At 50.3% G+C, this 140,639-nt stretch overlaps 4 protein-coding genes and 1 long non-coding RNA gene across 15 annotated transcripts in view; 3 read left to right on the forward strand and 2 right to left on the reverse strand.

Annotated features, from left to right (window-relative positions):
• Nucleotides 1-882: 882 nt before the first annotated feature.
• On the forward strand, nt 883-18,071 carry RAB11FIP1 (RAB11 family interacting protein 1). Of its 5 annotated transcripts, XM_019491443.2 has the most exons (7): nt 1,338-1,539; nt 5,823-5,963; nt 7,068-7,534; nt 8,126-8,915; nt 9,678-12,023; nt 13,312-13,402; nt 14,583-18,071. In XM_019491443.2, exons 3-7 carry the CDS (start codon nt 7,141-7,143, stop codon nt 14,799-14,801), a joined length of 3,840 nt encoding a protein of 1,279 aa, XP_019346988.1. In that variant the 5' UTR covers nt 1,338-1,539; nt 5,823-5,963; nt 7,068-7,140; the 3' UTR covers nt 14,802-18,071. The 5 variants fall into 5 exon arrangements, with proteins under 5 accessions (XP_014450802.1, XP_019346991.1, XP_019346988.1 ...); XM_014595316.3 differs by lacking the exons at nt 1,338-1,539; nt 5,823-5,963 and adding an exon at nt 883-1,315; XM_019491442.2 differs by lacking the exon at nt 5,823-5,963.
• Nucleotides 18,072-21,447: 3,376 nt separating this feature from the next.
• BRF2 (BRF2 RNA polymerase III transcription initiation factor subunit) lies at nt 21,448-26,131 on the forward strand. The gene is made up of 4 exons (XM_014595325.3): nt 21,448-21,670; nt 23,689-23,748; nt 23,973-24,294; nt 24,935-26,131. Exons 1-4 carry the CDS (start codon nt 21,517-21,519, stop codon nt 25,638-25,640), a joined length of 1,242 nt encoding a protein of 413 aa, XP_014450811.1. The 5' UTR covers nt 21,448-21,516; the 3' UTR covers nt 25,641-26,131.
• Nucleotides 26,132-46,019: 19,888 nt separating this feature from the next.
• LOC132251390 (uncharacterized) lies at nt 46,020-50,400 on the reverse strand. Of its 3 annotated transcripts, none has more exons than XR_009463372.1 (5): nt 50,220-50,400; nt 47,555-49,738; nt 47,381-47,471; nt 46,987-47,048; nt 46,020-46,363 (listed from the first exon to the last, which is right to left on the reverse strand). It is a non-coding gene; the product is annotated as an uncharacterized LOC132251390 (long non-coding RNA). The 3 variants fall into 3 exon arrangements; XR_009463373.1 differs by having other exon boundaries at nt 50,104-50,400; XR_009463371.1 differs by having other exon boundaries at nt 47,555-50,395.
• A 263-nt stretch (nt 50,401-50,663) lies between these two features.
• On the forward strand, nt 50,664-79,074 carry LOC109284143 (uncharacterized). Of its 4 annotated transcripts, none has more exons than XR_009463375.1 (3): nt 50,691-60,506; nt 68,937-73,880; nt 73,984-79,074. XR_009463375.1 is itself a non-coding variant. In XM_019491477.2 (2 exons), the coding sequence occupies exon 2, from the start codon at nt 69,472-69,474 to the stop codon at nt 71,110-71,112; it is 1,641 nt and encodes a 546-aa protein (XP_019347022.1). In that variant the 5' UTR covers nt 50,664-52,447; nt 68,937-69,471; the 3' UTR covers nt 71,113-79,074. The 4 variants fall into 4 exon arrangements, 2 of the variants coding, with proteins under 2 accessions (XP_019347022.1, XP_059586667.1); XR_009463374.1 differs by having other exon boundaries at nt 68,937-71,804; nt 72,712-79,074; XM_019491477.2 differs by having other exon boundaries at nt 50,664-52,447; nt 68,937-79,074.
• A 22,581-nt stretch (nt 79,075-101,655) lies between these two features.
• Nucleotides 101,656-140,639, reverse strand: part of ADGRA2 (adhesion G protein-coupled receptor A2) — a 63,575-nt gene continuing 24,591 nt past the window's right edge. For both annotated transcript variants that reach the window (XM_006258392.4, XM_019491474.2), the window contains 17 exons: nt 118,125-118,196; nt 117,694-117,765; nt 117,188-117,259; nt 116,590-116,753; nt 116,082-116,295; nt 115,514-115,678; nt 113,110-113,311; nt 112,713-112,862; nt 112,319-112,480; nt 111,672-111,872; nt 110,986-111,187; nt 110,421-110,629; nt 108,645-108,772; nt 107,511-107,634; nt 106,896-107,041; nt 106,158-106,247; nt 101,656-105,893 (listed from right to left, as the gene is read on the reverse strand). In XM_006258392.4, coding sequence (XP_006258454.2) covers nt 104,663-105,893; nt 106,158-106,247; nt 106,896-107,041; nt 107,511-107,634; nt 108,645-108,772; nt 110,421-110,629; nt 110,986-111,187; nt 111,672-111,872; nt 112,319-112,480; nt 112,713-112,862; nt 113,110-113,311; nt 115,514-115,678; nt 116,082-116,295; nt 116,590-116,753; nt 117,188-117,259; nt 117,694-117,765; nt 118,125-118,196 — 3,604 coding nt within the window. In that variant the 3' untranslated portion in view covers nt 101,656-104,662. The remainder of the gene's footprint in view (nt 105,894-106,157; nt 106,248-106,895; nt 107,042-107,510; nt 107,635-108,644; nt 108,773-110,420; nt 110,630-110,985; nt 111,188-111,671; nt 111,873-112,318; nt 112,481-112,712; nt 112,863-113,109; nt 113,312-115,513; nt 115,679-116,081; nt 116,296-116,589; nt 116,754-117,187; nt 117,260-117,693; nt 117,766-118,124; nt 118,197-140,639) is intronic.

The following is a 140,639-nucleotide window of genomic DNA, read 5'->3' on the forward strand; positions in this document are numbered from 1 at the left end:
TCTGGGTAACCTGTTCCAGTGCTTCATGAGAAAATTCTTCCTAACATCCAACCTTAAACTCCCTCGCTGCAACTTGAGACCCTTGCTCCTTGTTCTGCCAGCAGTCCAGCCCCATCCTCATCCACATCGGTGCTGCAGCTCTTTCCTAGGCGCAGTCGGTCAACGAGACCGGAGCCTCGAAAGCTGCGCGAGACCGATGCCGGCTGCAAAGCTCCCAGTTAAACAAACGTGCTTCATTTAGAAAAGCTGCTCCCCTGAGGAGCCTTGCACGGGCCTTGGCGCTCCTAGCCGGGGCACTGTCCCCGCAGGGATCGGGCTTGTGTCCAGTTCTGCGCGCTGGGCGCAAGAGCGCCCTGGTTCGTGCAGTCACCTGCCGCCTTCGGTGCTTCTGGAAGTGAACAGGCCTCTTTCTTACAAGCTTTATTCTGGACGGACAGAACCGGGACTGCCAAATACACGATCTACCAAGCACAACGACCCTGGCTGGGCGCGTCTACACGTTCATTAACGTGCCTGAGACACTGAGACACACTGAGTTTAAGACTTCCTTAATAAAGAGCTAAGGAAAGGTGGTGTGCCCAGAGTTGCCGCTGACTGCGCAGTTGGTGCGCTGCGACGCTTCTGGTGTAGACGCACCCGCCCTGTGGGACTCCTCGCCTGGGAGCCGAGGGAGGGGCACGGGCACGAAGCCTGCGGGAAAGAGGCACAACACACCCCCTTACTCCAGGGGCTTGGCCCCGCCCACCCTAGATAGACCCCGCCCACGCCCCGGCTTCCTACCGTGACCACGCCCACTCCCTGACCTTAGTGGCTCGGCCCCGCCCAGAATTCTTACCCCGCGGCTCGGCACCGCCCATTCTGACGTCACGGGCGGTCCCGCCTCTCGCGAGAGCGGCGCTAAGCAGCGGCTGCCGGGGTAGCAGGAGCGGCGGCGGCGGGGGCTCAGTGCCGCCATGTCGCTGCCGGGGCCGGGGTCCCCGCGCTGGGCGCCCACGCACGTGCAGGTGACGGTGCTGCAGGCGCAGGGGCTGCGGCCCAAGGCGAAGGGCGGCGGCGGCAGCGACGCGTACGCGCTGATGGCGCTGGGCAAGGACAAGTTCGCCACGTCGGTGGCCGAGCGCTGCCTGGGCCGGCCCGTGTGGCGCGAGGAGGCCACGTTCGAGCTGGCGGCGCGGCGCGGCGGCGGGGGCGCGCCCGGCCCGGTCCTGCAGCTCACCGTGCTGCACCGCGCCCTCGTCGGCCTCGACAAGTTCCTGGGCCGCGCCGACGTGCCCCTCGAGCCGCTGCTGCACGACGGCGGCCGCCGCCACACGCGGTCAGTGCGGGGCGTGGGGGGCCGGGGTGCGAGGGGTCCCCGCCCCGGTGACGCCTCCTCCCTTGTCTCTCTCTTCTCTCTGCCAGGCCGCAGCCCGCCGCTCTTTCGGGCTCTCTCCTTGCCGTGCCGATGGGTAACGAGCTGCTTCTGCTTCCCTGTCCTTCCTCCTCCTCCTCCTCCTCCTGGCTCTGTCTCTAGCCCCCCCGGAGGCCGCGAGGCCAGAGGTGCGTGGGGCGGCGGGTGCTGGGGCGCACGATGGAGGGGAGGCTGAGGGGACTGGGCTTGCTTGGTGTGGAGAGGGGCAGGGGGGTGGGCTAGTTGTGACCTCCTGAGGTCCCTTCCACCCTCGTTGCCTGTGACACTTCACTTCTTCTTGCTCGTGCTCCATGGCAGTGTGGGGTTCAGCCTTGCCGTGCAGCCCTTCACGTACCACAGACTGGAGGGCAGGGTAGGGAGGGCGCGGGGACGGCTTTATTGAGAGGGTCTGGAGGAGCACAGAGAAGGCCACTTGTCAGAGAAGTGCCCACGGCTGCGTGATGCTTGGCAGCGTACTACAACCTGTACCCCTGACGCTTGACAAAGTGTTTTACGGGTTGCTAATGTAATAACATTGCTTCTCTGCGTGTTGATTCATGATACAAGCTGCTTTGCCTAAAGTCTTTCAGCTCCACTGTCGACAGTGACTCTATTTAAGTGCGTAATTTGTGACTGAAGCAATGGAGGGGAAACAGCTCTCAAAGGACTTGGGCTAGAGGCCTTGAAATTGTCCCGAGTTAGTTTCAGGGCTGCTGTTCCTGGAGTACAGGTACCGACTGAGATGGGTTGGAGCTGGGCTGTTCTCGGTGGTGGCAGACGACAGAACAAGGAGCAACAGTCTCAAGTTGCAGCGAGGGAAGTTTAGGTTGGATGTTAGGAGGAATTTTCTCACCTGGAGGGTAGTAAAACACTGGAACAGGTTACCCAGAGAGGTTGTGAAGTTTCCATGCTTCGAGGTTTTTAAGACCTGGCTAGGCAAAGCCTTGACTGGGATGATGTAGATGGGGCTGGTCCTGCTTTGAGTAGGGGGTTGGACTAGGTCCCTTCCAGCCCTCCCAACCCTCATTTAAACTACAGACAGAATCACAGAGAATAAGCCCATAATGTTTCTTCTCCTTGCCACTTCACCCCTGGTCCTGAGGCTCTGCACTTTAGAGTACATTGTCTAGGATATCTCAGTGTGTAATATTCATGCTGCTGTTTTTTTATGTTAAGTGCCATCTCGTCTTCAGAAATGAAGTGAGCTGAATGAATAGGACCAGCTTTGCTATCTTAATCTACTGCACATTGGGTTTTGGGAAGACATTGCTGTGAGTTCATGTAGTTGATTAATGTTTCTGGTCTCTTCTTCTCAAAGACTAGAAATATTTAAATGAAAGCTTAGATTTGGAAGTAGAGTGGCTTGGAGCATTGGGGAGCTGGGAGAAAGTAAAGATAGGAGTGCTGAAGAAGAAAAATCCCAGAAAAATAGTTTCTGGGATCCCTCTGCTCAGCAGCCATTGGCTCTCATGAGACTTGCTCACTCTACAAATAGGAATTTATCTCCTAACTGTTGGTCCTGCCTGTCAAACTGGGTGTGTGAATATGTGGCCAGTAAAAAAAAGACTCTGCAGATTTGATTAAGCCAAGAGCTACCCCTAAATGTAAAATATAATCCCATGTGTTGGTATTCTTGCACAGCTGCTTTCCCTATAAGCTGACAGCATTACATGGCTGTTCTTTTGGGGCAGAGGCTCCATTTTCCGGATCCTCTTTGTTACATTGCACCACTTGAGAAAAATCCCTCCAGAAGGGGAAGTGAGGAAACTGCAGTCTGTAATTTACAAGAAGGGAGGATCAGCTAGCTTAATGATTGCAAAATGTTTTGAAGATGACAGCTGTATATTAAGCTACGCATGCGTATTCAAGTGTAATCATGGCCTGGAAGGTAGCAGTTCATCCTGATTTGAGTTTCCATGGATTAAATGGTCTAATTGGTAGTAAAACATGCAGGAATTTAGAGCAGGAGTGTGACAGGTGTGGAGTGGGCAAGCTGAAGCAAGAAGTTCTTTAAAAAAGAGTGTTTTTAATTGCAATAACTGTCCAGCTGTATTGAATACCCATATATCAGGTATGTCAAACTCACCTGATGCCCCAGGCTAGATCCTGACCATGGGACTGCTTGGAAGCTAGATCCACAGGCCATACGTTTGATACCCCTGCTGTTTAAATCTCTGTATAAATCTCGAAAAGTGGAACAGGTTGCACAGGGAACAGCAAAACCGAAGCCTGTCCCTGCTGTCATCAGAATGAGTTGCTATGGAGATAGATGGGCACAAAGAATTGATCTTATAGCCAGTGAACAGGTATAAGTGAAATATTAATAAGGTCTCGTATTGAAGTACTCTGAGAAGTAGTCTTAAAATGGAAGAGAAATACAGAAAATTACACGGCAGAGTTCTTTCTAAGTAGAAAGCCCTGGAATGTGCTTGAAGGGGTCTTATGAACATGAGAGCTTGTTCATAACTTGTGAATTGATGCCTGATTGTATAAAGTCAAAGCAGTCCATTATCATAAGCATAATTCAAGCAAGTGTGTTTTTAAGTAGAATATCACTATTGCTTTAGATTTTTATCCAGAATTGTGTGGAATGTTTTATTCCCTCCTTACCCCCTTCCTCTCTCCCCCAATAATTTTGTTAACTTGGATTTTAAAACCTAGTTGCTGACTCAAGCAGAAGTGGCATGCAGGCTCCTTGAGCAAATCGGAAGGGGGCAAAGCCTTGTAACATTTGAGTTGCTGTCTGTGAACAAGCCATCTGTGCTTGCTGTCAGACTCTGTGGTTTGTCAAGGAGAGAAATCAAGAAGCTCTAGGACCACTATAGAACTGCTTGGCCTCCTTCCTGGGAGAGGTGGCTCTTGGTTCTGGACAGAAGGCTGTCTTTGTTCAGTCAGGGTGAGGTGTATATTGGGAGGCCACAGTTTCACACCACAAACTGTAAGTGGTGTGAACAAGTTTTAAGACAAACCAAGGTTTTCAAAAGCCTTAGAAGGCTGTTAGAGATTTTAAATATCTATTTGGCTTATTTACATGGATGCACAATGCAATAGTATACTTGATAACTGCTGTATTGGTAACTTGATCAGCTGTCGAGAGTTTCAAATTGCAGGTTGCATGTGATGAAGTACTTCAAGAAGATAAGGGAAGAGAGGAGTGTAGTCTGAGGAATGTTGCCTCAATTCCAGTTCTGCTTGTGTCTCTTTGAACCTGAGGGGAAAGCGGACATACTCTTCTTCTTTCCACCCTCAGATGAAGGCAGAAAATTCATTTCTTCAGTCACCTTAAAGTACTGGTTCTGCATGTCCTGCATTATTCAGTGAAACAGGAGCCACCCTTCTCTTTAACTGCCTAGTCAAGTAATGTGACTGCCATTGAACTGCCTAAATCGCCTATAATGCGCTTGCAAACATTGTGTTAAATAACCTTTATAGGGAATATAACTTGCGTTGGAGGTAAGCAGTGAACTAATTCTTCTTTGTCAAGCTGAAAGCTTCCTTGTCATCAGGTTGCTGGCTTTCTTATTTGGAAGAAATGGCTATATTTATTAAAATAACCATTATTTTCATTAGTTTGCTTCCTTGTAATTGAATCCAGAGCATATGTAATTTTGTTACTGAGTGCTGACATGTGCATAGTCAGTTGAGTAATTCCTGTGGGGGAGGTAAGTACAGGTTAGTTTGAAATATTGCACTTGAATGCTGAAAGTAATTAGATTGAAGCAGAATAATTCTTCTGAGAAACTATGGCAGTAGCTAAGTCAATACCAGTTACATTCCTTGAATGCTTAGTTGTTTTTCATAGACGGAGGAAAATATTTGCACAAGACCCTTTTATTAAGTGGACTGTGACAGGTACCCAGGCCAAGCTTGTCCCTTTCCTGGTTCCTAGTATCCCTGATTAAGAGCTGTCTGTGATCTGAATGCAATTGCAGTTCATAAAAATGCAGTCTTGGGGGAATAGTATTGAAGACTTGTTCTGCTATCTGGATGTCATATTCCTGTAGGATGTGGTTGTATTTCCACTAGAGCTGTTTTTTTAGGATTTGGTTGTTAAAATGCCTGTAGACTAGTATGGTATCCAGGTTGTAGCTGTATTGGTCTAGAGGAAAAAGCAATTGGGGCTTGTAATAGAGGTGATAGCTTTTATTAGACCAACAAGATTTTTGCAAAAAAAATGTCTTTCATTGCAAGCTTTTGGGCACAAACAGCCTTCTTCAGGCTGGCATGCAGACTGGTATGTGCACTCAAGCTCCTTCTGATAACCCGGGCTTCCCTGTCTGACACTGTTATCATACATAAATATTGTCACTGGGTTTTGTAGCCTCCTCCAACTCTACATCTCTTCCTAAGCGGTTCTGAATTTGTAGGCATCAGGATTTTAAATAACTTGGTGTTTTAATGTTCTATTTCTCTTCAATGCGTTTCTTTATAGGGGCCTTCTTGCACATATTGCAGAGGGGAAACCTGCTGTCTTGTCAGCTCTTTGAACTGGCTGTTGAACAAGCCACCTGGACTCATTATTACTGCTCTTTGCCAGTATGTGCCCACACTAGGAGGACAAAACCAGGCAGAGGTGTGTTTGTATGTTTGAAGTTGGCAATCTCTGTGCCTGTGGTGTAGTTAAGATAATTCACTAGCTGATACAAGTAGAAAAGCCCAGTGCTCTTAAAATCAACTTTTTCTATCAGTGCTGTGGAGTCAGCAGGTCTAGATCTCCTGCCTCAGTGAATAGAGTCAATAAATATCTACGCTTGTACCAAGGGGAGTGAAATGTCCTCTGCTAGGACACCTTGGAGTGAGCACCAGGTAGCTGACTAGCCTGCTGTGATGCAGCTCAGGTGCTTGGATTGCTAGGGTCCCTCCTAGTGAAGCTGGTGTCCTGGTCAGCCAAGAGGAGCATCTGCGAAGCCAGGCAGAGGTCATGCAGCCCAGATGGTAGCTTAGTTATTCCAAGAGAGAATTTTGCAGAGCATATTTGTTCTAATTGGTAGTAAAATGCAGAAAAGCTGTGCAGTCCCACCACTGGGTGGAAGTACCGACGACGATTTCCCTTTCCCCTAAAGTTTTTGTGTATAAAAGCTGCAGGGGAATGATCCCTCCTGACTGGGTTGGTTCACTGTTTGCGTGAGTACAGAATTTGGAATGAATTCAGATTGTTTTGACTGACTTGGGAAATATTTTATTAACCATAATCCTTTGTGATTTCTTCAGGGTAGCAGTAGTAGGCCTGTATTGCATCCCATTTGGGCTCAATGGGCACGTCTACACGTTCATTAATGCACCGTAATTACAGTGCATTAAGTTTAGTACCTGTAATAACAGGTTCATTTGAAGGGATATGCTTGTACCTAGATTTGAACATGTTGTACAGAACACAGCATAACAATACTATCTTTCACTTTCTGATTGAACAAGTGACTTATGGCCATGTCAAGGGCATGGCTTCCCTTATGCCCCAACAAATGATTGGATCCTTGTCTTAATTGTTTATTAACTTCCAGGGTAGAGCCTGTTCTCCTTCTTACTTCTTGCTGCTGCATTTGCTTTGGTTTGCCTAAATACAACTGCCTACATCTTGTGGCTTTCCTCATGCTGCAAACTCACATCCTAAAATAGTTTTGTGGAACAAGAATAGGTTTCTGAACCTAGATTTAAAATGTGTTGATTGTTTTTGCAGGTGGTATAAACTTCATTCCAAACCAGGGAAGAAGGAAAAAGAGAGAGGGGAGATTGAGGTGGATATCCAGTTCATGAGAAGCAATTTGACAGCCAGCATGTTTGATTTGTCTATGAAGGATAAGTCTCGGTCTACATTCGGCAAGTTGAAAGACAAGTTGAAGGGAAAGCGGAGCAGCGGACTGTCAGACACAGTATCTGCCATTGTTCCTAGCATAACACACTCAATAGCTGACAGTGAGGATGAGTCAGCTGAGAAAGAGAAAGAGAAGAAAAAATTTAAGATCAAAACCCTGTTTTCCAAGCCTGGCTTACAGAAGAGCTCCCTCTCCCAGTCCATGTCTGCTCTACCTGCAGTCCAGCCAGTCACAGAGAAAGTGAAGCTTAGACCAGGTGACTTTAAGTCCAGTTGGTATGACAACGACGATGATGAGGAGGACGAGAAAACACTTACCCCAGTCTCAGAAAGTAAGTATTGCCTCCTCCAGGAGTAACTACTTGTCAAGTCTTTATTTACAGGATTGGTTAAATTTGTGGAGGAGTCTTTTCAGAATACTAGGTGAGCTTTTCTGGCTTTAAGAAAGAGAAACTGTCTTCAGTTGTCTGAGAGCTTTGACTGAAGAAAGCAGTAAAGCTTTGCTTGCTGCATGATATTTTACATGGTTGAGCAGATGCAGGTTTTCTTTGGATAAGACTTTTTCATTCATTCATTTTTTTTTAAATAAATAATTTGGTTCCTGTGTTGTGAGTGATTGCACGTCCACTGAGAGCCCCTGGAAAGAACGCGATCATCCATAAAGAATCTGGCTGGAGCTGGGTTGGAAAGAGTGACACTTATTTTACCTTCTCATCTTCTCTTCTCTTCTCTTCTTGTGGCTCTCAAATGCCTGCTGAGCCAAAAGTTCTGGATCTGGGTGATTAGAGAACAGGACTATCTAATAGAACTTTCTGTTGTGAGTAGCCTGTTGGGGGGGGGGGGGGGGGTTTGAGCACTGTAGCTGTAATACTGAGCATTATAGGAAGCTTTTATTAATAACCTGAATGTCTAATATATTGCAGAGAACTTTGATGGCAAAGCTGAAGATACAACACTTCATCCTCCTGCCATTACGGCTTATAAGAAAACGGCAAGTGTGGATAAGCAGCTAAACCAAGCAGCTTCCAGCAGCACCAAGAAAGAAGGACTATCTTTATTTGGTGGCCTTAAGTCCAAAAACGATCCCGTCTCCCGCTCAAATGTGTGTATCAATGGCAGTCACGTTTACATGGAGGAATGTGAAGCCATGCCAAAAGACAGCACTCCATCCTCATCCCCTTCCCCTCAGACCTTCAGGAAGAAACATCTGTATGCGTCTGAAGAGAACTTGTCTTCCAAATCTGTTAAGGGGCCTGAGGAATTGGAAAAAACTAACAGAGCTTTATCTGGGTCTTCATCTTTGGAAACCTTTAAATCTTTGACATTACCATCCTACAAATTGCTTAGTGGTGGAGACTCTATAGAAAGCAGTGTTTCTTCAAGTGCTGACAGCACAAAAGAGACCAAGAAACCTGCCTTGTTGTCTCTGGTTACAGGAAAAAAGGAATTGGGGAAAAACACTGATGTAGAAAAACTTACAGATGTAACTGTGAAGGAGAAAGATGTCAAAGGTCCTGAAAACCAGAAGAACGAGAGCGAGGCCAAGCCTGTAGAAGTCCCGACAGCCCTGCCCAGAGAGAGCCCTTCAGAAAGCAGCAGCACAGCATACATTCCCAGAAACAAGCAGTCGCTCAACCCTTTTGGTGAAGAACAGAAACCTGAAAAGCCTGTAGCCTCTGCGAGGACAAACCAAACCAAAGTGGTTAAGCCCAGGTCAGTCTCTTTTTGCTGTTTCTAATGCTGATATAAAGGAACACACCAGTCACACGTTGTGACTGGACCACTTCCTGCCACGAGGCATTCTGGTAGCTGTTGTGTGTGTGGTATAGCAGCCCTCTACAGCATCTCTTGTGGTGGACTTGTTTTGTTGCCAGGGGCAAATTTAACCAGCCACATTGTAAATATTTGACTTGCATTCTCGTTATGAATACAAGGAGTGACCTTGATAGTCTCCATTAGTGAGGCTGCAGTAAGGAAAGCAATTCTGCTTTTTCGGTGCATTTAGTGCACTAAGTTGCTTGCATAGTGTATGAAGATAATTCCATGTTTCTTTAACCTGGAAAGCCAATTGCTTACCATCCGTTCGATATGGAAATGTGCTGGGGTAGGGTCTGGAATGCCACCTTTAATCCAGCTTTTTGCTCTTTCCCATTGCCCCTGCTTTGGCCTCCAAAAAGGCTAATCTTGGAACACATCTGCTTTTGGCACAATTGAAATATGGGCATTACCCTAGCATTCTTATTCTGCATGTGACAAACTGCAGCGGGGAATTCTTTGCTGTTGCAATAATACAGGAGTGGGTACAAGCATTTAAACATGGAGGAAGTGACTTCAAGCCTACCGCATTAAACATCTTGCAGTTATAAACATCATTAGTAGGCTGCCCATTTTGTGAAATCTTCCTGTAAGACTTGTGTTCACCGCTCACACTTTGCATCTGCAACTGACATGCAAGTTTTTTGTCCCTTTTTGCAGACTGGGCGTGTCTTCAGAGGATGAAACCGAAGCCACGCTTGCTACTTCTGCACCCGATTGCCTTCCTGCTTTCACTGCTGCACATCATGCCAGTAGTACCAATAATCCTTTCGCTTCCAAAATGGGACAGAATTTCAGTGTACAAACCTCTGAAAGCATTAGTAGCCCTCTTGTATCCCTTTCTGCTCTGCAGTCTAGTGGCAAAAACCCTTTCACTCCTAACTGGGGCCAGGAGTCCAAAGCACAGGACTCCCCAAGTTCTGCTAATTCTTCTCATCCTTTTTCAGCTTCTGTTCCCAAGTCAGTTCTCTCTGCACGTCTTACTAAAAATGACAGTAACCCTTTCACTTTCAAAGGGGGACAGGACTCCCAAAAAGACGACTTTGGAAGGTCTTGCAGTCCTCCCTTGTATTTCTCTCATCCTGCTCCTGCTGTTTTGGTGCATGGTTCTTCCTCTCTCCCGTCTGTTTATCATGCTAACGACAATAACCCTTTTACCTCTGAAGCAGGACAGGAATTGGAAGCAGTTACTTCTCTTGCTTCTCCCTTCCCCCCTTGTGCAGCCTCTAGCATTCGCTCTTCTACAGTGGAGCATCCTGCTAGCTCAGAGTGCTCTTCTGTTTCTTCAGACAAGCCACAGAACGAGTCTGTAGCTGGTAATGCAAATACCGTGCCAAAATCTTTAGGGTTGCCGTCAGACAGTTCTGTATCTCAGTATGAAAGAGTGGAGGCAACTCCAAGGAAACAAGGTGGTGGTAAAGGGGTGCAAATAGAATCAGCCTTCAAAAAAAATAACAAAGGAAAGAAAAAATCCTTGACCTTCAGCTTAGATCTGGAAGATACTTGTATAGGGAACAGTGATGAGGATTCAGACAGAGAGTGCCCTGATCAATGTGAAGAAGTGACTGCTACAGGTGAAATAGTAACAGCCGAGAGGGCAGGATTTGCCTCTGCGCGTAATACTGTGCATGTCCTTTCACCTGAACCCTGTGATGAGCAGGTGAATTCTCATCAAAACAGTAAAAGGGCTGTTTGTGGTGACATGGAAACTGGCAATGCAAGTGCTGAAACCTGTATGGGAGAGAGCAAAGAATTTACTTCTCTCCCCAAATCAAACTCTAACCTTTCATCTGGGAATGCTGTAGTACAGGCATCCTCTGCTACGAGTAAAATAAATGAGGAGCTAGAGACAATTAGCGAAGAGAAAAGGATCCGGTCGCTCGGCATGGGAGAACAGAAGCCCATATTCAAATCTGTGGCATCCCCTGTTGCTGAAGGAGACTTGTCAGATCAAGTAGAGCCACCTAAACCAACCCCAAGGGTTCGCACATTGCTCTCGATGGAAGCTGGCAAGGCAGGGGATGTCTCTGAGCTCAGTCCTCTCTTTGTCACGCCAAAGCCAGCGCCGAGGAATGCTGCAAGAAAACCTAAGTGTGCCTCTGATTCTCAGCCTAGCATAGCAAAAGAGAAAGAGATGCTGTCTTCTGAGAGGACAAAGATGGCATCTGGAGATGTATTGTGTAGGGAGAGGCCCTCAGATCCCTCTGAGAACCTGCTAAGTGAGAGTTCATTAAAAACTGCTGCAACTTCAGCTGTGTTTTCTCTTGAAGGAGTGGCTAGCAATGATGAATGCCTAAAATGCAGCCCTGACCAGCACGATATGTCACTGTTGGACCTTAAGTCTGCTGTTCCTGTTCTTGGAGATGGCAGTGCGAAACCTCTTGGTCTTCCAGTTATTCCAGAAGTGGGCTCGGACGATGAGCAGCTGGACGACAACCAAAAGGGCAGTGATGTGTCTGCACCTGGCAACAGTCTTCCAAAGACTGAAAGTGATCCATTGCAATTCACAGAGGAAATAAAGCAGAGTTCAAGTACAAACTCTTTTGCTGAGAAAATACCTAGAGTGCTTCACAAGACAGAAGAGAACCCTGAGGATACTGGTGAATCTGTGGAATCATCCAGACTAACTTCAGTCGACATCTTTTGTGCAAATAGCAAGGCAGGTTTAGATGCAGAGGTTTCTTATTCCAAAAAGTGTGGCTGTGACTTTGAGGAAGGTGGTAGTATTAACACTGAGGAAGGAGCAGGTGGTAATGTTTTGAAGCCCCCCGTTTCTCCTCACTCTTTATCCAATTCTTCCCAGCCTTTGTCTTATTCTCAATCTCTCCAATCTGGCACTTGCAACAGTAATAAAGCAGAAACTCCAAGGAAGCCAACAGCAGAGGGCTTCGATGATAAAGCAGAAAGTGCTGGCAAGAAGAAGCTGCTTCAGGCATGGGTTTCACCCTCTGAAACACATCCCAATCAAACACAGCGGAGCGGTGGAGCTGTGTTTACTAAGCACAGGTGAGCGATTATGGAGAGATGCACAGATAATGCTGTGACAATCCCCTTGTGTAAAAGGCTTACTCTTTGGAGCAGAGACCTGGGTTTTCTAGCTTCAGGCACTTTTTATTTTTTTTAGAATGATATGGAAGGTTAGGGTCTAACCTGTAACCGATGGGTACTGTCAGACTCCTATGTCCTAGTATAAGGCTGTCACCACTACAATTCCTACTGAAGAAACTGAGGTGGCTCCAAACAAATCTATGCTCATAGATGAGGATGGACCCCGACTTTGCAGACCTAACTTCTGTAAGTGCTGTTGTTTCATGGCAGCTCAGGGAAATCTGTGATCATTAGTTATGTGAGTGTTATGCTTTAATGAAAGTTCATTTTGCATACCTAATAATGTACTGCAGTCAGCAGGTGGCTGTGGCTATGGGTCAGTTGTAGTGAGTTCCTTGGGAATGAGAAAGCGGTTCAAGGCAGCCTGGGAAGTGAGCTGCTCACTTCGCAGGTAGAGCAAGGATTCCTAAGCCTTAAAATGCACTGCAGCTTCATGTAGTGTCCAAGTCTGCCTTCTTGGTGTCTAACATAGCAGGAGCTGTTCAGACTCCTGCTAACAGATGTCCTGGTGTAGTTTGATGTTTTGCTTCTCTGTTCATTGTGTAACCTCTAATGCAAACTTTACATTTTTATAGGTAACACTGCATGAGCATTACTGTTCCAAAACTTAGTGAAAGATAAATGGGTAATATACATTCACTTTCAAAGCTGCCCCTATATACTGAATCTAGTGATCCTAATATTACAGCTTGATCTCTGCTACTTGTGCCTTACAGTAGAATAAGTCAGTTTCCCAAAAAATAGCAGAAGGCATCTCTTGGCCAAAATAAGTATTGGATATTTAGATTTCTCTGAAGATCTTGGGATGAGAAATTAAAGAATGGCATCTTTTCACAGTGTAAAAAGATGAAAGTAAGTATTTCTATAATTTGAGCATCTTGTAACACAGGTTTTGTGCTGTGTTAGTAATCTTCTGAAGCCATTGTTTCCCTTAATGTTTGTTGCATTTAAGACAAAAAGCACCAAATAAACAATGGATAACAAGTAGAAAACAGTAGCTTATGATAGAGCAGCTTTTATTGAAAGGGACTCCCATCTGATCTCAAGAGACAAGATGCACATTGAGAAACTTTCATATTCCACCTTGCTAAATTTTGGAACCTGTTGGATCCTTTCCTCGGGCTAGAATCTGCACAAGGTCAGCGTGGTAAACTGCATAAATAAGTTGTGTGACTTTTTGTTTCAGACCTCATCCTGTCAAGCCAATGAACACCACGCCTAAAAGCTTCAGCATCACCAGTAGTGTGACTGAAAAACGCACCGAGATCAACCCAAAGGTATGAAAAAATGAGCTGGGGGCTTAACTTTGTAACTCTAAGACAGTTTGGAATTGACAACTCCACAGTAATGGCTTTTGGCCCTGTGAAATAGAGGTTCAAAGCCTCTTCTCCATGGACCTTACTGCAGGTGAAATAACATCCTTTTTCCAGTTCCTGTGATCATGGCAACAAATCGAGTAACATTGGTTCTTATTTAGGGCTAATAAATTGAAGCCAGATGGAGATCCCAGCTCCTAAGAGGGAGCTGGGCACAGGGCTGTGCCGAGAGGAGCTCTGTGGCTTTCTGTGGGATGGATGGCTAGAGTGGCTGTATGCCAAGAGGTCGTCGGTTGGTGACCTGGTGCAGAAGTGACACATGATCCTGGCACACAGTCCTTGCTGTGACAGTATGAGGAAGCAAGGGGCTTGGGGCGATAGGTCTGCACGAAGAGGAGTTCGTTTAACCAATGAACCTTTTTCTTCTGTTTTTCTACATAATGAGATTATTAGTTGTGGAATGCAAAGAGGTTAGTGGAGATAGTGGGTAGATTGTAACGAGCCAAAAAGCTACTATAGTCTGTTTTAGCTTACGATGTTGAGTATGCAGTGAGGTTAGGAATTTTGGTGTATGGGCAGAATCCTTTAAGGGTCGGGAGGGCAGGAGGAGCAGCGCTTCTGTGAAAAGCGTTTGCCTGCTGGTGATCGCTTCTGTCACTTCTCTGTGTGAGGTCACTTTGGAGTCTAACGGTTTAATTTCACTGGGCACATCTACACGAAACGCTACTGTGCAGTAACTTATTGCTACCACACAGTAGCGTTGTCGGGCACTAACTGTGACACGACACTACTGCACAGTAGTAACAAGCTACTACACAGTAGCTCACTGTTACTGTGCAGTGGTGTCGGGGAAAAAAATCATGTGGGGACAGTACTGCTCTCCTTACTGCGAGTCCATCGCTCATGTAGACACAGCCACTTTGTAGTTTCCACGAGGGTGTGGAATGAGAGGTATCATGTTTCATGGTAGATGTGTAGGATCCATGGATTACAGTATACTGTAATAACTTGTGACAGCCGGTACACTGTGTTGGAAACTACCCTGCCTGGAATGTTGAAGAACGAGATAGTTCAGTAGTCTTGTCATGTTAGCTTTACAATGCTCATTTCTGTATTGACCTGTCCTTCTTCTCTCCTGAAGAAATATGATCCTTCAGACCCTGCTTATGCCTATGCTCAACTGACGCACGACGAGCTGATCCAGCTGGTCTTGAAACAGAAGAATGTGATTACCAAGAGAGATCTCCAGGTGCGGGAATTGGAGGACTACATTGACAACCTGCTTGTCAGGGTCATGGAAGAAACCCCCAACATTCTTCGGGTTTCGTCTCAAATAAACAAAAAGGCTGGGAGGATGTGAGGTCTCAGTCAGCGAGCCTGAATAAAGGCTTGTGTTCACTAAACTCCATATGTAAATAACATGAGGTAGCAGCAACTCTATGGGCTACCTACAAAATTACTTTCTTTCCTGTGTCTGCCAAAAGCAGATATTATGTACCTGGGAACTGGTTCGTAATTACAAACAGGTCTTCAATGTGTGATCCAAAACTGATAATCAGGCAACCTGTGCTTTTTGACATGCTGTCAATATTAGACCACTGCCTGCATGGCATTTTTAAGAAAACTAGTCCAAGACCAGAGGTGTAAACCTTCATGTGAAGGATTTTTAGGGGAACTTTTTTTTTTTCTTCTTGACACTGGTTCCAGCCTATTGCGGTTTTTAAGGGGTGGTGTGTAAACTAGCTGCTTCTCAGCAGCTTTTGGTTGGACAATGGTTTTTATTTTAGGCCTTAAGTTGTAGTGCAATATAAACCACCATGTACACTAATGCTTCAAGGATCTTATTTTGTTCAAAGAGCTACGTTTGAAGGTGTTCTTTCCAGACAGTAGCTGGGTATACTATATGGTACTGTTTCTAAAAATATCATTGCCCCCCCCCCCCCCCAAAACAAAAGCAAAAAACAAAACCTGTAAAATGGGAAGTTGTTTAAATCTGCTTGAAGATGGAGTTTTACTACCTGGTTGTTGGCATCTGTTTTCGTAAGGGGGGGATGTAGTTACATTAAGCAGTGTCTAAGCATACAGGCTCTTTTGATTTCCTTTAGCAAAGCAACCATGACATAATAGCCTGGTTAACTGCTAAATCTCTATAGAAGGCATGAATTTTAGATGTTTATGAAAAGTTCTGATACATGTCACATCTCTCCTTGAAGTTTCTTGTTCTTACCTAGAACAGACCAACTGCACCATCACAATCTGCTCCTTACATACAGGTTCGTACCTGTGTGCTTCTTAGTGCTCAATTGGCTAATCTTTGTTGTTTTAAAGCCTGGTTGTGGGGATTTTTGTGCTACTTGAATTAACATATTTTAAATATTTTGGAGTTTGAGAACTTAGTTTGGAACAATTTTCAATTAGTAAACAATTTTCATTTGGTTTATATATGGTTAACTAAGCTGCAGTCAAAAGGGTGCATGTTCTAATTGTTTTCCCCAAAATTAATCCCTTTGTGTGTCAGGATCTCAGAAAAGGGGTGTTGTAATAGTATATATTTTTTAAAAAACAAACAAGCCAAAGGAAAAGCATTCACTGCTGTTTTGCAGGACAATCGGTTAACTCTTTGATTCTTTTGCCTTTTTGTTGGCTGCCACTTTGCTGCTTGCACAGAGAGGTAAATGTGCCCTCTTGCCTATTAGCTGGTGCCTTTTTTTCCCCACTGCCAGCTTGTCGGGCTTATTTAAATAAAACTTCTTGAGCAGACTGGTAAGCTGTCAGTAAAAATCAGCATTTGCTTGGAAGAGAGGCAGTGAGATTTGGTTTTAATGCTGCCACCCTGTTCTCTGTGGTAATGGACTTCTGCTAAGCTATTAAAAAAATTAGTTATAAATATGTGATCATAACTGAAATTAGGCAGCTTGGAGAGTGAGGTGAGGATTGGCGATGCATAGTACTTTGGATAGTAAATCTTAAACAGAAAGGGTAATGGAAAGGGAAAGAGAGCCAGTGTCAAAGCTATTGGAAGGTGAAAGGGTCCATTTAAGTCTCTTCTCAAGCATCTGAGGACTAATTTTACCTAAAGATCAGGAGGAACAGTTTTTATCATTCCTCACGTTGGAGCACTTTAATTAGGAGCAAGACTAACTTAATTTTCTGTTGCTTTGTAATGGTGTCTGCTTTTTATATTTGTATGAAACACTGGAAACCACCATGAACTTCTCTGTCTACTTTTTATAGTGAAGAATAGTTGCATATATTTGCACAGACCTATACACTGACTAGAAGAGTATATAGAAAGTATACATGCTTTTTGCTTGCTCTTGCTTAATGTTTTTGATGGACCCATGATTTCCAGGGTGTAGTGCAGAGTAAACTCTGCCTGTCGTACCTGCGCCTTCTCTTGAAGGACAGCAGTGAGAGAACATTTAATATGTGAAGTGAAGTTTTAAAGAAGGTCATGTTCCAGTCTATAATACTGGGTATGAAATAGCAGCTTGTTTTGGAGCAGATGGCCTAAGTTAAGGGGTAAGCTTTACTGTTTTGGACATGCCTTTAATTGAATCTGGAGCATTAGGTTTTTTAAACAGGATCTTTGTTAGCAGCCTTTTAAAGTCTAGATGGTACTAGATAGCTTCCATTGAAAACTGGCTAATGCTGGGTTTTGTGCCTTGAAATAATGAGGAAGATGGCACACTCTTTTTAAAATTGCCTCTTTGTGCCTTAGTCCCTCTGCAGAGGGGAATTTTTTCCATACCTCATAAAAAATAGATGTATCCTTGGGACTTGAAGCTGGAGCTTTATAACAGGTATTTTTTTCAGTGCCTTGGACAAGTCGAGGAACCACCTGTAACTTTGAAATGGGTGTTGTGTATAATAATACATGTTTGATGTTGGTGTTCAGAATGGGTTTAAGTGAAACTAACAGAAGTGACTGTTAGTCTCGTTTAAGAGATCTGGTATGTGGGTACTATTCCTCCTGGAGCAGCTGGAGCCCTTGTATAATGCTGCATCTGCTGCTTTAGAGAGAATTATTTGAGGACATTAATAGTTGTCCAGAAGTTGTGTTCTGCCCCCTGTCCCCTCCTCCCCCCCAGTCTGGGAAGATTTTAAACCCTGAAGTTATTTCACAGTCCGGTACTTGGTTTATGTTAATCCATTTGAGGCGAGAATATTGTGCTGAAGGTGGGATCACTGAATTTTGAGAGGAATTAAGTGTGTGCTATGAAGTGTGTGCACTGAAGCTTGGTTTCCTTTGATGTTGTAGTACATCTCATTGAGGTTTCAGGGTCCTCTGGGAACGGTTGTCCTTTAAAAGCCACACTTGTGCTTTCTTAGCTGTGTAGCTGTTGCACAATTCTCACGTACCTCAAATCTGTCAGTGGCAATAGCTTTTTGAAGTGTCCAGGCAAAAGGGGATTGGTACTTCTATGTTAAGCAGGGTGCATTTCAAGGCAAAGTGAGTGTACAGAGCCTTGATAGATGAGCTTCACTGAAGGTCAATTACTGAAGGATCTGAATGTATTTTTTTTATGTTTTTTAAGGTTTTGCTCTGTTAGTGTGTGTACCTATTATAGAGGTCTTCTTTAATTGACATTTTTCATGGAACACTAAAATAAAAGCGTTTTAAATTCCATGGCTGAGCACTCTTCTGCTTTTCATTGGACCCTAATAAATTAAAATAAGGTTGGGGGTGAGGGGGGCACTGCTGCTTCATGGACAAATCACTTAAAAGTACCTTAGGGCTGCAGGGGCCCTTGGGATTGGAATCTGCATTGCTGGAAGGTAAGTTCCATTTGGTGCGGTTCCTGAAGCTGTCAAGAAGAGAAGATTTTTCAACCTGGTTTTACTCTGAAAATAGATTGCAATAAACCAGTCTGGCAGCTGAGATGCCAAATGCTGGGAATAGATGGCATTGGCTGGTGTAAAGCAGGTGTATGACACTGGCCTGCACTGAAGGACAAATGTCCTAGGGAAAGGAGCTGGTTAGGCTCCATGGAGCCCCATCTGTGGCTCTGGATTTAATAGTAGGATACCACCTGTGCCTGATCAGGAGATAATCTAGTCCAGCTCCTGTAGCAAGGCAGGAGACCTATAGATTTACAGCCCCCCTCCTCCTGCCCTTGTAATATTCAAAAATAAAAATTGAAAAAAGGATGTTTGGTCCTGATTTCCAAAATGTCAGTCCAACAAACAAGACTGCAGAGGCTCAGTGGACAGCCTGTTTCACTCCTTTGCTATCCTTGCAGTTAGAAAGTATTTCTTAACATATAATTTTGTTGCAAACACAGCTATCTGCTGCTTGCCCTTCCCTCATGGGATGGGAGTCACAGCAGTAGGAACAACCTGGCAGCATAGATGACTGTTTCAGTTGCCTTCAACTGTTCCTCAGGTCATCCGTGGGCATGTTTCTCCTGGACTCGCGAGTTCACCTGTACTTTCTACATTTGGTAGTCAAAATAGCAGAGTGCTCCAGCTGAAGTGGTGCCTGAGTTGAGTGGAACATGCTCTGCATGTTTCTTGCCTCAGGCTGGGACTTTTGTGTCATATTGATTAAAAATGGAGTTGTCTATTACACTGCCCTACAAGGGCTTTTTTGCTTACCGCTGCCTGAGGTAGTTGTGGTCTGTTTTGTACTGATGTATCCTTGCTAAATGTAGCAGTTAGTGCACTTAGCACTTCTCAGTATTGAACTTTGTAGTGCTGATTTCATATCGTCTCCCCTGTGTGTCCATTCCAGCTTTGCCGTCTGATTCTGCACCGCTGGGGCCTCCTCCCACTTTCGGCTGGCTGCGCAGTGTTTGCCATGAAAGCCAATGGGACAGTTCTCCCTCCTCCAAATGTAGCATGTTACACTTAATGATGGCTTGCTTGCATGCATATGGGGCTGTCTGTCTCTGCAGACTGAACAACAGTACCTGGACAAGTTTTTTAAAATGTTAAGCAAGTATGAACTACAAACCAACCTGCTTTCTGGGACTTGCCCGATTTATTTGGACTTGGCTTAAAGCAGTGGGAGTTGTCTGGCCACAGTGACTACATGGTGAACAACAGCCTGTAAGGCAAAGAAACTTGATCCACCAGTGCAGCAGAATGAGAAACGAGCATCTATAGCTGTCAGGTATGTGTTGGATCTCTATCGTCCAAAAGCTTCCATTACAACAAAGGCATCCAGCCGTTGTAGCAACTTAAAAGTCAGTGCAGTTTAAATGCCCTGCACATGCGCGTAGTCTTGGGACCACTGGACTGAAATCTGGCTCCACTGGGAATAACTGCATGCTGCTATGGCAGCCCCTGCTCCATTCACGTTTAGTTTAAAACGAGAGGTCAAGGTAATCATTAACATCCTTCAGCATCCAGTCTGAGTGGTTGCCTGCCCTTCAGGGCTATCAGCAATGACTCTCCAGGGAGCTTTAAAGCCAGCGCTCAATAGAAATTGACTGGCATTGTCAAGCGCTTCACTCTGGTGTATGGCTCTAATGAGCTATTGTAGAGAGAGGTAAGGAAATAACTCGGGTGGTTATTTCCTCCTGTCGGCTTTGGAGATAGATTAAAGAAAGAAAATTGAAGGTGGCTGCTTTCCTGGATGTAGTTCTTTCAATTCATATAACAGAAGTAAAATGAAAAGGATAAAGTTGCTGGCACTTTCCAATAGATATAGCATGTGTTGCAAAAAGAGAAAACCTTGCTGGCTGGATCAGCTGTCCTTCTCATTTCCAAAAGACTCCCCCTCAGGACTGCTGCTTTGTGGAGAAAACAAATGTTGATTAGCATTGCAGGGGCAATCTTATGAAGTTAGACTGGGGCCTGAAGCTCCCGTTTGGTACAAGGTTTTTGCTAACATCAGGACTTGCTACAAGACGCAAAGAAAACCCCTATGGGCTACACACACTGGGTTTTCAACTATCATCCTGAATTTAAAATGATGATCAATAAGCAAGTACAGCCTATATTAAAAAAAATAACTAGACAATCAGAGAACCAAGCCTAGCCCAACCCTCCCTCCTAGCTTTCAGACTGTTCCTTATCACACCCAGCTCATCCTCACCCATGAAATTCCTGCTGATTAGGAGGCACGTACTGGGACCCTATGCTCTCTTGAGGAAAAATGCAAAGCTAAGCAACTAATCTCAACTGCCCCACATAGCAGCACCCTGTCCTACCCCACCACCCACTGCCCCTCGCACTGCCAACAAAACATGGATCAAGCTGGCTGTGGTATAAACTAACCCGGTACACCAGCGGGACCCTTCTGGAAACTGAGTGAAACTAGACACAACCTACTTCCAAGAATGAACGGTCAGAAACGAAGGGACTGCACTACTAGTGCATTTTTTAAAAATAGAAAACCACTTCCTTTCTGAACTTCAAGTCCTGATGCTCAAGGGAAGTTTATACATTGCTTTCAGAAGTTGGGTTTTGGGGTGGGGGGAATAATAATTAGCTCGCTAGACTTGAGAGCCAGACTTAACACAGATGTTGACTTTGTGGTTCACTGTTATCTAAGTCAGGGGTGGGCAATTATTTTGGACGGAGGGCCGCTTAGTGAGTTTTGGCCAGCCACTGAGGGCCGCATGACAGGCAGCTGGGGGCAGATAAATATTAATTTTCTAAATTGTTGTAGGGGCTAGGATGGGCTGGTGGCCGCACCCCTGACCTAGGCGATATCCCCCGCTCAGTGCTGTGCAAGTGATAGCAGCTCTCTTGAACGGGCATGCTCTTCCATTGATCTCTTCTGCATTTTACCTGCCAGCTACCTAATAGTGTCTCATACCCTATATCTTCAAGAGGAGGCTGGATAGATATCTGGCTGGGGTATTATGATCCTGGCACTGCCCTGGAGCAGCGTACGCACAGGATCTCCCAAGATGGGGGGGATCCAGGCAGACCAAGCAGGACGCGCTTGGGGCCGGGGCCAGAGGCGAGGGCGGAACGCGCGGGAACTGGGGTCGCGGCTGCTGGCCGGAGCCACTTCCGGGAGGGGCCGGAAGTGGGCGGGCGGGTGCAGCGCTGCGCGGGGTCCCCCGCGCCGCATCCGGTGCGCTCCGCTCCGCTCGGCCGGCGGCGGCGGCGGCGGCGGCATGTCCGGCCGGCAGACGTGCCCGGGCTGCGGCTCCACTGACCTGGTGCAGGACGCGCTGTACGCGCAGAGCCAGCTGGTGTGCACCGCCTGCGGCCGCGTCCTCGCCGAGGGGCTGCTCACCACCACCTTCGCTGAGGAGCAGCAGCTGCAAGGTAGGGCGGGCGCGCGCGCGCGGGGAGCAGAAAGCGGAGCAGCAAATCAGGCAGGGGAAGGGCGTCATCGTGCCACTCAGGGAGGGAAAGACTGACTTGTGCAGGAAGGGGGAAGAAGGGAATCTTCTCCGGGTGTCTTGTGAGAAACAGTTGCCTGTCACCCACAACTTCCCGCGGGCTCGCGCTGCTGCATGGGCCTGCTGTTTCTCTGGGCTTTGTCCAACACGCAGCGATGCCGCCGCAGCCGTATGCCCATCAGCAAGCAAATGCCAACTTGCAAATACCCGCGTGGCTGTGGCCCGTGGGGAGTTGGTGGTTTTTTTGAGCAGGTAACAGCGAGAGCTTCAGCTGGAGCAGTGCAAGAAAAATCAGCTGAAAACTGTTGTGTTTTACCTAAATGGAAACTTCCCAACTTCTGTTCTGAGCCAAACCTTGGAGGAATCTTTAACCAAAAATATCTACTGCTGGAAAGCTAACTGTTTTGTTTGTAGTTCAAAAAATGGCAGGACTGGTCGGTGTCACGGCCTGGTTCGTGGTGCTGTGATGTTGTGTTGTACGGGCTGGGCAGTGACCCTCTCAGCAGCACAGAGCGGACAGGGATCTCGGAGTCATCGTGGAGTCCAAAAGGAACACGAGTCGTCAGTATGTCGAAATCATCAGCAAGGCTAACCGCACTTTATCGTGCATCAGCAGATGCATGACAGATAGATCCAAGGAGGCGATACTTCCCATCTATGCGGCATTGGTCAGACCACTGTTGGAGTACTGCATCCAGTTTTGGGCACCGTGCTTCAGGAAGGATGTTGATAGACTCGAGAGGGTCTAGAGAGGGGCCGCTCATATGGCTAGGGGGCTTACAGGCCGAGCCCTATGAGGAGAGACTGAGGGACCTGGACCTCTTCAGCCTCCGCAAGAGAAGGCGGAGAGGTGATCTTGTGGCCACCTACACATTCATTAGGGGGGCGCAGCAAGGGATCGGAGATGCTCTGTTCCCCAGTAAAAAGGAACAATGGTCACAAACTGACAGAGAGCAGATTTAGGCTAGACATCAGGAAAAACTTCTTCATGGTAAGGGTGGCCAAAATCTGGAATGGGCTTCCAAGGGGGGTGGTGCTCTCCTCTGCCCTGGGGGTCTTCAAGACAAGGCTGGATAGGCATCTGGCTGGGGGCATCTGACCCCAGCACTCTTTCCTGCCCAGGGCACGGGGTCAGACTCGGTGATCTGTTGAGGTCCTTTCCGACCCGAGCATCTAGGACTCTATGCCCATGTTGTGACTGGCTTCTCAAACTGGTTTTAGTAAAAATCTATAGGGAAAAACATCCTGTGGGTCCTTACATATGGCTTTACCGTACACACAACTTTGATATATGTTTTTTTTGTTGGGTTTTTTTTAGAAAGCTCAGTCAGTTTGGACATGTTCTTTTAAAGTATCTGTGGTCAAGTCTCAGGGGCTCTCCTTTTTTCCCTCTAGACTAACCCATGTTTGCTAGTTTTAATTCAGCGCCTATAACACGTCGGACTGTGAGCAGGCTACCACTGTATAGATGGGTGCAGGCTGAATGGAATCAGAGCTGTAGCTTTCCTGCTGTCAGCTGTCCCCCTGGCCAAGGAAATACAACCCCAAATGCATTTGTAGTATGGGGTCTCAAATGTGAAGGCCTATTTGGCAGCAGTGAAATTCAGCATAAGTTGGTGATCTGCTTTACTGTACTATATCACTCCCAGCATATAAATAGGTCTGGGATTGCACTGTTTGCTGGGATCTCTTTGGCGAGGTGCAGAAGAGAAGGAGTCAGGTTGACTCAACTCCTTTTCCACCCTATCCTATCAGTTCAGGGCTGAGTTGTATTGTCAGGGAGCTGGTGAAGGGAATAGGTGCTGCTGGTGCCGCCTTCGGAGATGTGAAGAGAATAGCCCCCCCAGTGCTTCGCTTTCCATCCCTATTTGTCTGGCACTAACTTTGGACCTTGTCTTCTACTCACTGATGTGACTGCTTTGCCTGATGCTTGTCTTGCAGAGGTGACATACTCATGGAGCACGGGCCAGAAGGAGCAGCTGAGCCGCTGTGAACAGCGAGGTGAGAACTGGTTCCTGGTTTTGAGACATGTGGGACTTGGTGTCATGTTCCTGCCAGGGGGAAGCTGCCATGTGAATTGCACTTCTGTTTCTCGCTCAGCTGAGAAGCTCCCCTGGTTCTAGGCCTGGCAGTGCCAGGTGGCCTTTAGCTGACATCTGGCCTGGGCTGAAGGAGCTAGAGAGACCCTTTTCATGCAGATGCTGACAGGGTGCGCACTTTTGCAGGGATCAAGCGTGTCCAGGATCTGTGCAAAGTCCTCCAGCTCCCACCTGTGTTTGAAGAGACAGCTGTGTCTTATTTCCAGCGTGCAATCAAGCACCCCTCTTTCCACTTAGTCAGCTTGGAGAAGAAGGAGGTTCTGGTGGGTTGCTGCGTCTGTGTGACCTGCCGGCAGCACAACTGGCCTGTGACCATGGGAACGATTTGCTCCCTGCTGTATGCGGACAAGGAACTGTTTACCAGTGTGTACCTGCATGTCTTGAAGGAGCTGGAGCTGGATGTGCCTGCCCTGAGCCTGATGGATCTGGTGAAAACGCATCTCAATGGGTAATGGAACTGACACCCTCCTTCCTGCAGGATCCATGGGGCTTGGGAATCCCACATGGCTGGACACCCCTCGAGTCGCCTTTTGGGTACAAGGCAGGACCTGTGCATGCAATGGGCAATGCCACCTGGGCTGAGAGTACCAAGGGAGCCCTGGTTCCTATGGGATGCATTCCCTGACACTCACCGTGGCACAGCAGAGGGCTCTCTCTGCAGAGCTCCACTTTGCTTATTTGCTTTGTGTCAAAGAGAAGGCTGGGCCAGTTCCTCTGAGACTAGACCCTGGGCCCTGTGTCACAGCTGGTGCCCAGATGCTGTCATGGGAATCTATCCCCCAAGTACTTAGGTTCACAAGGGCTGAATTACAGCTAAAAACTGTCCCCTGCCCCCCACTTGCCTCAGACTAAGAACCCTTCTGGCAAGAGGATGAGAGAAGAGACATTGATAGTTATCATTTAGGTAGATAGTTGTCAGATAGGTCCAGGCAGTGGCCCACACACTGGCCTTCTCAGTTGGGTGGGTGGAATTGCTGCTGCATCGGGATGACCTGCTCTGGTAGCCACATGGACTCATGCTCTGAGTGGCTTCCAGTTCTCTGCCTGGGGTCTGTCACAGCGATTAGTGTCTTTTTTTGATCTTCCAGCTTCAAGCTATTCCAGAGTTCGACCACGGTCCCTGCCAAATTTATTGAGGACAAGGAGAAGATGGTGACACGAACGATCCAGCTGGTGGAGCTGGCCAGCAAGACATGGCTGGTGACGGGCCGACACCCCATCCCGATTGTCACAGCAGCAGCCTACCTTGCATGGCAGTCACTGCAGCCTGGTGGCCGCCTGACCTGCACCTTCTCTCGCTTCTGCAAGCTGGCAGACACGGACCTCCCTCCGCCGGCCCACTTGAGACTGAAGGAACTTCAAGAAATACTCCTTAGAATGGCCTCCCAGCTGGCCTGGCTGCGGGTGCTCCGCGTGGACAAGAAGACGGTGGTCAAGCACATCGGGGACCTGCTTCAGCACAGGTCCTTCCTGCTGAGATGCTCCTTCAGGGCAGGAGATGCAGAGGACGGGGGTGAGGAAGCTGAGGGGGCTAGTGCGAGCAGCAGCCTGCAGGCGGTGGAGAGTGCAGGGCAGCCTGAGGGCCATTCCACAGCTGGGACCGGCCGCAGCACGCAGACACCTCTGCTTCCACCATGCCTCCTGCATCCCAAGAAGAGACCCCGAGCAGCCAGCCCGGACCCTTCAGCCCCTGATGTCACCGGAGACGAGCCCATTCCAGATAGCGAGATAGAGCAGTACTTACGGAGCCAGGAGGAAATAGATGCACTGAGTCAGGCACGGGCCTGGCAGTGAACCCACATGCCTGCCTCAGGCCTGCCGCACCCCAACACTTCCAGCCAGAGCGTAGCCCTGTCCCTGGAGCTGTCCTGGGCATGTGAGACCCCTTCTCTTCCAGGGGAAGGGAAGCAGTGGGTCTCAGATGAGCTGTGCTGTGCCAGCCATTGCGGGGCACTGACATGTCCTCCCGCTTGTCAGGCTGGGCCAGAATGGAATCCCAAAGAGGTGCTGGGGAAGGCTGGGGGGGCACTTGGGGGAGCTCCTGGTAGGAGCAGTGACCACAGCCTCCAAGGAGGCTCTCAGACTTGTTTCCTGACATCCCCCAGTGAGCACAGCATTGCTGAAGCCCAGCTGCTCTTCTCCTTCAGGGTATGAACACAGCTCTTACACACTAGGGACTTGCCCATGGCTGAGTCCTCCGTGGTGGTGGGTCTGGGCATAGCTGAGAGCTCTTTTGGTTCTGTTGGCCAGTGATCCAGCCCAGCTCAATAAACACGTGATGCTGAGACATGCTTCTGTGTGCTTTCCCTGCTGAATAGCAGTGGGGATGGGGAGGAAGGGAGGCTGCAGCCTGAACAAGGGGGAGGGAGCAGGTGGGTTCCCTTGGCAGGGTCCCCTGTGCTTGGAGTGCAGGTGCATAGAGAGTACTCCCTGCTGCAGAGGAAGGACTGACATGACCCAGCGGAGACAGGCCCTGCAAAGGATGGGTGCCAGTGCATGTGTGTACATGGATTCCTCATCCAACCTCACTGCCTGGGTGATGGGATGACTGTGGACTAATAAAGTGTTGTACTGTGCTGTACTTCACCTGCCTCGCCTTTGAGCCTAGCATTTCTGCCTCTGTGTGGTCAGTGGAAAATTTAAATGTGTTCCCTGCAGTCATCTGGGCATGAGGGGTCAGGACCTTTCCCAAGCAAGTCCCTTATTCATAGGCTTGTGCTGGGTGCGCAGCAGGGAAGGGCCTCCTGTCAGTCTCACTAAGGTAGTGACGACAGTGTGACTGCAGCGACATAGTGGATGACGTGGGAGGAGAACGGAAAAGTGGGACCCAGAGGATTTAGAGCAAGAAGGTAACATGTGGAGCGGGCTGGAGGGTGGTGTTGAGCATGTCTTGCCATTTCCTCCATGCAGTGGCAGGTGAATCGGTAGGGAAGAGGCTAAAAAGAGTGAGAAGGTAAATGATGGGCAGCTGGGCCTTGCAGGCAGGAGGAGAAGGATGTATGGTGAGGGCATGGGGAGCATCTTGTTCCTCCCCACCCTCCAGCAGATGCTGTCTGAGCTGCAGCAGGGGCAGGCTGTGGTGGGGGAAGGATCATGGGAGCCAAGACTTGCACAGCAATGGGGCAGAAGCATTGGCATGGTGGGGAGGACCCACACAATGAGGGCCCTGGGGTTTCCCCTGCCCAGCACAGCCTCTCAGCACCCAGCAAATGCAGCCCCTCCCCGGTGCCTTTTCACAGGGAAAAAAATCAGGGCAGCCTCCAGCCTCTTCCCCTGGCCCTGCGCCCCCCTCCCCTGCTGTGCTCACCCAGCCACACAGGGGCTTGCAGGAGGGTCTTCCCAAGCTTGGAGACTCCTCACAGGCAGCTCCTCACTTGTCCTGTCCCGCAGGTCTCTCATTCAAACCCTGATGGGGTTACATCACCCTTTCCACTTCCAAGAGAGCTACCTCCAAAGCAGCTTCACTCGCACTCAGGGCAAACCATGTCCCTACTGGGTCGAACTCTGTCTCTTGGCACTCTGTCCCTTTGCAGGACAGCCCTTTCTACTCCTTCAGGTGGGTCCACTTTTAACGCTGCTACATATGTATCTAGGCAGGTGAAGGCACCCTATTCCCTGGGGCCCATATGCAGCTCAATGGCAGCTCCCTAATGCCTTCAGGCTGCTTGAGAAGCCAAGTCCTAGATGGTTGCTGGGCTGCAGAGCTGTATCTGAAATGTGACCTGGCTGTGGGGGGCAATCTCAGGCAGGCACGTCACGGCCAAGTGTCCTGGAATTCTTCCTTGGAGCTCTCAGGAGCTGAATGGCTGTCTTTTGGGCCATCTGTCTTCTGGGAAATGGTTTCTTTTCTTAGTAAAGCCATGACAAAAGGGGAATAATCCTGGGGTCGAGCTCTTGCAACATCCGTGGCTCAGGGAGTGAGATGGGCCGTGGCTGGGGTCTGACTCATTGTGTGTGCCCAGGACTGAGCTGGAGGATGATTGCTTGGCCTGTGGGTGCCCAGCGGCCAGTTGTTCTGGCTGTGCCTTACCTGGAGCTCTCCCTAAGCCTGGCACATTAGCAGAGGCTGCTGCTATGGCAGGAAGAGTGGGCAGCGCCTGTCCTGAAGAAGCATGAGGCACAAAGCTGCATCCCACCCCTCTGCCCTGTGTTTGTGGCAGCAATGGCTGGGAGGCTGGGAGAGCTGCGGTGTCTAGTCCATAGTGATGACAGGCAGTAGGATGGTGCCTGCTTCCGCCTCACAAGGAAGTGCTAAAGCCTACGTAGGACCCTGAGCCCCTCGATGGGTCATGAGAAGGTGACGGGAATCATGCATGTGACCATGACTCGCTCCTTAGGATTTTTCCTACTGCCTCAGCGTGGAGTTGTGACACAGTCACCATGCTGGGGGGGTGTTTGTAGCTGCTGCCAACATGTTGGCATTGCTGCTGGCAAGGAGAGACAGGCCGTGGGGTTTCAGGTACCTTTTAGTTAGGCCAGGCAGGACCAGCCACAGGCAGAAGCAAAGCACTAGCTCTTCCTCTGAATCTGCTGATTAAGATGAGCAGTGGGACCAGGGCAGGAGGAGAAGGGGGCAGAGCAGGGCAGTCTTGGTGCTGCAGGAGGGGAGGCCAGAGCCTGGGAAAAGAGACAGGTTAATCATTTGAATCTCACCTGCAAAGGCTCCACAGCCTCCCTCGGATTTAACTGGGAGGCCTGGGCCTGGGATTTGCAGTGCTGCTGCCCCCAGTGCCTGGAGCCCTTCCCACAGCTGCCCAGGATGCCTGTCCCCCTGCCTCATGCCTCCACCCTCTCCACTGAGTAGCCTCCTGTGCATCTTTTCCTCCCTGGATCCCATCCTACCCCTCTTCCTTCTTTCCCTCCCCACCACCTTTCCTCTTGTCAGGCAGAAGCAGTGATTGCAAACCTCCAGGACATGTCCTGCATCCTTCTCAGAAATGGGGCGCTGTGGCCTGTCCCCTGCCCCTCAGCTCTGAGACTGCTGGAGCCCTGGCTCCCAGGGTGGCAGGAGGTAACAGGGGTGCTGCAGTTCCTCCCAACCTTCCTGCATTCACAGGGGACTGAGGCTGAGTCCCAGCCAGGGGCTTTCCCAGGGACTTTGGCCCTAGGGCAGGCCCTGACTGAGCAGCTGGAGCCTGTGGCTTATGGAGGACAGTGTCTGCTGGGGAATCTCCTTCACCCTTTGCTGCTTGGAACCAGATCTGCTCGGAGCGCTTGCCTCGGCCCTTAGTCACTTGAAGCTGCATCAGAGCCATTTATCTGGTACTGCAACGATGGGCAGGTTGCTAACATGATGTATTTGTGGTGGTGAGCTCTTGCACTTCTCGCCTCCATGCCAGTGTCCCATTGCTTAGGTGTACTTCTGTGTGGTAGCAGGCTTGGAGTGTAGCTCTGGGCGGGATGGTTCAAGACAAGTATGTGAAGCCAGGTCTTTGGCGATAGCTTATGCTGGACCAGCTGCATATTTCAGAGGCCTTGCTCATGTCTGAGGAAGAAGGAAGTGATGCCAGAGTTAAGTAGCAAGAAGAAGAATCAGTTGTGTTGAGTCATGTCTGCTGCAGCTGTTTGTGGGCTGGATTGAAGCAGAAGTCGGGTCAGAGAAGTGCAATTCTGATGGTCCAGGGAAGGATCTGTTTTGTTTGGACATGTTGTATTGGACCGAGAGTGCAGCTGGGAGAAGTGGTAGACAAGGCTTCTGGCCCAGAGGCCCTTTCCTCAGGTCCAGAAGGGAAGTAGGGGGTTTGGGCGTGTTCCTTCTCTGGTCGTGCACTCTGCGAGCGCAGACTGTGAGAGCAGCTGGCCCTTGTTCTCGATGCCATGTGAGAAGCAGGTGGCAAGTACCAGGAATGGGAAAGGGGATTTTTCACTCTGTTCTAGCTGGTCACTGCAGTGTGTGGGGTCTGGATGCCAGCTGGGCCCTGTCACGGTGTCTGTGCTGGGCACAGCAGATGTCAGGGATGTGGTGGGTGTCCTGTGTGGTCCTTGGTGCAGCTGCAGCAGAGGGTCAAAGGACCTGGCTGTAGCTGGCAGCTGCTTCAGTGTTTCTGGGCTGGTGGCTTTTCTGTGACTGTCAGGTCACAGGCTACTGTGTTACTTGGGGGGTGGGAGCTGGCTGGCTGGCGGGGGCGCTGGGGCAGCTCCATGTTTACCACTCGAGCCTATGTATGTTCACCTGTCCGGCAGGACCACGGTTCCTGGTCAAGGGTGAGAACAAGGGGACCACGGGCTGAGGTTCCCGGCTGTGTGTGGCCATGGTACAGCTGCCTGGTGCTCTTGTCAGTGCGTGCTGGAGGTGCTGTGTCCTGGTGAGAGTACTGGGAGGGACTGGGAGGATACTGGGAGATACTGGAGGCACTGGCTGGGACAAGTGGGGGGCTGAGGGTTACTGAGGCTTCCTTCAAGGTACTGGGAGGATACTGGGGAGCTGTGGCTGTTGGCTGGTAAACAGCTTGCAGGTGATGCCCCCACTTCTGCCTAGCAGCTGGTTCCTGGACTGCTGTCTTCACCTCACTGGGGACAGAGTGAGGGCTGGGATGGGGTCAGCAGCCTGCAGATCTGGTGCAGCCGCCCCCTCCCAGCCCTGCTGGTCTCCTCTCAATCCCACGCTGCAGGCCTTTCCCCCTGCTGGGGTACCACATGCCCGGTGCACAACCCCTCCCTCCTCTGCTTGTCCCAGCATAGTGGCCTGGCAGCTGTGGGGCCCATGGGGTGACACTCATGGAGACCCCAGGAATGACCAGTGCTGCCTGGATGGGATCTATGAGGGCCATGACAGTGCTCTGGCGCTCAGCACATGGAGCCCCAGTGCCCCCCCAGCTGAGTACCTCTTCATCCTCTGGGAGAAGATGCCCGTCACGCAATTCTCCTGGACCTGTTACTTCAACTTGTGCAACTCCTGGGGGCTGGAAGAGCTCCTTTGCACGAGCCTCAGCACCTACGCAGTTGCCTGCCATGCTGCCGGTGCCCCCATTAGTGTCTGGGCTTGGTATGGTCCCAATATGTGCTTTGGAGTGCAGGGCCAAGCATCCAGGCCCCCGACTCCCTAGCTTTCATCTCCAGCCCCCACCCCCTCCTAGGGAACCCAGGCACCCGGGCACTCAAACCTTCCCCTCTCTCTGCCCCCCCAAGTTTTCACCTGCCCGGCCAACAGCAACTACAACACATATGGTTCCCACTGCCCCACCTCTTGCTCTGCAGCCTCGCCGGGGGGCTGCGCTGAGGGCTGCGTCTGCCTGGCTAACCTCGTCTCCAGTGGAGCCGACTGCATCCTGGCCTCAGCTTATGGCTGCCTTGGCCCGGCAGAACCTACCGCCCAGTGAGCTGGTGGGGGCATGGTTGGGTAGAAAGGGGCCTGGAGGCACCCAGATGTGGGGTGGGGCACAGCTGCGTATAGCACAGCCCCATTGCAGCCAGCTATGGAGTGGGGCAACACCAAGTGTAGCAGGGAGCTGAGATGCAACTGCCTCTGGCCTGGGGAGAGTGGCTGAGTATAACACGTTGTCCTGAACCCAGAGTGGGATCTGCATGAATGTTGCTGCTTGTTCCTTCCTGTTTTCCCATTCATCCCCCACCAACAGGTGGGAGACGCCCGATTTGAGGAGTGCTTTGAGCGCTGCACGTGCCGTGGCCCCGGGGACCTGACGTGTGAGTGCAGCCACAGCCCACCTTCAAGGACTGTTGGTTCCAGGACAGCAAGAAGGACTGCCAGCCCCTTGGTGACTGCGCCTGGCTCTGGGGTGGGGAGAGCAGGGCCCGGAATGCAGCCAGCTCCCCACATTGCTAAACCATGGCAGAAAGCTACATATAGTAGCATCTCCAGCTACCTTGCAGCTAGCATTTTATGTGTACATTTTACACCTAAAATGTACGACTTAACTTTTACCCTGTTCATGGAAACTTTTCTGTTCAGCCTGTTTCGCACAAACTAATTGTGCATCTTGGGACAAAGCTTGTAACGCTATGTGCAAGGAACATGTTCCGCCTTCAGGAATGCAAATGCTGCGGAGACACGTGCCTGGGCTGAATGTGTGCCCTTATGTCACTGAGATATACTGCACCCAGCACAGAAGAGTGAGCTGGCTATAGACTTTTTAATGGCTTCTGTTGGACACTTTAAGGAAGCTGTAAGGATTTAGTCCACATATTTGTTATATAACACACAGTGTATGTCACTTTTCTTTTTACAATAAGAAAATATTTGTCTATCTGGTTTATATTTTAGTGGGTACAATGTAGAGGTGGATTTCTCTCTCACAAATGAAAGCTCAGAAAGAAGTGAAGGAGGAGGAGGAGGAGGGGAAAGGAGGCATCAACAGAGTTGAGTGAGCTTTACTTTTCCTTTGCTTGCAGCCTGTTGCTGAGGCTTTCACACATGCGTCGGCTTGCATTTCAGAGCCTGCGTTCACATGAAACAAGCCAGAAAGCTCTCGACCAAAGGCTGGAGGTACGATGCGTGTTATTCATGCTCCGTGTGTCAACTCTGAGCAGAAAGTGAAAGCTACCCTTCACCAGCGAAAGCTAGCAGCAGAGGCACAATGCCCATGGGTCCCGTTCTAATTGGCCCTAACGTTAAGGTTACACACAGTCAATTCAAACCTCTTCAATAAAGCTCAGAATCTGCACTGCCCTCAATTATCCATCACCACCCTTTCCAAGCGGTCCCGTCTACCCAAGCACCGAGGCTGCACCAACCTACACAGTCTGTGCTGTCACATCCGCTAGTCCCACCAGACACACCACGCTACCTCCTAGCAGCAGCCATCCAAGCTGACTACTATTCAACCCCCTGCCCTGTAGCCATCAAAGCCCAACACCCTGCCCTCTCCAAGCCTCCACACTATATGCAACCAAGCTAATGCCACCATACGCTTCACCCTCTAAATGAGGCTCCTGCATGTCCCCAAGCTTCTACCAACTACAGCATCATGAAAAGGCCAGTCTCTACCCAAAGAACAAAAAGAAAGAAGAGGGAAAAAGAAGCCAGGATTGGAAAAAAGACAGGTGCAATGGCTGTACAGTAGAGGCAGGATAGGAGGCAAGGCTGCGGGAGGAGAATCAAGACAAGGGAGTGGCACTCACTTAAGGGCTTGGATGGTTTGGCCTTTGCTCAGTGCTGCTGCCCTTGGGAGTGGGAGGTTTATTCAGCTGCTACTGTGTGCCCCCCAGGGGTTCATTGGTAAAGCTCTGGAAGGAGGTGTCCCGTGGTACCTTCTGTGTGGTATTCCTAATAACCCTTCTTTCACGGCAAAGTACTGATAGCTCGCTATAGTCAAGTTGTGCAGGTTCGACCATTTACTCACAGCAACATACTGTATGGTGGCTCCATCCTGCTTCTGAACCCAAGTTAATCCAGAAAGAGAAAGATAGCTCTGATCCTTATGTCCATCGGGGTCTGCCAAAAAGCAGTGGGGTGGACACCCTTCTTATGCGTTAGTAGAAAATCTTGCCACTTTGCATGATGCTGGATGTTCCTCCCGAGTCTGTATTTAGGAGGGACTTGGGGCTATGTTGAAATGCCACCATCGCTGGAAGCTCAGGCTATCAGTGTAGTGGACTGAATTTGGGTTGGTTTGTTTTTCCAAACCATTTGTGGTGTTATGTAAAACTTGTGAGTATTGTTCTTTATAACGTGCAGTATACTTGCTTGATCTTTAAGCTGTTACTTTTTTCTAGGATTCTGTTCTGCTGATTCCCTTGCCCTCGGAGGGTATGTCCTCACACCTTTTGGTTTCCTGCTTCCATTTTCACATACGGATTGTATTGTATCATTAGAGGGCCAAAGATCAGGGCCCCTTTCTGGTAGGCCCCATAGACATAGTCATAGTAGCTAGTGTTTCCAAGAGAAGGAGTTTTTTTTGTCCATTCCAGTTTCCTCACTACTGCCCGTGCGAGCTCCTGTTCAGCTCACACGAGCACTAGCGCTTAGCAGTGGGGATCCAATGTCTGAAAAAGTCTCCTTGCCCTTGCACTGCTGAAGAATGAAAACACCAGGTTTGGTTTTCATTCTCATTGTTTGCGAGGAAGACTGGAGAATGGATCGGTGGGATGGTGGTGTTTTTTCCCCAAAGGAGTTCAGCCTTTCTGACAGTCAGGTTATTGGAGGCTGGACGTGGCAGTTTGTCTTGACAGCTTTGCATCTGAGCCTTAAAGGGCACCCTTTGGCCACGTACAGCCCGTCCTCTGGAACAGCCTTCTTGTACCCCTGCTCCTCACAACATGTTCAGTTTCATGGGTAGCCCTGAAACTATGGCCTGAATATCTCTCCCTTGATTTGTATTTCCTTAAAAAAATCCTCATGTATTGGAGCACCGGACTTAACTGCTGTTGGCAGCAGGTCTGGGAGGGGGTTATAATTGGGTCTACTTGAGCAGTTGAAACATGGTATGGTCATTAGCGGCATTTATTGTGGGGAGACAGAGACATGCCTTGCACTGGTATTGGAAAGTGAGGAGTATGGCTTTAAACTAGGCTCGACGGGGGTCGGGGAACTGGTGGTCGAAGAGAGCCCAGGGTTGGTAAACCACAAACAAGATTCCAGATCACACCAGGTAAGTATTAAGGGGTTGGGAAGCCATAAACAAGGCACCAGACCACACCAGGTAAGTAATAAAGGGAACACATGCCATCAAGGCACAGGGGCACCAAGAGTCCCCTTTGTATATGTATAAATGTCTTTATACAAATGCCAGGAGTATGGGGAACAAGCAGGAGGAGCTTGCACTCCTGCTTGCTAGCACCCAGTATGACCTAGTCGGACTAACTGAGACATGGTGGGATTCTACACATGACTGGGCGGTGGGCATTGAGGGGTATAGGTTGTATAGGTGCGACAGAGTGGGGAAAAAAGGTGCGAGGTAGCACTCAATGTTAAGGAGCAGTATACGTCTTCCCCCATTAAGGCGGGGGTGGAGGAGGGGAACACCTAGGCATTGTGGGTCAGGATCCAGGGGGGGCCAGAGGAAAAGGACTTGGTTGCGGGGGTCTACTACAGGCCTCCTCATCAGGATCAAGAGCTAGACGATGTATTGTATGGGCAGCTAGCAGATGCCACACAGGTGAGGGAGGCGGTGGTTATGGGAGATCTAAACTACCCAGATATCTGCTGGGAGGAGCAGACAGGCAAAACAAGCCGCTCATGGAGGTTCTTACACTGTGTGCAGGACCTCCCTCTAACCCAGGTGGTGCCTAGTCCCACCAGGGGTAGCGCCTTGCTTGACCTGGTCTTAGCAACAGGGGATGATCTCATGGGGAACATGCGAGTTCGTGGTAGCCTGGGAGATAATGACCATCACTTGGTCGAGTTCACTATCCAGCGAAGGGTGGGTAAAGTAACTAGTGGGGCTAAGGTGTTGGACTTCAGAAGGGCCAACTTTAGCAAGCTTAGAAGACTAGTTAGTGGGGGGATGCAACTCAAGAACATAGAGCATATGGGGGTCCAGGAGGATTGGAGGTATCTCAAGGGAGTGATCCTTGGGGCTCAAAAGGAGTCTACCCCATTACGTAGGAAGGGAGGTAAGGGGGCAAAAAAGCCCCCTTGGCTGAACAGAGAACTCCAGGAGAGTCTCGGGGCAAAGAAAGAGATGTATAGCCAATGGAAGCAGGGAGCAGCCACCAAGGAGGAATATATCTCCCTGGCGTACTATTGCAGGGAATCAGACAGGCCAAGGCGGGGCTGGAGCTCAGGCTGGCTTCAATAATCAAGGATAATCGAAAGTCCTTCTTCAGGTATATAGTGGGCAAAAGGAAAGCTCAGAGCAACATAGGGCCCCTGCAGGACAAATGAGGACAGTTGGTGGTTGACACGGGGAAAAAAGCAGAGCTCTTCAATGAGTTCTTCGCTTCAGTATTTCAATATACCGACCGAGCCAATTCCCCCACCTCGATCATTGACGGATGTCCACGTGGCACCAGTCTGCCTACGGTTAGTTCTGAAATAGTTAAGGAGCTCCTGGAGGAGCTGGATGGGTACAAGTCAGCAGGCTTGGATGACCTCCATCCACGGCTGCTGAAAGAATTGACCAGTGTCATAGCTGAGCTGCTGGCACAGCTGTTCGAGCACTCGTGGTGCTCCAGCCAGGTCCCTGAGGACTGAAGAAGGGCCAATGGTGCCCATTTTCAAGAAAGGGAGAAGGGATGAGCTGGGTAACTTTAGACCAGTCAGTCTTACCTCTATTTCTGGGAAAATGCTAGAGAAAATAATCAAAGAACACATTTGTGCAGACCCAGCAGGGGAAACGATGCTGAGAGGAAACCAGCACGGGTTTGTCACAGGTAGATCCTGCCTGACAAACCTTGTAGCCTTCTATGACCAGGTCACACACTGCCTGGACGTGGGAGCCGAGGCTGATGTCATCTTCTTGGACTTTAGGAAAGCTTTCGACACAGTTTCGCACCCTATCCTCATTGGGAAGCTAGCAGACTGCGGAGTGGATGCCTACACGGTCAGGTGGGTGGCCAACTGGCTTAGGGACCGCACCCAGAGAGCAGTGGTGGATGGTTCTTTCTCGGCCTGGAGGGAGGTGGGCAGTGGGGTCTCGCAGGGTTCGGTCCTCGGACCAATATTATTCAATATCTTCTTCAGCGATTTGGACGAGGGTGTGGAGAGCACCCTCTCCAAGTTCGCTGATGATACCAAGTTATGGGGCAAAGTTAGTACACCGGAGGGCAGGGAGCAGATTCAGGCTGACCTGGACAGGTTGGATCAATGGGCACAGAGAAATAGGATGCAATTTAATAAGGACAAATGTAAGGTACTCCACCTGGGGAGGAGGAACCCCCAGCATACCTATAGGTTGGGGAGTGTCCTTCTCAGCAGCTCGGAGGCAGAGAGGGATCTTGGAGTCATAACTGACTCCAAGATGAACATGAGCCGGCAGTGTAACGAGGCCATCCACAAGGCCAACCGCACCTTGTCGTGCATTAGCAGGTGCATAACTAATAGATCAAAGGAGGTGATGCTCCCCCTCTACGCGGCACTGGTCAGGTTGCAGTTGGAGTACTGTGTCCAGTTTTGGGCGCCACACTTCAAGAGGGACGCGGGGAATCTCAAGAGAGTCCAAAGGAGGGCCACTAGCATAATTAGTGGCTTTCATGATAGACCCTACGGGGGGAGGTTGCGAGAGCTGAATCTCTTCAGCTTTCACAAGAGATGGCTGAGGGGAGATCTTGTGGCCGCCTATAAATTTATTAGGGGAGGTCAACGGGGAATAGGGGAAGTGCTGTATCCTAAGGCGGCCCAGGGAGTGACTAGGAATAACGGGTGTAAACTAGTTGAGAATGGATTTAGGTTAGATATTAGGAAGAAATTTTTCACAGTAAGGGTGGCCAGGATCTGGAATGGGCTTCCAAGAGAGGTGGTGCTTGAAGGTCTTCAAGAGGAGGCTAGACAGTCACCTGGTTGGGGTCATCTGACCTCAGTCCTCTTTCCTGCCAGGGGCAGGGGGTCAGACATGATGATCCATTGTGGTCCCTTCCGACTCTACAATCTATGAAAGCTTAGCTGTAAGATTTCTGCTGTTTTTCACAAAACTGTCAGGTTTTGTGTCCAGCCCTAGTTATTTCAGTGCAGGGTTGCATTATGCTGGGAGTCTAATGAGGATATGGTACTTAGGGAGGGTGATATTTAGCGTATAGGGCAAATGGCATATTTTGGTAGATAGTACCTTTTACTAGGTCCAAGAAGCAGGATGGCTGTTGTGTAAGACAGCATGCCTGGGGCTCATATTGCTGCATCACTGCAGCTCTCTTTTCTTTTCCAGCCAGTCAGTAATGTGCTGGCTGTACCCATGTTTCTTAAGCAGTATGCCCCACTGCCTGAAAAAGGAAGCAGCAGACAGGCTTTGACCTGCGGATGTCTACTGGCTGGGTGGCTAGTGCACTGGCTGGAGAGCAGATGGCTTGGGTTTAAATCATGCCTTGAGGAAAGCACGTGGGTGTGTCAGGAACCCCCCCCTGTGAGCTCTTTCTTGCTGTTATTTCATTGCTCTGGCCAGAAGCACTGCATCACGGTGGGCTTTTCCCACAGCTTTTCCTCCAGGAGTGCGTGCTAGTCTTGGGGAGAAAGTGCTGACTTAAAGACCCAGTGGCATGGGGTCAAAACCCACTTTGGCATGGCAAGCAGGTGCCCTAGGTAAGCTGGTCTCCTGGGCAAGCTCTTTGCTCTTGTGGCCTGCTGCCTCTTTTGTTGCTGTGGCCAGAGGTGCCGAGTCAAGAGGAGCAGCCGACAGCTCTTTATCTAGAAATGCTTGCTAGCCTTGTGGGGAGAAGTGCTGGCTTAGAGGCTTGGTCTCCTGGGTTCAAATCCCACCCTAGCATGATGAGCAGTGCCCTTGGTAAGCTGCTCTCTGGGGCAAGTTCTTTACTCCCCAGGCCCCCTGACTCTTTCCTTGCTGTGGCCAGAGGTGCCGAGTCAAGAGGCGCAGCCGACAGGTCCCCAGCAAGGAGAGCTTGCTGGCCTTGTGGGTGAGGCGCTGGCTTGAGATACTGGTGGCATGGGTTCTAGTCCTGTGTGTGTCTGGGCCTGGGTGAGTGATCCTGAGTGAGCAATTAGACCTGTGGCCTAGGTGCCCCCCTTGCTGTGCTGTTTGGGTGCACAGCAGTTGGGGTTGGCTTTACACTTCTTCTCAGCAAGCCTTAGGCTGCTGTGCAGGTGCCCACTGGCATGTGGGTACTGTTGCCCCAGGAGCTTTGGGAGGTTGCTGGGGGCATCCGGTTTTGGCACTCCTGGTGTACAAGTCCAGTGTACAGTGGTCCATGTGTATGTAGAAGTACTACTAGTCTGGTTTTGAGACTCCCGGTGACTAAAAGGCATATACTTAAGTGTATATACAGAAGTGGACCACTGTACACTGGACGTGTACACCAGGAGTGCCAAAACCAGATGCCCCCAGACCCTAGCAACCTCCCCAAGCTCCTGGGGCAACAGTACCCACATGCCAGTGGGCACCTGCACAGCAGCCTAAGGCTTGCTGAGAAGAAGTGTAAAGCCAACCCCAACTGCTGTGCACCCAAACAGCACAGCAAGGGGGGCACCTAGGCCACAGGTCAATTGCTCACTCAGGATCAGTCACCAGGCCCAGACACACACAGGACTAGAACCCATGCCACCAGTGTCTCAAGCCAGCACCTCACCCACAAGGCCAGCAAGCTCTCCTTGCTGGGGACCTGTCGGCTGCGCCTCTTGACTCGGTGCCTCTGGCCACAGCAATGAAAGAGTCAGGGGGCCTGGGGAGTAAAGAACTTGCCCCAGGGAGCAGCTTACCAAGGGCACCTACTCACCATGCTAGGGTGGGATTTGAACCCAGAAGACCAAGCCTCTAAACCAGCACTTCTCCCCACAAGGCTAGCAAGCACTTCTAGACAACAAGTTGTCGGCTGCTCCTCTTGACTCGGCACCTCTGGCCACAGCAACAAAAGAGGCAGCAGGCCACAAGAGCAAAGAGCTTGCCCAGGAGACCAGCTTACCTAGGGCACCTGCTTGCCATGCCAAAGTGGGTTTTGACCCCACACCACTGGGTCTTTAAGTCAGCACTTTCCCCCTAAGACTAGCATGCACTCCTGGAGGAAAAGCTGTGGGAAAAGCCCACCGTGACGCAGTGCTTCTGGCCAGAGCAATGAAATAACAGCAAGAAAGAGCTCACGGGGGGGGGGGTGATCCTGACACACCCACGTGCTTTCCTCAAGGCAGGATTTAAACCCAAGCCATTTGCTCTCCAGCCACTGCACTAGCCAGCAGACATCCGCAGGTCAAAGCCTGTCTGCTGCTTCTCCCTGTACCACACCTCCACCTCATGCAACAGGACATAGTCACTGAGCTACAGGAACAAAAACAGATGAAACCCTGCTTTTGCCAGGTGCAGGACTCAAGCCCCCAACCTCGTGTTCCTGGGGCAGCAGTCTAAATCAGAGGCCACTGCATTTCTTCACCTAGGCCTGCCCTGCCTGCATGAAAGGCCATTCAGTGGCTCCACAGAACAGACCTGCTACCTGCCAGTGACATCAGCAAAAGCACCAAGTTCCCCATCCCAAGACAAATTTCACTGCCAAGCCCAGCTGTTTGGGGTGAGGATCAGCTCTTCCTGAGGGAAAAGTGCCCACCACTCCTCCAGCGGTTCTTTCCCACTCCGGCACAGTGCCCAGAGCCCAAGCCTGGAGCTGGCAGATGCTGGAGGTGCTCCCATTCAGCAGACCCCTCGGCACCTGCCAGGAAGCGAGCAGCGCCATGTCCTTCTCCCACCTGGCAGGGGCAAGAGGGAGGCTGCAAAAAAGCTCTCAGTCTTCCCGCTTGGAGCCAGGGCTTCCCAACCAGAAAAATCTTTTCTCCAACAGATTGGTTGATCTCCTACATCAGGCTTTAAACTAGCTCAGATGGGGGACAGGGAGGCAGAAGAAGGAGAACATCAGGAACCTGCAATCCATGGGATGTCCAGCAGTACAGCACAGGTAAGCAATAAGCAGGTAAGCAATAAAGGGCCCATTGGGCATCAGAGCTGGGGGGCAACAAAGACACCAGGCACAGGGCTCAAGTGCCTATACACTAATGCTAGGAGCATGGGGAGCAAGCAGGATGAACTAGCACTCCTGCTTGCAGAAAACACCTATGACTTTGTGGCTTTAACAGAAACCTGGTGGGACTCTACCCATGACTGGGCGGTACACATTGAGGGATATAAGCTGTACAGAAAGGATAGAGTGGAGGGGTGTTGCGCTTTATGTCAAGGAGGGTTATACATTGACCCTTATCAAAATGGAATCGGAGGAGGAGAAAGTAGGATTGTGGGTTAGGATACATGGAGGTCAAGGGGAAAGGGATTTGGTGGTAGGGGTCTGCTACAGACCCCCACACCAGGGGGAAGAACTAGATTTGGAACTCCTGAGGCAGCTCTCAGAGACCATAAAGAATAGGGAGGTGGTAGTCATGGGGGACCTAAACTACCCTGACCTCTCCTGGGAGATGCAGACAGCAAAATCCCACCGTTCATGCAGGTTCCTATCCTGTGTGCAGGACCTCCATCTGACGCAGGAGGTACATGGTCCCACTAGGGGGAAGGCCTTACTGGAGCTGGTACTGGCAACGGGGGATGACATGATAGGGGACCTACAGATCAGTGGGCACCTGGGGGACAGTGACCACCAAATAACATAATTCACCATAAGGCGTCGAGTGGGAAAGGTAGCTAGTAGGGTGGAAGTGCTAGACATTAGGAAGACTGACTTTAGCGAGCTCAGGCGTTTAGTCAACGACGCACTGCAGGGTAAGAGATTTGGCGAGATGGGAGCCCAGGAAGGGTGGCTGTGCCTTAAGGAAGCGATCCTTCAGGCACAGAGGGAGATGATCCCAGTGCTGGGGGGAAAAGGGGTGAAGAGGCTTCCCTGGCTGACCAGAGAAATCCAGAACAGCCTAAGGGCAAAAAGGGGGGCATATAAGCAGTGGAAACAGGGAGAGATTACTAAAGAGGAGTATGCCTTCTCAGCTCGCAGTTGTAGGGAGGCAGTTTCATAGATTCATAGATGTTAGGGTCGGAAGGGACCTCAATAGATCATCAAGTCCGACCCCCTGCATAAGCAGGAAAGAGTGCTGGGTCTAGATGACCCCAGCTAGATACTCGTCTAACCTCCTCTTGAAGACCCCCAGGGTAGGGGAGAGCACCACCTCCCTTGGGAGCCCGTTCCAGACCTTGGCCACTCGAACTGTGAAGAAGTTCTTCCTAATGTCCAGTCTAAATCTGCTCTCTGCTAGCTTGTGGCCATTGTTTCTTGTAACCCCCGGGGGCGCCTTGGTGAATAAATCCTCACCAATTCCCTTCTGTGCCTCCGTAATGAACTTATAGGCAGTCACAAGGTCGCCTCTCAACCTTCTCTTGCGGAGGCTGAAAAGGTCCAGTTTCTCTAGTCTCTCCTCGTAGGGCTTGGTCTGCAGGCCCTTGACCATACGAGTTGCCCTTCTCTGTACCCTCTTCAGGTTATCCGCATCCTTCTTGAAGTGTGGCGCCCAGAATTGCACGCAGTACTCCAACTGCAGTCTGACCAACGCCATATAGAGGGGAAGTATCACCTCCTTGGACCTATTCGTCATGCATCTGCTGATGCACGATAAAGTGCCATTGGCTTTTTAGTTAGAAAGGCCAAAGCTACCGTGGAGCCGAGGATGGCATCCAAAGTCAAGGATAACAAAAAATTGTTTTTCAAATATATAGGGAGTAAAAGGGAAGGCCTAGGGCGGTATAAGACCACTACGGAACGGGCAAAAACACTTGGTGACAGACAGGGGGGACAAGGTTGAACTCCTCAATGAGTTCTTTGCCTCAGTATTCCTAAATGAGGGGCAAGACAAGTCTCACAATGGGATCGTAGAGGCAACAGCACGGCACCACACCACCAAGCGTTGACCCTGAGATGTTGCAGAGTCACTTGGAAGGACTGGATGCGTTTAAGTCAGCAGGCCCGGATGAGCTCCGTCCGAGGGTACTGAAGGCACTGGCTGACGTCATTGCACAGCCACTGGCAAGAATATTTGAGTCCTCGTGGCACACGGGCCAGGTCCCAGAGGACTGGAAAAGGACCAATGTGGTCCCTATTTTCAAGAAGGGGAGGAAGGAGGATCCAAGCAATTACAGGCCAGTCAGTCTCACCTTCATCCTTAGCAAAGTCTTTGAAAAGATTATTAAGGCTCATATATGTGAGAGCCCGGCAGGAAAAATTATGCTGAGGGGAAACCAGCACGGGTTCGTAGCAGGTAGATCATGCCTGACTAATCTAGTCTCTTTTTATGACCAGGTTACAAAACACCTGGATGCAGGAATAGGGGTTGACATCATTTACTTAGACTTCAGGAAGGCCTTTGATCCGGTATCCCACCCCATACTGGTGAACAAGTTAAGAGGCTGTGACTTGGATGACTGCACGGTCCGGCAGGTGGCGAATTGGCTAGAGGGTCGTGCCCAGAGAGCAGTGGTGGACGGGTCGGTATTGACCTGGAAGGGTGGGGGCAGTGGGGTCCCACAGGGCTTGGTCCTTGGACCGATACTCTTCAATGTCTTCATCAGTGACTTGGATGAGGGAGTGAAATGTACTCTGTCCAAGTTTGCGGATGACACAAAACTGTGGGGAGAAGTGGACACGCCGGAGGGCAGGGAACCACTACAGGCAGACCTGAACAGGTTGGAGAAATGGGCAGAAAACAATAGAATGCAATTTAAGAAGGAGAAATGCAAAGTGCTGCACCTAGGGAGGAAAAATGTCCAGCACACCTACTGCTTAGGAAATGACCTGCTCGGTAGCACAGAAGCGGAAAGGGATCTCAGAGTCCTAGTGGACTCCAAGATGAACATGAGTCGTCAGCGTGATGAAGTCATCAGCAAAGCTAACTGCACTTTATTGTGCATCAGCAGATGCATGACAAACAGAACCAAGGAGGTGATACTTCCCCTCTATCGGGCACTGGTCAGACCGCAGTTGGAGTACCGCATCCAGGTTTGGGCACCGCGCTTCGAGAGGGATGTAGATCACCTGGAGAGGGTCCAGAGAAGGGCTACTCCTATGGTTAAGGGCTTGCAGGCCAAGCCCTATGAAGAGAGACTAGGGCACCTGGACCTCTGACAGCCAAAATTATGTCTGTGTGATTAAAGGTGCTTGCTGAAGGCTCTATGAAGATTATATCAAGTGTTTTTCTGTATTTGTTTAGATATTAAGCTATATGTTGTTGCTAAAAGCCTAATTAAAGTTTAGGATGTAGTGAGGCCTTGTATGAAGTAAGGCCTAGTAAATTTAGCAAAGCCTAAAAGTAGTAAGGCCCTGTGGCGTAGTTAAAATTACCTTATCAAAGAAATGCAAGGCTTGTACTGCTAATTGGTCAGTCTAAGGACAGTTGAAGTAAAAGGAATCTGAGTGGTTGTACGTTATCAGAACCATTCAGAAGCTTTAAATGAGCTGGAATATCTGGAAACCATTCAGGAAGGAAGAGACAGCTCTGTAAAAGGATTAGTTAGCTGTTGCCTGGATCAGTAGGCCCGTGGACCTCGAGGAGCCCAAGAACTGCATCCCAGGATCCTTTTCGGTACCCTTTTGGACAGTGTCATTCAGGGACGCCTGACTTCACTGAACTTTGAGGAAAAGAAGCTTGCTGTGTATCAGGCATCAGAGGGGACTGCCGATAAGTTGCTGATGCTAATTGCTTTTGTCTGTCATTGTTTGTTTTGTTACTATGTGTAGTTGTGTTTTTGTTAAGTCAATAAATCTTTCTTACCTTTCTACCCCCGACCATACTCTCAATCTCGAACCCCCCGCAGGCGGCTGGGACAGACCTCTTCAGCCTCCACAAGAAAAGGTTGAGAGGCGACCTTGTGGCTGCCTATAAATTCATCCTGGGGGGGCAGAAAGGAATTGGTGAGGCTCTACTCACCAAGGCGCCCCCCGGGGGTCACAAGAAATAATGGCCACAAGCTAGCAGAGAGCAGATTTAGACTGGACATTAGGAAGAACTTCTTCACAATCAGAGTGGCCAAGGTCTGGAACGGGCTCCCAAGGGAGGTGGTGCTCTCCCCTACCCTGGGGGTCTTCAAGAGGAGGTTAGATAGGCATCTAGCTGGGGTCATCTAGACCCAGCACTCTTTCCTGCCTAGGCAGGGGGTCAGACTCGATGATCTATTGAGGTCCCTTCCGACCCTAACATCTATGAATCTATGAACCACAGCAATTTCTGCAGGCCCAGCTCAGGTTAGCTGCACTGCAGCACTCGTGATGCCCAGTTGCCAGGGCTGGCATAGGGGTGCAAGTGCAGCCAAATCAGGCAGAGATGGAAATATAGAGATATACAGAGAAAGCAAAAAAATCTGCAGTGTGATACAGGAGAGAGACAGCAGGAGAGACCAAGGGTGCTCCACAGGTCTTGAGCCCCTGTCCTGACAGGGAGTTGGTTAAGTAAACTGAGGAAAGTCTGAGAGGTCTAAGATGCTCCTATGGTCTGCATTAATACAGTAACACAATCCAGTATTTAACAAAGGGATCATCATCACTGCACCCCTGTGAAGCGGGGACCTGTTGCATGGAACACTTAGTGCGTGGAAATGAGGTGCAGATTGAAAAACTCAGGGGCAGAGCCAAAAGAAAAAGACCTTGGGCATGTAAAATGGGGCTTAGGTTGGAAGCCAGGATCCTGAATCCAATACTGTTACCTGAAAACCCTGACTCAGCTGCTGCCCCACCCCGGGATGTGACCAGACATCAGAACCACCTCTGTCTCTGACCTTAAGGCTTCCCAGATGGCAAGAACTGCATCTCAGCAAAGGCTGAAAAGTTTCCCAATCTTACTTGATTAGCAGCTAGGTGTTGAACTCCCCTAAACCCATCAGCATTCAGAATATGAGCCTATTCCCCCAGCCAGCCCCCCCACCCCAGAGCAGCACCGGCTCAGGCCGCCCCACAACTCTTCTCTGGCCCTGCAAACACCATGTCCCGCAGGCCAGGCCCATCACCTCCGCCAAGCCCTGCAGCTCAGCCCTGCCCTGCCCCAAGCAGGGTTTGCTTTCCCCAGCTTTACCTGCAGGCTGCAATGTGGAGCCGACGCCACCGGATGGCAGCACTGAGCAGGGTTTTTTTTCCCCTCAGTACTTTTTTTGTTTTTTGATGTGGATCAGCCAAAAACAAGAACAGATTTGTATCTTATACCCTGTGTTAATCAGAAGCCTCTACTTAGTCAAATGCATTTTTGTTTCATTGGTTAAAAAGTATTCATTCCCTCCCCCCAGCCAAATGTGCTGACTGTCACTGACTTAGCATTTCCCCAATAATTAAAATAAGTAATATGTCTGAACATAAATTATGTAATTCTTTAATTTATTTTTAATTTAAAAAATATAAATGGCAGTGAGAAAATGGGTCTGACTCCCTCACAACTCAGTAGGGATGAACTAGGCAGAGATGGCTGAAAGCCTGTGGACATGACATTGAACAGGCAAAGGGGGACCACGGCTAGACTTCAGGGAGTCGCAAAAACCTTGAGGTTACTGGGGATCGACACAGGCATTCTCCTTCTTGCAAGGTGATAAGTGCATCTTCCCACTGCCATGCAGAAAAAGCACCCACTGTGCTATTAGAAATAGCAAGACTCGTACCAGAGGCATTCAGAGAATAAGGTCTGAAAAACTGGAATGAAAAAAACACCAAGCAGCTCACAAGTTTCCTGAGTATTTTACTTTTATTGGGAGCATTGTTTCTTTTTAGACAAGGATCAGCTGAACTTCAACAGATCATACCAAAGCATCACAACTTCACTGTACCTTATTTTTAGTTCCTCAAAGCATCAGGACTGCTTTCCTACAGTGCATTAACCATTGTGAATTGATGACCAGGAGCCATCTGTTACAGTCTTTTACCCCTTGTAAATCACAACAGGAAATATCTGCATTAAACAAGTACGAACACAGATCGGATCGGCAGATACAATGAAAAAGTTTGTTCCTTCAGCCAGCTCTCAGTAGGAAGGATAATGACCAAATCTTCTCAGTTCAGAAAAGCACCAGCTGCAAGGTGAAAAGTTTTTTTATACCATTTATTGTTCGACTGTGTACTTCTTAGGCCCGCTCATTTCAAATAGTTTGACAATGACCAAGCCAACTACCTTTACGATTGTTTGGACACAGGATGAGATCTTTGTCCCTGTGGAGTTGGAGATTAACACTTTCAAGCACCCTCAGAGCCTTCATTTCCAGACGCAAACAAACTGCACCACAAACAGCCTCAAATTGGCCCCGCAACCTCCAGCCAAGCCACCAACAGAACCGAGAACAAACCTGCATTTCTACGCTAACACTGAGAACCGCTTAACAACCCAACCGAGAAAAACCTACGCACTGCCTCCAATCGCATCTATTTGGATCAACCGCTTAACCAGCAAAGCCAAACAACCCGTAAAACCCTTGACTGCTGCATATCAATATACACAACCAGCACAATGCCTCAACCTCGTCACACGCAATCGGGGCAAACCCAAGATTGAATGCATGGTGCAACTAGAAGCGTGGGGCTGCTTGCTCCTAATGGGTGTTTGAAAGTGTAGAGATGCACACAGTCTCCATCAGGGTTCATCTAAGCATACATTAACAATTCCCCTGCCTCCCTCCCTCCTGCCCACCCCAACCCACACCTTTTGTTCCCGAGTTCCTTTTCCTGCTTCCATTTGTTCTTCTCCAGCTGCCCTTCAGGGACCTGCAACAGTACACAAAACAGAAGTGAAGTTGACCGGCAATGAATTGCACACCCCACTAAAAATATAAAATAACGAAGCTCACAATGCTTATTGTACTCTCAAGCTTGGTATCCTTTCAAAGCAAGGGGGATGTGACATACGTCCAGTTTCCTAAATGAGGAGTACCCCTCCAGCAGTCAACCGTGTAAGACAACAGGAGGACCCAAGACACGAATCCTGTGTCTAAGGAGGTTCAGGTGCTCCAAACCTTCCGCGACATGTTAATCACAAGGTTGAAAACTTGGGGATGCAACCTGCAGAGAGGACGAAAACTGTGTCCAAACTCCTTTACCTTTCCCTCTGGGTGGGCTGGCATGGGTTTCTTCCCTCCTTAGTGGCTAACTCCTGCTCATCTGTCATTTCCCTGCTTCTCCTTCCGGGGGCTTAAAAAACACAGACAGACATTGGATTTAAGTCAGCACGTCAGAGGACAGGAGTACAGGCCCAACTTCTCTCCTCCTCTTACCTGTAAATGAACCTGCTGCCACTCTGTCCTCTGTCCACGGAAAGTGGGAAGAGCAGATGCCTGCAGGTTCAACCTCTGGCATCCAGCTAAGAGCAGAGTGTGATGGGCCAGGACTCTGGACAGAACTGCTAGGGCGGCACCATGAACAGTGACCACAAACACCGGCAACCCTGCTTACAGGGCGGTGCTCCCTCCACACAGCTGGCTGCTGGGGCATGAAGCTGGGAGACAACCTGCAAAGCCCTGAATGCCAGCTGACAGGTGCCTCAGGTGGTGTCAATCAGGGATCAAAGCTGCTCCCTGTCTGAGGACACAAGCGCCATGACTTCAGCATCCTGTCACAGACGCCACAGAGCCCAAAGAACTAAGTGAGGCCTTCTCCCCACAGGTCAGAAGAGATGGGGGCACAGCCCTGGTTACAGGGTGCCAGGGGGGCCATCTCAATAGTGCCAAAGCAGCAGAACAGAGGAGCAAAGATCTGGACCTGAGCTACAGGAAGGTCACTAAGTCTTGGGATGCCAACACATTCAGTATCCTCCAGAAGCCTGCAACCTTCCCTGTAGTCCATGGCTATTCCCTCTGGCCAACCTGTCCAAGTGGAACAAGACCTGGATAACAAAGGGCACCTGGACCCTGCTTACAGGCTGCAGGCCGGGGCCAGGAGCACAGAAGAACAGCTGGCCAAGTGCCAGGGCACTCATTTCCACGGTCTTGAGTACGGAATACATAGCCTTCCCTTAAGGAGGGCAGTAACCCTTCATACGAGCTGCCACGTGGCCAAAAAAACATACTAACCACCCAAAAAGAGGGGGGAAAAGACCTGTACCCTGACATACAGGGAGGTCATATTCCCAATATTAGACAGGGGGCCTAATGCTCCCCAAAGCCAGAAGGCATGGAAATCTATACTGTTGCTTTACCCCCTAGGTGAGGAGGTGGGAGGAGAAGGCTATGAGGACGCATCTCACCCCTTTTCCAGCACTGGGAAGAAAATAAAGTATGCTGTAGTGATTTTAAGAACATAAAGAAAAAAAACAAAAGCTTTCGTTCCCAGGCGCTCCTCTCTCTCACCGTCCACACTCGCATAAGGGAAAAAAGAGTGTTCCCAGGCTAGAAAGGAGCTCCATGCCGCAAACCGCTTCACCTCCAGCCTTTCATTGGAAAATCCTCCTCCGCTTCTAGAGGGCAAGAAGGTTGAGACTGGCACCCTCCTTACAGGGCACGGTCCGTCTGACCAGCCAGACTGCCCACAGGAGGCAAAGGCCCAGAGCCCTGCTTACAGGGACGGCCCTCAGCCAGCTAAAGGACAGAGGTGTCCCCAAAGGCACAGTGAGACCTGCACCCTGCTTACAGGGAGGTCCACAGCTCTGTCGAACCTAGCCCTCAACCAGGGGCACGGGACTCACATCCTCGTTACAGGGTGGCCCAGACATCCGGATGTGGAGTGCCAGGCATAGAGGCAGGAAGAAGGAGCGGTGCCTGGACACAGGGAATGGAGAGGATGCCACAGGCATCAACCCAGCCACGGGAAGGTCATCAAGCTCTGGGTTCTAAAGAGTTTGCCGTCACCCCATGAGACTCGGCTCCTGTGTACAAGGCCGCCCTGCGGCACAACGCTGCAGACTGCTCCAGCTCTCTCAAGCCAGCGGAAGGAGGCTATGCTCACCTGGCTTACAGGGGCACCTCTCCGACGGACTGGCTATGGCAGCAGACCTGGCCTCCCAGTTACAGGATGTCCAGCGCTGTGCAGGTTCAAATCCACTGTCCTTCTCATGTGGTAGGAGGCAGCATGCACCCTGCTTATGGGAGCCTGCGTCGTTGGCAGCCATGTGTGGCCTGGCCCTGATTACAGGGCGGCTGCGCTGAGCAAGACCGCTAACCAGATCCATGGCCTTTACAAACAAGGTGGCAGTAACACACGCCTTGCTTACAGGGTTGTCCACCTGACTGCTGCACAAGTGCAACAGCATCAAGGGCAGAGACCCATTTCCAGGTTGCAGGGAGCTCACCCAAAGGTTCACGCACCCAACATTTGGCTAATACATGATTGAGACCTAAAGGCAGGGAGGCCACTCTGTCCAGAGTCCCTTTCCTTCGCATCCCGTTTCTCTGGCTGGCTTTTCTCCTTCCTTGCCTCTTCCCTGCTGCTCCCCCGTCTGCTTCTCCTCCCGGTGCATCCAAGGCCTGCGAGAACAGAGACCGAGATGAGCTATAGATGACCATGGCCAGAGCACGTGTCCAGCAGCCACAACTTCTCTCTTTTGAACCCGAACATTCGGGGATTTCCATGCGCTCAGTCTCCTCTGGAAACCTGCAGCCTTCCCCATAAGGCACGGGCAACACCTCTGGTCAAACTCACAAAGTAACCTGAGATGAGAAGATACAAGGCTGGGGCAGGCAAGATGTGGCCCACCAGACCATTGTATACAGCCCACGGGCCCCTAAAAAATTTATAAAATTAATATTTATCTGCTCCTGGCTAGCTGTCAGCCTCAGTAACCGTTCCTCCACCCGAAAAAACAGCCTGCCCCAATACAAGGGCAGCAAACCTAGACCACCCTCGCAGGCCAGGAGGCGCAGGAGGTCACCCGGGGCGACGCGGGCTGACCCCAAAGGGATCCGCTTCAGGCTGTTTGGGGCTGCGGCCGCGCACGGCGGGGCCCACCTCCGACGCCTGCCTCCACAAAAGCCAAGTTGAGCAACGCCTGCCCCTAGTCCCTGCTCAGCAGCGGAGCCAGCATCGCGGGGGATCAGCGCATGGGCACTCCGCACGTGGTGGTTATGAGAGACACCGCAGCTGGCGGGATGGGCAACTGGGGGGGGGGGGGGGGGGGGGCTGGACAAGAACTGACACCCCTTTTCTCCTCAGGCCCCGCCCCTTCCCCTCGGCCTCAGCGTGGCCCCGCCCCTTCTCCTCAGTCCCGGCCCCGCCCCCTTCCCTCAGCCTCGGCTTGGTCCCGCTCCCTGGCCCTCCGGCCCCGCCCCCTTCCCCTCAGTCCCAGCCCCGCCTTTCCCGCCGGGCCCCGCCTGTGGTCACTGCCTTGCAGCTGCCCCAGGCCCCGCCCCTTTGTCCTCAGCCCTATCTTGCCCCGCCCCCAGGGCTCACCACCACCCCACACCCTTCGCCCGGGCCCCTCTCACTTCTCCTCAAGCTCAGCTCGGCCCCGCCCCCTCGGCGCTTCCCGCCTTTCCCGCCCCGCGCTCCCCTCACGCGCCCCAGCCCCGCCCCGCCTGCTCTCCCTCGCGGCTCCCAGGCTCCTGCTCAAGTCGGTTGCAGCCCGCCCCGCCTCTCCAGCCGCGTCCCAACACCGGCCTCTCGCTCGCCGCTCGAGGGTCGGCTCCGTCCTGCCGCCGCGGCCTCGAGCCGCTGAGGGCCCCGCCCCTCTGCTCGGTCTGCGCTGCGACCTGGATCCGCGGCCCGCCGCCCGCACGTGCAGCCCGGCCCGGCCCGGCCCGGCGGCGCCGCGCCCGAGAGCTGGCTCGAAGGACCACGCGCCGCACAGCTCTGACCTTCTCTTGTAGAAAGGCCCCGGGGATTGACTGACTGATTTGTTCATTGAACGGGAAGATTCTTTCCCTCCCACATCTGCAGGATGGGTTTTTTGAACGTTAAAAATTCAGGCTGTCGTGGCCCTGCGAGAATGGACAGAGATTTGGGAGGGACAGGGGCGGAGAACCATGGCTGACTGGACCGGAGTGAAAGCAGGTCGCTGCGGGGAGTTCAGGGCCCCCAGGGCTGTAGTGTCCGAGCGCCGGCGCTACGCGGCCAGAGAGCTTTCTGCATCCAGCCCCGGTCTGGTGACTGAGCTAGGAAATATTTAATAGGAAGAGACGGATGTTGTTTCAGATCCCCCTCTCCACAGGTAGCGGGCGCAGGGAGGTGACCTCAGTCATTCCTCTCCAACACTCTGCAGTACGGGTCCATTTCGCAGAGGTCCTTTCCCACTCAGCTGGTCGGTCCCTCAATGTGATGCCCCGTTGCCCCGCAGTCTGGTGCAGTATTCGTTGTGGCAAGTGCAACGCAGAGCCAGGCTGACCGGGTGCATTTCCAAGGGGCCGTGTATGTGAGAGCTGCGTCTTCTTGATCTGATGACAACAATCGCACTGACAACGCCATGCCAGAACGGGACTCCTGGCTCCAACAGGAACATCCAAGCAGGCTTCCCTTACCGCGCTGCTTTGCAATGCCACGAACGGGGAATAACGGAGGGCAGGACTACACCCTGCTCGGAGGAAACCAGCCTGCCCTTCAGATCATCCCCTTTGCCCCAGCATGTCCTTGCTGACAACCTCTAACCCTCATCCTCTCCGTGCCCAGGGCCTGGACCTTGGACACTGCCACAAACTGTCTGTTCAAGGGCAATGCACCGAGACCATAGGACTAGCCCTAGAAACCCTCCTTGCGCATGTCGAAAGGTAGCCAGCCGTGTTGCTGCCCTGGTCTCACCAGGTGACCTCATGTGGGTCTGTGGTGATGGGCTGGCGAGTGCTCGATGGGGCAGGACGCTGTGTTTCCCCCGGAGAGGCAGAGCAACCCAAACACAGGCCAAAGTTCATAGAGGATCTCAAGGCGCGTGACTGCGACCCAGGAATCGAAGGCAAAAGATGTAAACGGGTTGGTGTGGTACTCTCTTCTGAGCTCTGAACTTACCTGGGTCAGTCATCAAAAGGATTCACTTCTGTCTTATTCTTCACCTAAATCTTGAGCTGAGAGCAGGGCTGATTGACTAGCTTCAGAGGGGCAATGGTGACCCCATTGCTGCCTTGGACTGAGCTGCTTGAGAGAGATGTCGTTTGAAGATTTTCCTTGCGGTGATCAGCTCATCAATGACAGGGCATCAGCGAGGCAGTGGGATGCACTGCCTAGGAGAGTTGTGGGCTCATTCATTGGAGGTATTCAAGAAAATGATGGATAAGCATAGTCAGGGATGACCTAGGAATAGCTGTGCCTTTGCTATACTAGGGGTATTTCTTAAGCTTTAGAGCGTTGCTGGCTGCCACAGGGGTCAGGAAGGGATTCTCCCTGGTTGTCAGACTGGTACAGATTGTGGGGTTTGGCCTTGCATTGTAGTGCCTGGGCTTGCTCATCACCGCCTCCTCCTGCTTCCAGGTGCCTCTGGGATTTGTAGTCCACGGTTGCAGCCAGCAGTAAGTCTGAGCAGGGGAAGGGGTGTTTAATACACCTCCTTGGCCCCAGACCCCACCGGGGTTTGCTTGGGGAGGAGGCAGTCCCCCCACTGTACATTAGGCTGCATCCCCAACAGGGCTTGCCCCCCCGCCCCAGGCAGCCAGCCATCAATGCTCCAGGTAGGGAGCAGAGGGGAGAAGCCATCCCTCATCCCCACCCAGCCGGGCTCATCCCCTACCTGTAGCAGCCCCTTCACCCTATAGTCTAGCATATCCTGTATCCCATCCCTGACAGTGCCCAGTACCAGAGGCTGGAAACAACAGCACAAGAGAACCCATCTGAAGCATGGGGGGAACTAGCCTGGCCAGAGACAGGACAGTGCTGCCAAAGCCCGTGTGCTGAGTGTGAGCTGCCCTTGGTTTTGTAACTCACACTGCTGGGGTCTGGGGCCAAGGAGGTGTATTAAACACCCCTTCACCTGCTCAGACTTACTGCTGGTTGCAACAGGACTACAAATCCACAAGCCCTACCCAGCGAGGCAGCAGCCCCAGCCCTACCCAGATCCCTCCTTAAAGGGGCTTCAATCCCCCTCTAGCTCCAGCAGGTAAGGGCGGGGGAAGTCTGCAGGCTGCCTGGGGCCACATGCATGTCCATGCACGTGGCACCCCCTGTCTTACCGCCTTCCTCCTGTTCCCTCCCAGCTCCCTGCAGGCTGCAACTCTGCGAGCCTGCAGGCAAAATCCACGGGTTTCTCTCGTAAAACAAGAAATCCATGTTTGCCTCTGGCTCCTTCTTTTTGTGGGAAATGGAAAACCTGGATCCTTGGTAATGACAGTACATCACAGCAGGCTGGCTGCATGTCCATAGGTGCCCCAAGCGACCAAGTGGCAGACACGGAAGTTAGGGGCACAGCCTCTGAATTTGAACTACCTGGATCTGAAATGCTGGAGGCCAGAGGCAAGAGAGTAACAGTGGGGAAAAATTCCTGGTCATTCCCTGTTTGCTCTCCCTTTCAGCAGCCGATCCCTGGGCACGTCTACGTGAAAAGCTCCATCACAGTAGCAATGAGCTATGCAAGCATAGCGTGGGGGGCACTAACCGTGATGCAACTGTGTAGAAGCTCATAGGTGGCCCCTGATGGCCCTGAGCTCCCAAGGGTGAGCAGGGGTCAGGGACACCAGCAGGTCCTCAGTCCTGGGTGTTTGCTCCCCTCAGGCAGCTGTGCCATGCTGCTCTTCTGTTTACAAAGCTTGGGTTAAACCTGCAGCACTTAAAGGGGCTAAAGACTCAGACAACTGTTCCCTGCACTGGCGCAGAGAAGGACAGGTCAGCACTTCTGATTTCAGGGGCCGCCTGATGACCCAGTGATTGCAGGGGGAGAATCTGCCCTCTCCAAATGGCATTGTCTGCTGGCTTTAATCCCTCACCCTCGCTAGGTGGCACCTCCGCGTTATCTCAAGGAGTGCTCTGGCCCTTTGTGGCATGACCAGCTGGTTGGCCTGGCTCCTGCCCTCTGTCTCCAACTCCCCGCCAGTGGCACAGCCACCTGCTTGGGAGGGCACCTTAACTCCTGAATAATGCATCCTGAAAGGAGCCTCCTAACTACATGAGAATGAAGCTTCAAACTCTCACAAAGTACAATTAGCAGCCTCCACCAGACCCCATTTTTTCCCAAACACTTTATTTTTCCTAATACAAATTTAAGATGTTGGTATAATCTCGGGTGCGATTTTCCAAAATTTCCTCTCGTGCGGTAGGCAACGTAACATGGGAGAGCGCACTCTGGCCAGAGCTTTTGGTATCTTCTTAAAGAAGGAAGATTGTTTTTTTAGCACGCTGGCACCAGCTGTTGTGGAAAAAAGAGAGCAGTCACTTAATATAGAAGAATAAAGCAAGGGTGTCCGCAAAGGTCACATCGTCTAACTTAGGCGGTGTCACTTCCCCATGCATACCTGTGTCGACCCTCATGTCATCTGGTATAGGAGGTGCAGCATCATCAGACAGCGTCTCAAACTGTTCCACAGAAAGAGGGGAAAAAAAGAAAAGTCAGGCCGGGTGCTGTTTGATCTGTACTCCTCAGGATTACACAGTCACAGTATGAGGGGCAGGAGAGGGACAATTCATTGTACCCCCGGGGAAGCTGTTCCTGTAGTTAATAACCTGTTGTGTAACAAGAAAATAGTGTGCACCTTTTTCCTCAAATGAATCTCTCCAGTTACATCTTCCAGACACTGTATTCTCTGGAAGATTTAAGAGCCTTTACCAATTAGAAATTTTCTGTACATAGAGGTGCTAATGGCCCATGATAAAATTGCTGCTACGCCCTTTCTCTTTTTCAGTTGAATAGGTAGAGTTTCTTTAGTCTCTCACACTGAGGAAGGATTTCTAGACCAAAGTTCAATCTCATGTTTCTTTTATGTACCTCTTTTAGTTTATCAGCATCCATTTAGTGTGAACATGAAAATTGGATACAGCATCCAGGCATGCACACAGACATGCTCAGTGCTTAGGAAGAACCAGTACATGCTCTCCTTTTTTTTCTGGAGCGGGTATGTCTATGTTTTCATGCGTTTTGGTGCTACCCCTAGGGCATGCTTGTATACTGCCTAGTGCCTGGAAGCACGGGCCCCATTGTCCTGTCCTAACTGTGCACATAGAGGATGCCATATGAACGAGCGGGTTCTTCCAAACCCACAGACTAGGTACAACTTCAGATTCATTGTGCAGGCTGTTAGTGGGGAAGTTTGTGCTGGGAATTGCCAGGCAAAATGAAAACCATGTGGAAGGCGTGACGAGCTTCCCTTTAAAACATGACTCCCTTTGCCAGAACAAGTCTGTTCTGGAGAAATCCCCCACACTGGTAGCATAACTATCCAGAGTTTCTGCTTTTATGACTTCTAAATCATCAGACCCCAAGCCTGGAGCAATGGTCACACGTTGGATCCTAACACAAGGGATTATTTGCACAAGCAACTCCTCTGTCCCTGTTGGGGTCTTGTTTGCACTTGTACCTGGGATTGCCTCGTCAGAGCTCCATGTCTTAGGCTCTGCACTACTGGACAACTGGGAAAGAGCCTCGTCGGCAATTCTCTCTGGGTCCATGGTACTTTGGCTCAGTTGGTCACTAACCACCCGTGAAAGGGGGCAATCGGAGAGTTCCTCAATTATGACGGTAACCATGTCTTGAGCAAAATGTGCATTGAAACCTGTTGCGTCATCATATGGGTCTTGCTCAGATTCAGATCTTTGTAACACCTTCGTGGGAGTCGAAAGAACAACTTGATGAAGTGTTTCTTCCTGTTCTGGACGTAGCAGTGGTTCTTGCCCTGTAGCTGTCGCGAGGCTGATTTGATGTCTGGACAGGCCTTCTTCCATGGCCTGTTTCAGGTTCTCAGCAAGTGCATTCACTTCAGCCCTTGATAAACCTCTCTGGTACTGTGGGCTTGTGCCATCAGTTGAAATTAAGACTTTTGACAGGAGTCTAGTTAATATTTCCTCCACAAATGTCATGGGTACCACGGGAATACATGGGTTTAGAGTTGGTTTTGGAATCTCCTTTATCTTGCCAACATCACTAGGGCATTTGTCAGCAATCTTTACACCTTCAGGTGTTGAAGATGAAGTATCCTTTGACCTGGGTTGAAATTGAGGTTTGGCAACTTCTTTTGCTATTGTAGCTGCTATCCTATGAGCTAAAATGTCTTTGTGATTTGTTAGGTCTCTGCCAACAAAAATACCAGAATCAGCCGGTTCTGCAGTGCTTGTGCAAGCTGAATCGAACAGGTCTCCCATGGCCTGGCTGTCTTCAGTGTGTAAAAATCTTCTTCACTGATATGTTCATTCATATTCCTCTGCAGTTTTGAGAGGAGTACTTGCAAAACCTGTAGAATATTTTTAGTTGCATCCTTCAGCAACAAAGTCTTTTCTGTAGCTAAATCCTCGATGGAAAAGAGGGAAGAAACCATGGACAGAAGATTTCCTGCTAGTTTTTCAATGATACGAGGAACTATTTTACCAAGGTCAGATGGGAAGCTGTTTGGGTTCTCCAGAGGCTCAGTAACATCTCTGGGTGTATCTCCAACAATATTGACAGCTTCGGCATGGTGGTGAAGTGGTGATTCTCCAGAAAGAGAGCTCTGCAGTGGACTCCCAGAAATCTCTTGGAAGACCAAGTCACAAAGAGCTTCGGAAATAACCAGACACCCATTTCGTAAGCAGTTCTGCAAGTTGACTTGAGACTGAAACTGTGCCAAAAGCTTGTCGTAAACCGAATCAGCAATGGTTTGAATCAGCATGCTCTGTGGCATGTGGATGGTCAGTGTGCTGGCTACAAGTGTCATCATCTTCTGAGATTTTTGCCATCACTCTACTGATTACCTTCAGGTGAAGCAAGTCAAATCCTGCAAGCTCCATTTTCTTTTCCTTAGAGGAAGATGTGCAGGCAGCGGCAGGGAGAATATCAGATAAAAGCTTGCTGATTATAACTTTTGAATATGTGTGGCAGACTTCCAGAGTAGATGGTGTGGGACTTTGGCATTGGCTTTTAATAGCATCTTTGCAAAGCTTCTCATCAGTTTTCCCAGGATGTAGAAGTTTATACAGAGCTGAAGGGGGTGCTTTTGCTAAGGGTTGGTGATCAGTAATTGCTCTCCTTCGCAGAACACTTAACCCCTCTGCTGACCCACTCTTGTTGCTTTTCATGTTTTCATACAGTGTGACTTTAGAAGCACTTTTGTGCGGAAGATCAGATAAACTGGAGTGAATAATTTTGTCTGTCATGGTATCTATGTCAGGGAAGAGACCCCGATCTTCTGAAGGCTGCCGGGCTGTGGCCTGACATCTGGAAAGCTCACTTAACACCAAATCAACCAGATCTGTACTAAACCGTGAAGGATCGCTTCCACGGATCGTGCTGTACTGAGCAAGTAAATTTTGGGAAGGAACACATTTGTTCATTAGTTCATCATATGTGTTTTTCAAAAAGGTGTCAGCATAAATACCGGTAGGTGACTGCAAGGGCTAAGGATCAATGGTGTATGTTGACAGTGGTGCTTCCCCTTCAGGGAATATTTTTCTGTATGATGACAAGAAGGGCTTTCTCACTAGCTGTCTGCTGATCTGGGGTAGAGTTATGCTGGAGTTGACTGCCCTTGGCTTGATGAGTATATCCTGGGAGGATGCAGAAGGTTTGAGCTCCACAGCTCCAGTGCAGTAATGCAGCTTTCTGATGCCCTGTGATGTGCATTGTACAAGCTTGGGGACCTGAAGCTGTCGTAGCATTTGCCCTTCCCTTTGGACCTCTTCCTCAGAACTGAGCATTCTTTCCTGGGCACTGATTGGTGAAAATAATTTTCTAAGCATGCCTGTTTTAGGGCGATCATGTGTGATATCAGAAGAAATATCTTCCCTAATGCCATGGGTTTCTAATTGGCCATCTTTTAGTGTTGATTTGTGTTGAAAGTAACTTTGGCCATAGGGAAATTGCTCGGCTTGTAAATTCTGTTGGGATGCTCAAGTAGAGCTGCCATGCACGTACTCTCCTTGCACAAATGAGCGATTTTATTAGCCAGATGAGGTGGTACTGCTGCCGGTTCAGTCTTGGGAATATTGTGTTCCCAAAACTTTCTGCCAAGAGTTGGAGACAGGCCAGGTGACTGTTGAGAAGCCAGTGAGGTTAGTTTTCCTCTACTCCCTTTCTTCCCACATCCTGGAGATCTCCTGGGTGTTATCTTTCTGCCTGCGTAGACAAACTTTTGGGCACTGGCCTCCTCATCTCTTGTATCTCTTGCAGTTATTTTTCTCTCTTTGTACTCTATCATTGCTGGATAGATGATCTCTGTTATCTCATCCACAGCCCTTGTCATTATATTTGTAACTGCATCGGTCATTTCTTTGGTCTTGTTTCTCTGTAGCAGGAACAAATGAGAAAGAACAGTAAAGGTGTTAATAAATTCCTTCATTCTCCCTTCTGCACATGGCACCTGCAGTCTACTGGGTGCAATTTATACTTTTAGGATAAATAATTATAGCCCCCCAGGAAACATGACATAGATTCATAGGTGCTGGGGTCAGAAGGGACCTCAACAGGTCATCGAGTCCGACCTCCTGCCTGGGCAGGAAAGAGTGCTGGGGTCAGATGACCCCAGTCAGATGCCTATCCAGCCTTGTCTTGAAGACCCGCAAGGAAGGGGAGATCACCAGCTCCCTTGGAAGCCCCTTCCAAATTTTGGCCACCCTTACTGTGAAGAAGTTTTTCCTGCTATCTAGCTTAACTCTGTTCTCTGTCAGTTTGTGATCAGTGTTACCCCAAAAGGTGCCCTGGTGAACAGAGCATCTCTGGTTCCTTGCTGTGCCCCCCTAATGAATTTGCAGGCAGCCACAAGATCCCCTCAGCCTTCTCTTGGGGAGGCTGAAGAGGCCCAGGTCCCTCGGCCATGTATCACCCGAGCCTGTTGAATATGGTGGGATATAAATCTAACAAAATAAATTTAGGTAATCAATTAATTTGCAGACATTTAATCCATCTCATACCAAAACTCAAAGGCTGTGCTCTCCCTGGGCAGTGCCGCCCCCCTGCTCTTTCTCACGATGAGGCATCTAAAAACTCTGTCTGCTGCGCAGCTTTTATGTTTTTCAAGGACAGTGCAGGCTTTTGCTAAAGAACCCCCTGGCCCCGAGTGCAGGAGGAAAATAGTTTCGCCACCATTTTGCACTTAGCAGCTTTGACCGAGTTCCACTCTACTGATCTGTGGCCACCGGGCTGTAGTGCCTTCTATAATTTGGTCACTCCGTTGTTTCCCTTGGTGTTAAGAAAAGAGTATCTGTCACACAACCAATCCCAATACAGCACATCTTCTAACGTTATATCCTGCTCACTCGTTTCTGAAAAGAATGGGGAGCATTGTGTGGAACGATGCCATTTGGGCGGGCGAGTCCTGCACAACAATACATGTCATGGCAGGTGCACGTTATCTTTCAGTTTTGACATCTCCCCCTGCCCTGACATCTTACCTGAGAGGATGATCTTTTCTTGTTAGTGCCTTTATTAGCAATTGGCACAAATCTAGGCTGCTGGGTGCCTGATATGAAAAGCAATAAATTCTAGGGTAGTCCTAAATATTTAGTGTAAACTGCTTGCAGGTCTAGGAGTTTGTGCCATAGGCTCTGCTATAAAAGCCCAACTCTGGGGGTGAGAAAGGGTAAAAGCTTGGCCCTACTGAATTAAGTGGGAGTTTGGACATTGACTTCTGTGTAGCCAGAGTTTTGCCTGAGGTACATAACCATTTTAATGGAAAGACAGTGAAAAGACAGATGCAACAGTGGAGACAATACCAGGAGATCAGGACCTTTGAACTTATCACTCTGGTCATCAAATTTAAAAACCACCAGGGTCCAGTTGGTTCTGTGTTGGACCCTGATCCTGCAAACATTGATGCAACCTGCTCAGAAACAAGCATGGAGCAGTCCTGTTGAGTTCCCTGGGATCACAGACGTTTTTGAAATAAGGCTTGTGCATTTTGTTAGATTGGGGCTGCAGTCATCAACTTCTTTGTGAAATTCTAAATAGAACTGCCAGCAGATCCATAGGCTACTATTGACTATTCCCGATTTCCTTGTTAAGGTATGTATGATATATATACATAAAGATATAAATTGTGCTGTGGCTTTGTTTCTAACCTTCATTGCTTTATGAAGCATGTGGTGTTTCTGTTTGCTTTGTCGTTTTTTAGATCCATCCATCTGAATTTTTTTTTTCTGAGAAGCTTTTGAGTGTTTTGTACTCAGTCGAAACCCTGGCTGAATCTGCTGAGAAACAGATAAACGGTTGGTTACCATCACTTCTGCTGCAATCAATGTCTGCTCCAATCCCCCCTTTACCTGGGTTTCTTTTTGCTAAAGTGATTGTGGCTTTTTTGAAAAGATTCCAAGTTGCTAAAACCATTTGTGAACTGGAGCTTGGAGGATGGCAAACTGTTTCAATGGAGTGTATTGCTGATGAATTAACACAGGCCATGTCCTGCCTTTTCAAAGGCACAAGGAGAGTGGAAGGACACCCCTTTCTCTGATGAGCCAGGATGGGGAGCATGCTCCATATCTCTCTTCTCCATGCATTTTAGAGTAAGGCCTTGCAGTGGGATATGAGATACCCAACTGAGTGCTTGGATGCTTGGCAGGGAGCCAAGAATGAGGAAAAATGGCACTGGGACCAGGTCAAGCTGGAGGGGACCCAAAAGCAGAGGTCAGGCTTGTTGGGGGCAGAGAGTGTGCACAGGGCCCTGGGGTCACTCAAGTGAACCCCTCTCCGGACTCCTGAACCTCCAGGAGTCTCCCCACCCTTGTGCTGTCAGCAAATTTCTGCGAGCCTTACTCATAAAGTGTACCCCCACCCCTCCTCTCTGTAGACCGGTGGCCAGAGAGGTGGACGGCCCATTGGGTCACAATCACCTTGTGCTAAGCAACCACCTGGCCATTGTCTCCTAGCATCAAATGCTCTGCCCTATGATTGGCTGTTCGTGCCTTATTTGAATAAAGGCCATATCCTTCCTCCCAGTAGGGTTGGAATACTGTTGTAGCCATGGGTCTGGGCAATATGCAAGGATCAAGGTGATTTTAGGGACATCTTTTCTTGCATCAACCGTTTAGTTGGGAAAGAATTCCCCACTTCAATTTCTATTTTTTCTGCTATGTTTTTCTCCTTATTGCAGGCTTTTTGCTTAGTTAGAGAAGTTTCTGGGCACAAGGTGGCCTCTTCCGTTTCCTTGTCTAACATTGCTCCCTAATTTTACACCTGGTCCAATAAAAATCACCCCCAAAAGTGTCCCTCCCCCACTGCCTTGCTTCTCACTTGCACTGCCTTTGTCAGGCACAGAAAGACAGATTCCCTAGCCACATGCTTGACTTCCTCACCCCCCCCCCTCCTGCCCAACCCTTCTCCTTCCTGCCCACCCACCTGAGCCCTCCCAGTCTCCCCAGATCCCTTCAAGCACAGCACAGCTGTTCAGCAGAAAAAGGCATAGGGCTAGGGAAATGGCAGGAGAAGGGAAAGGAGAACTAAGGGAGGGTGGAAAGGCCCTTGTGGACGTCAGAGGAGTGGTGGGGGGAGCTCTTGTTAAATGTGCACCTGTCTGACTTGGGTGCTGCTGCGCTGAAAACTAAAGGGTTGCTCCATGTCTCAGCCACTGGGGATCAAGCACAGAGTGACAGACAGCTGGACAGATAGACAGGGCTGCAGGGGAATATGGGGATCAAAGCTCCCACCCATTAAAAGGGCACAACTAGGTATTTCATCCCAAGTCCAAATATTTCAGGGGGCCTGAACTGGCAGAGATCACAACTGGCTTTTACACCAAAGTTACTCCCATGTTGTTGCATGCCAGGGCCCTGTGACCTGGGCCTGAATTACAGCCTGTGACTGAGAAGGGCCACAGCCCTGAACTCATAAACCACGAGGAAGGGTTGGGGACCAAGAAGAGAGAGGGGCCCAACTGCGCCGCTTGGCCCAAACCCAAGAGCTTCTGGGGGTGGCACCTGCGGGGCAGGAGGGATGGACAGAGAAATAAAAATCAGATTCTCCCTCACCTGTATCAGCCTCAGCCAGAGAGACCTGCCACCACAAAGGTGTGTTCAGGTCTGAGCCGCTGGCCTGGGGCTCTGGACCTGGCCCTGCAGGCTGATGTCAGCCCTCTATGAGGTCACTGACTCAGTGGCCCAGTGCCTGGTATCCTACCAACACATCTCTATGAGCTCACGGTCTGCCCTGCCCTGCGCTCCCCTCCCCACCCAGCTAGGCTCACCCCCTACCCATAGCAGCCCCTTCACCATATAGTCTAGCATATCCCTGATACTGCCCAGTGCCAGAGACTGGAGAAAACAGCACATGAGACCCCTGTCCTGGACAATGTGGGGGCTAGCCTGGCCAGAGGGGGGGACAGTTCTGCCAAGGCCCATCTAGTGCATACAACATGCCCAGCAGTGTGAGACAAAACCAAGGGTGTTTAAATCAAGCAGTGATTTTGAAAGCTTAGCTGTAATATTTCTGCTGTTTTTCACAATACTAAATCATACCGGGACTGAGATTGTTGAGGCCACAGTTTCCCAGCTTAACCATGAGGACATCATGGGAGACAAAGTCAAATGCTTTCCTGAAATCCAGATGTATGACATCAACCTCGTCTTCCTTGTCCAGGCAGTGCATCACCTGGTCATAGGAGACTAGGTTGATCAGACAACACCTTCGAGCAACAATGCCATGTTGGCCGGCACTCAAAGTTGCCTTCTATTTGCCTGTTGCTGATAGACCCTTTGATGATTTTCTGCAGGATCTTTCCTGGGATGGATGTTACACTGATTGGCCTGTAATTCCCTCGATCGTCCTTCCTTCCTTTCTTGAAGATTGGGACCACATTGGTGCTTTTCCAGTCTTCCACCTCTCCCGAGTTCCACGAGTTCTCAAATAACTTCGCCATAGGGCGTGCTACGATGCCCGCCAGCTCCTTCAGGACTCTCGGGTGCATACCATCCAGGCCTGCTGGCTCATGGATGTTGAGCCTCTCAAGATGTTCCCTCATAATCTATGTCAATTGTGGGCCCGTCTCCCGCACCCTGGATGCTTTGCATCGGTCGTCCACTTTCCCAAGGGGGTCACCCTGTTGGACAGGACACAAACTAATCATTTAGGGACTGGCCTTTTCCTGAGCATCATACGTCAGCTGCCCCATTTCATTTAGCAGAGGTTCAATGTTGCCTTTTTTCTTTCTCCAGCTTCATACATCTCTGAAGAAGGACTTTTTGTTGTCCTAGATTCCCGTGGCTAGCCTGAGTTCGGTTTCTGCCTTGGTTTTTCTGGTCCGCTCTCTACAGGTGTGGGCTAGTGCTGTGCAGTCCTCCTTGGTGATGATTCATGTTTTCCATCTAGTGTAGTCGTCTATTTTTAGTTTCAGGAGGTCCAAAAGTTCCTTATTGAGCCAAGGGGGTTCCCCAGCCTGCTCACTGCACTTCCTGCGGGACAAAAACGGACTTTCCTTCAGCTTCGAGGATTGCATTCTTAAGGAACAACCATTCCCCATGGACCCCCCTTTCTGAGGGGCCGTGGTCTCCGAGTGCCTGACTGACCAGTCTCCTGAGTTTGTGCAAGTCAGCCTTCCCAAAGTTGAAGATTTCTGTTTTACTGAGGGATTTGCCTGCCCTCTGTTGGACAGAGAAAGTGATCAGTTCATGGTTGCTGTCATCAAGCTTCCCTTTGATCCTCAGATCACTCACCAGGCCAACCCCAAGCCCGAGCATCCTCTCCCCGATGGCCCCAGCTGCACCCCACCCAGCCACGGTACCCCACCCATCCCAAGACCCAGAATACAGCCACCAGACCAAGCCACACACCTCTCCCACCTACCACTCAATCTCCTGGCTGCATTAAAACAAACCAGCTCTCCTTTCCCCAAAAGCTGAGCACCCAATGCACTCACAACCCCTTAAGTCTCTATACTTCTTCTGACCATTGCAGGCCGCACTGCACTAGCCCAAATAAAGTCTGTATCCAAACAACCAAGAGATCCTCTCTCAGGCCCCAAATCTCCATCCCCCTAAGTCACAGCCCAATGATCTTCTGATTGAATCAGAGTGGGTGGACAGTGGGTATTCCAGTGGAAGGTTTAGAGATAGAAAGAGAGAGAGAGAGAGAGATGGGGATAGAGAAATAGACAGACAGAGAGAGAGAACACAGAAACACAGGAAATATGAAAGCAGCTAATTTAAAAATCATTACCTAGTATTTAATTTTAATCTGTTGCACTGAACTAGACAGGAAGGTTCAGAAAATCTTTGGGACAGACACAAAAGACCACACAGCCTCATGGTCACACAAACAGTGTTGAACACCTCTGTGTTCTGAATCCCTGCATGCAACATTTGAGATTAGAAATGTCACAACCCAAGGGTGTGATTTTTGTTTTGTGTGTGCTTTGGCACCACTGAATTATTTTCCCGCTGTTTTGAAGGTTTCTTTGCAGGGTGCATTTCTTCTTTGCAGCATAGAAACGCACGTTGCAAGGAGTTCCCGCCATTTGTATTAAAATTCGAGCCCCATTATTGGCTTGTGTTAAAATATTCCCATGTGGCGGCTAGCGATTGGCTTGCTAGCCATATAAGAGGCTTGAGTGGTTTCCGCCAAAGTTGGAGGACTCCACGAACATCAGGAGGAGGAGACTTCACGTCTTGTGAAGATCTCTAAGCGCTGCGGAGCCTATTGGACCCAGTGTATTTCAAGGCTACAGAGGTCTGATTAGCCTCTAGCCTCTCCCCGTCGCCGAGCGCAATCCTCGATGTACCCCTTCCCTGCGCGCAAACAAGGATCCACGGAGCCTCGACAACTCCGTGTGAGTGAGAGTTTTTGTCCGAGTCCTCAAACTGGTGATTTAAGCGGAGCTTTGCCTGGGAAACTGTCCAGCCTACACCGTGACCATCTACGGTGTAAGTAAACAATCTTGAATCAACCATTACGCGTCCGTGCCTAATTCTAGCGTGTCGCCTGCTTTCTCCGACCCAGTGTGTCTGGGCTGCTGGCCACAGCCCGCTGCGCGCCCCCGAGGGACTCGGACCGCTCCCGGCCCGCACAAGAAATACATTCTCCAGCCTGTTCTCTGAGGAACTCTGTTGAAGAAGGTGACTTGTGTCATTCATTCATTAACTACTTTGATTACTTCAGTAGGTTTCCTCCTTAATTTAAAAGGCACTAAGGTGTTTGAAAAAGCAACCTTTCTTTACCTTCTGACATCATCTCTATGTAACCCTCCTGTACTAGTCCTCTGGGTAAGAAAAATTCTGCCTCAGACTAATTGAACCATATTCACACAAGAGTTGCAATCCAATAATTGAAAGCAATAACAACCAGAACAAAAATATTGGAAATGTACTGCCATTTACTAATTGGAGTATAGTCCATAGCAGTTTCAAATTAGGGAAAAGGGTAAAGAGAGAAAAAAATGATTTAACACTGCACAAGGGTCAGTAGCATGGTCAGGAAAAATGCCCTAGAGTCATGACTCCAAAGTTCCTTCTCTAAGAGATAGAGATATATGAGTTTCCCTGTTCAGAAAAGGAAAAGGAGATATTTCTGTTTGCCAGTTGCTGGAGGAGAATAAGGACTTCTCTGCGCAAGTCCCACCTGTTGTAACCACTTGATTCCACTCCCTCCCAACAACAAAAATATCACCTACGTGTTCTTTTCCCAAATGCTTAACACCCCCAATTATACCCTCTAATGCTAGGGCCAAATTTACACAGATAAACCAGTTTAAGTGATCAGAAACTGGTTTAAACCTGTAACAGAACATAAGTTCAGTGGCACATAAATCAGTTTCAAAATGGCTGAACCTGGTTTAAGATACACCTGTTAGAATGTAGTACCAGACTTAGAAGTTTCATAAACCAGTTTTACCCAAATCATTTGTCTCAGACCTCTTCCTGGTTCAAGTTAAATCACAGTGCCCCAGCATCCCAGCATACTTTCCAGCCCTGGGCTGGGCTGGAGCAATTTATTTAATCAGCATGGAACCAGTGCTACTGCAAACAACGCATAGCACTGTCAAATACATTTTATCTAGCAGAATCAAAGACAGAGGGGTACTGAGTCCACGTTTGGCACAATGAACCATAGTACTTTTAAACAGCAATTTGCAAACACAAATCACAGAAGTGATACCTTATAGCTTGATTATTGGACAAGAACACAAATGTCCCTTACCAATCACTGAATCAAGTCCAGAGCTGAGATTGTTTCAAGGTGTGTGTGGGGGGGGGGGGGGGTGCAATATAATCATTACCTTCTGAAAGATGTGGACAGTGTCTGGTTATGCATGCCTCCAGGTACCGTATTGGTGGGAAGCCATATACAACCACAAGGGAAGCACTTGCAGCATCCTTCAGATCCCAAAGTACCATTTCAAGAGAGGGCAGGGCTGGGGAGACTGGTGTGCCATTCTGAAGGTGGGGGAAGGGAAGAGAAATGCCATTTAGGTTTTGCCAAGTAATTATTGTATTAGCTAATACAAGGGCTTAAAGGCAGGAATTCATTGTCAACTACCTCCAAGAAGAGTCTCACCTGGATGTTTTAATGAAATAAGCTTCTTTCCCCACATCCAGAACAGAATTCAGTGCACATAAACCAATTTCAAAACATCCAAAACCAGTTTGAGATAAACCAGGAAGGAGTCTGGGACAGACATGGCATAAACCGGTTTGAACCAAATCAGCTGAGTCTGAAACTACATTCAACCAGGTTTAAGTTAAAACCAGACTCCTCCAACATACTGGCATGCTCTTTGGCCTAGGCTCTCTGCTCCAGCCCAGCAGGAGCTCTTTGGCCTAGGCACCTCTGCTCCCCAGCCACATCAAGGCCAGGCAGGAGTGGGGGTCTGGCCTGAGAGCGGTTTAATTCCCCACTCCCTGTCCAACCAGCAGGGACCTGAGCTGGACCAGTTCATCCCAGACTGGCCATACCCTACCAGCACAGCTTCCCTGCAGCTGAGGGCCTGCTCTAGTGCCCTCCAGCTCCCTGTCCACATTGCCTCAGTCCAGAGAGAATGTCTGTGCTCTTACAAACCAGTTCAACCTAGGCAGGTTAAACTATCCTGCAAAGGTTGCTTCAATTCAGGCTCTGGCTTTTTGAATGCCTGTCCCTAGGCTTAACGTCTAGGTAGTTCTAATTCAGAGGCTGTACCCCTAACTCCCATGTCTTCCACTTAGTTTTGTCACTTGGGCACCTATAGACATGCAACAAGGCATATGGGAGCAGACGTAAGTGTGATACACATGAGGCCGGAGTCTGTTGGAGCATGGTATTGGACAAGCTCTAGCAGTGTCCCTGCACTGAAAAATCAAAGACAGAGGGGTAAAAAATGGTGGTCGGGGTGCTTTAACTAAAGCTCTTTCAATGAGCTATAGTTAAAGCACCCCCACTGCCATTTTTCAGCATGGGGACATGAAATAAAACTCCCAGAGCATCACGTGCATCAGAGTGGCTCTTGAAGCCACTCCATAAATGTGCTTCGGGGCGGGTAGAGCTTGAGTTAAACACCCTTGGTTTTCTCTCACGCTGCTGGGCATGTTGTACGCACTACATGGGCTTTGGCAGAACTGTCCCCCCCTCTGGCCAGGCTAGCCCCCACATTGTCCAGGACAGGGGTCTCCAGCCTCGGGCACTGGGCACTATTAGGGATGGGATACAGGATATGCTAGACTATATGGTGAAGTGGCTGCTATGGGTAGGGGATGAGCCCGGCTGGGTGGGGAGGGCAGGGCAGACCGTGAGCTCATAGAGATGTGTTGGTAGGATACCAGGCACTGGGCCATTGAGTCAGTGACCTCATAGAGGGCTGACATCAGCCTGCAGGGCCAGGTCCAGAGCCCCAGGCCAGCGGCTCAGACCTGAACACATCTTTGTGGTGGCAGGTCTCTCTGGCTGAGGCTGATACAGGTGAGGGAGAATCTGATTCCTATTCCTCTGTCCAACCCTCCTGCCCCGCAGCTGCCACCCCCAGAAGCTCTTGGGTTTGGGCCAAGTGGCGCAGTTGGGCCCCTCTCTCTTCTTGGTCCCCAACCCTTCCTCATGGTTAATGAGCTCAGGGCTGTGGCCCTTCTCAGTCACAGGCTGTAATTCAGGCCCAGGTCACAGGGCCCTGGCATGCAACAACATGGGAGTAACTTTGGTGTAAAAGCAAGTTGTGATCTCTGCCAGTTCAGGCCCCCTGAAATATTTGGACTGGGGATGAAATACCTAGTTGTGCCCTTTAAATGGGTGGGAGCTTTGATCCCCATATTCCCCTGCAGCCCTGTCCAGCTGTCCGTCACTCTGTGCTTGATCCCCAGTGGCTGAGACATGGAGCAACCCTTTAGTTTTCAGCGCAGCAGCACCCAAGTCAGACAGGTACACATTTAACAAGAGCTCCCCCCACCACTCCTCTGACGTCCACAAAGGCCTTTCCACCCTCCCTTAGTTCTCCCTTCCCTGGATAGGCATCTGGCTGGGGTCATCTGACCCCAGCACTCTTTCCTGCCCAAGCAGGAGGTTGGACTCGATGACCTGCTGAGGTCCCTTCCGACCCCAGCATCTGTGAATTTGTCACATTTCCTGGGGGGCTATTATTATCTATTCTAAAAGTTTGAATTGCACTCAGTAGACCGCAGGTGCCATGTGTAGAAGACAGAATGAAGGAATTCATTAACACCTTTACTGTCCTTTCTCATTTGTTCCTGCTACAGAGAAACAAGACCAAAGAAATGACTGATGCAGTTACAAATATGATGACATGGGCTGTGGATGAGATAACAGATATCATCTATCCAGCAATGATAGAATACAAAGAGAAAAATAACCGCAAGAGATCTGACAGACGAGGAGGCCAAAAGTTTGTCTACGCAGGCAGAAAGATAACACCCAGGAGATCTCCAAGACGTGGGAAGAAAGGGAGTAGAGGAAAACTAACCTCACTGGCTTCTCAACAGTCACCTGGCCTGTCTCCAACTCTTGGCAGAAAGTTTTGGGAACACAATCTTCCCGAGACTGAACCAGCAGCAGTACCACCTCATCCAGCTAATAAAATCGCTCATTTGTGCAAGGAGAGTACGTGCATGGCAGGTCTGCTTGAGCATCCCAGGCATAATTTAACAAGCCGAGCAATTTCCCTATGGCCAAAGTTACTTTCAGCACAAATCACAAAAAAATGGCCAATTAGAAACCCATGGCTTTAGGGAAGATATTTCTTCTGATGTCACACATGATCACTCTAAAACAGGCATGCTTAGAAAATTATTTTCACCGATCAATGCCCAGGAAAGAATGCTCAGTTCTGGGAAAGAGGTCCAAAGGGAAGGGCAAATGCTACGACAGCTCCAGGTCCCTAAGACTGCACAACTCAGAAAAGTGCGTTATCACACAGGAGCTGTGGGGCTCAAACCTTCTGCATCCCCCCAGGATATACTCATCAAGCCAAGGGCAGTCAGCTCCAGCATAACTCTACCCCAGATTGGCAGACACCTTGTGAGAAAGCCATTCTTGTCATCATACAGAAAAATATTCCCTGAAGGGGAAGCACCACTGCCAGCATACACCATTGAGCCTCAGTCCTTGCAGTCACCTGCTGGTATTTATGCTGACACCTTTTTGAAAGACTCATATGATGAACTAATGAACAAATGTGTACCTTCCCAAAACTTACTTGCTTGGGACAGCGCGATCCGTGGAAGCGATCCTTCACGGTTCAGTACAGATCTGGTTGATTTGGTGTTAAGTGAGCTTTCCAGATGTCAGGCCACAGCCCAGCAGCCTTCAGAAGATCGGGGTCTCTTCCCTGACATAGATACCTTGACAGACAAAATTATTCACTCCAGTTTATCTGATCTTCTGCACAAAAGTGCTTCTAAAGTCGCACTGTATGAAAACATGAAAAGCAACAAGAGTGGGTCAGCAGAGGGGTTAAGTGTTTTGCGAAGGAGAGAAATTACTGATCACCAACCCTTAGCAAAAGCACCTCCTTCAGCTCTGTATAAACTTCTATATCCTGGGAAAACTGATGAGAAGCTTTGCAAAGATGCTCCTAAAAGCACCTCCCAGTGCCAAAGTCCCACACCATCTACTCCGGAGGTCTGCAACATGTATTCGGAAAATATAATCAGCAAGCTTTTATCTGATACTCTGCCTCCCGCTGCCTGCACATCTTCCTCTAAGGAAAAGAAAATGGAGCTTGCAGGATTTGACTTGCTTCACCTGAAGGTAATCAGTAGAGGGATGGCAAAAATCTCAGAAGATGATGACATTTGTAGCCAGCACGCTGACCATCCACATGCCACAGAGCATGCTATGATTCAAACCATTGCTGATTTGGTTTATGACAAGCTTTTGGCACAGTTTCAGTCTCAAGTCAACATGCAGAACTGCTTAAGAAATGGGTGTCTGGTTATTTCCGAAGCTCTTTGTGACTTGGTCTTCCAAGAGATTTCTGGGAGTCCACTGCAGAGCTCTCTTTCTGGAGAATCATCTCTTCACCACCATGCCGAAGCTGTCAATATTGTTGGAGATACACCCAGAGATGTTACTGAGCCTCTGAAGAACCCAAACAGCTTCCCATCTGACCTTGGTAAAATAGTTCCTCGTATCATTGAAAAACTAGCAGGAAATCTTCTGTCCATGGTTTCTTCCCTCTTTTCCATCGAGCATTTAGATGCAGAAAAGACTTTGTTGCTGAAGGATGTAACTAAAAAAAGTCTACAGGCTTTGCAAGTACTGCTCTCAAAACAGCAGAGGAACATGAATGAACATATCAGTGAAGAAGATCTTTACACACTGAAGACAGCCAGGCCATGGGAGACCTGTTCGATTCAGCTTGCACAAGCACTGCAGAACTGGCTGATTCTGGTATTTTTGTTGGCAGAGACCTAACAAATCACAAAGATATTTTAGCTCATAGGATAGCAGCTACAATAGCAAAAGAAGTTGCCAAACCTCAGTTTCAAGCCAGGTCAGAGGATACTTCATCTTCAACACCTGAAGGTGTAAAGATTGCTGACAAATTCCCTAGCGATGTTGGCAAGATAAAGGAGATTCCAAAACCAACTCTAAACCCATGTATTCCCGCGGTACCCATGACGTTTGTGGAGGAAATATTAACTAGACTCCTGTCAAAAGTCTTAATTTCAACTGACGGCACAAGCCCACGGTACCAGAGAGGTTTATCAAGGGCTGAAGTGAATGCACTTGCTGAGAACCTGAAACAGGCCATGGAAGAAGGCCTGTCCAGACATCAAATCAGCCTCGCGACAGCTACAGGGCAAGAACCACTGCTACGTCCAGAACAGGAAGAAACACTTCATCAAGTTGTTCTTTTGACTCCCAGAAAGGTGTTACAAAGATCTGGATCTGAGCAAGACACGTAACAGGTTTCAATGCACATTTTCCTCAAGACATGGTTACCATCATAATTGAGGAACTCTCCGATCACCCCCTTTCACGGGTGGTTAGTGACCAACTGAGCCAAAGTACCATGGACCCAGAGAGAATTGCCGACAAGGCTCTTTCCCAGTTGTCCAGTAGTGCAGAGCCTAAGACATGGAGCTCTGACGAGGCAATCCCAGGTACAAGTGCAAACAAGACCCCAACAGGGACAGAGGAGTTGCTTGTGCAAATAATTCCTTGTGTTAGGATCCAACGTGTGACCATTGCTCCAGGCTTGGGGTCTGATGATTTAGAAGTCATAAAACCAGAACCTCTGGATAGTTATGCTACCAGTGTGGGGGATTTCTCCAAAACAGACTTGTTCTGGCAAAGAGAGTCATGTTTTAAAGGGAAGCTCATCACACCTTCCACATGGTTTTCATTTTGTCTGGCAATTCCCAGCACAAACTTCCCCACTAACAGCCTGCACAATGAATCTGAAGTTGTACCTAGTCTGTGGGTTTGGAAGAACCAGCTCGTTCATATGGCATCCTCTATGTGCACAGTTAGGACAGGACAATGGGGCCCATGCTTCCAGGCACTAGGCAGTATACAAGCATGCCCCAGGTGTAGCACCAAAACACATGAAAACATAGACATACCCGCTCCAGAAAAAAAGGAGAGCATGTACTGGTTCTTCCTAAGCACTGGGCATGTCTGTGTGCTTCAGTACTGCACCAGGGATCGCCGCAATGAGGACTGCGGCATGAGCTCTGCATAAGCTGTCCCTCCCCTGAAATGGAAATCGGGTGGCGTGCGTTCATCAGTAGGCTCAGCCAGGAGCAAGAGCTGCCTGGATCCAACCAACACCACACCGCTAGGTGGTTACATGGCATGAGGTTGTGAAGGCAGCATGCACAGAAGCAGGCATGGTGCACCTCACTGCACTACTCCCTGCTGGGGCACAAGCAGCCGAGACAGGCCCATTGGCACCAAAGCTCTCAGGACACTGCTTTGCAGTGATGCTAAAACAACACTAGAAACATCAGTCATAAAAGTGGAAATGAGTCCCAGGTGAGCTGACTGTGGATGTGTTTTGGTTTACAGGGATTTCTGCTGACGTGTGCCCGGCCTGGGACAGAGAAGACTCATTGGACTTGCCTGTGGAAAATATCCTGTAAAACCTCGGGTAACACAACGCTGGGAAGTTGGCCCTCAAAAGGTCTCTCGGCTCCCCCAGCTGACCCCTTACGTTTTGCAGGCTCGTCACTCTTTCATTCAGTGCTGATATCTTTTCTGTCAACTCTATGCAGAGGTTGCCTCTAGCCACGCAGTGGAGTCTGTTCTCCAGCCAGGTTGCTCTACCTCTTAAGATTGTTGGCTCCAATCTTGCTATCCCTGAAGACAAGGGGTATTTTTCCACTGGTTTCAATAGGAGTAGGGCTGAGTGCCTTTTCCTAATCTCTATCCTAACTATTGCTTCTTTTACTCCAGCTCACCATGTGTATTATGGCCTTAAAAACTAGTTGTTGCCTGTGATGCACGTAGTCTTTGGAAGCCCCTCTCTTGCATGCTTAAGCATGTCCATAAAATAAATCACGGACTTTACATAAACTAAGACGTTACCTTAGGAATCATCATCGAAGAAGGGTATTGAAACCTTTGGATGCACTGGAATGTAGGTCACAAATACGACAGCATCATTGCTACTGACTACGGCATTAGTGAGCTCATTACTGGATGCTGTATCCAATTCTTATGTTCACACTAAATGGATGCTGATAAACTAAAAGAGGTACATAAAAGAAACATGAGATTGAACTTTGGTCCAGAAATCCTTCCTCAGTGTGAGAGACTAAAGAAACTCTATCTATTCAACTGAAAAAGAGAGAGGGCGTAGCAGCAATTTGATCGTGGGCCATTAGCACCTCTACGTACAGAAAGTTTCTAATTGGTAAAGGCTCTTAAATCTTCCAGAGAACGCAGTGACTGGAAGATGTAATTGGAGAGATTCATTCAAGGAAAAAGGTGCACACTATTTTCTTGTTACACAACAGGTTATTAACTACAGGAACAGCTTCCCCAGGGGCACGATGAATTGTCCCTCTCCTGCCCCTCACGCGCCCCTCATTCTGTGACTGTGTAATCCTGAGGAGTGCAGATCAAACAGCACCTGGCCCGACTTTTCTTTTTTTCCCCTCTTTCTGTGGAACAGTTTGAGACGCTGTCTGATGATGCTGCACCTCCTATACCAGATGACATGAGGGTCGACACAGGTATGCGTGGGGAAGTGACACCGCCTAAGTTAGGTGATGTGACTTTTGCGGACACCCTTGCTTTATTCTTCTATATTAAGTGACTGCTCTCTTTTTTCCACAGCAGCTGGTGTCAGCGTGCCAAAAAAACAATCTTCCTTCTTTAAAAAGATACCAAAAGCTCTGGCCAGAGCGCGCGCTCTCGTGTCACGTTGCCTACCGCACGAGAGGACATTTTGGAAAATCGCACCCGAGATTATACCACATCTTAAATTTGTATTAGGAAAAATAAAGTGTTTGGGAAAAAATGGGGTCTGGTGGAGGCTGCTAATTGTACTTTGTGAGAGTTTGAAGCTTCATTCTCATGTAGTTAGGAGGCTCCTTTCAGGATGCGTTATTCAGGAGTTACGGTGCCCTCCCAAGCGGGTGGCTGTGCCACTGGCAGGGAGTTGGAGACAGAGGGCAGGAGCCAGGCCAACCAGCTGGTCATGCCACAAAGGGCCAGAGCACTCCTTGAGATAACGCGGAGGTGCCACCTAGCGAGGGTGAGGGATTAAAGCCAGCAGACAATGCCATTTGGAGAGGGCAGATTCTCCCCCTGCAATCACTGGGTCATCAGGCGGCCCCTGAAATCAGAAGTGCTGACCCGTCCTTCTCCGCGCCAGTGCAGGGAACAGTTGTCTGAGTCTTTAGCTACAGTGCCGCGGGTTTAACCCAAGCTTTGTAAGCAGAAGAGCAGCATGGCACAGCTGCCTGAGGGGATCAAACACCCAGGACTGAGGACCTGCTGGTGTCCCTGACCCCTGCTTACCCTTGGGAGGTCAGGGCTATCAGGGGCCACCTATGAGCTCCTACACAGTAGCATCACGGTTAGTGCCCCCCACGCTGTGCTGCCATAGCTCATTGCTACTGCAACAGAGCTTTTCACGTAGACGTGCCCAGGGATCGGCTGCTGAAAGGGAGAGCGAATAGGGCATGACCAGGGATTTTTCCCCACTATTACTCTCTTGCCGCCAGCCTCCAGCATTTCTGATCCAGCCAGCAGACATCCGCAGGTCAAAGCCTGTCTGCTGCTTCTCCATTACACATTTAAACTCCTTTGACAGAGGAAAAGTTCAATAAAATGTGCGTGCCAGCCCTGGCTGCCTCTCCCGCTCTCAGCGATACAGATTTTGAACAGTGAGTACATGACCCCCCCTGAGGTCCAGGCACAAGTGCTGGGGTCCTGTGCAGATGGCTAATGGGCTCCAAAGGCAGGTGATTCCCCGCAAAGCAGCACAAGTGATCATTTCTGAGCTGCGTGCCACCTAATGTGCCACTGCATCCCCTGCAGCCGCCACCTGACAGATTTCTCCACACAGCTGATAAATCGCATTTGAACTGCAGGCCCCAGTGCTGACCGTCACTGTGCTGAGTGGCACTGCTGTGTGCGGCTGGGCCGGCTAAGCTCAGCAGGAGCCTGCCTCCGTGCTTCACAGCAGATGCCAGCTACATCAGTGCACTGGGACACAACGGACCCAACCAGGCTGCATGGGGGACTCGAAGGGCAGGTGCCCCCACTCCCACCAGCCAGAAAGCGGTACCAGCCCCAAGGGAGCCATGCACAGAGGGGAAGGTGGCTCCCTTGCGGATTCACAGGTGACCGGGGAATTTTCTCAGGTCCCTGTGACACCTGTGCAAGAAGCAAAGCTCCCCCCAGCACTGCCTGGGCATGAGGTGGGCTGCTCCCTGCATGGCCAGTCCACAGGGCAAGGCCTGGGGCTTTTGTCCACCCTCCAGCAGGACAGCAAGGTAACCCTGGGCATCAGCCAGGAGCCAGCTGTTGTGTAGCTGTTGCCTGGCATCGCTTGTCACACTGGGCCTGCTGTGGGGACCAGCCTACAGGTCTCCCACTGGAGCTGTCTGCACAGGGACCTGGATCCCACTGCATGGATCACAGATACAGCCACGCTGCAGCAAAGGATCCCAAGACCTCCCCTGAGGCTGCTGGCCTCGCAGGGGTCTCAGGCCAGGGGTGGTGGAAGCCTGCCCACTGCTCCAGGTAGCGGCGGAGCCCCTTGCTGCTGGCTGGCACCGGTGCCCTGGCGTGCGCTACCCCTCCTGTGCTGTGGGGTCACAGCTGGCCAAGTGCAGCTGCAGAGCATGTCTCAGCCTGTTCTGCCGGGGTCCTGTCCCCCGGCCCACCAGGCCCTTCCCGATGTCACAGAGACCCAGCAAGCTGAGCACTCAGCAGCTAAGAACAGCATCCCAGGAGCACCCACAGGGAACCCCGCCTGACACAGCTGGTCAGCACATCAAACCCTGGGCCAACAGCCTCTTGGGCAGTGTCCTTCCCACAGCCTGCACTGGCAATGCCTGCTGGCACACACCTGGGCAAGGGGCATCTCTTGGCTCCTCTCCAGCTCCCAGAAGCTTTGTTGCACGCTGGGTGCTGCTAATAACACCACCTATAATGGGGGCAGCATTCCCAACTCCTCTGAGGATTGTACCCTTACTTCCCCGTGCGGCACTCACCCAGAGCCAGGGCCTATGGTGATCCTCTTGCAGCCAAAGGGGAGCCGCTTCTGCAGCCCGCATCAAAGTCTGGGGACAGTAGCTCTACTATGCAGCTGTCAGTTCACAGTAGCTAAAACCTCCAGGTCTCACCCCTTTTGCTGTGTGCGGTCTTTCCAGCAGAGTGGTGGAAAGCTGAGGAGAGGGCCAAGATTAAGCCCTGGGACACAGATTCGCCTTTCCTAGGTGTATTTTCAGTGGTGCTTGTCTCTACCTGCTTTGGCGTTTCCCAATTGGGTCTGCATGGCCAGGCTCCCACTCTAACGGCAGAATAAGAGAGCAGCAACATGGGCGAGGCAGCTACCTTCAGTCTGGTCCTGGTGAAGCTCAGGCCTGCATGCCTAGTGGTACTACAGAAGCCGTCTAGGGTTTTCCGCCCCTCCCTCCCCCTCCAGGCTCTGGTGGTCTTGCTGGAGCAGATCTAGGCCCTGTTTATTCTTCTAAGGGGGCTAGGCTCGCTTTCAGCAGCCAGCGCCTCACTCTACAATAGACCAACATCTCGAGTCCTCGTTTGGAAGGACAAAGGCCTGTTTTTGAGACAGTTCTGTTGGTGTAGAGGAGTTGAAACTTGACTTTGGGACTTTTCTGTTCCACAGAAATGTGATAGCAATGGGGTTAAAGTAGGCAGAGGTTTTGCAGGTGATGGATGAGCTCAGGAATATCTTATTTTGGGAAAAGAATCAGTGTAAAATGACTGCAGGCCAGGGTCAACGTAGCTGCTCCTCTCAAGAACAGATTCAGCCCTTGCAGCACCTGGAGTGCTTCTGCTACCAGCCCCTGGCCAGACAGCCAGCCGTCACCCCACTAGGATAGCTTTACAGAGGCCTGAGGACACTGCTCACTCATGGGCTAGAAATCTTGAGCGCCATGAAATGGCCAGGAATGCGCAGGCATCCCAAAGAAATCCAAACCAACCAAAAGCGATACAAACTTGTCCCAAGCAACACAAACCTATCCAAAGCAATATAAATGAACATGAAAGAAACCAAAGCAATCTGAATCAAGCACCCGAACTCCCAGTAATCCAAAACAATCCAAAGTACATGGAAGAATGTGAGGGGAATATCCAGGAAAGCTCAGCATTCGTGGGGACCTCGTGGCATTCCCAGGGAATCGTTCCTGGGGGACACCTGGGGTATACAAATGTCACTTGTCATTTGTTAGTATTCACAGGGATTGAGTGGGAATGTCTTGGATTGCTTTGGATTGGAAGTATCTGTATTTGCTGGTATTCCTCAGAAATAACCAGGAATGAATATCCCCCATTGGAAATACCCAACTTCCCCATAGAAACCTCAGTAACATCGGTGAGCTTCACTAGGAAATAGCAGGAAACCTTCTGTCTATTCTAGCCAATGGCTAAACATTATTTCTCAAGAATTGAAAGGCTATCTATCTTGCACTGGTGGAAGTTGTAAATTGAACCATGTGTTTTGAATATTCTGCTCTCCCCCATACGCACACATACATATACAGGCAGCATGAGACCCACACTACTGTTTGATATCTCACTGCTGGAGCTCAGTAGGATTAAAGGAAAGGAATAAAAATTAGACAGAGAAACAGACAGCATACGGGTTAGATATGTAGCTCTAACCAACATTGGGTAGCCATACCTGCAGCAAGCCTGCAGAAACCTAATAGCAGGCAGAAACCTGAGCAAGCTTTCCTAAGTCTAGCATTACACTGCATTGCTGGAGACAGGTTGAGCCTTCAGTCCTTTGCTACATCTCAAATACTGGCACTCAACTGCCATATTGAATGTAATAGTTTGAATGTTTGTAATAGTTGCCCATTAGCCAGTTTAGGAAGAAGACAAGATTCATCTTCTTATCTAGGCCATTGTTTCGGCCTGCGTGAGGAAGGTTCGGGCTTTGCTCAAAGTCTTAACTCTTGAATTTTATCTTTAGAGGCCTTTAACAAAGTTAACCTAAAAATGACCCTTAAGCAAACATCCCACATTCCGAGAAATCAAACCCTAGGAGCCTTTGAAAAGATTGGAAAGAAAAGGTCGCTGCAGTGTGGAAATCAGCCAAAATAATTAAATGACAACAAAAGAAACTGAACCCAGCAGAAATCTGTTGAGTGAAATCTGAGCCCAAATTTGGGATTAGTGACAGGTTTGGGTAGGAGGGGCCTATTTATTTATCACTCAATAAAAACTGTAACCTACTGTCCCAATTTGGAGGTAACCTCACTTGCAGAACGAAGGAAGAATCGCAAGTGTAGGCCAGATCAGACTGATCACCTGAACCACCCCCTCCGTGAACACGAATCTCTTAGTTCACGCTGAAGCCGTGGAGCGCCCGAAAGGGACTGAAGGAAGGGGACTTAGTCCTATCAGTATTGAGGCCAGCCCATTGTACCGTACTGCTGAGGCGAGCCCATTGAACCGTACTACTGAGGCCAGCCCATTAAATTGTACTACTGAGGAATTAAAGCATATTTAGGTGTTTGCCGTCTCGGAATTCTAGGATTGTGAGTATATCATGAAAAATAATAGTATTGATTCAAATTTAACTTTTAGTTGTAATTGTAATTGTTTTAAGGAAGTACATTTGGAGCATTGTTTCTGATATGTGTAGTTATTGTGTTCTTAACGTTTGTGGTATTTCTTAAAGCTAAGCAGTGTTATATGCGTAGCAAAGAATTTTAAAATAAAATTGTGCTGTATGAATTAAGTGTGCAATCATTGTGAAATCGTGCAATCAACTAAATACTCCCCCATCCAGGCGCATCAAACGAATCAGTAAGTTGTGTGGGATCTTCTCTATTCCATAACCCACTAGAGACAGCAACAGACAACAACAGCATGTAACAAAATGACAAAAGATAGTTCGATAGGCACCACCTTTACAAGTCTCTGGAGAGTACCCGTTCAGGACAGGGTGGGCAGCGCTCTCAAGCCCCTGGAGCACCTGCCCAGCTCCCCCAGGGGCAACCTGAGGAATCTTGGGACATCAAGCCTCTCGAGCCCTGAGATCACCCGTCTGCCTTTTCCCACTCAGCCAGACCCATCCTCAGGGTCTCTGGGGACCTATCTGGGTAAGCAGGAAAAGTGGGGCTTTGCTCACTAACCCAGACACACCCCAGGGTCTCCCTGAAGCAGATCTGACAAAGCAGAACTTTCCCCTTTACTTAGACCCACTCCTGGGATCTCCAGGGAAGAATATATTGCCCCTCGCCCTGCCCTATCAGTGGGTAGGACAGGGGCCGACACGTGTTTCACCCAAAGAGGTGGGTTAGCTGTACCACTGCATACCACAGTACAGTTGATCCACTTCATTTGCTGGCATCTTTTCCTAGCCTAAGAGGCCAGGTTTAAGAAAAACAGTCTCCTCCCAGCCTTGATCTGTTGCCTTAATTGCTGCTTGAAAGTGTGTTAGAGTCCCCAAATACAGTTATTCAAAAAGTAATGGCATTCAATGGCAAGCAACACAGAAGAATGAAAGGTCTGTGGGGAAAAGGATGACCAGCACCATGAGAAATTCTCTGCAAAAGGATTCGGTCCATGCCTTTTTTCCTGTTTACTACAATACTGTGAGCCAAATGAGGCAGTAGGTCTTAAAGTATTATTTGTACTGCAGTAGCATCAATCAGTTCTAGCCGTGGACAATCAGGCTGTATGCTACAGACACATGGCAGACAGTTTATATATATTTTACTTAGACTTTGCCCCCATCATCTAAAAAAATCCCAAACAAACACAACCAAATAATGTCTGAATGCGTGATGTTGCCATGTCACAGCCACAGCCATGAGGTGGCCCATGTGGACAAGCCTTATGACCTTTCTAGTTGAAGGCCACCAACAGTGACGACAATGGATGCCCTTTCCTGGAGGCTGAATGGGTGAGAGAGAGAAACTTTCTTCTACCTCTTTGAACTGGAGGTCCCCAGTGGGGTGCATCGAGGCATGTTAGTTGTGTACCAACAGTGAAAGCTCTGCTGCGTGCTGAAAGCTATGCTGGATAACCAGAGGGCTTCTGTCTTTAAGGCTGTCAAAACTGTATCTTTCACTGGCATTAATAACATTTAATATAAAGAAGCATACTGCCACTGTCTGCATGCTCCTCAAATGTCTCACTGACAGTATCTGTGTCTTTGGCCATAAGTCACTTTGCTGTTGGTTTTCTTACAAGGACAATAACTTGACAATGGGTTCTTTACAGCCAAAAGTTGCTCTTCAACTCCCAGTGGTTTTCCCTTAGCTTGGAGCTCTGCGCAACACAAGGCACTAAATCCCTTCTGAAGGAAATCTGCTTTTATCATCAGGAGCCAAAGCTACTGGGTTTGTATCTGCTGGAACAAGTGGAGAAAGCCAAACTCTCCTTTTCCTGAGATGGAGTAAACTGTGTTATTCAGCCTGGCCCAAGCATCTTCTTTTTCTACTGATGAGATTTATCCCAAAACCCTTCTCTATGGGTACTGGCCATGCCGATTTTGTAATGAATGCCACATTCAGGGTTCAGCAGCAGCCCTTTATCAGGACTAAAGGCTGGCCATTAAGAGAAACCTGAATCACTTGCAAAGCATGTTTCAAGATAGGTATAAAACACTGCAACAGACCACCAGCATTTGACAGATCCAGTCCTAGAAACCAAAATATTTTGTAAAATTCTTACAAAAGCCACTCTCAAATGGGACAAGACAGAGGCTAAGGCTGGGGACAATTCTAGTAGCTGTTTTATTGGAGGTAGGGGCTCCATTTGCAAGTGGTGGCAGCTAAATCAATGCCATTATTCCATTTGTCCACACCTCTACTAGTGGATCTAACCCACGGTAACCAGCTTTTTAAAACCTGCTTCTTTCTGGTTACACAGCTTTTGCTTCCACTTAAAAAGGGACAGACACAACAGTTGTAGCTGTATATGTAAATATAACTACATTTTTAAAAAGCAAACTGGGACTTGAATATTAAAGAAGTGTAGGGAAGTTAGGTACATTTTAAATCCCAGCCTCAATATACAAATGTTCTAGGCTATAGTGACTTCTTATATTACTAACAGCTTAAGTGAAAGTTAATCAAATCTCATGCTAAAAGTGATGCAATTCCACAGTTCATGGTGTGAAGATAATTTTCTCTTCTTACCATACATACAGCTTTGGACAATTTTCTAGGCATATTTTTTCCCTTTAATTTTTCCCTTAGATTGCCAAGCATAGTATTAGGCGGCACTGGAGGCAAGATACCAAACTTGCAAGATCTGCCATACTGGATCAGAATGGCCTACTCTCATGCAGCTGGCAGCTGACAAAGAGGAAATGTGTATTTATTTACTAGATGTTTTGGTGAAGTCTCTGTGTGCATAGGGTGGAGGGGTGGTGCAATGCAAGGAAGAAGACAGTGAAGTCAAATGCCTTCCTGCTGGAAACAGCAAAGCAGGCAGCAGGAACAAGGTTTTGGCTACTACTGAAGTAATGCAGCAAATACTAAACTGCAACTGCTCAGTCACAGACAGCCACAAGAGTGAGTGCCAGTTGTGTGTGAAATCTGTGGACCTGCCAAGGACCAAGCTAGATTTGAGTATGTGCTGCAGTGAAAGAAAGGCAAGTTCAAATTCCTAGCGTCATTAACACAGTTATAATAGTCAGTGCATACTAATAGCAATAGAGCCATAAATCTCTATGTGCTTCCTGAAGAAAGCTTAGTGTTGTCATACTTGCAGGTCACCAAGCAGGCCAGCAGCAGAGCTGGGACCTGGCTTTCCAGCTGCCCGCTGGATACACCACGCGAATTAGATTGAATTCACAATACCCCATTTGCCCAAAGTTGACTGAGATGGGGGAGCCCCAAACAGTTTGTCCACAAGCCCCCTCTCACCCCATCTCCCTACCTGGTGTATATGATTACTGTGGCCCTGCCCTCTGTGAGATGGAGCCAGACCCGGTTGCCCCGTGCCTTACCTGCATATACATTTTTGGAGGATCCCAGGACTCATGACAAGCACACCTGGTTCCAGTCATGAGTGGGGGGCTAATTAACAGCTGGATCCTTTGTGGGGAGTATTTGGAGTAAGCGCACATCCTGAGCAATGCTCAGCTATGGGGTTATTATGGCTTGAAACGCTGTTGACTTTGCTGAGGCCCAGTCCAAAGAACTGTATGGTAAATCATGAGATTTTGGCTTTAGATAAATATCATGCATAATTTATATAAGTAGGTACATAAAAGTATTGCTTAAAAGTGTGCTTACAGAATACCTATAATAAAACTTGCAGCAGGTATGATGCATCATTTCTACATGAATTAAGTCTATGGTTTCTATATGCAGTTACTACAGGTCTCTTCATTTTGAGGTTACTGTTTTCAGATTTGCTCTTTGCTTCAGGAAGAGTAGGGTCCGACAGTAAGAAAGGGCAAAACAGGCTACAAGTGGAAGAAGCTGGGGGCAGAGAGGGCAATGGGGCTACATGACCCTTCAGATATATTTTCCCTGCTGTAACAGTGGGAGGGGGACAAATTCAAGGCAAATGTCCAATAATTAGATTTTATACCTGGAAAATTACAAACACATTTATACATTTTCCATTTGTAGAGTTTAATTATTGGGGTGTCATATCATATTCAAATAAATAAGGTAATTCCTTCAGTTATGGTCATCTATAGGCGTGCTCTCTGCTCTGGCTTCCCTTGGAAAGTGGAATAAAATAAAACAAAATCATAAGCTACAAAATTTGAAACTATTCTGATCATCCAGAAAGCAGAGCCCCCTTCTCTGCCCTAGAAAGCTGGGAACCAAAGCTCTTGTGGGAATCCTCGGCTCCTTGAGCCATTCTGCAAAGCAGAGAAGGATTCACTTGGACTAATGAAGAGGATCTGGTGGAAATGACTGACTTGGACTTCAGTGAAGAGCCAGAAAATGGTGTAAATCAGGGACGGGCAAAGTCCAGCCCACAGGCCAGACTGGGACCACAGCGGACTCCATTTCCCAGCAGCCCCTGCCTGCAAAGCTCCAGCCAGTTTCCATGGAGACCCTAGGAGTGGCAGGGCTATGACAGCATGGGGCCAGGGTCTCCATGAAAACTGGTCCCAGCAGCGCTAACACGGGCAGGGAGCTTTCATGGGCCAGGATCTTGTGGCAGTGACAGCACTATGCAGAGCCAGAGCAAAGCTGCGATCTGCTGCCTGCACAGCGGATCCTGGACCCGGCTCCAGCCCATGCTGTCTCCGTCACAAATCCCGGGCCCAACCCTGGAACAGCTCCCTGCCCGGCCACGTGCCCTGCCAGTGCTGCTTGGGCCAGTTTCCATGGAGACCCTGGCCCCGCTATTATGGAACCTCTGCTCCTGGGTCCCCTTGGAAACCCGCCAGGGTGATGCAGGCAAGGGCTGATGGGAAACGGAGTCCGGGCACTGGCCAGATCTGCCATTTTGCCCACCCTTGGTATCAAAGTTTAGTAATGCTCATCATGAGGATGGAAGCAGTAGGAATTACTGCTGCCCAGAGGCTGAACAAGCACAGTAACTCCTCCTGTTTTCATTTGCCAAGGGACGGGTGGAAGCAACAGTTCCTTAGCAACTTAGCTTGACAAGACTTGGAGTCATACACAGACAACACAAAGAAAATCCAAGCCCTATATCCAAAGGAAGAAAGGGAAAAGGAGATGTCAACACAAACTAAAGTCTTACAAGATACGACTCTTGGCCCATAGCATTTTAAATGTTCAAAGCACCAGACAACTATTGAGCAAGTCTCATCTTACTCATGGATGGTAGATGGGTAAGCATCCTTATTTCCATTTTGCTGATGGAGAAATGGCCGAGGAGGCCAAATCCTTCATTAGATTGAATAGGTCACCTCATTATAGAAATTTGATGCGCTGAGTCATAAATCAGACTGGGCTTTTGTTGCTTAATGCAGGGGGTGGGGTTGGAATTGTATCCCTGGAAAGACGCACACGGTTGTTGCAAAATGGATCACTCTAAAAGGCAAGTACATCAACCAGTAGGCATTTTCTTCAGCTAAGTTGTGCTTGTCTTCCTTTTACGAAGCAGCACTTCCTATAAGTATATTAAACAGAAGGGGTGGGGACGATGATGTTCTGGCACAGTATATGACAATACTGCCTTTTGTTCCCCATCCCAGAAACTGTATTGCGTGCTTGTAGCAATGACATTTTTTTTATTCTAGGCTCTGACACCCACCATTAAAAAAAAGATTCACACAGAATAATCCAAATGGGGAAACTAGGCTGATTTGGGAAATTGGGCGGGGGTGGGAAGGAGAGGGGAGGGGAAGACAATCATATAAGATGTCAGATAAATGTGCCCACAAAAGCTGGAACCTGCTAGTGCCTCTCTGGTTGCAATGTTCAGGAAATCATGCCACTTAAGACCTAGTTAGCTTGTTTTTGAGATAATCATCTCTGAAAACAAGTTTATTTTTACTGAAACATTTCCCTTCCTGCAGAGTAAAAATCTGACTTTAATTGGAAAGGCATGACTTTCCTTCATGCAAATGTTGACAACGGACTCATCACTAATAAAAGAAAAGATTATTATGTGGATCTATATGGTACATTTTCCAGCGAGGCAGTGCTCATGGATCACTTGACTTCAATTATGTTCTGGTGAGCAGGAAATAAATGACGTGGCTAGAGCTGAAACCCCAGGTCCCTTGGCTGTTGCTCAGTAAGATAGAGAAGCATATTAGATTAACCTTTTCTAGATAGATAACCCACAACTAATCAATTTGTAATGATGCACCAAGCTTATTCTATAAAGTGTGCATGTGCACTGCATTTCTTGGTACTTCTTGATCGAGACTGTTTGGAAATTAAACCAACAGCTGAAGGCTTCAGAGCTGCTGTCCATGGTGCTACGGTTCAGGCTTGATCTGTTTTCCAATACACAGGCATTTGCAGAGCAATTATTAATACAACTGATAAAAAAAAAAACAACCCACAAAACAAAATCCACACATGACTAGTGAAGATTCTTGGGGGTGTCCTTTCTTTTGTTTTTAGAAGATGTCGTCCTGATATGCAACATTGTATACCAAAAATGTTGAGATAAGAAAATCATCCCAGAACACACACAGTCATTGAAACCAAAACACACATAAACAAAGAAATCATTGCTCCTTCATTTTTATCTGTTGGTTTGTTTTGTTTTTTTTTATCAAACATTATTCCATGGTATTAAGTGGGGAAAAAGCAGTATACCTTTACTACAGGTTTTCTTTCAAGAGTAAAGGCCCAGTCTTGTGAACAAGTGTTACCAGGAGGAAGGTTTAGATCACATATGATCCAGTCTTGACCAGGATACACCTTTGAACATTATTGATTTTAACAGAAATGCTCAGGGTTAGCTGTGATTTTACTCCACCTGGGGTCCCTTTAAGTGTAAGTTTTCAGGTCTTCTACCTGATGCCTTTACTTCAGCTGTGATAATGTCACAATCACTTTTAGGCCCAGGCCCTGACCTACAGCGCCATGGGCATAACCCATGGTTACTCAGTAGGCCCTAGGAAGGTGGCATCTCTGGTATTTCCCTTCTGTCGTCTATGGCTAGCAGTAATTTGAGTGACCAGAAAGCCTTCTTAAACAAGCCTCATATTTGTTTTGCAGTATGGAAAAAAATGCAAGGTTTTAAAACTATCTTTATGCAAATCCCTCTAACCTAGATGTTCGTCATCCCGATTTTTTCCCCGTCAGCCCAAAAGATCCTGTGTATCATTGGTCCAGCTGAAGAGATGCCTCTCTCTCTTCAAAGTATTCCTTTTATTTTTTAATCTGTCCAAGTGGCTTTTCGTCTTTTGATTTCCAGGCCATGTCCTTGTTCATCATGGCTCTATACGAAGTGGGTAAGAAAGTTCAGAGCTAATCATCCAGGCATTTTTCTCTTTAAATCCTTAAAGTGTTCAATCGGAAGTAGCTTATATTGAGCCATTTTCTCCTGCCCTCCCCAATTAAATTAAACCAATATAATCTTACAAAAAGCATCCTAGTAACCAGATGAATATACAATAGTAATAAATGACTACAGAGCTGCTTGAATTCTGGTTACAGTAACTGCAATTTACAGGACCAAGTTCTAATATATATGAACTTAAATGGAGCTAATGTATTATTAATGCAGAAAGAAAGGTAATATTAGTATTTTATCTGTAGCTATTAGATCAAAAAGCACTGTTATTAGGAATTTCTGGCCCTACTAAACTTTACAGGAAGATGGAACAAAAATAACTGGCTGCAAACAGGAATACTGCCGTCTTAATTTTTTACCATAAATCTGCAGTTTTAGTTGTACAACTTTAGATGATGTAGATGTCCAAAAAACGGGCTGGGAATATTTTTCTCAGGGTCTAATCTTGGTTGAATCCAAGTTGTAGTTTGGCAATTCTTCTGCTCTTGAGGGTAGGAGAGCAGGGAGGGGAGGGGGTGCTGACATGGCCTTGAGCCCCTGCCAACACCATGCAGTGGGTGGGAGCGGGTGGAGGCCCAGGGAGATCCCAATTTTCCAACGTATCTTTGCTGGATGGAGGGGGCAGGCAGGGTCTTTATGGAGACCAGCCCCAGGTGCCCAGCAGGCAGGGTGCAGTCAGCTGAGCGGATGGCATGGGGCCGTGGGGGAGCAGGGAGCAGCTCCCAGAAGCAGGATGGGTGGCCGGGGCTAGGGTTGCAGGGTTGGAGCCCAGGGCAGAGCCATGATCCACTCCCCACACATCCCTGCAATGGGCCTGTTTCCATGAGCAGGGATGTACAGGGAGCAGATCACACCTCTGCTTCTGCACTGTCACTGCCCCATAGTCCCAGCCCCAGCTCATCCACCTGGCTGTGTGTGCACTGCCCATGGGGGTCCTGTAACCCTAGCTGCCTGCTCCTTCTGGAGCCCCTGATGGTGGCTGCTGGGCAGATGGGCCTGGGGTGCCCGAGCCATGAGGCTGGGGTCCAGCAGTGGTGGCAGGGCATACACCTGCTCCCAGGCAGTGGTGTTGGGGGCTGCCAGGAAGCCAAATCTGGCTTCCGTGCCACTCCAGTCACCAGCCCCTGTGTACGACAGCTCTCAGCATGCTAGGGAGGCACGTGTAGGGATAGAACAGATTGCGGCAGGTGGTGCTTCTGCACCTGAGGATGGCAGGACTGGCCACACATGCCAGGGCCCGGGCTGCTCCCTGTGCCTGGGCCAGGCAGGGCCAAGGGGCCTGCCACAGGCTGGATTGAATCACTTGGCAGGCCAGATCCAGCCCGCAAGGCCAGATCCCACCTGCAATATTTTTGCCCAACCCTGGTGACATCCATGGTTGCAAGTATGGTCTTCTCAGGGAGGCGGTCAATATTCTGGATTCTGTTAAGGAAGTCTGTGGCATCTTGTAGAAAACTTGCTCTTTCAGTGACCACTGGTTTTATAATAGTTTTTATGAATTCTGTTAGCTCTTCTGTGAGAGGAGTACAGTTGGGTACCTTGGGTCTTCCAGGGTTATCTTGTCTGTGTATCTTTGGGAGCAAAGAGATAGTTCCTGGGGTGAGAGAGTGAGGCATAAGTGGAAGTAGATGCTTTTCCTGAAGCTGGCAGGGGAAGGATTGGATGATATTTTGTAGATCCAGAGTGAATCCTCGTGTGGGGTCTTCCCTAAGTTCTTTAGACTATATTGTGTCAGCTTCAATGATTTAGTCTTTTGGATGAACAAGACTCTAGCTCCACTTTTGTCTGTTGGTTTGGTTAAGTTTCATTGGTGGATCTCAGGGACCGCGTATCCTCTAGCCTCACCGGCACCTAGGGTTTTAATTAATTTTAACAGAGCAGGTGAAGCAGGGATGGTCAGCTGGCATTCTTATACCCACTCTCTCGTGTACAGCTTTTCCATTCAGATGCTCAAAGCACTCTACAAAGGCAACAAAATGCCATTTTCCCAATTTTGCACATGGGAAAATTGAGCAAGACAAAAGGTGACCAACCTGCCAAGGATCACACAGCAGACCAGGGGAAGAGTTTGGAATATCACTTACATTTCTTGAGTCGAGGTCCAGCATCCTACCATGTGAGAAATGTCACCTCATTTAGTATTCTGGGAACAGGCCAAGATCTGCCAATCTGTTCTTGCTTTGTCTTCTTGCACCAAGTGGAAAATGTATAAATGCCACCTTCCAAAATCTCTGAAATGTACTCTACAGCGGTTTCCTTAATAGGAGAGGAGGATTTCCTTACAGATGAAGATTGACTTACCACCACTCTCAATCTCTTTGTGTCAAAGCCCAAAATTAAGATGCTTCCCTCCATTTCGATAAGACAAAACCTAGCAGACTGAGAAATATTTTTGCAACTTGAGCTGCCTCCAAACCCATCTTTGAAGTAAGGCTGTTCCCAAAAATGACACACTGAATCTCAACTCTGCAGGCTGCACCAGTCTTGTATGCTTGGACCTGCAGTTGGATTACTTTCACAGACTTTAAACACCACATCCTCAAACAAACACCACTCTTCGGTTATTACCATTGAAGGCTTGACTGCTCAAAGGCCCTCATAAAACAAGACACTGCTGATCATACCTGCTAACTGTCCAATATCCAGCTGATGTTTTGAATGAAGAAAAAGCCTGTCTAAGGGGCCATCTGCTCGCTTTTCCCAGAAGGTGGTAATAACGCTTCTGTCCTTGCTGATCTCAACTGCCTATAAATTTGGGGGGTCTGCGACTCTGAAGAGTTGTCATGATCAACATACACAGACCTATAGCATATGTCCAGGTGAAGCTCTTAAGTATAAATCTGGAGGGGCTGCCCAAAGTTTTGTGCAATGCGTGCGTAGCTTGTTAGTTTGCTTCTGGCGCCGTTTGGGATTAAGATGGACCATAATGCTTTATGGTCAGATAAAGCAGCGGTTATTGGGTGCCTATCCTTCCACCTTTTAGAAAATTAGATATCGTGGGATCATATTTTACATTAGAAATAGTATATAACAATGAAGGAAAAAAATCCCTTGGTTTTGCTCCTTTTTTAACTTAATTAGCTAGGAATACAATTTCAGTTGTAGTGAAAGATTCCCAACAAATGACAATTTTCCATTCAGAACACGGTTATGTTCCATAATTGGAAATACAAAAAGCCTTGAGAGTTTTTTGCGTGTTTGTTGGGGGGGGTGGGAAGGAGGCTGAGGCCGATGAAGCGGTATTTGCTGACTCATCTGGAGATGTTAAAATCGTGGTTCTAATACAGCAAAATATTCAGCATATTAAAGTCCGAATGAATTCCACGGATACAGAAGCTGCTTGAGCCCATTTTAAAATAAGGTTCTTTACATCCTGGCCTCTTTCTAGTTAAACTGGAATTTTGCTATTGATATCAGGGCAGTATCCATGATACCATTCCATTTAAATACTACAAAGCCTCAGATTTTCAATTTAGTGGGAACTGGGCATCTGGAACACTCCAGAAACTCTGGAAATTCCCTACCTAAAATGAGATGGAAAGACCAGTTTAATGATGATTCTGATAAAAATCAAGACAAGAAATATCCTGAGTCTCACATCTTGTAAGAGGCTACCTATGGATGCTAGAAATCCAGCTGCTTCATCTGTCTGGATCCTTGGGAGAAAACTGGAGGCGTTATATTCTGAGTCCCTGAGGCGTGCTCATTCACGTGCTCTTACTTCTTGCTTGAACATCTGCTGACCTCTTGCAACCACAAAGGAGGAAAAAGTTATCCTGAATGCTTAGGACATCCTTCTTGGACCTGACAAAAGGTGCTGGAGCAGAAATGAGATTTTTTTTTCCAGAGAAAGCCTTCTGTTCTTCTTGCAACTTATTACTTTCTCTTTATCACACTTAAAATTGATCAGATTACATAAAATCACTATTTCCCATTCTGACTTAAAGTGCTCAAAACAGTTAGGAAAGGCTTGCACTGTTTCAGATACAGAAACCTGGAGAGTTATTGTCTGAACATATACAACACACAGGCTACTTTTTTTGCCGAATATGTCTATTGTGCTCTGTCCCTTTGGTACACATTGTGAAAAGAACAGAGTCCCTATCAAGAGACCCCAATGCAGACTGTTAGGTACAGGTTAAGGAAACACTTCACCCTTTCTCTTAACAACACAGGAATGGTTGGCTGAGGATGAGCACTACATAATTGCCAAGGGATATTATTGTGCAAACATATGGAGAATTAGGTTCAATACCACCAGAGGTAGGTCTCAATATATCCCTGTTTTATGGATGGAGAAACAAAAAGAAAGACAGACAAATTAAGTAACTTGTTTGAGAACATGTACTAGAACAGAACTCCAATGTTCAGACTGCAACATGCCCTGTGTTTTAGCTGCCGTGCAATGCCTCCCTTGCTTATGTTCTCTGGGTAGGTTGATAAACACCAAATACTGGTTTTGTAACCAATGCTGAGATCTCAGCTCCCCTCTTCCCCCCTGTACTAGTCTAAAAGGAAGTTGCAGTTCTGCTTGGCGGATTTGTGATCATGTTAGGTGCTGTAGATTTAAGGAGTATAGCCTTCTGCAAGAGAAATCTATGAGTTTATGACTGTTATGCTATCCAGAAAAGGTACTTATCTTAAGAGCCCATCTTTAAAGTTAGAACTCCCAATGCCCTAAAGAAAATATGGCATCACAAGTCATTAAAACACACCAATTTCTTTAGGTCCCATTGAAACAGGCTCTGCGGTTAATTCTATTGTGTTGTACTGTAACAGTAAAAATGATGTTATTTTTACAGTTGCACTAATGTGAACTATGTACACAAGTATCCTACTAAGTCAAAGGTGGTGACCGGAGAGTCAGAAGTGCTATCTTTGGAAACTCATGATTCAAACAGCCCTCCCCCTGCCTCCCCCTGCCCCCCAAAAAAACCAAAAACAAAACAACAAAACAAAACATGGACATACACATAGGAAGGATGTCTTTTAAAGCAGGACTTAAGTAAATGAACATGATAAAGGTCACCTAAAAAGTGTTAAGCAATGAAGGCAGATAGCAAAAGGGCTGCACCCCGAGTCACTGTCAGTATACAGAGGGAGAGAGGTAATGTCATTAGAGAGCAGTGTTCAAGGCAGCAAGAGAACTAACTTATGCAGGAGTCACAAAAATAAGAGGAGGATAAAGAGTAGACAAGAGCATCAGAAACAGCTACCAAACTAAGACATTTCGATTAGTGGATGCACCCAGATGACACTTTATCACAAGATACTTGATAGCTAATTGCACTGTTTCACTGTGTTGAAGCCAGTCTTTAACTGGAGAGGCTGAGGCTAGATCTGCAGGTGTACAAATCTCACTCAAAACCTGTTCAAGGAAATATTAAAGTAGTTCTGCATGAAAAAAAAATCAAGCAAGATAGCCAGATGCTCCTTGTAGCATCAGAAAGACAGAACAATTATTCTGCCAGCAAGTGCTAGCTTTCAGAAGGGCAATTAAAACCGCCATATCTTGAATGTCTAAACCTCAGGGTACACAGACTGAGCTCCAGCAGAAAGGAGCTAACACAATAATTACAGGGGTGTAGGTTATAGCCATGTTGTTCTAAGGACATAGGCAGACAAAGGTTTGTCGAAAGAACACAATAATTTGCAATTTCCCTGCTTCCTCTCCTTCCGTCTTTGACCAGAAGATGGGCTCTAGATAAGACCTTCAATAGTGTTTCCTTGTACGTATGGATGTACACAGAAATCTTTCTTAAATTCTTATAGGATTATTTCATATCATTGCCTTGGCTATTTAGGACCTTCTGTCTCATCTTCACAAGGCTTCAGGATTCAGAATTGAGAACACTGATTCATATAAAAACAGCAGACACATACATATAGGTCACTGCAAGACTGGAGGGGAGACGGATCCCAAAAAGAGATACCAGGAGGTATCAAGTCAGACTGGAGCCAAGAGGTTCCATCTCTGTCAGGAAACCCATTCAGCAGGACTGTGTTTTGCTTCAGCATTTCTACTTTGTGACTTTCACAGAACCGTTATGTATGGGCTCGCTTAGTGCAAATCAAAGCTCAGAAGTAAAACCAAGCTGTCTCTGCTAGGGGGAACAGCAGTATAATATTAACTTGCTTGCATACCCTTCCTGAAAGTGTACTGGTATCAAGGGGATCAAACCCAAGGATTTTTCAAACCAAAGTTTCACATGCAGTGGCTAGGATGTATTCAGTAGCTTCAGTTGTAATATATAAAAGCAGCAAAACAGCTACTTGCAAGGAAACTGAGGACCCAAGACTGGGTAGGCTATAAATGCCATCATACAAGATGTTTGGGGGGAAGATAGATATGATAATTCCCAGGCCTTGAGGTGCTAGGGGAGTCAAATGCAGAGAATGATTCAGTGCAGCCAACTGATCTGCCAGCAGCTTAATGAGCAACCATGGAAGCCATTCAGAGTTGTAATGTCAGACTCTTCCCAACCCAAACAGAACTTCTTTTCAAGCATGCATTGCTTAACTCTTCAGCTGTTCCCGCGGACAGGTGAGAACCTACTATTGCTACATAGTTGAGGGAGTAACTCCTTCAGCTAAATGGTAGAGTTCTGTGCTGCAAAATTGAAAAGGCCACGTTCAAACCCTATTAACAGCTTCTGAAACACGTCCATGACGCATATGCTTACAATGCACGAGGCTCAAATTTCCTAAAGGGGGAAAGGAATGAAGGTTGGATCCATCCTTCTGTAATGATGCCGACTGATTCAAAAGATATCATGTATGCCTGGGGAAGTGTGTACAGTGCACGCTATGCCCTTACATATAGCCAGGAGAATGAGTAAGGCAAATGACATCCACATCCTGAACCAGCCATTCCTGCAAAGGCTCTTTTGATAATGTAGTGTGCTGCTAAATGAAAGATAATTCAGCTTAGTTCCTCTCTCTTGCAAAAAGAAGGGGGCCCTTCCCGGCCAACACACACGCATTTTTCTTTATGGGAGCATGCAATGAAATTGGTTGGATTCATCACAGTATGATTTCCAAAGACAGATCACTGACCAACAAGGTTTCCTACTACTTCATTATTTTAATACCGGGCTAAAAACTTTGCTGAAAAATAGGCAGCAGAAAAAAGGCCATCCAAGACACTGATGCAACTTGTATTCCTCCAGTCATCAAACAATGCCTGAGATACTTGTTTGGTCCTGTCAGATAGAGGAAGTCTTAAGCAGTCATGAGAAGAGTCAAGATAGGAGGTGATAATGGTATTACAAATTCCCAACTGGTTTGGATCTAACATAAGACAATCCCAGACTCAATATTTTGGTTTTAGACTGTTCGCTCTCTCTGACTGCTCTCCTAAAATGCGATGGGTATTGTGTAGGATGCTGTGGAGACTGGCAAGGCTTTTGTGATGAACTGGAGGGATGGAGTGCCACAGCATGATTTCAAAGTGTTCAGGGCCTTCATGAGCTGCCAGTTAGAAATCCATCTTGTGACTCAGGCCTTGCAACATATGTTCTGGGAAGATCACCTCTCTAGTCCAACTCTTTATTAAATATAGCCCCCCAACACTGAATTGCTATTAGGTGGTTAACCAAAGACCAACAACATCCAGGTAGCTCCCAGAGCTGGCCAGCAGATTGCAAATTGTGTTTTGTGGCCACATCTGAGTTGGCAAATTTTGTCTTGTAGTGTAAACTGGCAATTCATCAATGCAGGAGGAACATCAGAACTGATATTTATGATGTATTGTGACAGAGCCACTTTTCCTCTTCTGCACCTGATGTGAATTTTTTTTCCTAACCAGTGGCACGTTATAAAATAAAATAGACTGCAATTAAGAGAAAGAATGCATAAGAAAAAGTGCTATTTTACCTGATGATACACTCATACCGCCCCCATCTCACTGGGGCCTCTTGCACTCCACCCTCTCTCACAGGGTCTCTTGGTGAGTCATGCCATTACTAATGACTAGTTTGGAAATGGGTGGTTAGGTGAAGGAGAGAAGACAAAATGTTCTCATCAGCAGTTTTCCAGTTAAATAAGTCACTGTTCGCACAGCAGTTTGAACATAGAGGGCATTATTATTCCATCAGTTCTTTACATTCCCCCTTCACAATTTCGGATGGAGGCCACTATATTCTCTGTGTTTGATAATAAAGAGCAGATCCATTTAGGATTCTCCCAGGTGCAAAGGCCAGTTCTACAGATGTCTTTAACCTGTTTTCCCCTTTGTTCTCCTCTCTAGGTAAAAAATGTGCTGATAATAAAGAGGTGAAAAAATTGCAGGGAACTTTTTATCATCTTCATCAGTATTGCCTAAAACTTGAATTTTCTTTTTTTAATGATTCAACAAGAAAAGTAATCTCTAGGAATATGAATATGGGGGAGGGGGGGAGGGAATGACACACATACACGCACACACACAAATATTTATGGTCATAACGTATTAAAAATATTTAGCTCATAACGTATTAAAAATGGTGTGGGGGGGGGAATTAGCAAAATAAAATGTTGCATAAAAATACTTTTTGTTAAACGAGTTACCATAAATATTTCAAGTGGCCCTGGAGCAGAATACTGTAACAGGCACTAGATTTTCGAGAGCACCTGGAATGGACACTGGTCAGTCTCTCCACATCTCAGTTATACTTCTATCCAGTTCAAAATAGATTAAGTCATGCCTGTGATGTAAGAAATAAAATCCTACCTCAGCCACAGGCACTCCCTCTGGTGGCTAACAAGGCAGGACAATCAACCCTTCAATAGGAACCTCCTTCCCCTGTGGGTCTTGCTTAAAGTTTTTCTGTAAAATCTGCAAAAGATGTTAATGTGGTTATTATCCTAATAATGCAGTTTGTTTGAATTAGCAGTGAAGCTCAAATGCTGGAGCATGAGGCTTTCCAAACGCTGTTCCTCGTGCAGTGTTTGTTGCAAAAGTACGTTGCAAAAGTCGGTAATGTCGCAGGCTCACCTTTCAGAGCTTGGGTTGAATCCCAGGCTTGAGATCCTGTTGTTTTGATTGGTGGAGCCTATCTACCAATCAGGAGGCAGCTAGAGAAATAATGCCACGCCCCTTTCCTGAGGGAAGGGGGAGGAGAGTTTTACCAGACCTGATTGAAGACTGCAAACTGTCTTCAGGGGCGGAGCCCTGGAGCGTATAAAAGGAGCTGTGTGCCCAGCATGAGGGAGATGTGTTGGGGACGGAGAAGAGAGAATAGCGTGGCTTAGAAGAACTGAGGAGAGCTGTTCAGAGGGCAAAGCAGTAGCTCAGGAAGAGCCCCCAAAGACTTCCATCAGCGGGGAGCGTGGCACGGCTCCAGCAGCTAGGCTCTCGGCACGCAGCACGGTGCATGGCATCCAGACCTGGAGAGCTGCATGAAGCAGCTCAGGTCTGCAACCTCTGGCATGCGGCCAGAGACACGGCGCACAGGCTGGTGTCTTCAACCCCTGGAACGAGGCTGGAAGCTTGGTGCAGGAGGTGCTGCTTGGAGGGTGAGACACCCTGGGAGCTGCTTGAGGTGGCTCGGGTCTACAGCTGCTAACACGGGGCAGCAACTCAGTGCAGATGACGCAGCCCAGAGGGTCTGGGAACAGATCAAGCCCCAGTGCTGCACAAGGCTGTCCAGGTCTCCAATCCCTAGCACAAGGTGAAGTGCCCACTATACACAGTAGTGCTTGTGGCCCTAAGCCAGGATGGCGGCAGCAGAGTTGGGTGGCAAGAAAACCTGGCAGGGAACAGAATTCGATCTGGAGAACAGGAGGCAACCCTCTGGGACTATGGAGCAGTAAGTTACCCTGGAGAGAGGGTCCCCACAGGGGAGGGACCCCCCGAGGGTTGCAAAGGGGCACCACGTGGGCTGCTCCCAGGTAGTAGTGTAGAATAAACTGAACTGATGTTAACGTAAAGTGTAATAATAGTAAAATATAACCATGTTAGTTTTGTCCTGTAAAAAACTTAAAAACTCCATTTTGTATCCTTCTGTTTGACGTAAGTAAATACACTCTGCATAGCCTTTATGTATAAGTGTGCATAAAAGGGTAAATGGTGAGAGAATGGCATAAAGGCGGGGGGAAAATTTAACTGTTTATGTAAGGGTCAAGGTGCCAAATATAAGTTACCAGTCAGTAAACTAATAAATAAATGGCTGAAGAATCCCTCTTAGACCTAGGACACAAAGGAGATAACGAGGAGAAGAAACGCACCCATCCTGCCAGATGGGCAGCAAAAACACTCCAAAGCTGAGATGAGCTGAAGACAAAAGAGGAACAACCGCAAAAACAGAAGCTGGGTATGGAAAAACCCCAAAGCACTGAAAGAAAGGATGCTAATCCCTATGAAAGAACACTTTGAAAATGCCAAGTTGGGCGAGTCTCTTTCTCTGCTGCTGATTCACTGGAGCACAGATGTATCTGTTCACCCCGCTCCAGCTGTTATCTTCAAATCTGCTATCTTCAAATCATCATCATGTACTCAATAAGCCTGGGTTGACCACCCTGGGCTGATACTGAGCAACTGTTGCTGGTAACTATATCTGGTGTATGTGTGAATGAAATGGTTGTTTTGTGTATGTGTATGCCTGTGTGTATTGATATGTATGATGATTTGTGCGTGTTTGTATGAATGGTGTGCCCAAACCTCTATGTCTAACTCATGTGATCAATAAATGTGGCACCTTGCCTTATCCCCCTTTATAAAGTCTCGCTTATGATTTAAGTGATTAGGTTAATTTGATAACAATAGCGGGGGAGTTTAGGAGTCTTTGGGGTCTTCCTCTCCTTTTTCTTTCCCCCCCATCTTCTTTTCTGTAGTGGTACTTTAGGAGTGGGACCCCTGCCCTGGAGGGCACCTAGGTAGTCTAAGGACTGCTGGTTATATTTGTGGACTGTGCCTTATAGTTTATATGAATAATTTGAAGTAATAGTTTGTATGTTAATAGAGTTATAAGGTTGGCTAATCACTATCCTTTGGTCTGGTTTATTCTATTGTTCATCTGTATTTTTAAATAACTCTGTGTGTGTGTGTGTGTGTGTGTGTGTGTGTGTGTGTGTGTGTGTATATATATATAACCTTACCCTTTAATGGTTTTGTTGTAATAATAAATCTGTATATAGTATATCTGTATATTGGCACTGCCCTGCCAATAATTCCCTCAATTGGAGAGGGAAGTACAAACCCGTGTACACCCGAGGTACAGTAATTATAATGCTTAATAATTTTTTTCCTTCATTAAAACTCCTCTTCCATCATTAGCTATCCTCATGTTAGACTGGACTAGTTAACACACAACATATTTACCTCTAAATTATCCAGCACCCAAAGATCCCATGGACACTCAACAATAAATGCACAATTAGAAACAAAGCACAGGGAGGTGGTTAGAAATCTCAAGTTTCTGCACGCACCTCCCAAATTATACATCCACCTCCTGTATTCTAACCAGGCTACTCCATTTGGCTAGATTATCCTTTCTACAGTCTTGGGAAAGCACCCTTTCATTTCTTCTCCCACAAGATTTTCAGATGGACAGTGAATTTCCTCCAGTGCTTCCTCCCTATGCTACAAGGGACAGTAATCTGCTTAATTTGACTGGAGTGGCCTCCCAGCAGAGGCTCTACTGACTTCAGGCTTGGGAAAGTATCCCTTTCCCATGGCGATTCCCAAATGCCAATGACTAGATGTACCCCATAAGACATGCCTTGCTGCCCTGTGAGCACTAGGGAGACTGAACAGAAAGCTGCTTATTTACAACATGCGCTTTGAGTGAGGATGCTTCCCTTAGACAAAGTCATTTTCTTCAAATGGAAAGTCTCAAATTGCACATTGTGGATTTATAGATTTGATTTTTTCCAGTGCTTACAACTTCATGAAATACATCCCCTTAAACAGAGGAGGCCCTGACTCAGTTACACTTTTATACATTTTATAAATACATTAAAACTTATTTCAGCAAGCCACCTACTCACTGGAGAAAGATGCAAATAGCATCAGTGTGATCCTTCTTATGATTCCCTGTTAAAGTCAGTTGCTTTCATGGAGGTAATGACTCCTTTATCCAGTGCCCTATTTAAAGAGTTTTTCATTAATATTTACACTACATGGTATCCAAAAGGACTTTTCTTGGTGGAGAAAGGGGAGCAACACACATCTTTTGGTTCTCTGACTTCCAGGCTACCATAAAGCACTAGTTACCTGTGATTGCAGGGAAGTATAAATTGCTGTAGTGCTTAAAACTTATGATTCAGACTGCAGGCTCCAAGTGCAGAAGAAGGCCATAAAAGCCAATGTAATAACAGGTGCTGTAAGCCAGCCCTGGGATAAGATGTGGCAAGCTTGCCTCTTGGAGCTTGGGTTGAGTCCCAGGCTTGAAATCTTGCTGTTTTGATTGGTGGAGCTCATCCCCCAATCAGGAGGCAGCAAGAGGAGTTCAGTCACGCCCCTTTCCCGAGGGGAGGGGGAGAGGAGCATACAGGCATACAGTAGATCTTTGCAAAGAAGAGCAATAACGTACTATACAGATTTTTAAAGCAGATTAAGAAAAGACAAATTTTTCAGGAAAAATGTTGGAACCATTCACATTTTTTGTGAAAAACAGGAGCAAAATGTCTGAAGAGCTCAAACATTTATTTACAATGCATGTTTAGCACGCAGCATTCAGCTTCGTTGGCAAGTTAGCAGGAGTCCCAACCATCCCAAGAGCAATATAGTTAACTCAAGAAGAGAGTTGCTACTGGTTTTATTACAATATAAGAGCTGTTGATCCTTTTTGCAATGTCCTCCAACATAGGAAACATGTGCTGAGCTAGGCATTTTATTATTATTATTTTATGTGCAGTACATGGCCTGACCTTGACAGCTATTGCCTCAGTATATAAGCTAAGAGCAAAACATAGAGCAACATAAGGAATAGCCTCCCCTTGTGACATGAAGGAAGATGAAGTTATTCCTAAATCTCTATAAAATATATTTCAGTGAAAGGTTCAAACCACCTGACCTGGCTTAACAGCAGTTACAGTTAACAGCACATAGCTAGGATAAGTATTCTTACTCTTATACCAACCTGTGCTGGGGGCAAAAAGATTGGAAGAGCCTTCCTGTGATATCACATCTAGTCTCCCTACATTTGTAGGAAATCTTTTTTTTCCCCCCAAGAAATCCACAAATCATCGCTCCAAACTGAAATCACCAATTCAGATCCTCACACACGATCATAAGGCTCCATACCAAAACCATAAGGAACATCTGACACCAGGGGCGGGCAATTATTTTGGGTGGAGGGCTGCTTACTGAGTTTTGGCAAGCTATCGAGGGCTGCATGACAGGCAGCCCAGGGCAGATAAATATTAATTTTCTAAATTTTTAGGGGTCCCGTGGGCTGGATAGAATGGCCTGGTGGGCTGCATGTGGCCCGTGGGCTGCATTTTGCCCTCCCCTGTCTTACAACATGCCATAGATAAAAGCAGGAGAGACAAGGGCACTTGTTTATCACCACAGCCCAAGGTTGGTTTTTACTGACCATCTGCAACTTGTTAGTAATACTCTTTTACTGATACATGTTTTTACTAATATATATTTTACATAATTTCAACACTACTCTTCTGCCAGGCCCTACCCTAACACCACAAAATCGTAGAGAAGTGTGGTTGGAAGGGACCTCTAAGAGTCATCTAGTCCAATCCCCTGCCTCAGGCAGGATTCTCCCTATCCAAATCATCCTTATACACACCTATTTTCTAATCTCCTAGCAAAACTACATAGTCAACCTTGACATAACCGCAAGACATAACACCCTAATCTATCACAAGTAAAGCTGGGGGACAATGGCAGCCAGCATCCTGCTGCAGCAAAAGTTGTTAAAATATGCTCGAGAGATCCCAGGAACTACACTACCCTCTACAGTTCAAAAGCACCCACAGTCCATACCAATTTATGGGGTATAATTCCTTCCTGACCCCAAATATGGCAATTAGTTTGAGCCTTAGCAGAGAGGCATGACCCTCTAGCCAGGAACATCTGGATTTAAGTCTCAGCGGAAACTTGAAGCATTTTCAAAATTTAAAGTTTGTGACCCTTTCATATATTCTTGCAACCCACTTTTGGGTCATGGCCCATGGGTTGAGAAACACTGCTGTAGCCTGAGGCAGTCACGTTCCCTAGTTTGGCTCGGCTGTGGGAAGAGGCGAGCACGCTTGCAGCTCAGTGGATACTTGTGGCTTCAATACTCTGTAATACCATGCTGCAGCACTCTGACTGGCAGCACCTCGGCAGGCTGGCAGGGGCTGTCCTCCTGCCATCTTCTGCCTCCCCATCTGCACAGCACACTCAACCCACCAAAAGGGCAGCCCGGGACAGCACAGCCCTACTGCCTGCTGCTCAGCCTGCGGGGTCTGGGGTGCCCTGCTGAGTCCCACTCTGCAAGTCCAAATCCATCGTGGGCGCTGCCTGCAAAAAGGGCCTCCTCCTGCAGTGCCCTCCATCTCACCAAGCAGCTCACAAGCTCAGGAGCAGGCCCTCTGAGGAGGGCAGTGGGTAGGAGTACACGTATGCAGATGGGTGTGTGTGGCTACACCGTGCAAACTGTAGCAGGTTTTTAGTGTGCTTTAAGCTGCCAAGTGAACCACAGGGGCCACTTGAATGTTGGAGGTGGAGTGGAGTAATATATATTTATATATATTGAAATAATAATTTTTTTTTTTTTGCAAAAGGAGCCAGGAGGCACCTATGGCCCTGGATGCTGCCTCCTCCAGCCCCTGAGCTCCAAGAGCTCCTTGTGCTTCCAGGGGCAGGAAAGAAGGGGAGCAAAGTCCTACCCCTTTTGCCACAGGCTGCAGGGAGGGAGCCCCTTGGGACCTTTCCCCTTCCCTTAATCCCTACTTTACTTCATCTGCTGCGGCAGGGAGCTTGCTCTTTCCCCTGGGTCTGACTCCTCAGCCATCTCAGCCTTGACGGCGAGTATCAACTAGACCCAGCAGGGCATGAGACAACTGAGGATGGGGACACAGGGTCCAGCTAGACTACCCAGCAAGGCTGATCATGGGGCAGTGGGGCTCAGTTGGACTAAAGGGAGCGAAGCAGGGGCCAAGCAGACCGACGATGGGCAAGATGTGCATAGCAACCAATCCCTTGCAGCACAGGCAGTTCCCTGCTATTGCATCTTGAGGGCTCTCCACTATGCCATATAGGTGCCCATGGTATTAAGTGTTCCCTAGCTGCTTAGCCATTGTCTTTGGCATCCAAATGTTGCCTTGATATTCCTGCTGACTGCTAGTGAATCCTGGACATCAGCACTTCCCAGCTATACTTGACAAGCCTTATCAATATCCATGCTGTACTCTTAATGCAGGGTGTGTAAGACAAGCCATAGTCCATTGTGGTGGATTTGCAAGTTTTTAATATATTAAACAAAACATATCTGCTAGAGACATTATATTTATATAAAAAAAATGCATAACAGACCTCTTTCAACATATTTTCTTTGGCACATTTTTCTCCCTCCCTCGCTCCCCTACATATATTGCAAAAAGCTCTCTCTCTTGATATGTCTTTTGCTTGTCATGTAAACGAGGAAGTGTAATAATACAAAGCTTTTCCTATAATACTGTCACAGTGCAGCAAGCGTATACAAGATCAGCATTGGCAAGATTGGGTAGGCTGCTTCAGCATAACGATTCAACCTGCCCTACAGACAAAAGTGGGTAAAAACCAGTAATGGCAAGGGAAATCTGACCAGGCTGGAGGGCGGTGGCAAAACTTTGTGCTGGTGTTCCAGCCATACAGGCGTTGTGGTGTTGGCATGGCAAGAGGGGAAGTTTTCTGAGGTTGAGAAACTTCTTAAGTGCTTTATGACCTAGTAAATAATCATCTTTCTCTTTCCACCCCTTCTCTCTTTGGACTGGTGTAGACTTCAGGGCTGCAGCTGAAATCTCCATGCATGCCTTGCAATTTTCAACTTACAAGTGACCATCACAATCCCTTGGGGAGGTAGGCAAGTATTTATACCCATTTCTTTTACAAACTGAGGCACAGAGAGGTTGTGATTGGTCCAGTATGACAGAGGTGAGTCCTCAGCAGCACTGGGCTTACATTGCTGCAGGTGCCAGATCTCTAAGTCCTGTGTCCAGGGCAACAGATCCTCTTCTATTCTCTCTGAATTTCAAGGGGGACAAAAAAAGGCTGGAGAGCACTCTTCCTGCTTCCAGCTGGACCAGTTATCCTCTCTGCACTGCAGACCACTCCTCCATTATGGCTTTATAGGCAGTATATCTTTTGGAAGGCAGATACAGAGACTCTGTACGTGGGATGGACACAGCGGCAGTGCAGATGAGAGGGAATGCTATTCTTGGTCCAGATAACCAGCCTGCTACAATACTACTGGTGAGGGTAATATGTGAAACTGCAGCCACCACGAAGAGGCAGCGCAGGGGCCAGACATCAGTATTTGCCCCTCGGCAATTCTCAGTACATTTCTTTAGTGGTTGGCACAGTGAGTCTGCCTAGAGCTGGCAACTGTCAGTAGGCACAGGTGGCAGCCAGTCTCAGTTAGTGGCAGGGAGAGAGGTACAGAGCACTCAATGCCTGGCTGTTTGAGTACAAACTAACTTCCCTTTTTAGGAACACTACAAAAAAAAATCTTTGGCAACAGGTCGGGGACCTGCCAATGTACAGTACATAGCTGCTTTCTGCTTTACAATAGATAAAAAAGGTGCACCCAGTTTTTGCAATGAAAGAAATAAGTGCTTAGCCAAGTACCAGCCCTGTTAAAAACAGGAATGGGGCTGTAGAGAAACACGCGTCCAATTCAGTCCTCCATGCCACTGAAACCAGCTCAGGCCCTGATTATCATCTTACTAGTTCAGCAAAGTCCCTTTTTCCCTTTCGGAGAAGCAACCCCTCTCTGCCAAATGGTGTTTCCTCTTTGTTCAATCATTACAGTTCATACAAATAAATGCACACATTTTTTTGCCTTTGCTGTAGTCCAACCCTTTTATCAACATAATCACCAGGATGAAGGGCAGTGGGTCATGCCCACTGTACAACTCTGGATCCTCAGGTTCCTTCTGGAGTAGCTGGGAACATGTTGCTTCCCAGTCCAACTTCTGCCATGAAAGGCCCAAGGCTTTTACTCTTCCACACTGAGCATAACATGTACAGAAAACAATGCCTCTTCACCGTGGGCCTGTGTTTATTGCAGCCAACCTCCACCATTTTGCATAGTGTGCGCCTCTGGGGATCTTTAACCCCATTCAACGGCAATCGTCCTGCAGTGATTTTAGTGTCCATCACTAAAACAGTGCAGACAGCTTATTTTTTCTGGAGCTCTTGCTCATCTGACCTCTTGCTCACTTTTAGCTATGGCTTTTACTTTGGTAGCTCCTAACCCATAGGGCTAAATAGTTTCTAAGACTGCTCAGAGAAGATCCTGGGAGCCGCATCTATGAGGTGAGGCCAGCACATTTTGTGGGGAGACAAGTGCCTACCTCAGGGCTTGGAAGGGAGCTGCCACAGTCCTGGCTCAGCACAAGGTAGCAGTCTCCCAGCCTCCCAACAAGAAATACTGCTTCACCGCACTGATCTGGCTACTCACACATCCCTAGAACGTCACTGCCACGATACAACTCTGGATGCTGCGTTTGCTTTTCAGCAGAATCCCCAGCTGATCCATTTCAGCTGAACTCCTTCAGGAAAAGACCATGCTCAGGTGAGCACAAAGCAAGCACCTCTACCGTGGCATCTTTACACAAAGGGTCCTGGTTTCTGTCTCCCAATTGACATCCTGGAAATTGCAATCATGGCAAGAGTGAGCAATTGCCAAAACCAAGGGGGAGACATGCTGTGGACAGAACACCACTCACATAACACAGAGGCACTCCCACCAGTTACCAGTCTGTCTATACATATATACACGCACGATAATATAGAGATTTGAAAAATAAACCTTTGTTTCCTCTGTATATTATAAAATAGCATTTAGGATCAGTCTGAAGGGACATGCAGAAGGGATTAAGTGATAACTGCCATTCAGGCAGCTGAACAACGATGATTGTCTCTCGCATGGAGACCTCGGTGCTGCCGTGTCCTGCGTGGGGATGAGTGCTGTGCTCCAAAAGGGGCTGGCTTGCTCCCCGCACTCCCAGGTCCAGCACCAAGGTAAGATGAGACCCAGCGTCACCTGCTGAGACAAAGCATCCTGCACAGCACTGCCCATGCCCATGCCGTGCCTGTCTCCAGCACGCACACTCCCAGGAGGCTGCACTTGACCTGCTAACAGATGCCCTTAACTGGGTGCACCAGCCACCTTTCCCCTGCCAAGGGCTGAGTGAGCGGGCTTGCCTGAGAAGTAACACAACACTGTGATGTAGCTGCAAGGTCCTCCGTTGCCCTCTACACAGTCGTTTCACTCTTCCAGAGGCCAGTCTTCATGCCAGCCATGCTCTCTGCGCTGGTGAGGTTGATGTCGTATTTGCTGCCCTTCAGTCCCCCGTTCTGATTGGCCACGTTGAGCGGGTAGGACCTTCGCTTTGTCTCCTTCTCCATGGTGTTGGCTTGCTTGAGGTTGTCCCGGCTGGTGCTTCTCCGCTGAGCCCGGTCAAAGTCTGGAACCTGGTGGCTACCACTCCCATCACTCCCATCCGACTGCGTTAGGGCAGCTTCCCCTTCCTGCCCTGCTCCTGCCTGGGCCCCAGGGCAGCTGTTATTCAGGGGGCTGTTCCTGCTGCTGTGGTAGCTCTCTGAGTGGCTGTTGTGCAGGCTCCCACTCTCGCTGGACAGGTGGTCATGGGCTGGTCCCCGCAGTGCCTTCAAGCGGTGATGCTTGCCCTCCCGGTACTGCTTTGCTCGGCTTTTGTGATTGCGGCGCCCGTGCATGTTGTTGGAGTACCGGGCCACACTGGCATTCTTGTTGTTGGCAGGCTCAGGTTCCTCATAGCTGGCCGGCCGTGGCGCACAGCTCTCAGCCTGGCTCTGAGCCACCTGAAGGTTGGTGAGCTTGCAGTGGCCCACCGTGGAGTTGGTGCTGCTGGGTGAGGAGGAGGACTTGATGGAATGGGCCACCTCAGGGTTGCACCCAATGAAGACCTGGGAGCCATCCTCCACGGGCATGCCCGGATGCACATAGGCCTGCATGGGCAGTGCGTTGCGATAGGATGGGCAGCAGGCGAACCAGGAGTTCAGTACGTCCTGACGCCGCGCACAGTGGTGGACAAAGATAAAAAGCCCCAGTGCCACGGCTGTGACTCCATAGAGGCAGCTGAAGATGATGTTCAGGTACCACCTTTGGGACACAGCCATGGCTCCAAATGTCCACAGAGCAATGTACAGGGAATGAGTGATTGCCAGAGCCCAGAACTGCACCTTCAAGGAGTAGACGCTGTCCACGTCTGGGCTGGGCATCCCCGTGTTGAGCGTGACTGAGAGGGAGCCTGAGTCTGTCAAGAGGTTGCTGCTGCCTCCCAGCCTCGGTGCCGTCTCCAAGGGTTCAGGGGGGTCTTTCTGGATCTTAGACTGGCACTGCAGCTTGATCCCAGCACAGAGAAAGTAAATCCAGGTGACAAGCAGGATGAAAGCTACGGGAACGTAGAAAGCCCCCAAGCTTGGCCTCCACACCAACCAGCAGCTGCAAGCCAGAAGAGAACAGAATCAGCCCCTGCCCAGCCTGCTCCTCTCCCAAGTCCAGCCCTGTGCCTGACAGCTCAGAGCGGACTGCAGCAGGAACATACCGCTTTGTTACATCACAGACACCCCTGCATCCAACCCCGTTCCTTGAACTGGCCTCTGCTGAAGACCTGAACCCACTCCACCCTCACACAAGCACTGGCAGCTGAAGAATGAGCTAGCAGGAGGGCAATGGCATGTGATTTGCTGTGCCCGTGGCACTTACTATGGGTTATTATCCCGGTAGTTGTGGATGTTGACAGCCGCTGTGATGCCACAGATGATGAGAGGGATCCCGCCAGCAATAAGGTAGAATCTGCAATGAGAGTGCCCTTGTGTTACCTGGCTGCTTGTGCAACAACTTCCTATGGGCAAACGCTGCCCCAGTCTGGTGCTGCAGGTAGGGAAGCCCCAGCATGACAGCTTGCAATGCCAGCTGCCTTATCACCTCCATCCTAACCCCCTTTCTTTAATTGCCTGTAGCTTTCCCAACCCTTTGTCTTGAGCCCAATGTCTTCCACCTGCCTTCAAAGTGAATGCATGTGGCTAGAAGAGCAGGGGAAATGCACCACTTTGCTCATTCAGAAAATGCTGCAACTTCCAATGCTGTGGGACCCAGAGGATGTAACCTGCCCAAGGGAATCAGAGGCATGGTGCTTTCCCAATAAGAAGGGGCCTGGCTGTGCAGGGTGTAGCAGGACGTTGGTGCAGGGCAAGACCAAGTGCTCTGATACAGAACAGACTACTGAATACATGCATCACGCTCTGGCACTGCGCTAGCTACTTCCTTCCCCATGTGTGATAATCCTGGGGGCTGCAGCCTGCAGTTTCTCAGGGAGCAGAGGGCCTCGGACTCCCAGCACAGTGCAATACGGACATTGCCTGGCCAGTCAGACCTTCTCCTGAGCGCTCACTGCACTCACATCCCAGCACCCCCCACCGAACTGGAGGGAAGTGACTGTACCGTAACATTGGCCGAGGGGCAGGCTGCGACACATCCCCATCCTGTGGCTGGGGTGCCTTCCACGTTACCTCCTTGTAGATGACTCTGGCCTTCACAGCCATCCATAGCAGGGTGGATAAGGAAGAGTAGTGCAAAATGATGCCAACCTGCAGGGCACACAACCAGGGTGGGGGTCACTGAGGTGCATGCATCCAGGATGAGATGCACTGGATTCAAGGGCTAGGAATCTCCCCTGGCTGCAGTGACCCTCTGCTGGGGCTGACCCTTGCTTTGCTAAGGCCCCCGATCTGCTGCAGTTGTGCCCTCTCCTCCATCCACATTTCTAGCCTGCCCACGGCTATAGGGAATCTTTTCTAGAGCCCCTCCACCCAGACCCGCATCTCTGGTCCAGGGCCCCTGCCTGGAGGAGACAAACAGGTGGATGTAGCTGCTTTTCCTGTTCTGGTACTGTGGACACTGCCTGTCACCGCACTGTGTAGTGCTCTGTCCTGGGGGCAAAGCAGCAGTGTGGTTCCTCCATTGCGACACAGGCCACACTCTGAACTGGGAGGCCTGCTGAGCTGAGAAGGTCGCCACTGCTTCCCCTGAGGCTGGCGCAGTCATGGCTGTACCTACCGCTTGGCAGACGATCAGGTAGTTGGTCAGAGTGATGCCTCCTGCAAACACAGCTGATGTCATGGCAATGTGGAAACAGAGGTTAAGGAGCATATGCCAGCACTTCCGGGAGATGTGAATGGTACTGCAAGAGAAGCATGCAGCAGTGCTGATTAGCTCCTGGCATGTAGAGAATTCATCCCCAGCTGGGCACTGGGAAGTTCCTTTCAGCAACCAGAGACATGCTACTACTCTGCCTTGCTCTCTACCAATCTCAGCAGAAACAGAAGCAACCCCTGCTACTTTCAGAGGTACTCTCTCCAAGGAGTGCAGCCAACACCATCCCAGCACAAGAAGGATTTGGGAATTGCAACTTCTTGTTACTCCTGAGTAGCTGTTCTAAGAGAAACACTCAGATGCTCGCTGGGATTTTTTAAGTGTTGAGCCTGCTGCCAGGGAGGAGAGGGGGCTCACGTGAAGACAAATTGCTTGGCAAAGTCTTAACAACTGCTGTATTTGTTTTCTGGTTGTCACCCCAAGGCAGAGCAGCATTTCTGCAACCCTACTGGACTCTGGGATCCATGAATACAGTAAACAAGACTTGAGTGTGATTGTTGGCTGAAAGGACCTGCTGCTCCACTGCATAGAAGTGAGCTCCATGAGGCTACAGATGGGCAAGGAGAAAGAGAAAGAGCTAGCTTTGTGCAGGGGTAGATTCCAGCTACCTAAGATGCAGTAAATGCTAGCTCTGCCTCCCCTGCCTGCTGTGCCTCGCTTTGGGCACGTCTTGCACTACAGCTGGAGGCTTCTGTGCAGCCCTAGCAGGTGTAGTCATGCAGGCTGTAAATTCAGGGATTAACACAGCCTTCACCCAAACCTCCGTAGGATTCCCAGTTCAACACCAGTGACCTTGCCAGCCATTACAGAGACTCTGGCCTCCACTTCTTCACAAAAACTGGATCCAGATGGGAGACAAGCAGTAAGGAGCCAATGTCTGGATCCCAGAGCTGACCCAGCCTGTGTCCTGCTCTGCTGCTAGCTCCATCTCTCCAAGAGTGAGCAGGAGCCACTTTCCATCCCAAAGCAACACTCACCCACCACCAACATTCAGCCCTGTAATGGCTGTAAGCAGCTTAGGGCCCATTGTTGGCTCACCTGTGGTTGATGATGTAGGTGATGATGGTGGTGAACAAGCAGAGCAGCAGGATGGCCGTGCAGGTGTAGATGACAGGGTGCAGCACCTCGGGCGTGCCCTGGGCCTCACTGGGGAAGGTGTTAAGTTCCTGCTCAGAAAGAGAAAAAAACCCTTGGATTTTGGTGCACGTTGACCTCTGCGCGTTGCTGTGATGGGGTTGCTAGAGACCTGGGTGCCTTTCAGAGGCTCCCGGCAGGTAGGTAGGGGGAGGAACCAGGGGGCTCTCTGAAGGGCAGGGAAAGAAGCTGGGTGCTGATGTTGGGCAGGGGGCTGCTGGCTGGGAGCAATGCTCTGCCTCCTCCCCAAGAGGCACATGACCACAGCCCAGGGGCTGGTACAAGTCCCCCGTGGGCAGACCAGCTGGCTGCATGACCGCTGTCCAGACTGGGGGCAGCAGGGTGGTGGAATGGGACTACACAGGAGGAGGGGTGGATGTTGTATACTTAGACTTCAGGAAGGCCTTCGATACGGTATCCCACCCCATACTGGTGAACAAGTTAAGAGGCTGTGATGTGGATGACTACACAGTCCGGTGGGTGGCGAACTGGCTAGAGGGTCGCACCCAGAGAGTCGTGGTGGATGGGTCGGTCTCGACCTGGAAGGGTGTGGGCAGTGGGGTCCCGCAGGGCTCGGTCCTTGGACCGATACTCTTTAATGTCTTCATCAGTGACTTGGACGAGGGAGTCAAATGTACTCTGTCCAAGTTTGCAGATGACACAAAGCTATGGGGAGATGTGGACACACCGGAGGGCAGGGAACAGCTGCAGGCAGACCTGGATAGGTTGGACAAGTGGGCAGAAAACAACAGGATGCAGTTCAACAAGGAGAAATGCAAAGTGCTGCACCTAGGGAGGAAAAATGTCCAGCACACCTACAGCCTAGGGAATGACCTGCTGGGTGGCACAGAGGTGGAAAGGGATCTTGGAGTCCTAGTGGACTCCAAGATGAACATGAGCTGGCAGTGTGACGAAGCCATCAGAAAAGCCAATGGCACTTTATCGTGCATCAGCAGATGCATGACGAATAGGTCCAAGGAGGTGATACTTCCCCTCTATAGGGTGCTGGTCAGACCGCAGCTGGAGTACTGCGTGCAATTCTGGGTGCCACACTTCAAGAAGGATGCAGATAACCTGGCGAGGGTCCAGAGAAGGGCAACTCGTATGGTCAATGGCCTGCAGACCAAGCCCTACGAGGAGAGACTAGAGAAACTGGACCTTTTCAGCCTCCGCAAGAGAAGGTTGAGAGGCGACCTTGTGGCTGCCTTTAAGTTCATCACGGGGGCACAGAAGGGAATTGGTGAGTATTTATTCACCAAGGCGCCCCGGGGGTTACAAGAAACAATGGCCACAAGCTAGCAGAGAGCAGATTTAGATTGGTCATTAGGAAGAACTTCTTCACAGTTCGAGTGGCCAAGGTCTGGAACGGGCTCCCAAGGGAGGTGGTGCTCAGGTTAGATGAGTATCTAGCTGGGGTCATCTAGACCCAGCACTCTTTCCTGCTTATGCAGGGGGTCGGACTTGATGATCTATTGAGGTCCCTTCCGACCCTAACATCTATGAATCTATGAATCTACCCATGGAGTAGGCTGTCTGGTGCTCCAGGGGCCCCATGCTGGAAGTGGGTAGTAAGCCCCTGCACCTCCCAGCTCTCCTCTAGCTGATGGGACACATAGCAGTGACCTCTGGCACACACCATGCCGAGGCCAGACCTGAGCCCTCCGGCAGCCCTCTCCTTACCATGAGCACCGCAAAGTTGTTCATGTGCCTGCAGTGCAGGGTGGTGATGTTGGGCTCCTGCCGGGCCAGCTGGCAGCCCTCCACGCTCCAGCCCCCGTAACCCCCGAGCACCTCGAAGTTCCAGTAGGCAGCTACGGGGTCGGCACCCTCCCCAAAATGCCGCAGTGAGACCGTCACGGGGTCCGTGAGGTTGCTAGCTCCACAGCCATCTGTGGGGGAGAGGAGAGAGGCTGAGGGGTGTGCTCCTGGCTCTTCAGCGGCTCTCTCCTCACCCTTTCACCCTCTGGGTCCCAGCTTGCCTCTGTGAGTGGACTGCGAGCAAGGCAGGCCCATTGCCTCTCCCCAAGACCCTTGCCAGGGGCTGCAAGAGACTCAAGCTAGGCTGGTGCTATCAGCTCATCAGGAAGGAGCATTTGACCACTAGGGGGTACTACAACTCCATGCAGGGCTCGGCACCATCCCAGCAAACTGGGCACCAAGCTCTTGCTGCTGGCACAGTCATAGCGGATTCACCCCTAGTCACCGGCAGCCCTCACACCGTACCGCCTCAGGCTAGGAACCTCACGTGTGCCAGCGTAGATCACAGGTGTGGCCACACTGCGACGCTTGCCGTCGTCCGCCAGGCGGGAGGAGTTGCCAGTGCTGCAGAAGAGCTTGCCATTGCGGAACGCCAGGAACTGGAGCTTGCAGTCGACGGGTGGTGGGAGCGGGGCCCACGGAGAGAACAGGCTGGGTGGCAGCTGGATGGAGGCTAGAGCGATGCTGTTCTGAGGAGACAGGGGGCCACGGGTGAGCCACATCAGATTTGGCTGCTGCAGCTCCGGTCACAGTTCCAGATGCCCTGCACAACCACAGGTTGTCTCTTCTGCCTCTGGCTCCTGGGCATGGGGCTGTGTGAACGGGCCCACATTGCAGCCAGGGTGCTCAGTGGTTGCTTTCCAAGCCTGAAGCACCAGAGGCATGTCTCTGTGGTGCCCAGCCAAGCCACGCTCCCTGCTCAGAAGTAGGGCTCATTATCCTGGGTGCAGGCTTTCCACAGATGCCAGTGTGGGGTCCCTTTGCAAGGGGGCAGCTAATTCAGGGTGGGTTTCCCAAATTGGAGACAAAAGGCTCCTTCTAGGGACTCTAGGGATGCTGCAGGGAGCCCTTACTTGGCTTCAAGTGCCAGTCACACTGCAGCACAGGCCTTGCCGGACCTTTCCCCGCACCGCTCAGCCCTGCCGCACGCTGCGGCTTTGCCCCTGCCGGTACCTTGATGTGGAAGCTGGCCAGGGAGATGTTGGGCCGGCCTGTGGTGCACCTGAACTGCAACTGCTGGTCTGCCAGAGGCTCCGCTCCCCGCTCCGGCAGCAGCACCCGCCTGCCCTCTCTTTTCTGGAACGCCGTGCAGCTCAGCCCCATGAAACTCTCGGGCTTGATCAGGTAAGCCTCGAAGGCAATGTTCCTTGAGTTCTGCAAGGGCATGCCATGGCAAAGCCCGTTAGCAGGGGCACTGCCCCTCACGACAGACAGCCCCTGCACGCTCAGCACCATGGGGCAGTCTGGCCTGCAGACAGGCACTGGGCCCATGTCCTTCCCCCGTGGCTCTGCTGACTCCTACAGCCCCTGCTATTCCAGCCCCTCCTAGCTATGCAGACACCCCCATCCTGACCCTGCGCTATTCCAGTCCTGGACTCCTCCCCCACAAACCCTTCACCTCCGTCAATGCCCTCCAATCCTAACCCTCAGCCCCTTGTGCCTCCCCAGCCTGGGCTGCTCTCCCCCACAAACAGACCTCAGTCCTGAGCTACAGGACTTTGCATTTGAGCCCCGCGCTGTTCTTGCCCCAGCCCCAATCCCTGCTGCAGCCCCTGCTCTGCCCATTCTCAGCCCCACAAAAGCAATGGGAGGGCCCCTACCACGGCCATGTGTTGGGCATTGCTGCTGAGCGTGTAGCCAGCAATCTTCTCCACGGAGTGGACAATGCTGGTGCAGGCCTTGTCCTCGATCTGTGCCATCCACAGGATGTGGTCATCCACCAGCATCATGTTACTGGCCATCTCCACAATGACATCCGTGAGCTGCAGGGGAGCACAGGGCAGGGGGGCTCCGGTCGCCACAGCCTCAGACAGACTGCAGAGCAAGGGCAGGGCAGGAGGTGGAGGCCAAGAGAGCAGCTATGGTACCCTGGAAAGCTTGCAGCTCCTTGGCAAGACTCCCCAAGGCCATTCTGAGTGCAGGATGGGCCCCCTTCCCCTCCATGCTCACCCCTCAGGATCGTGCCTTGGCAGGGAGCAGGGGAGGGAGCATCACCTGCTTTATCTGATCAACATAACCGATGAACTTCTCGATCATCTGGGCCACGTAGATGACATCCATCATGTCAGAGAAGTTGGCAGCTTCAGCCGTGTACACGCGCAGCTGGTGAGCCAGAGTCAGGGCATTGGAGGCGTTGATGGGCATCTGCGGAGCAGAAGTGGGGGGTTACTAGCACGGTGAAGCGCGAGCGGTCAGTGTGAACCCAAGAGCCACAGCAAATGCCCGTCCCCGGTTGAATTGTGGCAGACACGTTCCAGCTCCAAGCACAGACACTGCGACGCCCCCTCCAATGACTGTTCACACCTGCCAATGAGGGACCATGCTTTCAGCCTTCTGCTTTGCCCTGGGGAAAAGCAGGGCCTACGACCTCCTGGGCGCAGTGCCCACTCACCAACACAAAAGTGTAAAGCACACGGGTGATGTCGTTGGTGTACAGGCAGTTGGAGTAGTCGCCCTCCTCCCAGCGGCCCGTGCGGTCGCAGCGCCGCGACGACTGCTTCTCCGCCGTCGGACCCCCGCTCACGGCCACTGAGGTGAAGGGGTACTGCAGGCAAGACTGGTAGGCAGTGATGCCAGCCAAAGTGCGGGGCCACCTGCCAGCAGAGGGGAGAGGCGTGTGCACAGTGAGCACGTGCCTGGCCACAGGAGCCAGCCTGCACCACTTTGCCGTTTTGCAGGCCTGAGCAGGCCCCTGACACCAGCCTTTGTTGCCTGATCTCCCTACAGGCTCCTCTAGACTTTCCCCACCCCATATGATGGAAAGGATCCCAAATGAGGATTCCTCGGCCCTCCTGGAAACCTGCTTCTGGTACGGAGACATACTACCACCATCCCGCTCTAGCCTGCCCTGCCCACTGCCCTCCCCAGCTGGCTGGATAACTCCTTTCCTTGCCTACTGCTGAAATCCTGCATCAGGAGCTTGCTGAGCCTCTCTCTGTATGTGCCTGATTCTCAAGCACTACAACAAACAGCATCGGGTCCAGGGGAACAGGGCAGTCCATGGGCCCCAGCATTTTGGCTCTCAGGCAAGCCTGATGGTTAAAGCAACAAAATCTGCTCATGGCCAAGAGCGAGTGGAATGCAGCGCACATGCACGGTTACAGCCCAACAGCTGTCCCCAAAACCTCCCTGAATAGCTACTCTGTTTTAGCTTACTCTGCTCTGCTCTCCACATAGCTGCCCTGGCCCTGCAGCCACCAGCGAGGGCACCGGTGCCCCTGGGAGGGGCCCTGCTAAGAGCAGCGAGCCAGCATGTCTGTGCACAGCATATGCGTGCGGAGCTGTTAGGACCAAGCTATACACGGAGTTGGGGGCACCGTGCCACGCGTAGAAGGGTTTCCAGCTGCGTGCTGGGCATCACAAAGGGAAGAACTTCAGACGCTCCAGAAAGCAGCTGAGATTTTTATGGGGTAATTTATTTCCCTCCCTGGAAAGCTTGGCTCGGCCCAGCTGCTGCAACATCTGGTTTGCGAGACTCCCCCTGCTCCCCTGACGCCACAGCTGGATTAGGAGATGCACATGGAGGTCACGTGGTCTCCCCCAAGCAGACAGCCAGCCCCACAATTCCTTCTCCTTCCCACAGGACTTTGCATGGGCTGCAAGACCCAGCATCCCCTGGCGTACCGAAATGAACCTGACCGGGTCGAGCTAAAGCAGGTAGTTGCTGTCCTGGAGTACGAGTGTCCACGCAGGGAGTTAGGATAGCTATGGAGCTTACCTTGCACCCCAACCCTGTCCTGCACCAGGGGCTAGCAGCATGGGCAGGCATGCCTATCAGGCCTTGCTCTGCCTGAGGCCCTGGTGGTCTCGGTCCCAGAAGATGCCCTGTTCACCCTTAGTGGCAACCTCTCTCAACCAGGGAAATCACTGTACAAAGGTCCCAACATCCCTGCCCTGCCCCTTGCCTGGACACCCCTTTACCTCCTCCCTGCTCTTCCTAGCAGTTTCTGGGGCAGGTACCCTCCTTCTGGTGCCTCTCTAGGACTTGAGGCGCCTGAGCCCTGCGAGGGGCGGCTCCCACACAAGCCCGCTGATTGCTCCAGCTATCTTCTCCCATATCCTGTTCTGCACGGAGCGGAGGGGGTGGGGCGGGGAGCGAAGGGGGGCTGCTGCTAATTTAAGCCATATTTACTGTACCAGTAATTTATATTCCATAAAGGCCCAGTCGAGGTTACAGTGGGCTCCCAAAGCCTTTAGTCTCTTGCCAGAGAAATTCCAACACCTCTGCCTCTGGAGCCCGTCTGTGTTGCCAGCACGGGAAGCCTTTCAAAGGAGCCTTGCTATCACGGGCCGCCTAATCATTGCCAGACGCCAGGTCACCTGCAGGCCTGCCCTGCCAGCAGCTTCCCTCCTTGCCTGCAGCCAGCTGGGCGCAGAACTGGCCCAGGAGCCCCTGCACACTGGCACCCACCACGCTGGCGGGACAGTGCTTGCAGCATTACATTCATGCTGGGGAAGTGCAAACATCTGCAGCTGCACCAGTGGAGTCCCAGGATGACAGGACCCTGCTGGGAGCAGAGAGGTACATCCAGCCTCACCCCAGCCCCAGGCAGCTGGATGCTGCTCCATGCTGATTTCCACTCCACTCAGGCACCACAGGCTGTGCTCCCTTGTGTTCCCATCCACCCCTAAGCCTTTGAATGCTTCCAGCCAACCAGGCTCAACATCACCCTGGAGTTTCCCACAATACCTCTGGGTTGGTCAGCAGGAGAGGGGTCTGCAAGGACGTAGGAAAACCAGCCCTACCCCAGCACATAGTGTCCTGCCCTCCAGTCATATGCAGCCTTGGGTCTCACCTGAAGTCCCCACGGTTGTTTGTGACCCGCTCAGCAGGGCAGTATGAGGCCGAGGTCTCCAGCACCACGATCTCCACCTTCTTGCTGACGTTGCCCTGGGCAGTGGAGACGGCACACTCCCACTCCCCGTTGGCAGAGACATGGATGTTGGAGAGGATAAGCTCACTGCAGGTGGGGGAGGAATCCGATGGGAGGACCTGAGCAGGCAGGTAGCCCGAGGGCTGGGCCAGCACAATGTACAGCACCCCTGCCACGGCAGGCAGGGCCACACACCCACACCCAGCCTGTGGTGTCGGTTACTACCCAGGGTTCAATCAAGAGCCTTTGCACGGGGAGGCTGTGGGTGCCTGTGTGTTCACCCCCCAAGGGCTAACGATCCCCCTACCCTTCTAAGGCCCCTTTCCTCCCAAAGGAACCTGTGAACTTTGGGTCCCAGTCCTTGCAGGGAGGACATCTGACATGGGCTGCAGTCGGGCACCCTCCCGAGGTGCTCGAATTGGCACCCAGAGCAGAAGGCAGCTGTGGGCCCATGTGAGCCCCCAGGTCACCCCCTGGCAGGGGCCCCCACCTGGTGATGAAGGTACAGTCATGGATGAGGCTCTGCTCCAGGATGATGCCAGTCTGCTCATCCTCCTCCACCAGCACCTGGTTGTGGTACCACAGGATCTGAGTGCTGTTGTCCAGGTAGGTGGCCGTGCACTGGAAGGGCAGGCGGTCGCCCTGGAACACCACCTGGCGCAGTGACGGGATCAGGTGGTGGGTGTGCAGTTCTGGGGCACCCGCTGCAGGGAAGGGCAGATGGGTGAGCTCCAGCCCCAGCTTGCTGCCCCCTAGCCTGCCTCAGCCACCTCCTAGGGCACTGGGGCAGCCCGCTGGGAGGCTGGGGTCCTAAGGAAGCCTGGCACCCACACCACAGACGTCACTAGCATGGCTGGCACAAGCTGGACTCTTCAGGGGCTGTGCCCAACTGGGACTGCCCAGACCTCAGGGGGTCCCTGTCTAAGAAGCCCAGGGTCCCGGCTCTGTGGCATGCAACCCCACCCTGCCATCCACTTCCCATGGCCCCAGTGCCTCACCGCATCGCAGCTGCCCCTCCCTAGTGCTCCGCAGTGGCTTGGCATGCAGGTGGCGGGGGTAGATGCAGAGGGTCTTGTCGGAGATCTGGGCTGAGCGGTTCTGGGCCCAGGGTAGTACCCATCGCAGGTTGCAGTCGCACGTCAGGTACTCAGTGGCAAAGTCGCTGGAAGAGGCAGACCAGGGGGATGGAGTCAGGGACAGAAGAACTCCCAGGGGAAGGCATCAGAGCAGCCAGGATGTCCCTGCAAGCTGCAGCAACTGGAAGCACGGGTACAAGGGCTAGGGGCTGGCAGGGGCACAAAGCTTTGGAGGCAAGGGACAGACCTGCTCCCAGCTGCTCACTGGCTGCAGGAGGTCACAGGGGCACGGAGCAGTACTAATGGTCAGGAGGGCGCCTGCTTGTGATACAGGTCCTGACTCTGGCTGCAGGAGGGCAGGCCGGGGTGGGCCCTTCTGATGCCGTGAGGCTGTGGGCACAGGCATGCAGATGCCTGGTAGCCATCAGCACTTGCCTCCATTGCACCCACCCCCCCAGTCCCTGTGCAGCAAGCCCGTGTGGTTTTGGGAAGGGCGTTCCCCTCTCAGGAAGGTACTCACATGAGTTTCAGGGATGGCAGCTCATCAAAGACACCTGGCTGGAGGGTGGAGAAGATGTTCCCTGACACGTTGCTGGCAGACAGGAGACAAAAGCCTGGTGAGTGCTGACTTGCCCAATACTCTTGGGCTTGATGCATGAATGCCCAGGTGAGCCAGGCTCCCTGAAGGGGCAGCCTGTGGAACTGGGTCCCTGAGTGAGCACTGCCTAGCTCAGAAGCCAGCAGATCCTCACCCATTGCAAAGCCAGGTCCCTCCCAAGCTACCTAAAGTTGATCTCCAGAGAGGTGGGGACAGGGAGCTTGTAACCCAGACACCCAGTGCCAGTATCAAGCCCTGCCCACAGGTGCCACAAGCCTGGGGACCCTGCTCTGTGCCAGCGGCACAGGTAAGCAGAAGGGCCCTGGGCAGTGCTGAGTCTGGAGCAGGCATCCTCCCAGGCTGCAGTGCCCCTGCCAGCTCCTTACCAAGGGTCCTGCCTGCTAGGTGGGAGCCCCACTACTACTTACAGCCGCATGAGGTTGATGAGTCCCAGGAAGACACCAGTGCTGAGGCAGCCAATGCGGTTATTGGAGAGGTCTCTGGAAACAAGCAGGGGGGAAAAGGTCTGTGTGAGTACTGAGACTTCCCCCATCCAGAGCAGCACCTGGGCACCACCCTGTACACAGACCTGCTCACGCCCCCCTGTACCAGGGACAGGGAGCACCAGGGTGCAGGGCACAGGGAGACTCAAATGCTAGAGTGAGGAGAGCTTGAAGAGTGAAGGGGAGAGATCACACTCCCTGCTTGCTCTATGGTGCTTCAGGCCTCCACCAGCCCCTAGTTCAACTATCCCAAAGCCCCAGCTGGTAACTTCAAGGACAGGCTCCAGTCTGTATGTCTGTGTGCACCCCTTAGCCCGACACACCCTGCAACCTGGGGGGCACAATTGGGCACTTACAGTCGCTTCAGTTCTGAGAGGCCCAGGAATGCACCGGGCTGGATTGTGTTGATCAAGTTGTTCTTTAGGTCCCTGGAGAGAGGGAGAGAAAGAGAGACAGAGAGAAAGAAATCAAGACCCAAGAGAAGAGGGGCCAGCTCCTTGCAGAAGGCCCTGAGCCTGGGGGAAGAAGCAGAGCAGTGCAGCACAACGGTCTGAGCAGATTGCTGTTCACCTCCTGCCTTCATATACAGCGCACCCAGCTGGTGCCAGGACTGTGGCCAGGCTCCTTGAATGTGCCTCTCTCCCCTTCTGCTGTGGCATGAAGGAAATGGGATGGACTACCGTTGCCACCTTCAGCCTTGTCTGCTCACCCCCATGCATGATTGAAAGAGTCTGTCCCCTTTGGGAACAAGCTGGGCTGCTGAGAAGCAGGGCACCCCTCAGCATCCCTCGCAGTGGTACTCCTGTGGGAGGAGACCTTCTCCTTCAGCACGCCCCTTGCCATCAGCCCCCAGTGGGAATGAGATTTGCTCTGTATCTGCAGGGTCTCAGCCTACCAGCTGGGGTGATGGCAGCCCCATCACTCCTGCCAGGCAGGGGAAGCAGGGAGCCAATGCCTGCGCCTGAGCCCTCTGGTCTGCACTGTGCACAGCTGAGAGGATGAAGCCCCTGCTGGAAGGAGGGGTGGCACGTGGGGCTGGCATGTGGCTCCCCCACCGGGAAGGCATCCCCAGCCAGCTGTCTTGGCTACAGCATGTGCCAGCTCAGGGCAGATGACAGGGTTGAAATGTGGCTGGATCCAAGTGTGTGACCCTGTCCAGGGCCCCTCCAGGCGCCTCTCTGTGCAGACACCCCCGCACTCCTGGATCATGCTCACAGCGTGGTTTTCTAGGCCAGGGAGAGGCTTCGCGGCATGAGCCTGGATGCGCTGTGCTCTCTGAACCTCCAAGCACAGGGTTTTTCCTGCATTGCTGCCACACTTGCTAATCCAGGGTTAAGAGGCTCTGCCTCTCTGTGCGTGTGCTACAAAACTGGTGGTACCACCTGGATCCTCCACTGCCTTTCATGAGCCCATCTCCTGCTTGAGAGCATGCCAGGGTCTTCAGTGCACCCTCCCACAGCCGAGGCACCGCTGCCTGCTGGGGCCAGGGTGCGTGGGGGTTAACTTCACAACTCTTACAAAGCACTGGAAGGGGGGGTGGTCCTGGAGGGACCCTATTGTTAGTGCCGTGGGTTCAGACTCTCCAGCCAATCCAAGCCTGGGGCTGCAGGGCTGCCAAGTGCTGCGCAGGAACCTCATTAGCAGCTTTCAATTCAATTCCCCTCTAATTATCTCTGCAAAGGGAAACAGGGAGCCAGGCTGGAAACTGTTACAGCTCCCTGCTGGGTGCCTGCTTTGGCCCTGTGGAATGAAGCCAGGCTGCCACCCTTGTCCCAGCAAGCCTGCACCTCTGCAAAGTTTTGTGTCTGAAGGGTGGGGAGCTACACAGCTGCTCTAGAGTCACGCACTCCCCTCAGGCAACCCCAGGAAAAAGGCATCCCATGGCTATGACTGGTCACATCTTCCATGACAAGGTGATGTGGGGCAGCACAGGAGCTGCTGTGCGGTGCCCCAGGGGGTGGGGGAAAGCCGTTCTGTCTCCAACACCGTCAGATGACTTTTGCAAGACACAAAGCAGCTGCCCTCATATTCCAGCCCATTCTGTCACATGCCGGGACAATAATCCAAGCCTCTGATTTCCTGTCTGCATCACTAGACGGATCGTACGGCAACCCTGCCCCCCCACCTCTGCTTTCAGACACTGTGATGGATTGATTAGCCTTGTGCCATGCCTCAGGGACCCAGCATGAGAGAGGCAGAAATGTGATAGGGGAGGGGACGCCAAGGTCAGGCCCCAAAGTCCAGGAGGTTGGTTTCCCATTAACTTTGCATAAAAGTCCTTGGCGCTGCCTGGGGTGGGTTACTGTGCTGCACTTGGTGACGAACCTTGGGCTTTCTGACTCCCTTCCTCCCACTTGCAACCTGTCACTTGCCCTCCTTGCTGTCTAATTTATTCATGTGAAGAGAAAGGCACATTTCAGCCCGCCCAGGTAGGTTGGCTGGGCTTGCCACAGTGTGGACTGCTCCATCCTTACTGAGTGGGAGCAGCTTTCATTCTGTGGCATGCATTTTCCTTATATACCTGGAAACCAGTGGCACAGGGCTGCTGCTAACCCATGCAGCTGCTGACAACCTGGGGTTCAATGTCCCAGGGGTGCTGTGCAACACCAGATCCAGCTGGCCAGAGGTGACCTGCCCCAGATCACACCCCGGGATCATGCTCCTCTTTATCTTCTGTTCGCATTGCATCCAGGACCAGGAAACACAATATCCATCCCTCCCAGCAGAAGCAGCATAGCCAATCTCTGATCTTAACACACAGACGTGGCACCAAGCAGATCAGTTTTCTACAACCTCTCAGCACATGCTGTGCTCCAGAGACACATGCACCAGGACTGAACAGGCCCAGGACAGATGCCACGTTGTCCACCGTTCCCTCCTGAAGCCAGATTTCAAGAGCGTCAGCAAGGGAAGGGATTTGCACAGATAAAACTCAGTGAAGATGATGGGCTTAGACAGCGGGACTGGCCAGGGGCAAACATCACGGAAAGCTCGTCTGCTTCCTGTCCTGGCCTCTCTCTGTCTGCAGCCTTCTGTCCTCACCCAAGATCTGCTCATTTTCTGCAGACAGGGAAACGGATGAGAGGTTTAATTATAACTCAGCCTCACTCCTCCAGCTGGCATGCATACAAAGAAGCAGAGCCTAACTTTAACCCTGTGGTACCAAGCACTGCGGTAACACAGGGAAACCCTGCCACAGACCTGTCCCCGAAGGAGCTTAACACTGTCCAGACCTGGCACTGTCTGCAAGAACAAGGAAGGCTCCCTTGGACTGCAGACGGCACAAAGCTGAAAGCAAGCCCTTGCCTCATTGAATCTAAGCAGGTTTCTTTCACACCTGCCTGAGTGCTTCCTGTTGGAGCTGGCTTCACTGCTCCCATATCTGCAGGCCCCTTGGTTCACCAGCTGGGAGAGGGAGTAGCTAAGCACCCCTGCTAAGGCCTGGTCTACGCCACCACGTTGCATCCACAGAGCCCGAGCTCTGCTGACACAAGTCCGCCTGGATGTACATGCAGATGGAAGGGATTCCAGGCACATCAGCAGAGATCACTACCTCCTCAACCAACACGTGGCCTCTGCCTCCGCATGTCAGCCAACGGAGGGCATCGGAGGACAGTCCTTCACTTCTGGAAGCCTGTTACCATTGAGAGGAACAAGTCCACAACTCGTTGTACCAACACCTGGCACATGCTCAACCGCCTAAGATCCAAGCTGCCCAGAGGCCACCTCCCTGCCATGCAGAAAGCAGCTTAGCAGTGCTGGCTACTGCAAGTATACAGAGCTGCAGAGCTGCCCAGCGTCACTGTGGTCTTGCCCCGTTGTGAGAAAGAAGTTTCCCCAGAGATTCTGGTCCTGCCTTAGAGCTGGTACTGATCCCCACGTCTCAGCATGGTGCTAACGGGGGTGGGACGTGGGGCTTAGGACAAGGAGCTCGCCCTCTTTGTTGATCCCGCCACCACTGCAGTGCTGGGATGTGGGGAAGACAGAGACTCAGCGAGGGCTGCTCTTCTCCAGAGCCAGCCCCTCTTCCTGGCATCCGATCCACATCTGGGGCAGTTCTCTGCTCCCCTCCACTTTCCGCTAGCCAGCTCTTCTGGCACCTTCCCCTTCACACATGGTCTCGGAGAAAAGAAAGCTTGCCCAAGCCAGAGAACGTCAGCAGAAGGAAATGGCTTCATCCCTGATTCTCAGATCGGGGGCTGCCTGCCTGCCACCTGGGGGGATGCTCTCACCTTCCCCATATCAGCACTGCCCTGTGCCCCAAAGGCAACGAGATGGGCCAGGGGCCTCAGCTGACAAAGCACCTTGGGTCAACTAAGGAGGACCGATTTCACACCAAATCCATTGGCCACGGTTGTGGGGAGAGGGGGGCAGCCCATCTGTTGCAGGAATTCCACTTCCTGCCCCGTGCCCCTCAGCATAATCTTATTTGACAGGCAGCTGATCCCATAAATGTCTGATTTACGCCCTGCCAGAAGCTCACAACCGCCGGGCTCTCAGGGCTAGGTACAGCCCCTCGCCTGAAGTATACTGACCATGTGCGCAGCCCGCGGGGCCCTTTCTCACTCGCTGTTGCCCCTCCTCTCTCCTCTGGCTGCTCTCTTGGGCTCTCAAATCATCTCACGTCCAAGGGCACATTGGCAACCTTCCAGACAGCTTAACTACCACCTGGATTAATGGTATAAGCTAGGTTGCAAGTTACCCATCTGATTTACCCATCCTAGAGGTCACAGCCCTCAGGAGCAGGGCTGCCAGCCCGACAGAGACTCAGCAGGATTTGGGGTGTTTTAGAAACGGCCGCACTGAGCTAATCCTCTTCTAGCCCCCTTCCTCCAGCAACGGCAGCTGGAGACAAGATCCTTCGTCCCTCCGCAGCCTTCCCCCCGCACCACGGTTCACGCTCTGCCCGAGTCTGCTCCAGAAGCAGCCGCATTTTAATGCTGGGGGACACGGTTTCCGCAGCTGGTGCGGGAGGGAAAAGGCATGCAGAGGGTTGCAAGATGGTGGTTACTGCTGACAAGCCAGGGATGGGGCTGATTTCTAGAGCAGACAGCGGCTTGAAGCTGCCCCTCTGCGGTTTTCCTCTTACAGAGGAAATGAGCTGAACAAGAGGCTAAGCTCTGCTCTGAAGCATGTCCATGCCGACTTCCAGGAGACTGTGCAGGCTGCTGGCTTCTCCAAGGGGAAGGAAATTAGCTTTACTGGCAATTATCAAGGACTCCCCAGCAAGCCCTGACCTGCCCAGGCAGTTGAGACTGGCTCTAGCAAATAGGCCAGGCCAGTTACTGTTATCTAGCACGTCCTGTTACATGAGTGCTCCAGCTTGCAGCCACCCTGCTCTGGCTGCAGATCGTGGCTGGTGGGCCCTCGAGCAGAGCCACATCGCTGTCCTCCAGCCCAGAGACAAAAGACGGTTGCTTTATTCACGTTACAAGAAAATTAATGCCTGGAGAATTCACTCCAGCAAACTCGACTGCGAGCCGCGCTGACCCTGCGCCAGCAAAAACATGCTTTTCCCAGCGAGGGGAGCTGGGAGGGAAACTGCAAGCCTGGCCTGCTGCTATTGGCTGCCTGTCAGAGAGCAGCCGCAATAAACCCAGCAGTAATTAACTCTCTGGAGAGGTCGGGGAGCTCTGGAGGCTTGCTAGTGCAGCCTGGCTCGTGCTGGGACAGCCTGGGAACCCCTCAGCCCCACTCCGTGGGCTTGGACCCACCTCTGAAGGCTGTCCCATCACCATGCATCCATTTGCCCGCAGGGCAGGTAGTGGTTTCTCTCCCAGCACCATCCAACAGCCCCTGGTTAAAAGATGCCAAGAAACAGATAATCAACCACTTTCCTAACACGGAGAGTGATTCACACTAACTAGAGCAAGCTACCCAGGGAAGTGGTGGATCTGCCATCTCTTGGCTGGATTCATACATTTTAAAGCCAAAAGAGAGCACTGTAGCCACCCTGTCTGACCTCCAGCTCAATGCAGGCCAGGGATCATTGCCCAGGGGTGCCTGCATCTAGCCAAGGACTCGTGGTCCAGTCAAGTCTGTACGTGAAGTGATCTTTACCCACTCACAGTCACATCTGAGCAGCGCTACCAGCTTGCAACGATCCCATTCAAAGGAAAATCCTGTTGCCGCATGAACCGCAGAGCCGCTACTGGTGTCACTAACATTTTTCCGCCCCATTACCTTATGTCTATTTCATAGCCAAGGGCTAGGCAGAGCCGAGTGGCAGGAGATTAGCAAATGCTACAACAGAAAGCTCCTGCCTGTGGGCAAAGTTGTTTCTGGAGCTGCCTTATCCAAGCCGGGTTATCTCATAGGCATGTGATAACAGCACACTGCAATTGTCAACACGGCCTCAAATGGGCTTTGTGCTTAAGGAAGCCTGGAGGAAACCCATTCGGTGTATTAGCTTGTATCTGATCACAACTGCAGAGCAACACTAGGCACTGGTTAAGGGGAACGGGTCTCGCTCGCACACGCTCACATGAGAGACAGCAACGGACCGACTGACCATCCAATATATTCTCCACAATGGCATGGAAAGATGAGTGTTGGTGGGCATGAATTTCTCCTTCTCCTGTCTGAAATCTGGCAAAGCTGTTCTCCCCTTATACTCCCAATTAACAGTACATACATACTGAGAAGGAACACAGAGATGCTTTTCTTTATTTATAGGAGCTCCATGGGAATTGGTCACTGGTGTATGTGGTGCCAATGGCTTGGCTTAGCTGCCACTGTAGTGAACTGTTCCCTGTGTTTACAGATAGGGTGACAAGAAACGACATGGCTGAAGCTGCCCATCAGTGGCAGAGCTGAGAATAGGACCCAGGTGTCCTGATGCCCAGCCTATCATTTCAGCCATAAGTGGTTGGTGCCTCCTTTCCATTCTCTGGGTACTGCCAACCTTCGGGTGCTTCGGCAGCTATGCTCTGGATTTCAGAACAGACTAGGTGGCCTCGCATCTGTATCCCACATTTTCTCCTGCTAAATTCAAGGCCAGCAGCAGTCAGGGAGCTGGGAAGTGATTTAAATTAGGCGGCCTCCCCTTTTGCTAACCCTCCTAAGCATGGGCAGACCCCTCCACATGGCATTAAGAGGCAGAAAGAGAGGCTCAGGTTTTTTGGGGTCATTCACATTCCTTTCAGGGGTTTTTTTTGCCAGCATTCAGATATCTGCTTCCCTGTCCGGACCAATCTCTAAGGAAGGGAGAACATGCTGTGGCCCTGTGTCTTGGGCGCTTCGTCCCCTACACTATCAGGTCAGGTTTACTTCAGTGCCTACTGGACCCACTTTGATGCACACCCCATATCATCTCTAAGTGGCTCTCCAGGGCTAATCACATAGGGTGCTGTAAAAATGTACAGTCCTCTTCCCCGCACCCATTACCCCCAGAGATTTCCAGTCCCCTGAGCAATGCAGTTTCTATGGCAGTTAATTCTCAGGCAACTCAAAGCTGCGGGCACTTGGCAAAGCTGGGCTTTGTTTGGTGGTTTTGTCGTGTACATTGCTAACCACCGGGAGCAGCTCTAAGGCCACCAAACTCCCGTCCCCTGGGATCTTCGGCAGTGATTCAACTGCTGGCCACACAGATGCAAACACAGGGCGTTTTCCATGCAACCTCCAGAACCCCTTCCCTCCCAGGGGCCCAACTTCCTCAGCTCTAAAGAGGACTGGGAATGATGGATCAAAACTCAGATTATGAAAATATTTCACGGCGCATCACAGGGTGACCTCATCTCAGCACACGCTCCATCCTGCCAACAAAAACAACCCAACCACTGTTTAGTTTCCCAAGTCCTCTCCAGAGGAAGCCAGAGTCAAGAGCAATGGCTTCATGAAGTCTGAGCTTTACATTAACTCTTGGCTGACTATTGCTAAGCATGCTGGCACTCTCTCTTTATATATTGCTACAAATTACAAATGACTTCCATACACCAGAGGCAAATGACAGTATCACTCCAGACATTATGTCCTGGGAATGAGGATTGAGCACTTAGCTCCTACAAGGCTAGTGAATGAAAGGCTGTGTAGTCAACCTCAACTTCTAAAGGCCTGAAACGTGGGAATCATACTGCCTACACTGCAATTGGCTCTCACCCTGCAGTTACTCTAGATCTATCTTTGGGATCTTAAATGTAGTCAATTAGCAACGCCAGTACAGATGCAATTGGAAATGGACCTGGAACCCCAGAAGGACCTTCTCAGAGGGGGTGATACAGATGGGTCAACAGGGTGATGCCTGAATCACCCGCAGATGCAAACAGGAAGATCAAAAATGAACATGATCAAATGAGACCACTCTAATGACACGAATATATGCACGTGCAGTGAAGTGCAACCCATGGAGCACTTTCATAGAGATGCTTGGTGAGACCGGTAGGAAGGGGGAACAGAAAGAGCCACTGCTTGTGTGTGATTCCGGAAAAACATCTAGTCTATGACAAGAGCATGAGAAAAAGAACAAGCCTTTGAGCTTCACTGCCTGGAGGATCACAGCATAAGGATGGAAAAGAAGAAGGTCAGAAAGAGCCACCCCCACCAATATACACACCACGTGGCAAAAACAGGCTAAGGACTTGATACCGGCCTTTACTTTCCTGTGAAGCACTTGGCAGTGGCCTCTGCTAGACACAAAGGAAGCAGACCCGACTGAATGAGCAATGATCCAGTACATCACAGCAGTGCCTTGTGCTCCAAGTGCCCTGAACACCCCCCACAGAAATACACATCAATCTGCTCAAGAGGATGCTCCTACTGATACGCTACAAGCTGCCTCCTGCCCTGGGACTCTGCAGGGTCACTCCTGTTCTGGGATAAGGGACACTGAGCCTGGCACATGACTCCTAAACTGACACGCACTCTCCACCCCCATCTAGGCACTGGGACAGAACCGAACCAGGCCCCTGGGGGGAGGCACAAGTCCTCACATGGGCATTTAGCTCATGTTTCCTTTACATCTCTCTCTTCAAAGCCATCTCCCCGCCACTCCTCCCTTTTATTTTTAGCAGCTGCTGCTACCTGCTGGTTTTGTTCTGCAGCAATTTAACACTCCTCGACTAAATGACTCTTCCTGGCTCTCGGCGCAGTGCCGAACTTCCAACCTAAACAGAGTGACCGTGCTTCAGGAAGGGGAAAGAAACGCATTGCAAATATTGTTCTTTGTCCGGCTGTGCAGTCAGCAAATGCTCCAGTTTATCAGTTCCAGATTAATAGAAGCTGGGAGGCACTCTGCCTCACCAAGCCCTTATCCTTGTCCACACAGGGAAGTTGATTTGCATTCGGGTACAGTACAAGCCTAAAGCGGACTGGCTCTTCTGGATTAACTCTGTACTCTGGCTGCTGTGAATCAGCTTCATCCAGTTTGGAAAATGAATTAAGAAAGAGTGAACATAGCCAATTCAGAATCAAGTACTCTTATCTCAGAACAGGAGTGACCCCACTGGGAGTTAATCAGGAATAACTAATCCAGAAGACCCTGCTGTGTAGGTAAGCTCCAATTAGACTCACTCCTCATTCTGTTTACAGCCACATGGTTTGGATGGATATGCAGAATACAGGACATTGCCAACCATTATTAAAATAACATCCTAGAGGAGTGGTACTGACTTTGGCTTTGCATCTCATCTAAAAACAAGGCACCCTGGCACCAGGCTGAGGGCAAAGCACCTCAGCTAGGCAAACAGCTGGAACATTTCTCTTTGTGGGATGTGCATTACTGCAGGACTTACAATTCGAGTTTCCCTGCGTGCCTCAAGAGAAATGGGCTGACCTAGGAAGAAGCTGGGGCTAGGGCAGGGCCCCAGGGAGAGCTGGTTGGGGCATGAAGGGTACGCAGCCTACTGAACCACCTACTCAGACACAAGTTAGCCCCACGTGAGACAGGGAATGCCTTCCCCAAACATATGCAGCACCAGGAAGGATTGCCCTCTGGCTTTGGCTCCCTCCCAGAGAGCACACGACCCCAGCGTGGCAGGCAGAGAGCATGCAGACGTGTGGGTTACCCCCAGCAGGCAGCCCCCAGCGTCTGGAGACATTTGTTTGGACAAACTGCATCTTCGTCTTTTGAAGAGCGCTGTTCTCCCTTGGTGCTCTGGCTAAACTTGGGAAAGGACAGGCCCCAAAAGCTGCTTCAAAGCGCTTTCCGTCTCCCCCACTGGCAGCCTCTGTCCCTTCTGGGTTACAGGCTGGGAGTGCCGCGCTGAATCGCAACCCGTGATTTGCACATTATCAGGGTGGAAAAGAGGCCCCGTCACAGCTGGTCATGGGCGCAGAGACACTGCCTCCCCTCGGCTGTCTTTAAATCCAGGCCCATTTCCTCTTGCCCTGTGAAATGCTGGGATTCAAGACCACTGACAGCAGCTCCAACACTTGAGATGCACACTGGCCATTCCCACCCCCTGCCATGGCACACGGAACGGCAACTCTTCATCAACTGAGAGTGACAGCACTGTGAATGACTGTAAAAGGCCGGGAGGCCAGTACCACACTGAAGCCTTTTGCCTCCCAGCTGCTCTGGGTCAGCCTTTTTCCTCCCCATGGCCATTACCCCAAACCCAGTGGGATCCACAGGACTCCCCAGCCCCAAGGGTGTCAGTCAGGCATGTTCCTCCCTTCAACCTTACTAGGATGCATCAAGAGATGCATCCTTCACTGCACCTGCTTGGGGAGCTGCTGATTTTCTCGGTCGACGAGCCCATTTTGATCCTTTAAAGAATTAACCTAAAAAGCCACAGACAAAGGACCCCCTTGTGTGCTGAGGGAGCGGTCAGAGAGGTGCTTGCGTGCATGCAGCACCCAGGTGAAGGTGTGGTGCTGAAAGAACAGCTCCGCTCACCTGGGTGCAGGCCGGGGAGCTTCACCACCCCAGACCTGGCAAGCGGCGCCGGACTTGTGGCCACTACCCATGCCCAGAGACTGGGGCATTCTGTGAATTGCCCAGAAATTGGCTTGCCTGCTGGTACAATGCCTCCTGGCCTGACCAGCCTGGGAACTCATCTCCTGTGGCACACAGGTGCATAACTGCTGTGGAAATATGCAGCAGTGGAGGCAGGAATAGGCAGCCACCTCCACTCCCTGCGACTCCAAATAGGTCACAAGAATTGCCACATGGGCCAGAGCAGAGGCCCTGCTCCTATAATTAAAGCACTGCATTTGTTTAGGCTGTGAAAGCCTGGAGGAACTTCAGACACAGACCAGGACCCTTCTGCACTAGGCACTGGGCAAGCACAGAACAGCAAGCCACTTCACACCATTTCAAGAAAGGAAACACTCGGGCAAACAGCCAGGGAGGGGAACACAAGGAAACAGGGAGAAGATACAGAAGTGGTGGTGTCTTGCCATACAAGTTGCTTGGCTCTGTCAGGTTTTTGTAGGTATCCCAGAAAAGGAAGGGAATCCTTCAGGTTTGGAACTGTTTCAGAGAGCAGCTCCTACCAGCTGCTGCCCGGAAAAGCAAAGTACCCAACCCTGGGCAATTCTGGACTACCTTGCTCCCAGGGAGGTGGTCTGTCTCTCTGACAGCCAGCAAGAAGCTAACACTCCGATATACCAAGAGGCTGCCATTCCCTCTGTGATGGGAGAGGACATACAGGTGATGCTGTGATTTAACAGCAGACATTAGCTCTGAAGCTTCGTCTTGCCTCCCCTGTCCTGGTTGGGGACACTGCATCCTCCTCCTCTTCCCCGACACCTCTTAGAAAACCACAAGTGAGATGTGAAGCTGCAGGTAAGCACAATGGGGTTAACCTTCTGCAAATCCTCCCCACAGGAGAAACCTCAGCCTGGTTGCACAGTACAGACAGGCTCCTCTGGGACAGTTCTTTGGATGCAGCCCAAAGACTTGCAAAGCCTGAACATAAACAGCCAGAGATAATATAAACTCTCCCCTGCTCACCCTTCCAAGTTCATGAAGTTCCCCCGGGACAGCTGTGTCCCTGGGACTTGAACCTAGCATTCCACCCAGCACATCAACAAGTGACAATAGCAGCAGCAGCAAATACCGGGGCTTTATCCGACTTGGCCCTGGCTTCCTGCCCACTGGGCACAACAAGCATGGGGACAGGCGCTTCATATTGTGAATGACACGAGCAAGGCCGGGGCCCAGCTCCGAGCTGCCTTCAGAAAGAGCTAGGGGAAGGACTGAGCACTGCCTGCTGCAGGGAATTCATGTCCCTGAGGCTGCAACAACTCACCCCCTGCTGAGAAGCAAACACCACCAGTGCCAGTGTAATGTGAGCAATGTAATGTGAGCAGTTGTTTGTCACCTGCTATTTGATTGCCAAGTCACTGATGAAGATGAGATTAGCTGGGTGAGGATGAGGGCACGCATGCTTGGGTAACGTGCCAGGCATGCATCGCTACCAAGGGAAACCACCTTTCCTGAGACCCTGGGCCTGGGGTGATGGAGAGGATGTGCAGATACCATGCACCCTGCTCACAGCAGGGCTTTGTACTTTGGACTTCTGTCCACACCAGGCTGCCTCTCTTTTGGTATGAAGGATCATCTATGCAATTCACTTACAGGGGGTTTAATTACACAGGATGTCACACTTCAGGGTCCCTCCTGAAGCTCAGGCAGCAGGCCCTGCCCTTGGCTGCGCAGGTTAAAGGGGCGAATTCGCCCACACCTCTGCATTGCAGAGACGCTACCCAGATAGAGCCAATGTGTTTGCATTTGCATGGAAAGCTGCCACCCCAGAGCTCCCAGTGGCTCTCAGCCTCAAGCCCTCCCTGGGAATGAGCAGCATCCTGTCTGTGCTGCTGCTCAGCTCAGAGGAGACCCTGCTGTCTGCAGCGTCCGGCCCCTGCACCCCGGCTGCCAGGCCGTTTGCATGGAGCTCTTGGGGGAGGCCACGCAGGGCGCTGGCGAGTGCAGCATGCAGCTCAAGCGCCAGGATGCATTTTTCATTAAGTCACTTCCTCTGCTGGCTGGCCGGGGCCCCGCGCTGCCGCTGATTTATGATAAAGCCTCTCTCACTGCTTGCCTGATGTTTGGCTTTGTGTTTCCTCCAGGCCCAGGACCCTGTCCTTCCCCACAGATCAGCCCCCCCTGACATTCTGCAGACACGAGGGCAGCTCCCAGCATGTGGCCATGTGCTAATGAGGGGTCCCCAGCCACTTGTGAGGCTCCTCAGGTTGGTCCCTCCTGTTCCCTATGCTCTCCCATGGCTTCTGCAGCCCCTCCTCCTTCCCCCACATCCAACCTCAGGTGGAAAAGGGCTCGCTTGACTCCTGGCACAGCCTCTTCACTCACCTGCCATTGCAGCACCAGCAGAAGGCTCTTGGCAAGTTTGTGGGCAATCAGCAAGGGAGATAGCTGCAGAACATGCACACAAAGCACCCCCCCACACCCTAGGCCAAATGTGCCCTTGGTGTCACTCAGTGGCATCAAGAGAGGAGTGTGGCCATCCAGGGCAGGGCTGCAGCCGATCAGGATAAACCGTACTGGCCTGCAATTGTTACCTATGCTGGAGCTCGGCTCTGTTATTTTGCTCCTTGAGCAATTTCCAAAAGGGGTAGGGCAGGCACAGCCATACCACACAAGCAAGCTCAGAGCACCCAGGCTGGCCCCCACAGTGCAGAGGTGCAGACAGGGCCCAGGCCTGGCCATGCAGAATGGGTGGCACTTCCTTGTGCTCCCAAGGACAGAGGCACCAGGTGGGGTTGGCTTGAGATTTGGAACTTATTCTCTGTGAATTGTTGCCATGAGCAGAGCTTAAACAAGGGCTTGTGCACTGATCAAGCAGCTCCTTCAGGGACTGGGCTGCAACCTGTCTTTTCCCTCCTCTGATGCTGCTCCTGCCATACCCCACATGCAGGCACGAGCATCTCTTTCCCTCCTGCAACCCAAAGCATGATCCTCCATGGGTGGAAGCAGCTCTCAAGTTACAGACCCTGCCATGGTTATTTCAGTTAGCCAGAGAAGGAAAGGATGAGGCAAGAAGGGGCCAAAAATGCAGAGCGAGGGAGGTTGCCAGTCCCTGGGTATATGTCCTACAGAGCTGCCCATTTGCTCATAATGCTGCAAGAAGAGCCAGGCTACAGCCTGGCATGAATAGGTTTTGCTGGGCTAGCTATGCTAGTTCAGGAGTTGACTTTTTGCTGTACTGGCACAAGTTCTTGGGCAGATGTGGTCAGACCAAAAGAGCTTATTTCACCACAGGAGCTGGCAGTAGCTCCCAGACAACCTTCCAGCGCCAAGCAGGCTCTGCACACGTGTGCACACACATCTATGCCCGCACTGTGGGGCCCACCTGCCTGCAGGCTGCAGGAAGCCTGCCTCAAGGTGCTGCTTTGGCTTGCTCCGTGCTTCTCGATTGGAGTGATATCGAACGGAGAACCCAGTTCATATTTTTCCTCCCCTGCCCAATGGTATTTGTGTGGCACGTGAGTTCCTGTAAGAGGATTTCTCAGACCTTCCTGGCGCTTTCATGTAACGAAAGTTAATAGCCGCTTTCAGCCGGAGCAAACTGCCGGCCCGTGTTTACAGAGCATGGGATTGATTTACTATGAAAGCTACTTTTCTCTCCGGCTCTGGGCGACTTTACCCAGGGGCCTTTCAGGGCTGCAGTAAATGAACGTGTTTTGGTTCCTTAGCAGTCTCCTGCCCCTCCCTCTCTCTCCAAATTTCCACTCATGGGGCCTTAAATAATCAAGCGACTTTGCAGTAATCTGAACACAGGCTCTCAGTACTCCTGCCAGGTAAAAGGCTGGACTCCTTCCACACTTCCTGCAGGCTCCAGCATACCCCACAGCCCAGGACACAGAGAAAACAGAGAAGGGATGGAGTGCATCAGTACTGCCTCCATGGGTCTGCCCCTGCAGCATGTTCCCAGCACAGGGAATAGGGAAGACAGCCACTCCAGCAATGGTCTCAACTTCACATCTTTCCCTCTCACCTTCAGCCTGGCAGAAGACGACCCACGTGAGACTCGCATGTTTCTTGCAGAGCCCTAGCCCCAGGACCAAACTGCAGGGCACAGACCTGAGCTGCCTGCTGTACATGGTCCAGCCTGTCAGCCTGCATGCTGGAGACCAGGCAGGTTGCACTGCAGCTGACAGCAGAGTTGTGCTGGCATGTGGCTGGCATCACCAATGCTTCGCCCAGCCTGTGATCTCACAAGGGAAGCTACAGATCTGCAAGGGAACAAGCACTGCAGGCAAGGTGGGAGGCCTGCATGCCAGTCACCCCAGACTCCTCCAGTCAGGCACTGGACAAGCTTAAAAAGGTACAGAACCACGTCAGCAACCTCCGGGGGCCCACACCCTCACCCAGCCACATGCAATGCACCTATGCAAGGTCCTCACTGCCTGGACATGCCAGACCTACCCCATGCAGGATTTTGGCCACGGCACCTGCAACAAGACACACATTCCCCCATGACACACTGGGTACTCCTATCCAAAAAACCTGACTTATGAGCAATGTCTGGGCTAGCTGCTTGGCACCCTCACTCTCCAGGTGACCGACTGCTCAGGGACATTTGTTCTCAGCCTTATGAGGCAGTGAGCCCTGTGGCCTCCTCATGTCATGCAAGGCCAAAGCGGAGGGGCCTTGTGCCATCACATTGTCAAACATGGAGAGACATCAACGTGCTGCTGGAGATAGCAGGGCCTCCATGCTGTGTGCAGCCTGGCTCCATCTCCAGGCACACAGCCACGTGCACGACTGGGACAGAGAGGCAAACCAGGGCCAAGCATGCTCCTTTCACTCGTCTCCTGCCACCCTGTCCTCCGTTAAGAGCTCACAGCTTCCCTGCCTTCACCCTGGCTGCCACAGAGTGCATCTTCCCTGACATCTGGTTACTATCAGCCAACAGCTTTTACAAGTTCAGTGTGAGAGTTCACAGCCGCCCCCTCCATCAGACATTTAACCCTGTCCTGACACGCAGAGCTGTTCTAAGCCTTCACCCCACATCCCTATCCACTCCGGGCCCAAAAAACCCTCCAAGGATGGAGATGCCACCACCTCTCTGGGTAACCTGTTCCAGTGCTTTACTACCCTCCTAGTGAGAAAGTTTTTTCTAATATCCAACCTAAACCTCCCTAGCTGCAACTTGAGATGATTGCTCCTTGTTCTGTCATCTGCCACCACCGAGAATGGTCCAGCTCCATCCTCTTTGGAACCACCCTGCAGGGAGTTGAAGGCTGCTATTAAATCCCCCCTCAGTCTTCTCCTCTCCAGACTAAATAAGCTCAGTGCCCTCAGCCTCTTCTCAGAAGTCATGTGCCCCAGGCCCCGAACCATTTTCACTGCCCTAACACAACATCTGATATAGCAAACCTGCTGCTTGGGAAAGTTTATGCTATGCATCTCTGATTGAGTTAGTCACTAAGGTGCAAATCTACCCTTCCTTCAGTTTACCTAAAAATCAGACAGGGATTCTGTAGCCAAGCCAGAAACAGATCTCAAGTATTTGGAGTTCCAACTGAGCACCCTGTGACAACCCTCATCCATCCTTCACACATCTGCAGGAGCAAGTATTGTAGCTCCTTCCTTTAGTGCTGGAACCCCTGGAAGCTCTGGTGTAATTTTCTATGAGAAGAGAGAAAAGCAGGAGTGGTTTATGAACCGAAGGATTTTCCAGTAACAATCAACTGGAAGCAAGAGACCATCCGGCAGGCCCCGAGCACATGGGAAAGCTCCGTAATTGATTTACCAGTGACAAATGCAAAAGGGAACGTGGCACTTTGTGCCAAATTGGAGCCACCTGCTTGGAAGAATGCACCAGCTGCTGAACAGCACAGAGCACCCCTTTGGGACAGGAAGCCAAGAGCAATGCAGCCTTGTGAAACCGGTGGGAGAATTCAGGGCAGCAGAACATAGCTGTTCAAGCTGGAATGTGGCCAGACACGTAAAATGACAATTGCTTGAGTGAGAGGGTTACATGTATGAAAGGTCATTAGCCAACAGGCAATGCTGCTCCAAGATTTGAGTGACTAAACCCTCCGCAGTTGACTCCAGCAGGGTGAAACCCACTTGTTAGTGTTTTGACAGCACCTACAATCCCTGCTGTAATCCGGGTCCAGGTGGCCAGGTGGCCAAGCTTTCCTTACTGGCACCGAGTGGGGTCTGTGCAGAACACGCCGATGTGTTCCTAAAGGGTGCTGCATGCGTGCGGGCCTGTGAGCCAGCCTATGCACACCTGGTCACCTTGGGGAACAAGAGACAAGCTACTTCCCTTCCGCTCATCTCTTCCAAGCACCTGGCTCAACCTGAAGCCTCTTCCTCTCTTTCCTATGCTCTACCCTGCAACCCAGCTCATCTGTATTACTGTCCCCATCTCAGAGGGGAGGATGCAGCAACTCACCCAAGACTCAGAAAGTCCGTAGCTAGCAACCTGACCTCCAGGCTCCCATGTCTATATCTCAGCAGTCAGCCAGGCCTCCCCTCTGTGTCTGAGACAGAGTCAGAGCTCTCCACGGCTCACCACCCACCTCCAGAAGCATCGCTGATCAGTTGAATGCTGGCCCATGCTAATTGAAACCACTGCCAGCTAATCTAAACCAGTGCATTCCTCTGGAAACCGAGGCATGCTGAGCATTAACTGATACCAGTGACAGCACGGCCTCCACACCCGGCACGTTTAACCACCGCTCCCCATGGTGGCCAACCCCTCTGGCTCTCCCGGTCTGGAGTGGGCAATGCTCCTGTCTCATTCAATTACAGACCCGGGTGGCTCCCATTCCTCCAACAGCCACCGCAGGCAGAACTCAGAGACTGCCTGTCTCCATGTCTCAGCTCAAGCCCAACCTGGCAACTTACTGACTTGGGCACTTCCAACGCAGGCTTTAGCACCCATTCGATTTCCCTTTCACGGGCTGCAAAGCTCCCTGGCTTCTTTTGCACAAGACAGCTCTCAGGAGAGGGTCTGCCCTCATGGAAACGAATGGGAGCTGGTCCTCCCCAGTGCCTCTCAGCTACGACACCCAGGACTGCACTTGGACTCGTGTCGGCTGGCTGCACTCGAACCAAATATACACTCATGCAGATCCACAGCCTGGCTTGGGGGCCGCAGTCTCAGCTCCCTGCACAGCCAGCCAGATAAAACCCTCTTTGGATTGGCACAGAGGGGGCAAGTCTCTGGCCCTCCACTTGTGGCTTGCAGGTAAAAAGCATGTGCAACTGTTTTTTGCAGTATGCCAGCTGAGTATCACAACTCACTGAGCCTGGGCTGGCTGCAGCCAAGACCTGATGAAGGATGGGGTAGGGAAATTGTGCAGAAGGTGGCAGGGACCAATTCATAGAGTCTTCGCCCATCCGCACGTTTAAACTTAACTTGTGGGGTGAAGGCATCAGAGCCTCTGTAATGTGCATGCTCAAGTGTTGCTAAGGGATCACCCACAAACCTATGGCACCGACTGCCCAGCCTGGCAACACCCCAGGTCAGCCAGTCCCTCACCTGTCTGTCCCTTGTGCTGCCCTCTATGGATTAGCTGCACTGATCTTCCTTCTCAAGCTACTCAGCCCCCTCCCGGCTTCTGGACTCGCACCCCCCAAGCCGCTAGTGAGGCAAGTGGGGCCCATACACCAGGGCTTCCCAGCCCAGAGCAGACGGGCAGGAAAGGACAGCTCCAAGCCTAATGGCTCCTAATGAGCGCTGCAGCCTGGCTACATACCAGCCCCCCGAGACTCATTAATCTCATTACACCACTACAGATCATAAGAGATGCCGGGCTGCAGTGCCAGAGGAGTCGATGCAGCAGAGGGCAGGCCCCCTAACCCACTGCTTGCCTGCAGCCTTCTCACTGGACAGAGACCAGCACCAGGGATCCAGCCTCCTCACTGGACATGCACCAGGGATCCCAATGCTACTGGGTGACAGCAGTGTCCCTCCCTTGCTACCACTTGCGAGCAAAAGCAGGTAGACTGGGCACCATATTTACCATCTCCCAGAGCTCAGAGCTCCCAGTTTCTGTAGCAGCGCAGGGGTTGATGCTAGCATGGTGCTGCCTGTGGTTTCTCCAGCAAACAAACCTTGGGGAACAGGGAGCAACTTCCCCCTAGCCATCTCATGCCCCCCCCCCAACACTTCTCCTGGGAAGGAGCTGCAACGCGGCGCCATCCTGCTCTGGCAGGGATGCCCAGCCCCATCCCCTTGTCCTTCAAAGGGTGCATACAGCACAGGCCACCTCCAGCCCCAGCCCTCTGCCTGCTCAGGGAAGATGCAGGTGAAATGCTTTATCTCTGCAGCTCTGCATCAAGCTGATGAAAACAATTGCGGCTCTTGTCAAGTACAATTAACTTCCCCAGTGCAGGCCAGGCCAGGCTACTTGCTGGAGTGAGCAGTGATGGGGGAGGAGGAGGGGCAGGACGCTAATGAGGGGGCTCCCCCTGAGCCCTGACTGATGCCTCTGAGCTCTAAGCTTAATTGGAGCGTTCTCGAGGTGACTGGGAGGTTATTGCTGTTTCGTGCACCAAGCCGGGATGCCCTGTCTGCTCGGGGTGATGAGAAGAATGAGACTTTAAAGAGATTTTCAGCATGCAGGGGTCCAACCCAATTAGACAGTGCAGTTTCCAGACCTGGACTGAAAGAAGAGGGGAGCAGAGACTGAGAGAGCCGGAGCTCAGAGCTGGACTGGAACCAGGCTGGAGGCTGCTGTGAAGAGATCAGGGCTCCTACAAGAGGCCCCTCTTGTTCCTCTCGTGCTGCCTATTTAGGATCTCGGTTCAGGGGGCCCAGCCGTTTCCTAGAACCAGGACACCTGACCAAAGTGCACACACCCAAACCAGTGGTAATGGTTTCCTGGGAGCAAGCCCCTGCTCAGGCCACAGCCAGGCCCGCTTTGCCATGCTTCTGCAAGAAAAGGCAATAGTTGTGAGATGTCTTCATGCCTGCATCCCCCTGCCTTTGGCATTAGGCACTCCAGCCCTGCCCTCCCCAGAGCAGTCGGCTCAGGCAGGGGCATGCTATGCAAGAGTCAGGGCCCATGTTCCTAAACACCTCCTTGTTCAAGCTAATGAAATCTAGGCTGTGCTGTGTCCAACTCCCTGAGGAAGCACCGCCAGACTACTGTGGGGGACACACTGCAGCTCCTCCACAAAAGCACTCCTCCACAAAACCACAGAGAAACCCTGCTGGCTGCTGCACCTCTTCTATCTGCCCTCCCCTGCGTATCCCAGCTCCAAGCAGGCACTTGCTGCTGGCAGAGATGCCCCTGCTCTCCTCTCTCAGCCCCCTGCCTCCCTGGACAGAAGCACCCTCCACCCTGGCTCCACCCTGGCCACATCCTCCCTGTGACCCTGCTTGTCCTCTTGCCCAGCATCACTGGGACTAGGCTGTGTTTGCACACTCCTCCTTACCCAGGGGTTGGCTTTGGACTCAGGCGACTAGAAAGCTCAGGCCAGACATTTGGGATTGTGACACTGAAGAGCAGCTTCAGGGGCCAGCATTACCTACAGGGCCAGGGAGAGGCAGGACCGAGAAGGACACTGCATCACAGAGAGTTAAACCAAGTGCTTCTCAACTCCAGAGCCACAACAGTCCAGGCTGCACGCTGGCTGAAGCTACGGGTGTGATGAGTGCCCCACTCCTCTCCCAGCTCCCCCAGTGCCAGCAGGGACCATGGGTACTGCACAGGATCTCTTCTGTGCAGGGCACCCTGCCCTGGCCAAGCACTTTCTCTGCCTATCAAGGCTATGCAGCTTTAAGGGAGCTGCGTGCTTCCTTCCCAGCCTGCAAGTCATTAGGACGCCTTGGCGAGGGCTCCAAAGGGGATTCAGCAGCCCAGCCTGAATGAGCCATTTGTGTGTGCTGCCCGCCAGCTGCGCAGGGGCTCAATGCCTGTCATTCTGGCCTGACACAGCATAGTAGAGCTCTCTGCTATGCCCTTTGCCCAGCACCAGCTCCCTCTTCCTCCTCCGCAGGCCCTCTCCCTTCCCGGCACCCCCAAGACAAGGCCCCACTACCTGAACGCTGTGTTTAGCCTGCAGAGAACAGACCTGGGAGCAGGCCTTGCTGGAGCCTTTGTTTTAGCAGCTGACGTGCAGGAGGGTGGGCTGCAAGCAGGGCACGGGATTGCAACGTGGATGTGCAGGGGCAGAGGAGCAGCGGAGACTGACATGTGGGTTTTTAAAGCAAGAAACATGCTTTGGATGGCAAGAGACTATTGCAAGATCCCTGTGTTCACCTCTCCTTGGGGTGGTGAACCAGCTTCCTGGGACTGGACAGAAGAAAACTCTTGGCCACATGTGGTAGGACAAAAGCCTTGGCTTTTCTAAGCACTGGGACATGCTTGCAGAGCTGAGCTGCAGCAGTCCCAGAGCTTTGCACTAGGCACGTGCATACGTGTCCCAGGAGCCTGACTGGGGATTTCATTGCCCAACAGGGTCTGCAGTCATCAAGGGATTTTCTCCCCATGACGCACCAGCCTGCTTGACTTGCTCCTTCAGAGGTGCTATTTAGTCTGACTTCCTAATGGGGATGGAGCCACTGCCCTTGAATGCTGTCAGCAAACCCCTGAGTCTCAGCTCTCCAGCGGGGATTTGCATCCACGCACCAGCTGCTTCCACTGGTTTGGCTCTGAAAGCAAAGATCTCTTCAGAACCCGCAAGAACCTCACCACCCCTGCAGCACCCCTCGGGACACGGCACACAGGCTGCACTTTCAGTCTCACTCCATACATCAAGCCCAAGTCCCCGATTTGCCTCTGGAATGCGTGAGACGCTCAGAGCGGCCGCAGCTGGGAACAAAACGCCCTCAGTGTGCTGGTCCCCTCTGCTACATACCTACAGATCAAATCCATATGGGGGCCATAAATCTGCCCTTATTAAAGGCTCCCACCATAGAGATGCCTTTCACGGAGAGATAAGAAAGTTGACTTTGTTCATGGGACAATGTCGCTTTTCATGTTGGACCCTGCAAAGTGATCCCCCCAAGGACACTCCAGGCCCAACTACAGACCCAGGCAAGTTCCCAGGAGGTACTTTCCATTTGCTCCCTGGCACGGAGACATTTTGCTCTGCGCAAGATGCTCTATGCTGCACCCAAGCACCTCAATCATCCTTCATGTGGAGTTAAAACTGCTGCTGGGGAATTCAGGGATGGTGGCAGGAGTTGGAGTTGCCAACAGCAATATCAGCCCAGGCAGCAGCACACAAGCTTCCTCTCCTGCTCCTGCCCTCACACATGTGCACACGCATGCACCTGCTCCAGTGACTGGGGGCACCCCACATGAGAAGCCTTGAAGGCACCTGGTTCCCCATCAGTGCTGATCATCTGCTCTCTGAATAGGCCCCTTCCAGGTACCAAATGGCAGATGCCTACAGTCACACTAGAAAGTGACTTCCATTACCCCTTAACAGAGCTTGGAGAGATCCCTGCCCAGGGCAGAGGGAGACTCCACCTCCTTGGCTTGCTGCTGAGAATGCCAGTGGCACTGGGGATATTTGCAATATGAATCCTGGCCCCAAAAAACCAAAAGCTCCTCTCCAAGAGGGCATCCCCCAGGCCACCCAGTGGCAGTGATCACTTTGGTCCCACTGGCTGCAGGGCTGACTGGCGGGGTGGAGATGAAAGGTGGGCAGCCAACCACTGCCCAGTGGTTTCAAGGACAGAGAGGAGACGGGCATGGTGCAGCATGGCACCCCTCTGTCATGGACTTCACAAGAACGCAGGTACCCAGAAAATGCCTGTTGCCTGCTTACAGTCACCAGCTGTCCCCCTTGGCTCCCAAAGCAGTGGAGTTTTGAGCAGAATAAACAAATTTCCCTTCTATTTACAGAAGAGGATTAGTGACCAGTAGCACAAAACACTTAACTTAAGTGCAACTTAATCTACTGCTAAGAGCAAGGGGAAGCCTAGATAGTCCCAGCTCAGCTCAGCCTCCACGGACAAGTGGCCGTGGCCCAACACAGTTCCAAGAGGCTCCTC

This window comes from Alligator mississippiensis, chromosome 7, assembly GCF_030867095.1.
Source record: "Alligator mississippiensis isolate rAllMis1 chromosome 7, rAllMis1, whole genome shotgun sequence".
NCBI classification, from domain to species: Eukaryota; Metazoa; Chordata; order Crocodylia; family Alligatoridae; genus Alligator; species Alligator mississippiensis.

Bases quoted from the DNA above. Each gene is read 5' to 3' on its own strand.
- RAB11FIP1 (XM_014595316.3), top strand. From the start codon at position 954: ATGTCGCTGCCGGGGCCGGGGTCCCCGCGCTGGGCGCCCACGCACGTG. The intron at 1,316-7,067 runs GTCAGTGCGGGG...TTGTTTTTGCAG, and splicing joins GGCGGCCGCCGCCACACGCG to GTGGTATAAACTTCATTCCA. The intron at 7,535-8,125 runs GTAAGTATTGCC...AATATATTGCAG, and splicing joins ACTTACCCCAGTCTCAGAAA to AGAACTTTGATGGCAAAGCT.
- BRF2 (XM_014595325.3), top strand. From the start codon at position 21,517: ATGTCCGGCCGGCAGACGTGCCCGGGCTGCGGCTCCACTGACCTGGTG. The intron at 21,671-23,688 runs GTAGGGCGGGCG...CTTGTCTTGCAG, and splicing joins TGAGGAGCAGCAGCTGCAAG to AGGTGACATACTCATGGAGC. The intron at 24,295-24,934 runs GTAATGGAACTG...TTGATCTTCCAG, and splicing joins GTGAAAACGCATCTCAATGG to CTTCAAGCTATTCCAGAGTT.
- LOC109284143 (XM_019491477.2), top strand. From the start codon at position 69,472: ATGCTTAGAAAATTATTTTCACCGATCAATGCCCAGGAAAGAATGCTC.